Source organism: Oreochromis aureus, linkage group 22 (genome assembly GCF_013358895.1).
Source record: "Oreochromis aureus strain Israel breed Guangdong linkage group 22, ZZ_aureus, whole genome shotgun sequence".
Classification (NCBI taxonomy): domain Eukaryota; kingdom Metazoa; phylum Chordata; class Actinopteri; order Cichliformes; family Cichlidae; genus Oreochromis; species Oreochromis aureus.
Genome location: NC_052962.1, coordinates 26,649,715 through 26,773,147, shown reverse-complemented (window position 1 = coordinate 26,773,147; position 123,433 = coordinate 26,649,715). Strand labels below are relative to the sequence as shown.

General features: G+C 40.9%; 7 protein-coding genes across 8 annotated transcripts; 3 read left to right on the top strand and 4 right to left on the bottom strand.

Annotated features, from left to right (window-relative positions):
* Positions 1-3,847: 3,847 nt before the first annotated feature.
* On the bottom strand, positions 3,848-29,317 carry LOC116317148 (four and a half LIM domains protein 3-like). The gene is made up of 6 exons (XM_031735829.2): positions 29,104-29,317; positions 14,773-14,956; positions 10,555-10,729; positions 9,524-9,693; positions 7,369-7,555; positions 3,848-4,426 (listed from the first exon to the last, which is right to left on the bottom strand). The coding sequence occupies exons 2-6, from the start codon at positions 14,926-14,928 to the stop codon at positions 4,275-4,277; spliced, it is 840 nt and encodes a 279-aa protein (XP_031591689.1). The 5' UTR covers positions 14,929-14,956; positions 29,104-29,317; the 3' UTR covers positions 3,848-4,274.
* A 2,610-nt stretch (positions 29,318-31,927) lies between these two features.
* rragcb (Ras-related GTP binding Cb) lies at positions 31,928-38,327 on the bottom strand. The gene is made up of 7 exons (XM_031735780.2): positions 38,114-38,327; positions 35,294-35,497; positions 34,999-35,198; positions 33,634-33,748; positions 33,402-33,544; positions 33,179-33,324; positions 31,928-33,031 (listed from the first exon to the last, which is right to left on the bottom strand). The coding sequence occupies exons 1-7, from the start codon at positions 38,291-38,293 to the stop codon at positions 32,874-32,876; spliced, it is 1,146 nt and encodes a 381-aa protein (XP_031591640.1). The 5' UTR covers positions 38,294-38,327; the 3' UTR covers positions 31,928-32,873.
* Positions 38,328-38,590: 263 nt separating this feature from the next.
* Positions 38,591-49,245, top strand: ppt1 (palmitoyl-protein thioesterase 1 (ceroid-lipofuscinosis, neuronal 1, infantile)). The gene is made up of 10 exons (XM_031735781.2): positions 38,591-38,727; positions 39,401-39,523; positions 40,852-40,961; positions 43,232-43,359; positions 43,543-43,613; positions 44,561-44,663; positions 44,763-44,853; positions 45,855-45,953; positions 46,627-46,698; positions 47,719-49,245. The coding sequence occupies exons 2-10, from the start codon at positions 39,409-39,411 to the stop codon at positions 47,839-47,841; spliced, it is 912 nt and encodes a 303-aa protein (XP_031591641.1). The 5' UTR covers positions 38,591-38,727; positions 39,401-39,408; the 3' UTR covers positions 47,842-49,245.
* cap1 (CAP, adenylate cyclase-associated protein 1 (yeast)) lies at positions 48,179-63,253 on the bottom strand. Its single transcript, XM_031735782.2, has 13 exons — positions 63,100-63,253; positions 56,870-56,974; positions 56,147-56,247; positions 55,510-55,587; positions 54,928-55,071; positions 53,306-53,391; positions 52,668-52,773; positions 51,903-52,086; positions 51,281-51,462; positions 51,036-51,159; positions 50,775-50,857; positions 50,278-50,421; positions 48,179-49,409 (listed from the first exon to the last, which is right to left on the bottom strand). The coding sequence occupies exons 2-13, from the start codon at positions 56,970-56,972 to the stop codon at positions 49,326-49,328; spliced, it is 1,419 nt and encodes a 472-aa protein (XP_031591642.2). The 5' UTR covers positions 56,973-56,974; positions 63,100-63,253; the 3' UTR covers positions 48,179-49,325.
* A 2,558-nt stretch (positions 63,254-65,811) lies between these two features.
* On the bottom strand, positions 65,812-100,174 carry kiaa0319l (KIAA0319-like ortholog). Its single transcript, XM_039605306.1, has 26 exons — positions 99,792-100,174; positions 96,800-97,422; positions 92,209-92,384; positions 91,137-91,243; positions 86,514-86,782; positions 86,311-86,397; positions 85,606-85,852; positions 82,461-82,559; positions 81,982-82,028; positions 81,810-81,887; positions 81,588-81,675; positions 79,081-79,173; positions 78,720-78,852; positions 77,405-77,510; positions 77,160-77,282; positions 76,940-77,063; positions 75,506-75,638; positions 75,139-75,287; positions 73,321-73,472; positions 73,042-73,180; positions 71,497-71,656; positions 71,226-71,368; positions 69,555-69,677; positions 69,207-69,297; positions 69,008-69,099; positions 65,812-68,280 (listed from the first exon to the last, which is right to left on the bottom strand). The coding sequence occupies exons 4-26, from the start codon at positions 91,228-91,230 to the stop codon at positions 68,084-68,086; spliced, it is 2,967 nt and encodes a 988-aa protein (XP_039461240.1). The 5' UTR covers positions 91,231-91,243; positions 92,209-92,384; positions 96,800-97,422; positions 99,792-100,174; the 3' UTR covers positions 65,812-68,083.
* Positions 100,175-100,553: 379 nt separating this feature from the next.
* ncdn (neurochondrin) lies at positions 100,554-106,565 on the top strand. Its single transcript, XM_031735840.2, has 8 exons — positions 100,554-100,642; positions 100,863-101,080; positions 102,766-103,831; positions 104,237-104,406; positions 104,533-104,771; positions 104,868-105,083; positions 105,217-105,353; positions 106,046-106,565. The coding sequence occupies exons 2-8, from the start codon at positions 100,877-100,879 to the stop codon at positions 106,465-106,467; spliced, it is 2,454 nt and encodes an 817-aa protein (XP_031591700.1). The 5' UTR covers positions 100,554-100,642; positions 100,863-100,876; the 3' UTR covers positions 106,468-106,565.
* A 1,387-nt stretch (positions 106,566-107,952) lies between these two features.
* Positions 107,953-121,521, top strand: tfap2e (transcription factor AP-2 epsilon). Of its 2 annotated transcripts, none has more exons than XM_039605935.1 (7): positions 107,953-107,997; positions 110,889-111,332; positions 113,093-113,147; positions 116,407-116,638; positions 118,959-119,077; positions 119,510-119,648; positions 120,439-121,521. In XM_039605935.1, exons 1-7 carry the CDS (start codon positions 107,959-107,961, stop codon positions 120,698-120,700), a joined length of 1,290 nt encoding a protein of 429 aa, XP_039461869.1. In that variant the 5' UTR covers positions 107,953-107,958; the 3' UTR covers positions 120,701-121,521. The 2 variants fall into 2 exon arrangements, with proteins under 2 accessions (XP_039461869.1, XP_031591706.1); XM_031735846.2 differs by lacking the exon at positions 107,953-107,997 and adding an exon at positions 108,538-108,802.
* The last annotated feature ends 1,912 nt before the right edge of the window (positions 121,522-123,433 follow it).

The window sequence follows — 123,433 nt, the reverse complement described above, 5'->3', positions numbered from 1 at the left end:
GCTGCACAAAGGCCTGTGCTTGGGTGAATGTCAGCTGGGCCTGAAGAGTGCGTGCTTGAAAATGACAACAACAAAAAAACCCTGCAAGTGTGGAAGAAGAAAGAAGCGGTTGCAGTTGGCAATTATCACATAATTACCAGCTGACAGTTTAAATTCCTAATTCCTAATGAGGACAGACATAGTTTTTAGGTATCAACACAAAGCTGACGCATAAAGCAAGAAAGAAAACCAGCCTGAAGAGACTTCAAGGCGATCGCCGCAGTGATTCTAGAGTAGAAACATAAACAGGTAGACACAGGGGGGTGGAGCCTGACTGCTCATCACTGCTTTTGTTCCTGTTGAAGTTCAGGCTGTGGCTGCTGGGCTGGGGTTGGCATTCACTCCATTTACACATCACTCTGGGCTCTTGGCCATCTTTGTGTTAGCATGCTGTGGAGATGCTTGCAAGGACCCTGACATGTTCAACAGGAGACATACTGGGACTAAATATTATCCAGAAAGGTGTCTGGTTATACTCCTGATCCAGAAAGGTCTGCACTAATCTGGCAGTGTTAGGGAGGCTCTGTCCTGCTGACACAGCTGCAGGGTTGGATGCCGCTGGGAGAATGTGTGAGAACAAGGACAGATATCCACCAGCAGCTCAGAGATGGATGCCAGCTTCCAGCATGTCAGTATCCCGGCCTGGATCAGCTTCAGTCAGTCGCGGCCCTGATGAAGATGTGCCTGCACTGGTTTTTAACTAAAATGAATCAGCCAGAACCAAAAACTACTCAAAGATAAAGATAAAGACTTTTGGAAATGATATTTCTTCTCATGAATCTCATGAGTCCATCTGCTCTACACGTTAAATGAAAATAGCGCCTGTTACTCTTGTTATCTCACAGCTGAAAGTACAGACTGCAGTCCATCCATTTTCTTAACCACTCATCCATCCCAGGCGCCTCGTGTCCCAACCCCTAACACAGACAGGGTGGAGCCCATGGCCCATGAAGCAACCAGGGGGTTGCTCAAGATATTTTGGCTTCAGTTCTTTAGAAGCTGTCATGTCGTCCACATGTTAGAGTCAACGAGGCATAATGAGAGATAAACATCTTACAAACAGCAACCTAACCGTGACTGTTTATTCTGATTTTCACGTTTACATGGATGCTGATTGTTTGTAGATTATATGGTTTTAAAATCTGCATATAACTGAGAGATGTAAAGAAAAATATGTCAGGGCCATTGTTGCACACCCGACATTTAAATAAAAAACACAGTGAAGCTGTCATCATATTAGAGGCCACCATATATTTAATTGTTCTGGCACAAAATGTCAATATCTATATAATCATTATAGAGTTCCTGTTGGTGACACCATGAGATCCTTTCAGACATCTCTGTTAAGCATGCCAGACAGCAGCCCTTCATTCTGCAGTCCTAAGCTCTCTGATGTCTTTTTAGAGGCTCGGGGATGGTACACCACACCTCCTCTTAGCGTCTGGCTCCCACAGCAGGAGCAATGTCATCTTGACATATTACATGGACAGGAAGAGCAAGACAGTGATTGCAGATGACGCTTGAGATCTTCTGTAGGCGGCTGCTGAGCTGCATGCTGGCGGTGTTGCTCCTCTAGGAAGCATTTAAGGAGGCACAAAGCATGCAGTTGTAGTTTCCATCCAGTTTCCCTCTCTGTGATACGGTCAGCGTTCGTGAGTCAGACCCACTGAGCAGGATCGCCTCAGCACATGACTTGAAAGGGCACGAGATGCTCCCCAAGCTCGGCTTATTCAGCAGGTGAAGTTGAGAGCCGTCCTCAACTAGTAGCAGTCAGTCAGTCAGCTGCTGCACTGATGTGGATGACATCTATAAACCCACAGATAGTTATTTGACATTATTCCTCACCCACTGTGTTTCAGATAATTTCACAATAAACTTGAGGACGTTTCCTTTTGAGAAAGATTTATGCAGGCCTTGTGGTTAAGGCGCCACAGCCATTTTTAATTTGGATATGTCACAACAGGGTTAAAATTGTCCCCATAATTCAAACGGGGGAAATTCTGAGGAAACAGAGAATATATTGAGCTGGCAAACGTTTAAAAATGAATCCCCGTAGACACAAACAGTCGTCCAAGGACCTCAGATGACTTGAAGAAGTCGGCAGTAAAAATACTTTAGGATCATGCGCAAGGCGTAGCCCGCTTTCTTCTTCTGTGGTCCATCCATCAGCGCAGCGTCGTTTAATTACTTTAGCAGCCTCCGCTCGCAGAGCCCAGCTGAGCCTGAGTCCCAGCAGAGGCTGAGCAGGGTGATGTGAAATCTTGACTATTCACTGAGGAGCTTCAATCCCATCCTTCGGCCTCCTTCCCCCTCCTCCTGGGACCAAACAAGACTCTCCTACATCCCCAAAAACAAGGTCAAACATATTTCAGGAGGAGTCATGGGAAAAGCTCAAACAAATAACAGCACACATGGCCCTTTTATTTTCATCTGGAGTTGATCTTGTGATCTGATGCAGCAAGTCAACAAAATGATGATCAAAAGCAGGAAGTGATAGGAATTTATCATCACATGACAGCAAATATTTCTCAGTTTATGGAGAAAAATCAGAGGCGTGGAGAGGCAAGTGCAGTCAGAATTTTACATTACTGCCTCTCAAGGCGGACTTCACATGTTTATTTTGTCTTTTTGCATTTTTATTTTTAAGTTTTGGAGTTTTTAAATTGGATCATTATCTTTTGAAGATCTCTAGTTAAAGGGGTTTCGGTGAGCTAGAAAACATTGCAGGAAATAATCAGCTTGGTGAGGAGGCCTTGTGTTTGCTTCCCCTGCCATGAACACCAGCTTGGCATAGCATTCATATAAACACAATCAGACCAGATGAGCTCAGGAGCTCAGAACTGTAAATATTTATCCAAATTATGTAAGTAATAGTAAGGGAAAGTCTTCCTGGGACGACCCTCGTGAACCTTTCTTTGGGAAATGGGTGGAGTTTTTCAAAAAGAAAATTATTCTGTGATTGTTTGGTGCTTTTTTAAGAAACGGGTTGCCATGACATTTTAGGATGACGTAATGGTTTTCATTAAGTATGAAGACAAATCTTTATTTTCCTTGTAACATGGAAACTAACAGAAAAAAACTGCTTTGTTTGTGCAGATGTGAATGATAATTGAACTCAGGTCTTCTTCTTTTGGCCGCTCCCACAGCAAGTCATCTGCCTCCATCTCACCCCACCCTGGCATCTCCCTCTGTCACCACCAACCCTCTGCATGTCCTCCATCACTACATCCATGTACCTTCTCTGTGGTCTTCTTCTTTTTCTCCTGCCCTGTAGATCCATTTTCAGCATCCATTATCCAATATGTCCATTTTCGCTTCTCTGCAGATATCCAAACTTGGCCTGACCCATCTCTCTGTTATACTAATTTCTCATCCTGACTATCCTGCTGACTTCCAATGAAAATGTCATCATCTTCAGCTCTGCCACCACCACCTCATGTCTAAAACAGCTGCACTGAGACCCTTTAGAGGCGGTGGTGTCTGTGCGGTTCAAAATAAACTCAGAACGGTTCATTTACAGTCTGACCCAGCGACCAGCTGCATGTCAGAGCTAAATGCCTTCCCATAGATAGGTATGCTTTATATTCTGGGAATGCAGTAGAGTACCACAGACATGCAGAATACACAAACTGTAACAACTGACCCTAAAATGAATAAAATTGCACGGAAAAGTACAAATATTACTATAAATTTTCCCTGTTATCCACAAGCTGATTCAGATCAGAAAAAAACAGCTGCAGGCATGAGGATGCCCTTCATTTTCTACAGTGTGAGGCTATCTGTGTATTCATGCAGATGACTCCACCAATTACAATCCACTGTTTATTTGATGACATCTTATTGCATGTACAGCAGTAAAACTTTTTTATAAGCTGAAGAGAAAAGGTGTTAACATAGTGAGAGACTGACTGCTTAAAGAATCAGTAAAAAAGTAGGAATAATTTTGCCAAGCACAGGACATTCATTTAGATGTTTACATAGATCTTTTGCATATTTTATCAATTCTTTAATGTGCAAAACAGAAACATTTAGAAAAAACAGTAAGTAATACACGAGACCTTCTGCATCTAAACATACATGTCCGTGTGCTAAGAGCCGGTTTCAGTCGTAAAAACTGAGCTTTGGTTCAGCTTTAGGCTGAGTGATCGTTGAAACTGCATGTGCAAAGCTGAGGGTTAGAAGTTTTCTTCTGCTGGCGGCTGCAGACTTTGATATTTCGCAGTGGCCTTGCAGGATCAGTCTTCGTTGTTGCAGTCTGTGCACAGAATCAGGTCTCGGTCTGGGAAAAAGCCAGAGCCCACCAGCGACACGGAGCAACGCGAGCACTTGAAGCACGGCTGGTGCCACTGCCGCTCCTGAAAAGAAACGTACTTCCCATCTCCAAACCCTGCAAAGACAAACACGCAGCACATGAGCAACTAATGAAAGGATTTTTTTCTTTCATTCGGGGTGGAAAGCAGGCTTTCATAACAGCCTCGTAAAACTGCGGAAATAGCGTTCATGAATTCGTGATAACATCAGCAGCTGGCAGTAACAGAGAAAGCCTTGCCAGCTCTGTGTGCCCTCAAGTATTGCAGCTCATAGCTGCGGTCAAGAGCATTTAATTGAAATCTTCATTTATCTCTGGCATCTTAGTTAATGACGGAAAAAGATAAAGTTCATAATGAGTCTTCTTGTACTTGTTTTGCACCGTTGTTTTTTTTCCACCGTGTGTAGATCTTTTGTTTGTTTGTTTTTAGCTTTGTGGTTCTCTCTAAAATTATTTTTAAATGTTTGTTTTGAGAAAATGAAGACGCTTCAGTCAGTATCTTGTTTTTAGATCGCTTGTGTACATTATCCATAACCAAGATTAAATTAAAAGGCAAACTCCCGAGCTGAAAAATTAAGCCGAGGCCAAAAAAACATGCAGTTCCCCTAGTGGCCACTTGGGGCTGACTCCTAAAGTGAGTCAGTCCTCACAGACTCCCCTTACAAAATGCCAAGAGACCAGTCAGTGACCTCCCCTAGTAACCACAACAACCTAGCAACCTTTAGCTTGCAAGAATCTGCAGACAAGTCAGCGTCTGCCATGCAAGCTACTGGTGATGGCAGCAATCTGATTTTTTTCATCACTCTCTTTTCATTGATTTAACCTAGCAACCAACCACTCACCAAAAGGTTGGGAAATATGTATTTTCCCTAACAACCCGAGGTTACTAGGGGGTCGCTAACGAGCCTTTAGATCAGTGTGAGGCCATTTGAATACAGCTTCATTTACTAATGTAAATTTGGTCACTTCTGGTCCCCAAAAAAGAAATTAGTAGCAGCCAAAGATGCTAATGTAGAGGCTTCAAAATGCCACATCTCAAACCAGTGGGTGACATCACAACAGCTTTGCTACATCTTTTAAATACAGTCTATGAGTTGACTCCTGTTGCAGAGAACTAGCACCTAAATTTGCAGCTCTTTAATTAGATTTACTAAACTTTATGATAAGTTTCAGTTAATATTTTGCTTTCTGGACATAATTTTATAGAAAACTCATAGACTCATTGAAAATTTTGCTTCAGAATTTTTGCATTTTGATTCCAATCAATGTGCTCGGACAGCACAGGAATTCTGGAAAAATTTTGGCATCATTGGTGGAGATGGTGTTTGAAGAAATAGGCATTTATGTGTTTAGTATATAGGCATGTTTGTATGTTTTTTGTTTGTTTGTTTTTTACTTTTTAAATATAAAATAACTATTACGTGGATTATCCTAAAAAAAAGCTGTGGTTTGGTGTCCTGGGGCAAACAGACCCTCAAACACAGGATGAAATCACAGACCCTTGTACACATGGAGCAAAGCATGAACTGGCCCAGCTAGAAAACATAATGCTGCAATTAGCTGACTAATATTTCCCTTCTGAATTAGTAGTGACCAAAAGCAGAGCTAAAGGAAATGACTGTTTACATTAATCATGAGAAAACAAAATAAATCAGATGTGGGAGTAATGATGCTCTTTAGTGTTTGCTAACTGTCTGGACACTTTTCTTTATTTCCTCTTTATACACAGTTCCAATGGTGGAAGCTCATATTAAAGACAGTCAAAGTTTCAAATAATGAGATCAGGCCTGGAGGCCATCTGGCAACCTCTTGTTGCTAGAGGAAAAATAAATGTGCCAAGTACGTGATGCAAGCTTTTCACCTTCACATTAACCGGTGTGATTTACAAGTGAAACCAAGTCCTGTCAGAAGCTGCAGCTTTTACTAAGAAAATGATTGGTCCATATTTCCAGTGACCAAAGCAATCACAAGGAGGTTTTTGTTGCAGCATTCTCTTTATGTCCACTTTCACCTGCTACTTCCAGCAACTACTCGCCAATCACTTTTTTCCATAGTCAGCTGTGACTGAGAGCGGGTTGCTAACCGGTCTTTAGGCCTGAGTGATTATGGCTCAGTTTATGTGAATGTAATCCCTGTGAGCCAAACATTCAGGCTTCAGACTGCTCTAAGCACTGAGTTTTGCACACTTCGTCTACTCTTGGCTCTGTATGATGTCACAGAGAGGGGATGCTACTAATATGGTCATTTTAGGCACACGGGTTACACACTGGATGAAAGGGAGAGGAGTTAAAAAGCTTTTACTGGAAAGAGGCCCAAAGGCCTCAGCATAGGATAAATGAGGACTACTTTAGAAGATCAATCATGCAAAGCTACTCCAGTAGAGTCCAAGAATAAACACATGGAGCTCAAAATGAGCATCATAAGAATGCTATGTGATCAAATCTTGGTGGAATTGGCCAAGAAAATCAGTTTTTGAAGATTAAAGTAAATAAAATCATGTTTTTACTGGTGTTTATAGTACAATTGTATCATTTATATCCATCACAAGTGTTTACAGCATGTAGTTTACTCCATAGACTGGCAGCATTCCCGTTCCAGTGGAGCATCCAGCCTTAGATCAGCATCTCTGCTGAAGGTTCACTCTCCAATCAACAGCTACATCCAATGTGTTTAAATCATTTCTAATGGAAACTAATGGACTTTTTTTTCTGCTGCTGTCTGACATTAAAAGCATTCACTGTGAATTAATTTGTTTGAATAGCAGGGAGAATCCACACAGAGGACACAGACAGGCTCAGAATTTAAGCCCTGAGTCACCAGACCTGCTGAAACCTGTTTGCTAAAGATAACTGTTTAGGCCTTTATTGACAGAAGACCAAGAAGACACACGAAACAGCAAAAAGGAGAGGCGCACGGTGTCTCCGACCCGAAAGAAATGAAACCAGGAGCACTGCATGCACATTGTTTCGCAAGTCCACAACTCGTTGTGTAAGCTCTGGGGGAATGCACTTATTACTAACCTGTGATGGCCGTGTTGCAGCCGGCGCACTTTTTAGCATACATGTTACTGAAACACTTGACGCAGTACGGACTCTCCCCCTGCGAGGTGAAGGGTTGGCCAGCTAGCGGCGTTTTGCAGCCCGTGCACAAAAAGCACTCCTTATGCCACACCTCGTCCTTGTAGGTCACCCCTCCTTTAGTCAGAGCCTGAGAGACACAAACTGGGTCAGTAAGACATGTAACACATTAAGATCCTGCTTCTAAAGCTCCTGATCCTGGCACACATTTGGCACATAGCTCAGGACTTTTTCTGTGGGCTTTGTTTTTCAGTGGGTTTATGCTTCTTTTAAGATTACCTACAGGTGGAATTACAACAATACATCTCAGTTTTTCCACATTCAGGCCGTTTAATGTTATTACAAAGAAATGCTTCTGCAGTAAATTAAAGAAACCCATCAGCGTGCCGCACTGGGTGCTGTTGTATTATGGCACGTCAGAGGTAATGTCTTTGTCGGTAAATGGACTGTAAAATTTAGCCTAATTAAGACTTCTGATTTGGAACAAATGAGTCTGGACCACCACTTAAGACCAGATCAAGATGTGATTCCTTTTTAACTTCCAACTCTCTGACGCAAAATACAATAAAAAGTCCAAACGTTTTGGCTTCCTTCTTTTTTTTACTCTGCAAAATCGTCCAGTGGCCGGGTTTGGACTCTTTGCCAGACCGATTGTGGCCCTCAGGCCACACAGTTGTGAGAAACTGGCCTGGAGAAACATTTAGAGAAAATCCAAAATAAATCAAACTTGTGTACCGATTCTTGTTTTTTAAAGTCATTAAAGCTGTACAATCATTCCATCCTGGAAAAAGATCAGTTCAAAGAAATAATTCAAAAGCCCAAGATTACCATGATATCCATGCCCACGATGGGTGGATGTAAACCACTGACTTCACTGTAAACAATCTAGCTTGACAAGCTAGATTTAGATTAGCTGTATTGTGTATGTGCATTTATCTGTTCAATTCATCCTAAGTGATCTTGTTTACCAAACTTGCTCACACTACATACATTTTTCAGGAAAAGCAATAACTTCTTTGCGTTTTCATGGTCGCGTCGTGTGTTGCTGACACTGTATTTTTGAGTTATGACTTTCTAGTTTTGTTTATTTGAATATTTCCTTATGTTCCCTTGTTTGCATGCATGCATTCTGCCTATAAACACGATAGCACAAAAAGCTTTGAATGAATTCTCATAAAACTTTGTAGGGGTGGAGAGTGGGATCCTGTTAACAATCCATTAAAATCTGACATCCACTGAGGTCTTCAAGGTCAACTTAATGATTTATTGGTCAACAAAAAACCTCATAATGTTAAAATTGTGATTCTTACAAGTGTGCTGTGTAATGTCAAAATATAGAAAGTACTGTATAAAGATTTAAAATATCATATATTTGACCTCTGACCTCAATAGATTGATCTGCTGTACAGCACTATATACAGCCTTTTAGCCTATGCTTCTTACTTTTCCTTTTTCTTAGTTCCTGGTTATAGTTTTTGTTTTCTTCATGTATTTTTCCTTTTCAGTCTCATTCTCTGTTTTAGAGTTTGTTTCATCCTAATTTGTCAGTTCCCCTGCATTAGGTTCATTTCTGTCTGTGTTTCCGTCATCACGTTTCACTTCCTGCTTTATTTTGACGGTCGTTTGTTTGTTCTTCCTTGTGTTACTTTTACCCATCTTCATCTTGTTTCTGCAAACACCTACACCTGTGTTAGTTTGTCCCAGCTGTCTCCTCTTCCCACATTACTGTGTGTGATTAAGTAGCTTCAGGCTGTCTGTGTTCGCTTGTTGTGTTGTACTATGTGCTTCCTGCTGTCTCCTGTTAAGCATTTTGGACTCGCTTTCCCTGATGTTGTTTATTTTGTATGATCCACCTTCTTTGGGTTCATTCCAGATAACTTTTTGACATCAGGTCCTCTGTAAATACGTTGCGTAGTGGTTGTGTAGCGTTGATTACTCAGGAACCTGGGTCATCTAGATTTCTTGTGGTAGATTATACATTATAGGAGTTTAAATTGTTAGGAAGACAGACAAAAACTGTCATTTTGGGTAGTGATATATTTTGGTGTATTCTGGCATTTTCTGAAGGAAAGTTTTAACGAAAAGATTATTTTTGCACCTTTTTGCAGTGGCTGCACTGAGGAGCAAACCTGCCCTCGTAGCAGGGCACGCAGTAGTAGTTGTTTTTGTCTGGGATGAAGGACTGTGTACCGATAGGCTTCTCACAGGCGTGACACGCAAAACAGTCCTCGTGCCACGTGGCGCCGTCGTACTCCAACATCCTCGATCCTGTAAGAGAAAAAAAAAAAAAAATCAGCGCCGAAAGCAAAAACCTTTTGATCGTTTGTTGTTGTTTTTCCATGTGTAAGGCTTGGCTCCTCTTTGATCTCTGCTGTAAATACAAGCTGGAATGAAATCTGATAACATTCATACGAAGTCTGTGAAAACCAAAAATGGTGATTCGGTGTGACGGCTGAACCTCTTTTGGCACTGGTAAATTGCTGCAGCTCCAGTGCATCAAAAAAGCGTGACAAGCAGTAACGTAGCCGCTGCGTACATGTCTCCACGGCCTTCTACCACAGTTTTAACCATTTTGTAAGCGCCCTTTAGTTCAGAATCACTCACCACCGAGGTTTAGAGAAGCTGGCAGGCAGTCATGCTTATGCTTATGAAACTGGACATCAGATCCTTTAATCACTGAGCTTGTTTTACAACTTTTGGGACCTGAAAGGCAGCCCAAAAGCATGACGGTGTTTTGAACATGAACTTGGCTGCACATGTGAGAAATGGGGTAAAAGGGCAGGCACACCAGTCTGATCAGAAACAAAAGAAGAGAACTGGTGTAACATCCACAAGCCCGTGTAATTTTCAGTCATCTGACACCGATACTTTGCGTGTTTTCGTCACAGCGGCAGGAACTCTGCTGGGAGGATTTCAGCAGAGCGAGGAAACAATCACGCTGTCACATCTAAGGTGTCACACCCCCTGATAACTACTGCAAAGAGAGGGTGTGAACTTTCCGGTATTGGCTCTGAACAGCAGTGAATGTTCAAGTTTGAGCGATTTGTTGCCGAGGAGGCGGCTTATGAACATGGTTCAGTGGAAAGAAAAAAAAAAAATAGTGATAAAGCCGGTCTGCATTGTCTCTACCTGGCATGACTGTCTTGTCGCAGGCCACACACTTGGAGGAAAATTCATTGCAGTAACAGTCGCTGCACACCAGAGCGTCATCCTGGCTGGTGAAGGGCTCGTCTGCCAGAGAGCGGTCGCAGCGGAAGCAGCGAAAGCAGTGCTCGTGGTAATGTCTGTTCTCATAGAAGAGCTCCTGAGGGAAGACGAGAGATGTGAAGCTTCAGATTAAAGCGTGTCATTGGTTAAAGAAGCTCGGGGTAATGAAAATAAAACGCAGTTTTGTTCTCTTCTGTTCTGTTCTTGTGGCACACACACATCTGCTGGTTATCTGCTTAAAGAAGCACCAAATAAGAAGATAAAATGAAACCTAATAAAGATGATGAACTGGGTTTAAACCTGCTCTTTGCCTCAGCCTCTGGTAGCTGGGATAGACTGAGTTGCATAAACAGAAGTGGATGGATGAACATTTCTACTTAAAACATGATGGTGAAAAGTTCAATTAAGTGGATACAAAAAAAGGGTTCTTAAGCATGATATGGCCCTTAGCTTTCTGCAGAAAGCTTGACTTGCTTGTTGAACTGCACACAATAAACAGTATGAATTCTCCCAAAGGGAAAATTGTTGCTTTTATTGTGGCAAGAAATGCATCTGGGGCATGAAATGAGCTTCCACTTTAATTTCCTGGCACATGGATGTCCCAAAACCTCAAATTAGGTGCTGTGAGAAGCATGTCTGCAGCGTTTTTACCTTTATTGGATTACAGTGACCTGCTCTTTATGAATGAACATGGCCAGTACCTATAGAGGCTGGGAATTGTTTATCATGTTACTTTATCTCAGGGGTGTCGAACTCCAGGCCTTGAGGGCCAGTGTCCTGCAGGTTTTAGATCTCACCCTGGGTCAGCACACCTGAATGAAATGATTAGTTCATTACCAGGCCTCTGCAGAACTTCAAGACATGTTGAGGAGGTCATTTAGCCATTTAAATCAGCTGTGTTAGATCAAGGACACATCTAAAACCTGCAGGATACCGGCCCTCGAGGCCTGGAGTTCGACACCTGTGCTTTATCTTTTATTACTGGCTGCAAAAATCATGAACATCCCTGTTCTCTCTTTCCTATTGGTTGGTTTTTGCATTTAAATCTCTGCTTGGGTTGTCTCCTGCTTATTTGTGTGCTTATAAGTGTAAAAGCCACATCCAGTACTACCTACAGTCTTGCAATATGTTATAAATGTTTGTCTGCAGAGTCAGAACAGAATTAGGAAAAAAGATTTCGAAATATTCCGCTTTTTCTCCCGGGAATAATCTACAGAAGGAGCTGGAACTGTGAGAACCGGTCTCAACGAGGTAGTTTGAGCCCATTTTCACGGAGTTAGAAAACACTTCTCTTCATCAATGTGACTGCTTTTGATCTTGCTCTTGTTACTGCACACAATACTGCATATAATACTGTATATTTTTTTATATTGTGTTATATTTACTGTCCTGCCCTGTTGGTCAGGTCTGTCTTGAAAAAGAGATTTTTCAGCTTGCAGAGATTCTTAACAACAGGTTTATCTGGATATCTACAGTGAGGTATGTGTGGACATGGGTGGATGATTCTTAAAAATGTTACTTTATCTTGATCACAACTTTACGTCATGGGACAGATGCACCCCACTTTGATCCTGAATGGGAAACACCAACAAAACTCCCCTTTTATCAGAGTACAGAAGTTTACTTATACATTTAATCCTTGATATTTGTGAATATAAGGAAAAGAAGTTCAATTTCAACAGTACATCTCAGTAGTTATGGAAAGAAATCTGTCACTCTGATTCTTAAATTGTAAGAAATAAATGTGTAAAATTACAGAAAAAGTGTATCTACGTAAACAATGGACAGTGTGCCATGGATACACAGCGTATCCTGTGTATGCAGTGTAAAAAAGACTAATTTCTATTGTAACTAGTGAATCTATTTTAATCTTTTATCTAATTTGTAAAATGAATGATGATGTGGAAGATATTTATCAATAAAGGCAAAGCTGTAAAACTTATGAAAATGCAGTTAAAAGTCTCAAATTTGCTCTTTTCTTCACGTTTTCCACAGCTGTGAAGTGAGGCCTGATCGGAGTCTTTGCTGAGCCAATTCTGGTCCCCGGGCCTTTTGTTTGACACCTCTGCATTATGTTATCATTGCGTGCACATTTGATTAAATGCTGAGGAGTATTTATTCTTTTAAACTGTGGATGGACAGACGAAAGATGCCTCACTATAGCCAAGACAGCTCAAAACATACTTTTATGAAGATTATGAGTCATTTTGTCTTTGTTACAGCTATTTGTACTAAACTATTTACCATTTAATGTAAGTGACACAGTGTATTTCTGGATTCTTTTATAGATGTAAATGTGCAGCAGCAGCTAGCGAGCTTAAAGTTGAAAATGATTGTACTTCTTGAGCCTCTCTGGACACAGTCCCGCTTCACTGTTTGATTCAAAAGCAGGGAACTAAAACAATGTAGGCTACAAGTTTAGGCTTGATTTGTTTTTGTTTCTTATAAAAAGACAGGAGATCATGTGCCCACAGCACCCCGCTGTCTCCAAACAGAAGAGTTAACAGAGGCGTTCCCTCTTTCTTCATCATTATTTTCTTAAAAATCAGAATAACTCACTTTGTATTTTCTCTCTGTAACAGCTGCTTGTGTTCCAGTTCACATGCAGTTCACGCGAGCTCTGTGATAAATGGCTCCATTGAACGGTGGGTGAAAAACGTATTTTTGAGGCATGGGGTTTCACAGCGGGGAACGGGGATGGAGCGGGATGAGCGATGCGTGCTGTTACGCGTTGTGCAGCCAAAGCAAGCAGGACTGTAATTTACTGCGCTCCCTCACAGGGAGTCCATAACTCACAGGACACTGGTGGCCTGGTGGCGTCTGTGGGTGTTTCCTTCAGGACAGTGTTTTTAATTTTCACTCAGCTAAGGCTTTTGGACAACTTAAAGGGGATTACTGACAATTTGGTGGTCTGTAACTAGAGTTATGTTTTCCAGGCACAGCAGCTGGAAAAATTATTGTAAGGGACTCCGAACATTTTTATTGGACGAAGAAACATTTGCTTAAGTAAAAGCAGCAACACTACAGTGTAAAAACTACTTTTACTGGATAGTATCACAGTTTTTTCACATATATAAATTGTTTTATTTACGTACTTATTCAAGTTTTATGCGCATTTTAATAACGACAGAGCAGATTGAAAATAGTAGATCAAATGCTTGATTTATTAGAGCATTATTATATTGTTATAGTTTGCCATCTAGACTCCATCACTTCCCACAAATCTGATGCACAGTAAACTGAGGAGTTATGACCCCTCCACCACCCAAACGTCTGCCTGTCGGCTCCAGGGAGATGTTTGCTTATCATTTCCCACAAGTATGTTACACTGTAAATTAGGGAGTGATGAGTAATGGAGCCTAGGGGTGGATGGTGGGGTGGTTGAAACAGCAGGGAGTGATGCAGGGATAGACCAAACTGGGAGCATACAGAGCAGGTTGAGTTGCTTTTCCTAACTTATGATGTGAATCTCTTGTTCGAACACATCCCCAAGGTGCTCTATTGGATTGAGATCTGGTGAACTCTAGTAAATTCATTTTCATGTTCATGAAATCAGTTTCAGATGATTTGAACTTCAGGAAGCAACCATCAGAAGGGATGGACATTGTCAGCTACAATATTTAGGTAAGCTGTGGCCTTTAAATAATGTCACAGCCTACCTGAAGTAGTGTAAGGGGTAAGAAAATATCCCTAACAAAAGCTCAGCTAGAAACACAGTTGTTACTGGATGTAACCTCGGTTCTATGAGTATGTGCGTAGACCCTGAAACACTGTGCAATTCCAGCAGACTTATAAATTCTTTCCAATCCACAACGCGTGACATGGATCCAATAAAGTTTGGACAAAGATGCACAGCTATAACTCCTGTTTCTTTTTTTTACATCTTCCTTGGTGTGACAGTACAGTAAAAATATTAAAAAACTAAAGGTCTCTGTAGCCTTCCTCCAGGACTCCAAGAAACTGTGATGGGAGTTTAACAGACTAAATAACCAATCCATTTAGTTACCTGCAGCTCTGCCTTTTAAAATACTCTCATATTTTCCATTTAAAAGCCTAATGCTCCATCTAAGCAGTTAAAATAACAGCACAAGGTTGAGCAGATGCACTTAAATTTTTCAACAGTGTATAATGCGAGCTCACCTTTGCATTGTGTCCAATTATCTCTTTGCATTCCTGGCAGGTGTTGGCGTACAGGCGGTCGTAGCAGGGGACGCAGTGGGGATTGTCCTCCGCCAGGATGTACTTGCGTCCATACAAGGACTCGTTGCAGTTTTTACAGTCGAACCGATCACTCATGATGATGCCTCTTCCTTAAGCCGACCTCCTGCGAAAAAACAAAACAAAAAACAGATGATTCACAGACGCAGTTTAGGATTCAATATCAGCAAGAATGCAGCACAGGAAGGAGGAGGAGAAGTGAGATTAGGAAGCCACAGAGAGAAAGCAGGAAGAAGGTTTTCATTTTTTTTATATACAGTGAGGAAATAAAGGCCAACAGGAGAGAGCTAATCTACTGAAAGATGTTAGACTGCAGTCTGAGGTTAAACATTACTCAGGAACCTCTCCATGCTTCAGCTGCTATAAGCACAGAAAGGGCTGAATAAGCACATAGTTAATGTTGATATACTGTAACTCACTGCCGTAATGATATACAAGCTTCTCCCGTTTCATCATTACTCACAGAGAGTAAAAGCTCATTCCCAACTCGCTCCTGCATGAAACCCCCTGTGGCGTTTTTGGCGTTGACAAAAGAGTGCCTAAACAATATTAATTGTTGGGAGGCGAACTGACACGACATTCTCAGTTTCAAAGGCTCTCAAGCGCTTTTTTTTAAAATCTGCGTTTGAACTGTGTGTCAAGGGCCACACAGCTCATTTGTCCGGTCTGTTTCTTTTGTCAACAGCTTCCTCATGAACACTGTTTTTCTGCAGACTCGGACGTGCGACGTTTATCGCAAGAAACTAGGAAAACACACACAAGGCAGAAAAGAGCGAGTGACAAGCAACTGGCAAACTGCAGGGCTCTAGCTTTGGCTCTTTAGTGAACCATGAAAACTGTGGCGTTCGCAGCACTCCTGCAATAAATCTGATCTTTTTACAGGGTTTTTGAATATAGAAGCTTTAATCATCATCTTTGGAAAATGTGACATGTCTCATGTTAAAAAATATACCTGGCACTTCTATAAATCAGCAAGAACTTTAGTATATTTAATAAAGTCATGCAAAACTTTGCATTCATCGTGAATATTCCTCAGTTGCAAGCCTTTGAAGAGGTTGAATTTTACAGTTTTTAGTTTGTGTTACATTTGAGCCCTCCTAACTTCATAAGCACAGGAGCCGTATGAAGTTTTCAAAGTTTGAAGTTTAATTTGAGGGTCTGTAACACAATAAATACTCACAGTATGAAGGTAAGGTCCTGCCTGGCTTTATCTAATAGACCAAAAATGTTGTAATTTTGAAAAAACTGGCTTATTTGGAGGGCTCAGTTCAGGGATTTTTGTTCAGATTAGATGGATTTTGTGTGGAATGAGCCTCTAACTTCAAATCCAACTTTAAAGCTGTGCTCAGCCTGCTTTCTGAGCTCTGGATCAGTCCCTAAATGATGAACTTACATTCACCGTTTGCTGAATCTACAAATGACTAGAGTGGCAGGTCATGGTGCAGAGGAAGAACAGGTGGAAATAAGGCCGGGCACACAGACATCCCGCCGTCATTACTGAGCACACAGAGAGGCATTAGGAGGGCATGTGACCCTTATTTTCTGCAGCAGCAAAAGGAAATGAGTGAGGAAATGAAGTGCGGGAGGCTTAAATATCCTCCTGAAAACATTTAAGACGGAACAGACGTGGGCTTGAAAAGATATATGCGGTGTGAATGAGGATCACAGATAAGAAAAGGTCTTCAGTTTGGGGATATGGTCGTGTTCAGGATCACTGCACGTTAAAAAAACATGCACTTAAAGAGGCCTGACCTATTTTGGGCGAAGAGTGGTTTTGACATGTTTCTGTAAAGTCAGAAAGGTTCAACACAGTGCAGCTGAGAGACTTTCAAATCTCCCCGAGGGATCAAGGAATGAGCCAAGCCCCCCTCTTCCTCTCTTCATCACCGGCTCGGACGTAACGATGAGAGGACCCAGAGCTCACGCGAACTAAAGAAGGCCGCTCGCAAGTGTTTTTAGTGTTCGGCTGGCATGAACTAAGTGTTGTTCTGAAGCTTTTTGCTTCACGCTCTGTAACCTCCAAGTATTTGCATCTGGTCTGTTAAGGAGTGATGGTGGAAGTGCAGTTTACATTCCTGGTGTCCAGCGCTATCAAACATTTTGTTTCAAATAACCAGTGATGCAGCAATTTCAGATAAACATGAAAAGAATAAACACTGTCTGCTCTCGGTCATGTTCGGCAAAGATGCCAGAAGCAGAAACTCCCGCTCCTCCAGGACATTTTCTCCAGGAGGGGAACGTTGAGGACCCCCTCCCTCCTCGCAGATAACAGCGCCGCTTCCTCTTAAAGGCCACCAAGCCGGGTCAACAAAACATGGAGGAAAAGCAAACTGATAAAAAACCCCATTACATCCCAATGTCTGGCTTCTGTCACATTTCTGTCTGGATGGAGAAATCAGCTCAACTTCCCTCCTAAAGCGTCTATTCTCGTCCGTGTGTGTCTGTGCTGAATGCAGCGATAGAACAATAGCTTTCCTTCCGGTCATAGTCTCCACATTTTAGTGCTTCATGTTTCTCTTCCTGGACCACAACATCTGTGAACACATTTGTAGTCTCCAGCTGTTGTCTTTCATCAAATTCTCCTGTAGGCTTCCAGTCGGGAATTCTAATGGGACCGGTGTTCAAATGCATCACTGCAGAAAACAAGATTTTATGGCTCCTGTAGGACAGTCAGCTCTCTAGCTGTATTGTCATCTATACAATAGAAAACAGGGTGAGACAGGCTGTGAATGCATGTGGGACTAGCAGGATTAGTTCAGCTTAGTGGGAGCATGTGCAAATAAAGTTTAGAACATGCCTAAAGCTAACCTGTTAGGGCATATCTCCTTACTGAGAGAAATGTCAAACACCATCAAACGTGGATTAAACAAGCTATAAACACAGAATGAGACAAACATGTTTTGCCTTGCTTCCATTTCACAATATTTAAAGCCTCACTCACACAGGCTTAGAGACGTCCAGCAACTGCTAAGTGACTCAAATTCACATTTTCTTGCATTACGTGGTTGTTGTGGGACTACTCATCTTTCCCTAGCAACTGGTGGTTGCCAGGGCATCACAACCAGTCTCTTTAGTGAATTTATTATCTTTCTGTTCCAGATCCACACACAAACATGAGAGTGGCACAGAATAATTTGGAGTGACTGTGAGACTGGGCACAAAAGCCCACAGTGAAGCCTCAACCTGAATGTTTTCACCATCACCTTCGCCGCCTTGGTATCATAAGGCCAGATGTGATGAGACAGAGGCAGATCTGACTGGAAACTCAGTCTTGTCAGTCACATGGTTAGCCACTCTAATGATGATAAGATATAAAATTAATTTTGCAATGTGTCCTGAAACTAGAAGCTGAGCCTGTAAAGTCATTATGAAGGTGTTCACTGAGGTCACAGATCAAAGGGGCAGAGGGTGTAAACTTCTATAGAAATGCAAGATTTTTAGCAACTAGAGGAGATGCTCATCATCATGGCTGCATACACATTTATGTGTCCAGAAAAGAAGCAAAAACCAGTGAAATAAAAACAGCAAATAATGGGAATAAGTTTTAAAAAATGCAAAAGATGGCTGGTACCATCATCCCAGCAAAAGCAAAGCAAAATGCAGAGGATTATAACTGCAAGCCAAGACTGAATGAAATCCTTCAGTGTTCGAGTGCATTTTGCATCAGGCATAATGCAAAGCAACACCACCAACTTTAAATCTCTTTAATTTCAGTCTCCAATGACGCTGCAGAGCTGAGGAGCCGAGTGCCATTATCAGCAACATTACTGAGTCACTGTACTGAGATTTGGACTTCTTGTCATTTTAGTCCATTCATCCATCCATTTTTTTCCACTTACACAATTCAAAGTGGGATGGAGCCCATCCCAGTGGTCATAGGGCAAGAGGCAGAGTACACCCTGGACAGGTCGCCACTCTAGAGATAGAGAAGCATTCACACTCACATTCAGACCTGCGTGTCTTTGGACCATGGCAGGAAGCTGGAGTACCCGGAGAGAACCGATCTAAACACCTCACAGAAAGGCTCCAGCCTGGACCATCCTGCTATGAGGCACCAGAGCTGACCACCATACCAAGTAACCAAATTACTAGTCTAATGCAAATAAGTGTATATTAAGTACACCTTATGTCATATATAAATAGAACAGGCAGCCAAGAAAAGAAAAGTAAACCCACAAAGTAAAGCCTGAAGGGTTTTTTTCTGTGTAACTTTTGATTTCTTAAGGGGCAGATTTTGATTTACACAGATAACATTTTCCATGCCTGAAGAAGAGCCCGTGAACTGGAATGCCGCCCTCACAAGGCTGTTTTAAAAGGGATTCAACGTCATCAAACTGAAGCTGTGGGCGTGCAGACCTTTTCCTTCTTTTGTGAACTGCAGAGACTTTTCTCTTGCCTTTGCACAGATATACACACACTTAAACTTTTTTTTTTTTTTACCTCGTTTACTGAACACAGAATTGACACAAAATGACAAATTAACTATATAAAATGAAAGCTGGTAGGTACAAGGAGTGATGCCATTTAACCATTTTGAATGAGGTGTGAGACAAGATTCCTTCAAACGCCTCCAGAAACGTCGTGCTTATGTAGCAACAACCAATCAGACAAGAATGACTTTATCTGCATACCATCCAGACAGGCTGACACACTCAGCTGTCTGAAACACCGACTGACTTTGTAGTAACTGCCCTGTTTAAGAGGCAATCACTTTACAGGTGTCCTCTGTGACCACACCTGGGAATTCATGTCACCCCGCTCTCTTCATGACACACAAACCAAACAGTCATCCGTCCTGTCTGAGTACTCTAACTCTCACTCAAGTAGCACGTCTGCTTAAACCATTTAAACCCACAATTCACCTCGGTGAGTGCACATGTTGAATTTTTCACTGATACGCCGTCTGCCCTGGAGAGAGATTTACCGGGCTCGCGGCTTTGTAGTTGCGTCCAAATGGCAAGTGTCTCCCAGGATCAACCACCGGGCCTCCTGTCTAATGTCACTTCATGGCTTGCTTCTGTTGTTTTACTCCTCAGCAATGTGACGGTTTCTTGCGACAGGAGCCAGGAAATCTGCTCCTCTGGTTGTTAGTGTTTACTTTCCCTGCAGAGGAATTTAGACTTATGTCTGGGGTTCTCAAACCAGATTATTCCATGATGAAAACCACTGTCACATGCAATAAAATCAAGCAAAGCACATATGAGGAAAGTGTTAAATCTGTCACAGGCACAAAAATATTAAGTCATGCCGCATAAAAGAGACTCAGAGCCTTTTTTGGGTATTTTTCCCCTCAGCCACCTGAATCTCACCGGCACACCCTCCAATGTGTCTAAAGAAGGATGTTTTTAATGTGTTTTATTTTAACTTACAGTCGCCGCTTTCTCCACATTTGAAAACAGAGCCTCTTTCAACAGTTCAAACTGGTAAGCAGCTAAGAAAACAGGCAATTTTTTTTTAAAATTAGTGGCTCCAGAGATGACGATGTTGGTCAAGAAACTGGTCCAGACTGAAATGCGCCTAAAATTTTTAACCTTTTAACAGCCAACAGTTTGCCAGCATTTAGGTTATGTTTAAGTCGCACAGTCTCAGAAACTGGAAGAATATTTCCTTTCAAATCAAGGCTCATACATAAGCTTCTTTTTGTCTTTTGGCTGACGAAAGGTCCTTAAAAAAAGCTAAAGAGTATAACCCGCGTGCCTGTGAGTGTCTGACTTTTCCTCTAGCACCAAAATAATGTTGACCTTTGAGTTTGGTTTAACATTAGGGTGACAGTGTTTGTCTGCTGGTCAATTCAACAAACTGGCCCTGCCATGGTCCCTGTTATATTTGTGTATCTTTTCTTTCCTATCTGAGTTATAATGTTTAGTGTTAGGCTGTACTCACACTCGACTGCCTCACCCAGCTGCACTGCAACAACCCAAAAACACTCGATCGACGCAGCATCTTAACATTGAAAAGTCTTTTTGCTGAATATAAGAGATTAAGCTATGATGCTTTTACGCACGCTGTCACTTGATTGGATAAGTGGGAACAAACTTTTTAGAGGCAGCCAGAGTTGAGGAAGAGTTGGAGCGATCATGCTACATCCTGCAGACTGTGCCCAAGTCCAGCTGAACAATGCTCAGGTCCAGTTATTGAAGCAGGCAATGGAGTGCTAAATGGTAAATGGGCTGGTATACTTACATAGCGCTCAGAGGCTACAAGCCTCATTCACTCAGTCACACACACACACACACACATTAATGCAAGCCTTTTTTCTATCCCTAAGCACTCTGTCTATCAATCGCAGACACACTCACACTCCGATGTATGCACTGGGGGAACTCGGGGTTCAGTGTCTCGTCTAAGGGTACGTTGACATGCAGACTGTAGTAGCCAGGGAATACATCTACCAACCTTCCAATACGTGGACGACTGGCTGTACCTCCTGAGCCACAGCCATCCTAATGGAAGAGTTTGTTTAACCATATTTGGGTTTTGGAGGTTAAACACGCTCAGGTAGCCCAAGTGTGAGTACACTTGTACTCTTTATGACTCGGTGTTATTTACTTATTTTTCTTTTGGCTATTTCCTTTTAGTTTTCTCATGGGTCTTGTTTCGTTTTTACTTCCTCCCTTCGTGATTCCCTACCCCAAATTCATCAGTTTCACAAATGGTTTAATTGTGACCATTTGTGTCTCAACAGCAACTAACCATGTGAATATACTGTATATAGTCCTGTCTCATAATCCTAAATAAAGTTCACTAAATATACCAGGTTTGCCTTTTTATTCTTCTTATAAACTTAACAATACAATAGCCTCTTTCTTCTGTAACACCCTTTAAAAATCCACAGACTATGAGAAAGTGTGTGACAAAGTTGGTTTTCAATTACCTCACCCCACTTCAGTGTTTATTCCCCCCCCGAAATGGATTAGGGCGCTTTAACGGCCTGCGAAGCTCCAAACAGTCCTCATATTGTGCGACTGCTGCATTACACAACCTGGATTTGTGTGAGGTGAATGAGAATATTGACAGCACCCAGAGCAGAGCCCTGCAGCACGGAAACAAAGCGACACCCTTTTGGTTTCAACTATAGCCCGATAGAAAGTAAAATAAAAAAGAACAAGGCCGTTCTCTTAAGGCCGTCAGATGACTTTACTTCCTTTCATCTCCAGTACAAAGACGCTCAATGTGGCGTGGCTTCCTGCAGATCACATGGCCAATTTCGGCTGCAGGCACACAAATCAACATGAACACACATTGTCGTTTGTGTTGGCTCTGATTAAAGAGCTCATCAGGATGAATTGCTCCTTGCTGCTGTAAACACTGATGTTATTTTGAGACACTGAGCTGGCAGATCGGTTACAGTATTTTGGTTACTTGCACATGAAAAAAAAAGAAGAAGAAGAAGGGGGAAAACGCTGCAGTTTCAGTTGTGAAATCCTTGAAAGGTCAGATTCAGTATCAGCGATTCAAAGGGATTATAAACAAACTGGTTACGCTTCATTTTGTGTGACTGTGTCTTTAGTAATAGTTTAAACTCCACTAAAACGACACGATCAGTATCGCTGGATGATAAATGTCTGTCTTTCATCAGATCATACATTTAATTCCAGCTAAACTCTGAAGAGCTACATTTCCTGTGAGGTAAGCTCTGTCGGGTTCGTTTGATTCAAACCTATGATTAATTAGGTATCTTTAGATATTAATGCCACCCAGCCTGCGTCATTAAAGCCAAAAACACAAGGAAATAAACTTCTTTTAAAGGTGTGTGTAGCTTAGTTTTCAGTCTCCAGCTGGCTGTTTGTTTATCTGTGGAAACAATGTGGGCCGCAGCTGCTACTGTCGACTCAGCTGACAAACATTTCACAGTCAAACAATTGAAAGAGTCACTACTGCAAACGTGTTTCACCCTCGGACCTGAAGGACTCGCACACAAGGGAGCGGTCCTGTCCACGTACGCAGGACGGTGCAGGCTCTGGCTGCACTGATATCCCTCCTCTATATTTCCCACTCTGTCATAGCCCACTCAGTGTTATGCTGCCATTCCCAGTAACATAAAATCACTTGTTCATAAAAATTACTTTACCTGTCTTTGCTTTAATTCTTCAAATTTTAGTGACTCTGTTTGGTCTGTGGCTGCCACACGAGTGCTTCCAGGGGGTGCACTCCTTAAGAGGTGTTTGATACACATACTTATATATATTACATATATTTGTATCAAACCTTTTGTAATTAGCCACATTTTCCACTCCGTTCCTTTAAGTTCACGCAAGCAAACTTTAACCACTGACAAGACTCTGGAAATGTTGCTGAACACTGGAAAAATGCAGTTTAAGTTCAATTCATCAGTTTGTTTTTAGCCTTCTGCTGGAGTCTCTGGAGATTTTACAGCTGGCCAGACTAAATCAAGGGTTCTCAAAGGTTTTGTGGCCAGGGATCCCTTATAAGGTCCCTCTCAAAAGATTAACACCAATTATGTGTTAGGATCATCGTCTCTGTCGACTGACTCAGAGCTTTATTGCTACACAGCAAGAAAGCTTTTTTCCACCCTGAGGAGGATTTGACAACAGAATGATGTGATGTGTCACAATCGTGTCAAGCTGTCCAAAATTACTCTTTTATTCCTGTCCGAATGGGTTAACTTTGGCATTTTTGTTTTTACAGAAGCTAAAGAAATGGGAACATGTGTTTATTTATTTATTTATTTTTGTTTCAGGCTGCTATTAACAAAGTGCCTAAAGATATCATTTAAAACTGCAGAAACACCGGTTCATCCCTTGTGTTAGGTGCCTTTTTCTGCTTGAATAATTCATATGTCAGGGATGAGTGGTCAGATAGACGACCTGGACTTAAAACAGCCAGTGTCTAAAGAAAAGTGTTAGACTTCCGAAAGAAAACTATTTCTCAATAACACTTTCAAAAATACGAGAAAGTCTTTGGAAGTAAAATATAAAGAAATGAGGGATGCCTCAAGATTTTTGCACTATTTAATAGAATGAAACCATTTTTTATCACTTATTCCAAATTATTTTTATGACCCAGTGGCTACAGGCTCCAGATTATTGGGTATCCACATGGACTAAATGACTCTGCGATTAAATAACTGTACATTTATGGTGTGGGGAGCACAGTGGCGCAGTGATTAGCGCTGCTGCCTCACAGTAAGAAGGTCCTGAGTTCCACCACCTGGCTGGGCCCTTTCTGTGTGGAGTTTTCATACTCTCTCCGGGTACTCTGGCTTCTTCCCACAGTCCAAAGATATGCAGTTAGTGGGGTTAGGCTAATTGGTCATTCTAAATTGCCCATAGGTGTGAATCTGAGTGCAAATGGTTGTTTAGCCGTGTGACAGGCTGGCAGCTGTCCAGGGTGTACCCTGCCTCTTGCCCTATGGTAGCTAGGATAGGCTCCAGCCTCCCCGAGACCCTGACAAGGATAAGCAGAAGAGAATGGATGGATGGATGTTTCAACAGCTATTGTACCCCCACCCCCCATTCATCCACCACCAAATGCCCACAGACGCCTTCACCAATCCCAGTTACATTAACCCACCTGTGCACCACCTGTTAAAGGCGCATCTTACATTCCTTTCCCATTGCTGCATCATTTTGTTGAGGACTTGCAGTCTCACCTGTATCAAAACCTGTTCCTGACGTAGTACCTGTGAACTTCTGATATGCAGTACACGGTTAAAAACAATGAATGATGAGTTGGAGGAAAGCTGAGGAATCTTCATCCTGAGAGGAAATGAATGTTTGTACTAAATGTCTTGACAATTAATCGAACGGTTTCTGAGATATTTAACTAAATCCCCAAACTGTCAAACTGACTGTACAGCAGTCAGGAGATCATCAAAGAGACATTATAATTCATCCCTCGGGAAATATCAGTGTCTGTACTGAAACTGCAATGCCCCGAGCTGAGCAGTATGGCCAAAAATCTACTTAAAACATTTAAATATTACACTAAAATAAAGATGAAAGGAAAGAAAGTAGAAAGAAGGATTTAAAACAAAGATTACAATCAAGTGGACCTGTGGAGTCTCTTAAAACTAGGTTTCTTTTGGCAACGCGGTTGTTTAACTTGGAAAAAGACTGAAAAAAATAAACAGTAAGCTTGATCTTAAATAGTCTACAGAAGACTATAATCCAACACAAATACACGAGTAAACACTTTCCCATCAGCTGTCAGCGAGCAGAGGACATCGAGTTCAATCCTGGGTGTTAATGTAACAACTGTTTTCTGACAGAGTGCCGAAGCTGCTGTCTCTGTTTCATATTTACTGTTTGATTTATTTGTCCCGATGGACTGGCAGCCGGTCCACGGTCTAGCTTATCCTTGTGCCCTCTGACAGCTGGGATAAGCTCCAGCCACGCCTGCAACTCTGAGATGGATGAGCAGTTAAAAGAAAACGGATTGGATTTATTTGTTCGGGGCTCCATCTTTGTGTTGCGGAATAAATAATTAGAGACAGATATAGTACAAAAATATTTTTCTGTCTCACAGCCTCAAAGCTAGCTGTTTGCAGCATTGATGCATAAGTGCATATCATATGCATCACTTAACTAAATGCAGCCGGTAAAGTCAGAAACTCAGTATACCTTCACTGTTTCCACAGGAATTAAGAAGGTAAGTAGCAGCCAGTCAGAGCTACATCTCAGACTCTGCAGGCCTCAGTTAGCATGTTAAATGTTAAAGTCCATTACAACACAATTAGAAAAAGACTGAACAAATAGTGAGGCCATCTGTCTGACAGCTGAAGCTTGGCTCATATTTGGTCGTCCTACTGCACAATGATCCTGAGCAGGAACAAATCAGAAAGGCTGAAAATGAAAAGAATTAGGAGGTTACAAAGGTCCAGTCAAAGTCCTGAACCTGATTGAAATGCCGCCACCCTCCTTTCTTCTTTCCTCTCTCCCCTCACTGCCCGACAGGTTGCAGCAGACAGCAGCTCCTCCCTGAGCTGGTTCTGGTAGAAGCCTCTTCCTGTTAAAAGCAAGTTCTTCCTTCTCACTGTCACCAATTCCTTTCTCACAGGTTTTGTGGCTCCTTCTCTGATATTTTAGCCTCTTTTCCTCATGATATTAACTGCCATGAGGCAACTGTTGTAGTAAACTGACACTGCTAAGTACAGTTGAATTGAACTGATTTAATAAGTGGACAGTTTGCGGTGCTGCTGAATAACAGATTTACATTTTTATCTTGTTTACAATAACCAAAATGGTTTTTGGGTTGTTGTTTTATTTTGTTTGCTCCTGGTCAGGGTTCACTGAACAGTTGTTGTGCTACAAACTCTTCATGTAACAGACTGAGTGTTACTTAAACCTACAGGACATAATGCATTAATTAGAAAGCTTCAGTCACGCTTTGGACACTAACTAGCCGGACATGTCCAGGATCCTGCTTATACAGCAGATATACTGTTTAAAGCTTTCATTTTAAACCCAGAGTAAACAGGTGTTCTATCTATCTAACTGATGTTCTGTCTCCTAAACTGTCATCTTTCCAGCACTTCGGCTGAAACAGCGGCTCGATTTAAGTGACTCCTGAAAGCTTATTTTCATAGATTAACTTTGCCTTTAAAGATTTGCTTTTTTCTTTGGCATTCAAATGCCACCAATTGGTCCACTCCTAGGATTGGATCCCCAGGCACAAACAGAGCAATAAACTGGGCACCTGTGTGGTTAAGTGGCAGAAGAATTGCTTTGAATTATACATAAGAGAAATCAAGCAACCACTGGCTAAACCAGGGGTGTCAAACATAAGGTCTAGGGACCAGAATCCACCTGTCACAGTCTCCAATCTGGCCCACTGGACGGCTTTGGAAAGGTTTTCCTACTGATAAAAGCCTCACCCATGGCCATACTGCATCAAAGTAATAGACAAACATTTAAATAAGAGTAAAAATCCTTTTTTTTTCATTTTCTACTATCTTCCATAGAAATTATTTATTTTTTTTAGGTTCAAAATGATTTTAAAAAAGGTCATTTTCTGTGAATTAACAGATACTTTCTGCTTTATTGTACACAACGGTTTCTTATAATTTAAGCCCAAAAGAGTCATGCTCACAGATTTCTTTCTTTAATACAGCAGCATTGAGACGTAATGTTAAAACCAGACTTCTTTCTCTTCTTCAGCAACCTAACGTTTAAACAAAGTAAAAAGTTAAAACTCTTTTACACTGACAGCCAAGGGAGCTTCCCTGGTCTGGTGAAAGTGGGCTGTATGAGTTTGACACCTCTGTACTAAACAAATGGGACAACATTGAAGAGATGTCTGATTGTGTCAGGACTCCCCAGATGTCTATTTACACCTACAGCCAAGTGGCCACTCTGTCAGTGATGGGGATGTGCACATCGTGGACAGGGAGGAACGATGATTTGAGTGGTGAGTGAAGCCATAGAAATGGGAGCGACCGTGAATGAACCAAGGGGGGAGCCCACGAGTGCATCTTTCACCATCTTAGAACGCTGCGATTGCGCTCATCCATCCTCCAGTTCTTGGCCATTGATCAACAAATGTGAAACTGATCTCATTGCTCACTTTGTATGTGACAGTGCTGGTTTTGATCTAGTTATATGTTTGGTGAAGCCTGCAGTCAGATGAGACTGAAGAAGTCACGTGGACGGGTGAGGGAACGTTCGTCCTGCTGAAAACGCTGCATCCAGGTGAACCAAATCAACTTTCCAAATCATTCACGCTTTACTTTTGGCTCTTCTTCACACACTTTCTCTTTTCTATGAATTTATGCATGAACATGTGCTTAAATGTGTGTTTTTTAATGCAGGGATTTGTCCACTTCTTTAATGTATCTATGTGAAACACCTTAAATGTTTTTAATTATTATGACAGTGATAGCTGCCTCCTGGTTTAACCTTGATATGTTTTTTAGGAGAGCTATGCAAGAAGAATTTCCTGAAATTCCAACAAACTCACCCCAGGCTGCACAACAGGACTAGGAAATGGAAAAGACAGGGATGTGTGTGAGACTGACTCACGATGACACTCTGACAGTCTGAACGTGTGGCAGACAGTCGTAAAAATCATCTCCTCTCTGACAGTTTTCCCTTTATTTTCTAAGTCTGGGGTTTATCTCCACTGAGCTGGAGCCAACCAACCTTCACCCAACACAAGAATTTCAGAGGAATGTGACTGTGGTGAAAACGTGGCAACACTGTGTGGTTCCACCATGAAGGGGGGGAAAAAAAGAAAAGAAAACAAAAAGGCATTTTTCTTCTTCTGCCCTCTGTTTTCTAAAAAAAGACAATAGTCAGGAATTCCATTCTGCAGGAAACAAAAACACTTTTGTTCAGGGTGAGAGCGCAATCGGAGATGATTGTTTCAATGAATGTATTAATTTGACCAAATGGATTGGAACATGGGGATGGTGTGCGGTGATGGAAACTATGAGTGCCGGAGGCGGGGTGGGGTGGGGGGGCAGCTGTTTGCTGAGTCTCCAGAACAAAATCTGTAATCTGATGGAGACATGACATCACTCCAACAGAACAGGACCGAAGGGGCTCGTTAACACGAAACAGACTAAAGTGCAAAACATGTTTGTTTGTGTGGGATTTTATTGGCCAGATATTATTTTGTGTGCCTCCGGCATCTGAGCCAGTTCAGCTCTTGAGGGGGGAAGTGTTTCCTCAAGGGTCTCCTTGTTCTTTCTCTCATAAATCCGACTTCAAAAGCACTTATTAACAGTATCAGTTACTCATTTGGACCATGTTCAGGCTCCCAAACCCCCAAATAGCATCATTATTTCCTCACACTAAAAGAACTTCCTTTGGCTTCAAAGATTTGGTTTATATCGGTCCCACATAACTTTAGAGTCCACTTTCTAATATGGCACACTTTAAAGATAACAGTGCAGCTTTAGAGTACATTGAATTCCCACATTTTAATTCTAATAAGCAGTTATTCACTTTTAAACCTAATTACTAGAGTGAGTTATTACAACCTGGCAACCTGCAAGCTTTCCATTTAATTGATCAGTTACTAAAGCCATGATTGGGTCATAAAGAGAGCCACCTTAAAGAGTGGAATCTTTCATTTTAAAGCCTCCATCCACGCAGATATTTAACGATGACTAAAATATGTCAGTAACTAGTTTTGCAGCAGGTGAAGACAGGTGTTTGTGCCTCCGCGGATAAAACTAGACCTCACAAAAACTCACCTAAACATTCATTTAATTTCACACAGTAAAGGTGCGTAAAGCTTCTCCTTTAACCCCCCGTTATGCTGTGAAGCTGTCAGTAAATGTACACGTACCGCTCTCGGCGCACCAGCAGTTTCTGGAGATGCTCACAGGAGATGCTACAGTCTCTGCAGGACCTGCAGCCTCAGCCAGCCGATCTGCTCTGCTGAGATGACAGATAGTTAAATCCACCGTGGACTCCAGCGAGCTGAAAGCTGACGGCTTTCCACTGACAGAAGCATCTGCGCCGTCTCTGGTGCGTAAAACCAAAGCGATTCCTCCAAAACACCGCCCCTTGCCCCCACCCACCTCTCTGTCCTTACACTCCCTCTTTCTTTCACTTTGCGGGGAGCTGAAAGACGGTAGACTCCATGTGTTTTCTGGACGTAACTGAATATTTTAAGTACATGGTAGACTTTAAGGGATCCTCGGGTTAGTGCAGGGGCGTTTCCGGGATTGTTTGGGATGGCAAAAAGCGGGGAAATAAATACAGTGGAGAAATCTGGGCACGAGTTTCAGGCTCATGTGCAGCAGCCCCATGTGTCCTCAAACAGGTCTACTACATGAAAAGTGACACTGCACAAGAGTTTCAGCGTTATGTATTCAGTAAGTGACGAAACATGTGTTTAGACTAATGTAAAAGCTACAATCCTGTTTAATAAAAAAAAAACTTTAACTTTTAATTACAAGACCTAAAGTAAAAGTACCCCTTTGGATCATAATTATTCGTTAATTAGTGTTTATTTGTCACTTCAATGTAGTTGGGGGTGTTTTATTTCTTTATATACTGCTATCTAAAATCAATCAATCAACACACCCTTGCCCTGCTGATCATATAAATTTCTCTCTAAATATAAATTTTCTAGCAGGAACACTTTATTGGGACTTTTATCGGATTTAATACCACAGTAAAAGTCAGAGTTGGGACTTAATCTCAACTCTGGAAGTGATTTTCTCTTCCCGACAAGCTGAGCATCACCCCCACAGCTGTCCTCTCTCTGCACACTTTTCATCCATCAAACACAAATGAGGAGCTGAGATCAGCTTTAAACCCTGCACACACACACACACTTTCTCTCTGTGCTGTCTTTCACCTTACAGTACTCGGTTTCTTCTGAGTTTTCTTGGTTTGATGCATTTTTTTATTTTCTTTTTGTGGTTAGAAGCAAACTGCAGGGTCCTGGAATAAAAGACAGAGGAAAATCCTGGACAGCATGATATCATTTTCCCTCTCATTGACCTCCATTTTCCACAGTGGTGAGCAGGAGGTCTGGGGACGATTAGAGGGTTCAGCTGTGGCTCCATCCTGCCATTACCCATTACATCAGGATGTACACAGCATGGTGTGATGAAAGCTTTTACTTATTTACTGGACCTGTTGACGGATTTCTGTGTCTCAGACATCTTGGCTTTTTATCATTCATTTGATTTGAATTGACCGGGCTAAATGAGGATGAAACTCTTAGATGCAAATATGATGCCATCTGCTGTTCAGACTTCATAGTTACAGCATTTCAGGAGAAGTCACACATTAAATTTAAAATAAATTAAGTTAAAAGCCTGGAAAATATACCTGCAAATCGGTCTTCACCTCATATTTCTTAAGTTCGAGTCTATGCAAGTATAATACTTCATTTAAAATAAAAACATATGAGAAACCAATTAAATTAATGTTTTTTCCCACTGCCTGCTTTGGTGTACCGGAGAGGCAACAACAAGACAAGCCCCCAAATAGATTTTGCAGGTGGTGGCCACGGACCATTGCTCTCTCCTTACCCCTCCTGCTTGATTTTTTTTCTATTTCTGCTTTTTGCTGCTACTGGTATCATAACATGGTACCTGTAGCTCATTCACACTGCACAGGTAGTCCAGCTCCTTCATCCACAAGTGCCATCATAAGAATAGGACGTCATGTTATAGTGTGATGATGAAGTGTTTGTGCTAAAAAAGAGCAATACAGATGTGACGTTTGCTTTGAGAGAGTTGATGGAAAAGTACAACAAAAGTCAGAAAGAGCTGCCCGAGTCTTTCTCGGTGTAGAGAAGGCATGTGACAGCGTGCCAAGAGAGGAAATTAGGAGTGGCAGAGAAGTATGTGAGGGTGGTGCAGGATATGCAAGAGGACCGACAGACAGACGGATTCATGCAGATCGGGGGAGAGTCCCTTCTTGTCTGCAGTGGAGACTGACAGGCTGACAGATGAGGTCAGGCAGGAGACTCTGTGCATTATGATGTTTGCAGATGACATTTTGATCGGTAGTGAGAGTAGAAAGTAGGGGAAAGAGCCTGGAGAGGTGGAGAAATGCTCTGGAGAGAAGTCAGTAGAAGCAAAACAGAATGAGTAGGAATGTGAGGGAGACAGGTGGAAAAGTGAAGCTATGAGGAGCAGAGATAGTGAAGGTAGGCGAGTTTAAACACCTGGGGTCAACCATCCAAAGCAAGAGAGGTGAAGAATAGAGTGGGTGGAGACAGCAAGAGTGAAGTGGAAGGTTTAAAGGATGGCAGTGAGACATGTTAGCACACAGGAGGTGGAAAACAACAGCTCAGGCTGAGGAGTGTGGAGACTGCTCAGAGAGGCATGTCAGAGAGGCGAGGCTGAGATGATTTGGAAACTCATGATCAGGAGGTATAGAAGATACACAGTGAAGAAGGTCATGCAGAGGGTTGGTGTGATAGAGGAGGATGTAGGGATAGAGTGAGATGATCTGTGGTGGCGACATTAAAGGAAGCAGCTGCTAGCAGAGGATTAAACACAAGTGCAGCCCAGTAGCTTATAGGTCTGTTTACATTATAATAATAAACCTTATGTTTCCCCAATATAATTAAATTATGTCTTTAAAATGAAAAACAGACGTGTGAAGTGACGTCTTCCAAACTACAAAGATAACAGTGACTGAGCAAAGTATGAAAACATATTTTATTAAAGATCTACGTACAGTAATGAAAACATCTGCATGACTTCTGAAACATCATTCAGGTCCCACTCAGCGCTCACACAGAAAACCTAAACATCTGCTACAAACACAGTTTGGCCTACACGCTCATCAAGCTACAAAAGTCCAAAGGTTTGGCAGGCTGTCCGAGTGAAATCATCGTAAGTTAGTCCCAGACTCCATTAAGACCAAAACACCATCACCCTCTCTGTTAATCACCCGAGGCTACGATGGTGTAACTGGCACAGTTTTGATTGGAGGAGATCCATTACATGTCATTATCAAGGAAACACACGAAGAAGAATGAACATGGTGCTCCACAGGCACAGGAGTATTTTACCCCCTAAACTTAAGGTTTAAACCCACTTAAAGGATTCCAGATTTCACCGCAAAACGAGCAGGAACATGGAAGAAGTGTGTGCTCCTGCGGGATGTGGAGGAAATACACTTTCAGACGGCTTTAGAGCATTTCTACTTAAACTGGGCCACAAGTGTTTCTACGTTCCAGAATACTGGCCGAGAAGGTAAACACAGTTGACTGAATATTTGAACATTTGTGCAGGATGGCAGAGAAAATATATGATTCGTACGCGACAGTATTTCTGGCACTGGGCAGAGCGCATCCTCAATCAAGACCAATGCTTTATCTCACAGTTTCCAGAAAATTATTCAGATTCAAACTAAAACCTCTACATCCTTTGCCCTCGTTCGGCCTCTCCACCAAGTTTCGTGACATTCAGCCGAGTAGTTTTTTTTCCACAATCTTGAAAAACAGAAAAACTCTCGCGTTTGATGGAGGAACCACGTGTAGATAAGACTTAGCCCAAAGGCTGGTTTCAGCTCTGTGAAACGAAAGAGTCATCGTTCATCAGCCTCACTGGACTTCATGTAAACCGCAGAGTTACAGCCCCTCTAAACAGCACTTCCATTCAGAGAAGCATATTTAAGGCCTGGTTGGCTGTTGCTGGACGAGCTCGCTGGTCTCCAGGCGGCACCGTCGTTCGAACTGCCGACTTCAAACACTTCGTGAATGGCTTTTCGGAAACAGTGAAAATTGTACTCTATTAAACCTGCAAAGAAAATTAGTGAGCATGTTTACAATTGTGTGTAGTGTTTGTGTGTTTATTATATGAATTTCTTCAGATTTTTTACACATTTACATCAGAAGATTTTCCTGATGAAGCCAACATGAGCAATTAAAAAATAAAAGTACACACCTTTCCTCTCAAAGCTCTCCTCTCTGAGGATGCAGACGAGCGCGAGGAACTTCGTGACCTCTTTCAAATAAAGCACTGTGGTGTTATTGAGCTTGATGATCGCCAAAGACTCCTCATCGTAGGCGGAGCCGCTGCCGTCCTCCAGCCTGGCAGGCAAAGAGAAAAGCACCTCTAAACGCTGATCTTCGCCAAAGCTCAAAACAAATCCGATAACTTTTCTCACCCGTAAATGCAGGAGATGTCGAGGACCACGTCGATCATGTCACAGCAGAGTTCGTAGGACTGCATGTCCACGGGAGCGCTGTCTGTGGCTATGTAAATCTTGCTACTGACATCGAATAGGAAGGCCTTTTCAATCCCGGAGTGCTGCAAAGCATGAGGGAAGTTTATTATAAGAAGAAAAAAAATACAATGAGGCTTCTTATTGTGGTTCAAATAACATAAATGAAACATACAGATATGAAAATGTTCAAAAGGTTCTCCAGTGTCGGCAACTGAGGAATGAGCTTCTGGACGACTTTACTGAAGGCCTCGAATATGGAGTGGTCGTAGATGCTGGTCAGGTAGAAGCTGAGGACACAAAATAAAGACGAAGAGACAGTTACCAAAACCGAGAGAGAAGTTTTAATTTTAGCTTCTGAGCGCGTCTGCTTTCCATGGGTGTCCTAAAACCTTTGAGGCCTAATCATCACCACAGATGACTATAACTCTAACTCTAAGCATGCAGTATCAGAATATGTAAAACGAAGTGTTTTTTTTAAAATGTTCTCCCAGGACTGGGCAATCAGGTTACAAAAGAACTATTTATATGTTATTTCCTACTAAAAGAAAGGACTAGGGTCAGGTTTGAGAGGAGGGTCAGGTTTGGTAGACCTCAGAGTTAAAAGATTGGCTGTGCTGTAATTTCAACAACAGAGAATCCCAAAATTGAAAGCTGAATACCTACCCTATCAACAAATAAATGACTATTTGGGTTTAAGAACAAAACTATTTACCAATCTAGTCTTTGCACGATGGTTGTGACTAATAATTTAAGAAATCTCAAATACTGCATCTATATATTTAAAGAGTTACTTAAGAGTCATCAGTCATAATATTTTTCTCAATCCAAGAGAATCTTTAGTTTTGCTAAAAATATTTGAGATTTTGCCCCATGTTGTCAGATTAGTTTGCACTATGGCTAATGCTGCATTCATGAGACTCATAAGAGTAACCTGCCCAAAGTCAAGAGTGCTACAGCCCACTTATAAACCAGAAAATCCTCTGGGGTTCACCCAATCTTAAATGTTCACTCTATTGAAAATACAACAGAAAGTGATTCATTTACTTGAAAATTTTATTAAAACAAAACAAAACAAAAAAACATGATCACCAGCTTTTGGCTATGAATTGCTAATGCTACCCAGTCACATGTAAAGTGTTACAGCCAATGTGTGACCGACCTGTCACTGGGACACAAACTTTAATACAATACAAAAGCAGTAAATTTAGGTCAGAGTAATGAATAATATTGCATACTAACCACCTCCTGTTACCACTTTTAATTCACTTTTTATATAAATAAATATATTTATATAAATATGTAACTATTCATACATGTGAGCAATTTAAAACAGAATTTCTGTTATTACTTCAGTCCACCTGCAGTACCTTTTACAGTCCACCAGGGGGCCCCACACTTTAGGGACTATCTGGACAGTCTATCACTGAATGGGATCAGTCTTAGCTGTCTGAGTTACTAGTATGAATGTTAAACTACACCTTAACCATGACAAGAAGCTCTGTAGTATTTCACCCATGTAGACACGTCAGACTCTCACCTGAGGTGAACCTTCTCCAGGCTGGCATCTGCCAGGTCATCGTTGGCCCTCTGGTGAATGTCTCTCTGGGTTTCAATTTTGTGGTCGTCTGACAGACCGTCTACTTTGTGGATGAACACCTCAAAGTTGATGTCTGGATTCACTTTGTAGGCTCTGGATACAGTTAGATGTAACCGGCTGAGAGCCTCCATGTAGTCATCCTGGTAACAGAAGACAGGATGTGTTGATTCAGTTAACACATCATTTAATTCACCACCCAAAATGTAAGCACCAAGTCACACTTAAGTCACTGTACCTGAGCGTCAATGACAAAGATCAAAGCACCAGTTCCCTTGAAGATCATCTCACTGTCAAATGTGGGGTCGAAGAAATCCACCTGGCCGGGGAAGTCCCAGATCTGGAAGTTGACAAAGGAACTGCCGGAGATGTCATCTTTGTAGATTTTGTTGGTGCTTTCGAGGAATAAAGTCTCGTTGGGTGACATCTTGTGGAAAACAACCTGAGCAGTGATGCAAAAAGATTACAGTTACTCTCAGAAATTTAAACATCACCAATTTGCTACATTCAGATGAACAGATTCAACTTTTTGGGAAACTTTAAGTAATGCACTCAACCACCATGACCTGTACGCACACTCACCACACAAGACTCCACAACTGAAGAAGAAGCATGTTGAAGCGCGTTTAAAGTTTGCTGAACAACATTTAGACAAGCCTGTGAAATACTGGGAGAATACAGTCTGCTCAGATGAGAGGAAAACGGAACTCTCTGGGTGCCATAATACACACCATGTTTGTCAAAAGCCACTGCATATCACGCCAAATACACCATACCAACAGTAAAGTTTGGTGGTGGAAACAGCACGGTGTTCTGGCATGCTTCATATAATCGAAGTAAGGTTGGAAAAATGTACTGAGACATTCTTGATAAAAAGAAATAAGGGTGGACGTTTCAGCAAGGCGATGATCCCAAACACACAGCAAGGAAACTCTCAGGTGGTTTCAGAGAATGAAAATACAGCTGCTAGAATGGCCCACCCTAACACCTGATCTGAATCCAAGTGAAAATCTATGGAAAGAACTAAAGGTCAGAGGTCATAGAAGGGGCCCACAGAAACTTCGGGATTTAAAGACTGTTTGCTCAGACCTGATTCTGACTCATGCATGTGACTGGTTTCTCCATACAGGAGGCGTCTAAACTGTCACACATAAAGGCTTTTGTACGAAATACTAAATCATTTTCAGTAAGGGTGTTCAATAATCTTTTCTGGGGTCATTTCTCATTATTACACATAATTGATGAACATCTATGGTTTCATGTATTTACATGTCTGAATTGCATGGTTGTTATTGACATAATGGCATTTAGAAATATTTACATATTTAGAAAATTTGTGATGTGTTCAATACTTATTTTATTTGCTGTAAATATATATCGCATAATGAAACAAACTCCCACGTTTCAACTGGCTTTAGTTTTCAGAAGTCAGAAACTTTTCTAAAGTCTGGCTTTTACTGAATGGCTGTGAAGAAAGCAGCAAAGGCTGTTATCACAGGTCACCGGCAGGTTAACATGTCATCCGCTAAATCCTGGGTGAAAAACTCCGAGTCACCACAAAGTCACATGCTATGCTGATTTTTGAGGCCTGTGATGAAATCTTTCACAAATAAACGGAAATGCAGCGACAACAAAGACGGAAACTTTTAATGACTGTGAAACTGGAGGAAGATGGCTTTCAGAAAAAGGTTAAAGTGGGAAGAACGACGTGGAACCGCATTCCAACATCCTGAATTATCAGTTATCAACATGCTTAATATCAGTGGTCAGCACTGTCTCCTCACAGCAATAAAGTTGTTGGTTGGAACCCCAGTTGTGTCGAGTTTGCCTGTTTGGGCTTCTTCCCACAGTCTGAAGACGTGTATGTTACTTTATTTGGTGATATAAAGTGCACTGTATATGGTAAACGGATATATGCACCTGTTTAAAATGTGACTTGTAGTCTAAAACACTTTGAGTGATCACTAATACTGGAAAAGCGCTATAATAATGCAAATCCATTACATAATGGATTTTGTTAGACTGGTGCAGAGCAGGCTGCGTTGTTCTTGGTCAAAGGCTACAAGACTCAGTTTAAATTTAAGCTGATTATGCTCTTTAGTTTCATGAGTTAAAGGCTCACTTTTTTGTACCAGGCTGCGTTGTTCTTGGTCAAAGGCTACAAGACTCAGTTTAAATTTAAGCTGATTATGCTCTTTAGTTTCATGAGTTAAAGGCTCACTTTTTTGTACCAGCTTAACACTGCCTAGAGATCAGAAAGCAGCTGAGATACTTAAAACATGAAACTTCTGCTTATGTCTTGTTGAATTGAGTTGGCTAAATCCATAACAGGACAGCTGACCAAATATGAAGCTGACAATCAAACTTCTCATGTGACTTATTGTTAAGAGTCATTTCTCACCACTACCCCGCATCTAAAGGTTTATCCACCTCTCAAAGCTAACTTTGGGGTCGCCACCGTGGATCATCGGCCTCCATCTCAGCCTATCCCTAACCTCCTCGTCTGTCACACCAACGTGTCCTCCTCCACTATATCCATGAAGCTTTCCTCCTGCTTGGTAGCTCTACCTTCGACAGGCTTTTGTCCAGTGTATCCACCAGCCCTCCTCTGCACATGTCTGCCTCTCTAAAGCATACACCATAGCAGGTCTCACTCTCCATATTTTAAATCTTCCCTTTCACTCTTGAAGTCCTTACGTCACAAATCACACCTGATATTCATCTGTTTCTTTGGATGTTGAATGCGGGTATTTGAACTCATCCACCTTCACCTCCTCTACTCATTGCAGCTTCACTGTTACAATTTTCAATTCAGTTTAAACTAGTGTTTAGTTTTTGTTTTTTATCGTTATAACAGATGGGTTGACAGGTTTGGCACCACACTTCATGTCTTTTACACATAACAACCACAAACATCTGTACCAAGACCCCCGAGGCTCCTTTAGGTGTACATGTAACGAAACTGTTTCCTTTGTTCGCTTTTTGTTTACTATGAGCTCAGTATTTTCTTGTCCTGTGGTGATCTGAATGGTGTTCAGGGACAGATAAATGACCATACCTTCTGTATGGAGGACTTGCCGCTGCGCCTCAGCCCCATCAGCAGGATCCTGGGTTTATCAGCTGATGTCGGGCTCTCCTCCAGGTCTGGCACCTCCACTCCATAACCAAAACTTTTGGGGAACGACCCCACGACGCCGTAGCTCCCTGGTAATGTCGTATCCTCGTACTGAATATTCATCCTGCCCTTTATTATCTCACTTGCTCGTTCTTCTTCAATTCCGCCTCAAGCCTCCAGAAAACTCGCTGAATAATCCGAGCAGGAATGCTGTTGTCCAGGAATTTCACAACGAGCTAGCATGGCAAGCTAAGCGTTAGCAGGTAGCTGGAGTGCGGTATTTAGGTCTCAAAATAAGAGGCCAGATGGTAGCGTATCCATGTGAAGCTTGCTACACAAGTTGACAAAATCTTCAGCAATCCTAATACCGGCGTAAAGTTGGTTAAATCAAACTAAATGGATAAGAAATGACTCAAAAAAGGCTAACTTGAACGTAACTTGGACATTCCGCCCCCTTTAGCTTTTCAATTCCTCCCCTTTTACGTGATTGGCTACACGCTCCAAACATTATCATGTGACAAGCAGTCCAACAGACAAACAGTAAGGATACGGAAGCGGTGAGTAGTGTTTTGGGGGAATTTTGGGCATCTTATATTTTATTTAATCTAAGTATATTTACATACATTTTTTAAAGAAAACGTTGCGTAGATTTAAACCTTTGGTACAGCACTAATGCGCTACTACATATTCCAAAATGTACGTAATAAGTATGCGTTTGATGTAGATCATGTGCTCTTTCGTTTGTAGTTAGCTTGTTCGAAGTGACATGAGGATGATTCATTGACACACTTAACGTGAGCTGAGTTTCTAATACAGATATAAATATACCCGGGATGACCAGCTCTAATAAACTGGAAGCTTTGGAGATACTAGGAAGCACAGGGATGATTTCCTGTCGAACATTTTATTGTACTTTCCCATTTATTTGATATTCAGTCACATGCAAGGACCACTGACTGTATACAAACATACAGCAGATATCTTTTGACAAACATGGTCCAGTGCAATTAGCAACCATGACAGACAGGAGTTTAGAAAAAAAAAGGTTAAATGACAAAGGGGATTTGTAATAAATAGAAGTATACAGCATTTAACTGAATAACAGCAAATATTGCTTATATAGAGACATAACATTAATAAATTCATATTGCTGAGAGATTCCAGGGGTCTGTTATTTCTTGGATGTTGATAAAATAGGAAAAACTAGTTCATTTTGTTTCCATGTGTCAGGACTCAGAATGGCAGCCATCCTTTTGTGTTTTCTCCTGGCTGCGCCAGTGCTGCTTGTTACCTCCAGCCCAATTCATGACTCCGACAATGGGACCGTACCACTAGTGCTCTGGCATGGGATGGGTAAGTGACTCCGTTCTGTGTTTCTGTAGGGATATATTGAAAACAATATTAAAAATGGCACCTTTATAGTCTTCACAGAAAAAAAATTAAGCGTAAGCCACCTTTCTGAAACCACACTACAAACCAGTATTCATAGTAACCATAAACACACATTACCCCAGCTTATGAGCTGCTGCAGAGTGTTTTAAGTTCCAGAGACATATATAAGGGGTTGCTGACTGTTAAAGGTCTGGTTTGCAGAGGCCCATGCGATCCAAAATCAGCATCCTCTTCACTCATACTGCTGTCACTGGTGCAGATACTCAGAGTGACTAATTGAATAATTAATTATTAATTGAATAATTTCCGTGGAATTGACTAGTATTACAATGACATATCGGTAGTGTGGGTGTTTAATATTTTCATTATCAAATCGTGTCATTTGTTTTCTAATTCAGTTTTTCAATTCGAATACTGCAAGTTGTTTAATCAAAACTATGAACGAAAATAAATTTTATTGTGGATAAAATCACAACCAGATTGATTTGTGAAACCATGAAACATCCAGTGTTCCTCTTTTATTTTGGCTTAAGAAGCTTTAAGATTGAAAAAGCTCACCTAACTGTACATAGTTTCTGTATTATGTTTAAACTGAGATGCATATTTAATCTTCAGCTCATTTTTCACAATATGTAAATAGAACTGAATAATTTGCATTTTTTATGTAAACTTGCCATGAAAAGGATCTTTAAAATCTCTGATGTGATAATTAAGCCAGTTTTTTGGTTTGTTTGTTTGTTTTTTAGAAGATGCATCCACAGATGTGTAGTCATTGGGATTGTGTTGTGTTTTACACAAAATAATCTAGAACAGTACAAAAAAAAGTTAACTGTGATGCCTTTACCCCCACTATTCAGTGCACACTTTAATAACTTGCCTTGGTAACATGTGATTCATCGATTCACGTCACTTCCTGCTGATGAAAGTGAAAGCCACATGTTTACAGCAATACTGCAGTGAGATTAAAACCCGAGCTGTAATGTGAGAGATGAGGAGTGTGCTTAAAACTGATAGGCTGCTCATTAAACCCTATACTAGATGGAGAAATCTCACCTGAGGAAGTGAAAAAAAAGCACTTTCTCTTCTTCCTCAGGCAAAAAAAGACACTACCTCTAACTCAGAGTACAGAAGATTTTAGAGCTTGAACCAAATAAGACTGTGCTCTGCACTGAGCCTCTATCTGATTTATATGTATTTAAAATAAGCCATTAAAATACTGTGGATATGCCTGATATCCTTCAATAAAGTTGGACGATAAGGCTTTTGTTTATTTGTATTTTCCTCATCAGGTGACTCGTGTTGCAACCCTTTGAGCATGGGCTATATAAAGAAAATGATTGAGCAGGAGATCCCAGGAGTTTACGTGCTCTCAGTGATGATTGGAAAAAACATAGTGGAGGTAACCTCACACTGTAAAGACATTTATAAAAGTGAAAATATTTTCTGTGAAGAAAATGGTCTTTGCATTAGTCACATGGTAATGTTAGAACAGTTCAAGGAATTTTCAGGTGTAAATGTATATTCTTGGGCTCTACGTTTGTGTTGTTTAAAATAATCCTTATTTTTACCTCAATGCATCTCTTTGAAACAAGATAGTTTAGCTCCTCCCTATATAAGGACAACTTCCTTCTGATTGGCTGCCCCTCATAAACAGAAGGTTTTTGGACAGAGATGACTGTATTACAGAGTCACGAATAGAAAGGATAGATGTCTGATTTCATTATTGGAAGGTTTAATTTAATATGAGCATGCAACCAAAATGATCCAGTGAATCATCAGGAAACAGATGAAATACTGATCCTTGCTTTTTTAATTCTACATCATAAACATTAAATTATGCAGCTTTGTGCCTGGAAAAAATGCTATTTCTCATTACATTAATGCTCAGAGCTCAATAAAGAATATTTCTTTTTGATAAAAAAAACAAACAATAATTTAGCTTTAGATTGTGGCAGTGGTAGAGAGATTCGTTGCAGTTTTAACAGAGCTTGAATGTGTTTTCTGTTTTTCTGCTCTGTACTTAAGAAGTTATAAAGACTCACACATTTTTGAAAAGTGCCATTTTTAAAAAGCAAAATTTTCCCCTCATCTCTGCAACTAGTGGAACATTAATAGTATAAAAGTAAAAATTTAAATGGCATTAAAGGTAGAGTGTATGAAATCTCACCACAAGATTTAATATATAGCAGACTGTAGAATTCAGCTTTCTTATCCTTCCCAATTGAAGTGCATCATTCACAGTGACTGCAGGCTGTTAGTCTTTACTTTACCTTAGCAATATACTGGATGTCCATATGTATTTACTATTTCCTACTGGAGGATTCTGTAAAACTTTGTAAAAGGAGTCCGATACGAGTCAGTGAGTCAGTGAGTCAGTGAAGCCCACTTCTGTCCACTGACAGCAATACAAAGATGAGTTGTTGAGGATATGCTGAACTTTTCTGTCAGTAAGTGCTGCTGTTTTTGCTGCTATTAGCTGCTGTTAGCCTCTCTTAAGTGCTGTTACCTGGCATTTGTTGCTATTAGCTGGCATTAGTTAAACTCTCTTTGAAGTTTACCTAATGTTTTTAATGTCTCGGACACTAATATGATGTGACAATGTCAAGTTGTTTATCAGAGGAAAAATGCAATATATTTTTTAAAGATTTTAATTTAATTTAATTTTTTAAGGACACTCTAGCTTAACGTTAGCTGGCGTAACGTTAGCTTAAAACCAGCTCTTGTTGTTTAGCTGGCTCACTGTCCAGCAATGGGAGGGTTACATGTTTAATCTGGTGACGATAAGTAACTGTGAAAATATTAGGAATAAATAAACATGTTTGTGTTCATTTTCATGTGTTTGAGCCTTGGCTACAGTGAGATGAGATTTAAGATGATGAAGTGAAAATGCAGCGGTGGAGGAGGAAACTGACATAGTAGAAAGAGACAATGAAAATATACATGCAATGTTAAATGGTCATAAATAGTTTGAAAGAACTATTTGTGATCTTTAGATAAAAAGTAACTTGTAAGGCGATGTTCATCTCACCCTCTATTATATGTGTCAGTCTCTACAAGGTGAGGCAACACAGCAGCTTCCACAAACCAGCGCCCACTCCTGTGTATTTTTAATAGACTCATTCTAAATTTATGATAATGGATTTTATTTTTTTTTAATTAAAAAACTTCAAAAGATTACTTAGTTCCTGTACCTTTTAAAGACGCTGAAGCTGTTGTACAGACTGGACGCGTAGATCAAACTTCCTGTAATGCTGTTGCACAGCTAAAAAAATCGCTGTCATCCTATTAAGATGTGGCATTACTTCACTACCTTCAGAAGATGACTCAGGGCCACTCTTCCTCTCACAGAAACACACAGAGTAAAAGTGAATATATGACATGTTTAATAAAGAACGCCTTTTTTTTTTCTTTAACAGTCCCACCGCAGCTTTCCACACGACGTGTGTCGGCTCCTATTCAGTGGTATTTGCAGGAGTGGTGACATAAGTTACATCAGAAAAATGGCTCCGTTGCAGCTTCACTGTGTGACTCCTCTGTGTTAATATTTATACCAAACCTGCACGGGTACGGCTTTGATCCGTGGTGACGCCGTAACTTTATCTCTCTGCTCGTTTTCTTCTTTTAATCTGTCACTTGTGATTTGAACTTTTCATGTTTTTCCTCCTGCAGGACACAGAAAATGGGTTTTTCTCAGATGTGAATGAGCAGGTGTCCATGGTGTGCAATCAGCTGGCTCAGGACCCCAAGTTGAAGGGAGGATACAATGCGATGGGCTTCTCCCAGGGGGCGCAATTTCTGTATGTAACTCCTGTTCTGGACTCTGGTTTTCTTACGTGTTATGTGAGAGAAATTGGAAGCTTTGTGTGTTTGAAAAAAACCTAACTCTCAGGCCTCGGCACGTTTCCTGCTCGTAGTTTTTGTCTCCTGACTGAAATGAGGAAGCTCGCTCTGACTCTTTGTCCCGGTTCCTCTGTTCGCAGGAGAGCTGTGGCTCAGCGCTGTCCCTCTCCACCAATGAAAAACCTGATCTCTGTTGGCGGTCAGCACCAAGGTGACACTATAATGATAACTTTAGCTCACTTCCCTGTGAGCAGAGCTGACAGTAAAATAAACCATGTGCTCGAATCATATTCTAAGCTTATAGTACATTTTCTTGTATGGGGGACTTTCTAAGAGGCACTTGACATACACAGTTTAGTGACATTTTTTACATTTTAAGTAAACCAGATAAATTCTGATGCAAAGGTAAAAGTAGTGTTTAGGGGTTTTTTTTACCCCTCAGCCAAAAATGAGGTTTTGCTGTCACCCCGCCAAGTGGGCAGGCGGTGTGAACATGATAACTAGAGAACGAGTTGACGTAGGATTTTCAAATTGATACCACAGGTGTATCAACTGAAAATCTTGGACACTTTAAATCTCAGTGACCCTCACATAAATGTCAAGGTCGGACAACAACTAACGAAGGAACTTACCTACTATGTTCAAAATTATTTGATAAGTGCATCTACCAGGAGGCTGAAGGGGTAGCACTGGTGGCCGTCAGTATTTTTGCTTTCAGATCTGACCTCAGTAGTTGCAAAGAAAGTTAAATTGAAAACAAAACTAAAAGCTCTTTTATGATGTAGTTAACTTGTAAAATAAAACTCAGTCTATTGTCATTAAATCAGCTGCACATAAAAGTTTAACCTGACTCTGTAGCTCCTTCTCTTTGACGTCAGACTTGTTATTCTGTTGTGCTCTATTTACACATCACAGGTGATCTTTGAAAACAGAACTCTCCTCAAATGAGACACATTCAGGCCTCTATGTAAAGATGTAAACAGCTCAGTCTCCCACTGGAGACTTAGTAAAAGCCTCAAGTGCTATGTGAGCCAGACCAGGGAGCTATGGGAGTGAATGGTCCAGGTTATTTCCTGATAGTTTTCTATGCTGCCTACTAATTCCTGACAGCTTCCAAACAAGCTGGCATCTAACCCTGTGTGTTTTTCGAATCCTCAGGTGTGTACGGGCTGCCCAGATGTCCTGGAGAGAGCTCTAAAATCTGTGACATGATTCGTGAAGCTCTGAATAAGGAAGCTTACTTGGGCTGGTTTCAAAAGCAGTAAGTTTTCCGTCTTGCATCAGCCTGTTGTGCCTGTTGTTCCTGTTAAGTCATGTCAAGTATCTCGTGACGAGTCGTTTGTGTGTTTGTGGTTATCAGCCTGGTGCAGGCCCAGTACTGGCATGACCCTTTGAACGATGATCTCTACAAGAAGTACAGCCGCTTCCTGGCCGACATCAATCAAGAGCGGGTCAGTAGCGCCAGAACAGCCCTTTAATCAGGATAAGGAGGTCGCAGTAGTGTAGACAGTAACTGCGTTAGGAAAACAAAAAGGAGATTGCGTTTTTTCCAGCATCTCGGTGTTTATCGGCAGCTGGAGGGCTGAATCTACTCCGTCTCTGCCATCTGCTGATGGAGACAAAGAGATGCAGCTTTGAATAACTATAGAAGTGGACTTTGGTGCCTAAGGAGTTTAGTTAATGGTTAATAAATTATTTATTGTAGTCTCAAAGATGAGCTATAACCATGAAATGTTCTCAACATACAACACATCTTTATACACTTTTAGATTTCTTTATTTTCCATTAAAACCATAAACAAGTGAAAAAAACAGAAGGCAACACAGAAGGAAGACCGCTGCTGCTACTGTATAAGATGCTTAAGTCCAGTGAAAGGTATTAATTAAAAGACAATGAGATTACACCCTATTAGTGCTTAACAGTCTGCTCCAGTGTGTCAACACGTCCAGAAAGAAGAAAGTGTGTCGTGCCATCAGCGTGAAACTGAAGTTTGCCCACTGACGTAAACTGCTGTTTAGATCGAGAGCTTAACCTTCCATTAATAGGATCAGATTAGACTGTGTGGCTACAAACTGACCTCCAGGGTTAACTCTGCCAATCCATAAATCAATCAACTTCTGAATAATTGCTTAATAAAAACCAGCTAAAGAGCTGTTTCACAATTTGGTAACCCTCATCTGGTTCTCTTCATGCTGAGCTATGACACACAAGGAAATGATTTATTCACGTTAATCATGTCCTTTAAACTCTCTAATGGTTCTTTATTAGAGCAGGGTGCTAATTCATTTTTAAAGGACTAGCCTGGAATTGTTTGAGGTAGAGAAAGCCACACAAGGAGACATTTAATTTTATTTATATAATTCCTGAATCTGATTGATTTTTTTAAATATTGGTGCACATCTGCAAAGTTCTTTTTCTGTTTGCTGAAAAATGTATTTGTTTTCTACTAAAGGCGGTGAACGAGACTTACAAGAAGAATCTTCAGCAGCTAGAGAAGTTCGTCATGGTCAAGTTCCTGCAGGACTCTGTGGTGGATCCTGTGGATACTGAGGTACCAAACATAATGCATGTAGTTATTTTAAAAATTAACAGAACTAAAAACACAATGTGAAGAAAAAACTTCAGCAACTTCTTATTCAAAGTGTCTGAGTAATGTGTTGAAGAGATGTAAGCTAAAGTTGAATGAACTGGCGTCAGCCTGTACATTCATGTAATACCAGTTTACACCACAAGATGGTGCAGTGAGTCAGTGCAACCTTTATTTAACCATCTAAGTACAATACCAGTGGTCTGGTGAAACACCTTGTAAGGAAAGAGCAGTAGCACTTATCAGGGGTGTCGAACTCCAGGCCTCGAGGGCCGGTGTCCTGCAGGTTTTAGATATCACCCTGGGTCAACACACCTGAATCAAATGATTAATTCATTACCAGCCTCTGGAGAATTACAAAACATGTTGAGGAGGTAATTTAGCAATTTAAATCCGCTGTGTTGGATCAAGGACACATCTAAAACCCGCAGGACACCGGCCCTCGAGGCCTGGAGTTCGACACCTGTGACTTAACTGAAATCATCCCAGCATACACGCTGGTAAAATTCTGTCCCCTGATGGCCAAAGATTTAGCTAAATTCTGCACAAGTCAGTTTCAAAAAATACTTTTTTAAAGCCCAAGGTTAAAACTGCTGAATAAAGACCAGTCACAGTCTTGTCCCGATTCTTCTCGCAGTGGTTCGGCTTCCTGAAAACTGGCCAAGCCAAAGAGACCGAGACTCTACAGGAGAGCGTTCTCTACAAGGAGGTAATCACTTCAAGTTCTGTGATGAGGGAAGAGAGCTGACGGTGTGAGCAGTTTAACCTGTGGATACCACAACCACACCGAAATACTTTATTATCCAGTGTTTCCTGTGAATGTAAAGGCTAAGCGGTCACAAGAAGGTGGTAATCAGATTTACTTGTCAAACCGCGGTCTCAGTCTGTATTTGAGTATATTTATGTGTTTACATGAAAGTGCTGGTGTGCAGCATCTGCCAATCAGACACACGGAAAATGTGTGCTTTACGTAAATGTGCTGATGACATGTACCGTTTTAGCCTTTTAGCTGTTTAATATTGCTAAACTGGAGCATTTACAACAATATAGATTTTTTTTTTTTTAAGGAGCAACTTTATTCCTTCATAATTTTTTTCCCCTGTTGGTTACAATTTTACACTTTTATTGTTCTGTAGGCATTAATGTGAGATTCCAGAACAGGAAATATTTATACTGTAAGTCTGCGCACAGACTAACCCTGTTTTTATTCATTATTTGATCTCAGATTGTCAAGTCAATTTATTTATGACTCACAGAAACATAACAGATAATTGTACTTTTGGAGCATTTTAGTCACTAACTCAAGAAGAATAACTAAAGCTAAATATTTTTTTATGAACGTGCTTATAGCTAGATTATAAACCCTGGGTTGACTTATCGAGTGGAGGCGAGCACTGAGCCTAACTGGGTATGGTGAACTTGCTTTGTAGTACAAGGAAGGCCTGGAGCAGGTTAGCTGCAACATAAGTTACCATGGCAATGGAAATGAACCACCTTTGTAACACTTAGGATTACCTCGATAAGTATAGATCTCTGCTTTTTATGCCTTACCAAAAATTCAGAAGCATTTTTTTTTTTTTTTTTTTCATTTTGCCTTAACCACCTTACGATGGTTCTGCATGTAGCAGGATATATCTTAGTTCAGTTTTCCATCAGCAAATGTTTTTCAGCAGTTTAATCAAACTTTGTTGCGCATGCCGGCTGTGAAACAAACCCTGTGTGTGTGCAGGATCGTTTGGGTCTGGCGGCGATGGACAAAGCAGGGAAGCTGGTTTTTCTGGCCACCGAAGGAGACCACCTCCAGTTCAAAGAAGAGTGGTTCAAAGCCAACCTGCTGCCTTATTTACACTAAAGCAGCTCCATACTGATAGTCTCAGATTGCTGTAGCTGCAGTCGAAGTCAAGAGCAATATAACGCCAGTTTAACAGGAAGCTCAAGCTTAGCATCATTCACTCTTTTTGCACTGATCATTTCCAGCATGTTGGCTTTTAATCCGTCTTGTGATGCCATCATAATTTTAGCAGTCACATGTGTTACTGATGAGGTCAAACACTATTCATCATTGTTGGCAGGTTTTACAGGGTTTTTTAAGCCACTTTTTTTTTTTTTTTTGCCTCATTTGGATCTTTTAACTGTGAAATAATGCTTCTGTACAAATAAAACATCAATAAAATAAAGACACCCAAATATTTGATTTATTGCAACATTTTTAATGATGTCTCCAGTACTAATGAGCAGATTTCTGAGTTTGGACCCCCCCAAAAAAGAGAAATTAAAGAGGTAAACAAAAACAAGAGACAAAAGAAAATTCAGCGAAGAGCTCCACAGCTACAAGAGCTGCAGACATGAGAAGGAGCAGGATGCTGTTGGTCAGACTGATATTCAAAGACTATTCATATCTGTACAGGTGATTACAGCAGGTGTTTCCAATCACTTACTCCAGTCTGTTTTCCTTTACTTTTTAAAATTCACTTCCACTAAGTTCAAACATCGCTTTGCTCTTTATCACACACTTTTCTTAAATGCCTCCTAACATGGAATGTTTTTTTTCCTTTCATTCAGGAATGTCCTGTGTAGATTTAAGTGAAAACTTACTTTAAACCGTTCAATCATCATCATCTAGATGGTTTTATGCTTTAAAAATGATGTAAGAGAGAATGGTTTTGCACAGCTTGTTTTTACTCTGGTTTTATGTGCTCAGAGAACTTGTTTTACATCATTATCCACTACGAGTCTCATGGTTGCAGTCATCATCAGTGGAGATGATATGGATGCCTTTATCCTCTTTAAAAAGGGCTTTTTTTTGACAAGTGCTTCACCAGTGAATTGCATATAATGGAACAGAAACCTTGAGGCCACAACTTAAACATGCCAGCCCCCCAGCTGACCAGGAAGAAGGGAAAGAAATGAGCCTGATTGGCTGCAGAGGAATCAACATTGCCTATTCTAAATTTAGCTCAGCATCATCCAGATAAATTTAAAAAAATAAAATAAAAATGCATACAGAGCTTCCCAGCTGTTGGCAAAACTCAAATCTTTTCAAGTGCTTGCAGGGAAACCCTAATTTGAATGACAAGCTGCTCCCTGCTGATTGGCTGGAGGATCTGCTCCAAATAAGGCAAGCAGCCCTCTAATTGGCTTACAGAAGGAACAGTTTAAGCTGTGATTGGCTGATAAAGAAGGAGGGGAAAGGTCTGAATCTCAGTGTACAGTGTGAGAGTTAGCTGGTGGGGTTGTCGATCAGTCAGATAGGACTCTGCAAAAAAAAAAAAAATTAAAATAGACGGGTGGGGATGGCGTTGAGGAGGGGCGGCCGTTTTAATGTGCTGCCCCAGTTTATCCGGCGATCTCTGTTGCTGTGGTGACGAGCTTACTGCCGTCCCAGACGGTCTTGAACTGCTCGGGTACAGGGATCTCCGTCTGAAAGGGAGAGACACACAGAGGGTTTTTGTCAGATCAAACAAGCTTTTTCAGGACCAGCTTTGAATTCTTATCGTTTATAGTCAGCAGCTGATCAGCTTGGCTCAGGATGAAGACTCGATAAATGGGCTATTCTGGTTCTGGTCAAAAGTTCCTAGCAGCACTAAAACAAGGATGGAAGAGCTTTGCCCCCCTGTTTTTAACCTCCATCATGTTCTCATTATTTAACAAACATCCTAAAAGCAACTACGCCACAAACCTGCTCGCCACACCCAAAGATGCACAGTTCAAGGAACACTTCATGGTCTAATTAAACATGCCGAGCATGTGAAGCTCAAAGCAGCTCAAAAGATCAAATGCACACTACTCGCCAGACCAATGTGACCGTTTGCATGTTAACGACTTTGACTTCAAACTTCTGCAAGGCTGGACTTTTATCCAAGACCTTTTACAGACAAATTCATAATTGATGGGTGCTTGCCTCACAGACACTAACAAGTACCTAACGAGGCTGAATGTGTTTGTCTCCCCCGGAGAGTTCAGAGCTCTCATAAAGACTTGCTGCTCCTTGTATTTGTATTATTCGATTGACTTCTTTCACTTCATTTTCATAGTATATTTGATTGTTAAATTTGAGGTACGTGCCTACTTGTCCAGGTCTTCCTTGAGAAACAGATGTTAATCTCAATTGACTTTCTGGTTGAAATAAGGATTAAATAAAAGCAGCAGCAGTGAAAACTTAGTGATGACAGCATTTACAAAGCCAAAAATACCAGAAGCAGTAAGGCTGCTTATCACAGTCAGGTGAGGTCCTGTTTGTGTCAGGTTAAACTTCCTCTGCCAAACAAATGAAATCAGAGATACTCACAAACTCTCCGTCTTTGTTGGGTACCAGCACGTTCATCTCTGAGCTCTTGGCGCTGATGATCTCACACTTCAGAGAGTCCTGGCTCAGATAAACGTGGCAGCCATCTGTCTTGTTGATGGAGATAGTTGGGACCTTCCCCATAACCTGGAAACAAAAAAGGGAAAAATAAACATTAGACCCTTTGGCTAAAAGCCAGGAACTTTATCAGGAAGATGATACACTACGCCGATCTACAATCAGCTTCTACAAATCTCCTCAAGCCCAACACTGCACCCAGCTGACAGGGAAGCTGCCAAAAACTGAGCAGCTTGCAGTTTCCAATATTTAACTACATGAATAATAAACAGAGTTCATGAAAAATGTATAAATCCTCAGCATAGAAACTACAAAGAGCTGAAGAGTGACGGGGCAGCAAAAATCATTCAGTGATCTCATGAAATGCAACAAACCCAGAGAAAAGAAACAAAGAAACAAAAACAAAAAAATCGTGTACACACCTGGACCTTGACATCCTTGCAGTTAATGATCTCCACGATGCCCACGACGTCATCAAACACCAGGCCCATTTTCTTACAGTTGTCTGTCAGAGAAAAATAAGTATATTTAAGAGAATCTTCTAAGCACTGAGCTCATTATTCTGCCTTTTATTCACTTATGGCGGCTGTGTCGGCAAATGTAAATAAATGTTTGGGCGTTATATCAGGGGCAATACGAGAGCCCTCGACGTGTGTTTCTGAGGAGCGAGTTTCCTTTCTTACCTAAAGTAATGGAGTTGATTTTGCCCTTGACCTGCAGGGTGCTCTTGTTACACTTGAAAGCATAAACCACTTGCTTCAGCTCAGTGTCGCTGATCACCAGGTTCTGAGCGTCCTCGTGGTTCTCCTGCAGAGAGCAAATGTTAAGAAAATAGAGAAAAAGAATTAGAAAAAAAAAAAGATCAGTTTGTCTGAGCCAGAAGCAAGTTTAAAAATCTATTTTGGTCATTTTGGCCCCTTCAACGTACCACTTTCCACTTCTTTCCTTCCAGCTCCAGCACAGGGGGGAGCGTACGGGTTGGTGTGGCGGATGCAGCAGGTCTGGTGGCGCTTGAAGCAAATGGTTTTGGTCCAGAGCGCACCGGAGCGCCCTGACTCCTCAGGTTGGGGTTCTTGTGGGTCTTCTGGTCATCGGACACATGCTTTAGGCCTGCAGAGGTCAGGGAGAGATGAAACACGCACTGTTAGTCTAAGAGAGAGGGAGCGTTATTTCATCCAAAGCACATCTAATTTATGTGATAACAAAAATAAATAAAACCCATACATTAATAAGTGTAAATGAGCATAAAAGTTTATAACGGAAATAAAAAGGTCCGTCTTAATACACCGTCTGCCCCTCATACCACGTTCTGCTATCAACTTATTTGTCCAGAGAGGTCCATCAATACAGATTACTACTCCTTACACAGAGTAATAATCTACAAACGGAAAGAAGGACCAGAGGAGACTCCTTTACATGATTTACTTCACCAAAGCCTTTTTGTATTGATTCATGTATCTCTAACTGCTGCACTCAAATCCTCAAAATTGAGGCCAGAAAAACAGTATCAGCTCCTCTCATTGCTGTTGGTTGGAGCTGTAGCTACCCACCCCGGGTGATGTCAGAGCCCTTGTTGAGGGAGGCGAACAGGGCGTTCCGATTATCAGCGCCTGCGTCCCCACTGCCACCAGCGGGTCCGCTCAGGTCAGCGGGAGGAGGGGGTCCAGGGGGTGGTGGGGGAGGACCGCCAGCAGGAGCGCTGCGTGGAGCAGCACCAGCTGAAGCTACTGCACCCTGAGGAAGAAGAGAAGAAAACTGTTAGCAGGGTGAATGGAGGTCATGAAGGACACTTTTAGCCTTTAAAGCAGACAAAGGAGAGCACACTCATGAGACAAACTCTGGAGTAATTGTCTCCTCTACAATTTAAAACCAGACTGTTTGCATTTCAGGGGCAGTTACACCACCTTCTCCCTGTGTTTGTGTGTAAACAAAAATAAGGCAAAGTTAAAGTTTATTCTGAGTCTCAGTTTCAGGATTGTTTTGCACCCTAAAAGCTCATGCTCAAGGGCAGCACAAGAAAGGAACTCCCAGAAACACATATGCAACAGGGTAAGCTGCAGATATCTCAGAGTTCCCACCTCTTACATGCAACCTTATAACTCTGTAAGTACAGACAGTACAATTTTTCTACTGCCAAAACCCACTTTGCACTGGCACAACGTATTAGTAAACCTGGCCCTAAGGTAAAGGTGTTAATTCATGTTTCAGGTTGCATTTGATCACTTGAGAGCTGCTCTTTATGTTTAAAGTTGCAGTAATTTCCTTTTTTTTTTTTTTTTCCCCCTCTCCTCCTCCTTCCTTTGATGGAAACTCACAGTCTTGCTCCAGGTCAGTCCGGTGGTGTGGTGATCTTTGATGTAATGCTGCAACGCAGTCCAGATGGAGATGTAGGCTTTCACCCAGTCCACGTGCACCTTGTCCCTGTGAAGACGACACGTGATTTTATGGCATCTTTTTTTTAGCTCTAGCAGTTTATTCTTCCTTTACTTGAAACTCAGAACACGACTTTATTTTTTTTTAATTTCAGATTTTCTCATTGTGCAAACTAACTGCCTGCTGTATGACATGTGAACACGAGCTGAGAGCACGAACAGTCTGCCTCACTTTCAGGCTTTTATTACTAGTTTAAATCCAGGAAGTCTGCCACCAACATGCTTCAGCGTATCATGTGGCAGTGCTGACTCAGTAAAACCGTGGGGTACCATAACTTGAAAAAGGATGGAAGACAGATGGGTCGAGCAAACTGCTTGGCTGCATTTAAAAGTTCTTTTGACCCTTTTGTTTATTAGTCGTTTCAACATAAAAAAAAAATAAAAACATATGATACAGTTTAAAATGATAAGAACAAACTGTGGAAGAAATCCCAGCAGCTTTGTATCCAAACTGAATTTGGACGGCCCATCTGCTGCGGACAATGAGGGAAACAGGCTTTAATAGTGGAAGTTTTACTGACTTGTCCTTGTAGTCCTTCAGCACACGGTTGGTGTAGAACGTGGCGGCGTCCTGCATCTCCTTAACGTATGGGCCCGGTTTGGGAGCCTGACACGAAGTAAAAAGGTTTAGATTCATTTCGTAAAACATAAACATTCACATTTGCTGTGTTATATTTACCCTTTTGTGTAATGTTTTAGTGGATTTTATTTACTCCCATTTTATTTTTACACATTGAAGACTATACAAGAAGCTCAATTTGAACATTTTATAGCATTTAATGGCTCCATCCCTGTGTGTAGTTTTTGCCTAACTGAGCCAGTTTGTTTTGTCATATTGCATTTATTTTACTGAGCATTCCAGTCCACTTTGTTTAAGCATTTTGGTCTAGGTTGTACTTAATGTTTTTGGCTGCTGTAACACAGGAACTTCCCCAAAGTTTGGGATAAATAGAGTCAGTCTTATCTCGTATATCATGGGTGGGAAGCCATTTAGTCCAAATGTCCACAGAGAACGTTAAAAGAAAACAAATTAAAAAAAAAAAAACAAAAAACACTGGATAACTGAGTTTGAACTTAGTAAGAGTTTAATTGTAACCTGTAGCTAACAATTTAAAAGCACAAGCATGTCAGCATTTAGACTGCTGGTAGATCCAAGCTACCTGACATGTACCACTATAGAGGTCACTTGATGAAATAAACATTATTAAAATCAACTTAAACAGCAGTGGAGAATCACTGCAGTCATTTGCTTTGACATGCCTCCTGCCTCTTATTGTTTTGTTTTCATTTAGGACTCTGTGGGCCAGGTTTTTCCTGTCTGTCTTTTACAGTCAGATTAAATGGATGCAGAGGAGTCGGGTACGTTCGAAGAAAGGGGAAAATATAAAACTAAAGCTCAACATTTTGAGAAATGAAAATCTTTGCTTCCCCACAAGTGAAGCCTTTAATTAAAGACTAATCCATCCCACTGGCATAAGCTACACCCAAAAGCTTTGCAAAAACAGGCTTTGTCCAAAGGTCACAAAAATCAGTCTCAACATGACTAAAAATAATAAATAAGATAAAGACGTATTAATCAGTTAATCAGCTTCCTTGTCTAGCTCTCATTAGCAAGAAAGAAAAAAGCATGACTGTTCTTCTGAAATATGTATTGCTGTCACAAATGGTTTGCAAAGCAAATGAGAAGTTTAAAGATACAGAGGTAGGCGGACAGAGAATGAAGACATTCATTATGTGTATCTGAAAATCTGATCCATTATTCATAAGTCTCAAAAAAAACAAAAAACAACAGCAAACAATGAGTGAATCATTTACTGTAACAGCAAAGCTCTGTTGTTGGTGCTTTAATGTCAGCCAAGAAACCGTCGCTCATCAGAGACTGTTGACAGAATCAAAGAAAGGCCTGTTTCCGCCCATTATACACTCATTTATCCACACACACACACACACACACACACACACACACACACACACACACACACACACACACACACACACACACACACACACACACACACACACACACACACACACACACACACACACACACACACACACACACACACACACACACACACAGCTCAGAGTTGCCCTGCAGCTCTTAACCTCTCTCCCGTTAACCTCTCTCAGCCCGGGCACTCACCATGGCGACCCATCCAAGGGCAGGCACGCTCTCGCTGACAGCGGAGAGGTGGTTGAACAGCGGCGAGCTGCGGTTCTGTTCCCGAAACGCCTGCACCTGCTGGATCACGCTGGACACGGGCTGCAGGAGAGTCGTCAAAACTGCCTGAAGAGACGACAAAGGACAAAAGTTTAGCACTCGATATCAGCAGATACCTGAAACTGAAGAATTTGTATTGAATTGAGTAACAACTGGAGGAAAAAAGAAAAAGGAAGAAAAAGAAGAAAAAAAAAAAAACCTCTTCAAATTCTCCAACTTCTGAAGCAAATTAACAAGGCCAATAATCCCGCTAAGCTTTCTCCATCACAACTAAGCCGAGCTTGAATATTTAATCTTTACAGCAGATTTTTAAATCTAAATATAATGAGGCAGAAATATCACAACACAGAACCTGTACAGAGAGGGGAAAAAAAGAAAAAGAAAAAAGGGTTCGTCCATTTAAACTGCAGACGAACACAATAAATAATGCACAAAGTTGAAACCAATCAATCAATGCCGTGCTTGCTCAACTGAAAGATCAATTACAGAGTGTGTTTAACTCACATCAGAGGGCTTCTGGGAAGTGGAGGCTTTGATGAGAAGCAGTCTCTCAGTGGCAAACCCCTGCTTCATCATTTCTGCCTAAAAGAGGGAAAAAAGTTACATTAATTTATCATTGTGCCATTTTTTAATCATCTTTTACGAACACTTTAACAGAAACTGCTTTTAAGGGGCTTCATATTTAGAAACATTCAAGTCTTGTCAATGGGGAAAATAAAAAAAAACAAACAAAAACAAACAAAAAAACCCCCACGTGACTTGGAAAATGAGGAATGCCACTGTAAATGTAAAACAATGCTGTATAAAAGAAGCGATTAAAGCAGCAGCGTCAACTGCAATTAAGAGATTCCCTGCAGAGTTTTGCATGAAGCACAAACAAAAGGCTGCGTTAGTCCTTCCACAGGCTGCACTCGCTCCTCTGATCTGCAGGTAGAGGCAATAAACCAAGATACCCTGCAATGTGCTCATAAGGAAAGAAGAAATGTTTACTTGTAGCCAGTAAATATTTCTACAATGGCTGCTGCAGTTAAAAGTAACCCTTCAGGAATCATCTTTCCTAGGAAAGAATTAAACTCAGCTCCGGTAGGACTGGTAACCAATGCCTCATTTAAATGTGTAAATGTCTGAACTCATGACCTACATGTTTCTGGACGTCGCCCCCTATCTTCTGGCTGAGGGAGAGGTACTCCGCCAGAGGACCCTTGACAATCTCATCAAAGCGCTCGACGTACGCAGATACAGCTGCAAAGATAAAGAAGACCACAGGGATTAAAAAAACATAAATGTAAAGACTTTAAAAATGGAAGGGGGGGGGGGAGACATTTCAATTCAGATTCAAATCTAGCAAACACTGAGGCAGATTAGGGAAACAGATTAGAGAGAGCTGACGTTTGATACACAAATGCAAACTTCAGCCACAACAACTGAAAACACTTTAAACAGCAGGTAGGCGGAATATCTAAACTGTAGGTGGATAAATTACACACATTACATTAATGTGAGACGGATATCTTTACTAACAACTACTCGGGTTGTCTAATCTGCATGAAATTCCCCAAGTAATGCACAGCACAACAATGTTTTGCAGTGAACCATGGCTAACACACCAAGGCCAGCTAAATCTACTGCTGCAGAAGCCTAGCTGTAAACGCCAACAGTAACTGACTGAAAGCCATAATTAACAACATCAGAACATTTTAGTGATAAATGACCCCACTCAGTCATCGTATGTGCCAAAATAATCTAGTGGCTTTTGTGAGCTCAGAAGCTGACTTCAGCGCAGTGATTCATTTTCATGTATTAATGCGAACTTTACTCACTGAACTCTACACATATTATTCAGTGTATTCTTTAACAGTAATACCTCCTCCATCTGAACCTCCAGCGCTGCCCCCAGGGCCTGACATGGCCTCCAGACGGCCCACCGCCACCTCCAGCCGCTGCACCAGACTCGCCAACTCTGCCATACCTGTCAGGAAGAGAGGACAACATTTTTGTGTTTAATAAAAAGGCTCGCTGTGTCACACTGGTCACCACTATTGGGAGGGAGGTCCCAGGGACTAAAACACAGGAAAGAAAGAAATCATGATGAAAACGATCATGGATCTGTCCCATTTATATACAGTTAGTCAATACTAACAGACAGGAGGATGCATTTCTTTAGAAGTGCTTGGTTGCATTGATCTGAACCTACATTAGTGAAGTCGTGCAGAACTACAGAAATAGACTTAACTGAACCACTAAACTGGCACTCGGTTTATCCTTCATCAGTTTCAAATAAAAAAACAAAAAACAAAACAACTTTATTCAGCATTGTGATCCCAGAACCTGTTTTTGTTGTGTTAAAACTACAATGCAACATATTATAATGACTTCATTTGGCTCTACAGCCTGACTCATCCTCTGCTTCTTGGTGTTGTTTTAAGTTTTTAATGAGCTGGAGCTCATTTAAGGTTTGCCTGTTTAAACCAAACTTTAGAAGAGGTCGATTTCTTTTTGTGAATTTTTTACATCTACAGGTCACTTCTTCCCGAACGAGCCACCAAATCCTTTGTGTTTATTACACAGTTGTTGTTAACACTGTTTTCATAGGAACTTTCTGTTCAAGTTAATTGGGGCCTCGATTACACCTGGGACAGGCAGTGAAGGAAATTACTGCAATTAAAAAAAAAAAAAAAAAATTAAAACAGCAACAGTGCTCTGAATGCTGCCCGTATTTGTCTTTTGTGCCAGAAACAAGTTTACATGTGCGCATTTACTTCAACAAGTCCCATATTTCAGGTTTAGATCATGTTGCAATAGAATATCGGCAATAGAATAGAAGGGCTATTCTATTGCCGCTCTTAAGCTCCTTCATAGCAATATTCTCCAGAAACTGTGGGAAAAAAAAACAAACAAAAAACCCTGATGTTTCTGATTGTCAATATTAAAAATTATAATATAGGATATAATCAGTGACGGATGATTTGAAGCTTTTCTTTTCTCCTACAACTTAATCCAACAGGTGCTTTTGCAGAAACTTTAAAAGCTTTAACAACATTTTGCATGCATAACAACCTCCTACAGGTCATAACTAACATTTCAGCCCCATACGGTAAACAGCTGGATCCTTCCCCATCTGACATAGTGCTGACATTTAGTTATTCATTTAATAAATAAATCCATCAAATTAATTAGACCTCACCCCCAACATAATATACCCCTCCACACCACTATTACTCAATGACCACAATAACAGATTTAAATTCTAATCGTGAATTTTCTGACTTACTACAAAACCAGACAGTACCAGCTTCACAGGAGTACTAGATAAAGAGATTAGCCTCTACTCTTAACCCCTAGGTTACACTACAGGTTAAAGTTTCCATGAGTACACGACAGTCTGCTTGGGTTCATGTGGAGTAAATTCCATCAGCCCTGAGCGCGAGGCTCTGTGGGGACATCCACAGAGACACTACACCAAAATGCACCAGCTGCTAAAGCAACACCCATACACTGTTAAACTTTTGTTTGTGTACGGTAGTACTGTGATTTATGTTTAAAATCCTGCTTAAACGTTAAAAAAAAAAAGTAACTTACCGAACTGTAAAAATTTAAAAAAAGGAATATATTTTCTATTGTCGCTTGTAAAGCACCTTTGTTTAGCTTTTCTTTGAAATATGTTGTATAACAGTCGGGTTTGTGTCTCCTCCCGGGTGTCAAACCCAGGATCATCTGTGCATAAGGTGAATGTGTTAACTACACCATGAAGCCAATGATGTCACCAAGAGCCAATATTAGGAAAAACTGAGTATTTAGAGTACTCTAAAGCCTGAGCTTTTGGCTCACATGGATCACTTGCACATATACTGAAGCTTCAGTCAGGTCTGAAGACTGGTCAGTCACTCCCTGGCAACCACCAGATGGCTTCTGATTGGCCAACATTTTTATGACAAGGGTTACATTGTCGCCTCTTGCTTTGGCAGAGAGAAAGAACTCTGAAAAGTTTGGCCTTTCATTAGTGATCACATGTAGCTAAACAACTGAAGGTAAACTTAAGTTTTGTCTGTTTTTATTTGTCTTCCTTTCTCTGAAATGGAGAGCTAATTAAATATTTAATTTTACAAAAAAACAAACAAACAAACAACAACAACAAAAAACACGTTAGAGTCAAAACACTTCCTGATGCTTAGACATCACGCAATTAAATGTGACTTTTGCACATTTTTTCTGGATAACCCTACACCTACATTTCCACCTTTGGAGTATAACAGGAATGACTGCTTTACTATCATGATGTCAGGAAATGATAAAATCCTCCCATTAAGAAACAGCACAGAGTGAATTTCAGTCGGAAATCAAACCGTCTGCACAAACATAATGAAGGTTTTGTCCTGAATCGACCACATGGACAGAACCCTTGACTGCTTGAATAAATGGAGCCAAAAGATGTAAATGTGCACATTTGCAAGCTTTAAGGAAGTCACAGAAAAATCCACCTATTAGTGTTGAGGTTGAGTAACAAAAGAGGAAGAGCAGGCCAGAACTTGCTGCGTAAAGCTATGTAGATCGTTGCGAGTTACTACAGAGAGATCCCAGCTATGAGTTTTAAACATGCAAGTACATCGCACAAGAAAACAACTTAAGGTCAGCAGCACCTTTGGAGCAAAAACACACACACGGATACTCCTGATTTAACTATTCAAAAGACATGATTAACTGACTCCAATCCAAGTCTAACACATAAAGGAGTACTCACAGATACAGACGCACACCTGAAGAGAAAGGCTAACATTACATGAGGCAGCTGAAAGCTGACACTGCCCTTACCTGGGCCACTGAGAGCCCCTCCAGTCTCGGGTCCTTACACCTGACTGTCGCTGAATGGATCCACACAGACCACTCTCACTAATGAGCAAGATAATGCTGCAGCCAACATCTCACTTTCACTCCTCAGTGAAATCTTTACATATCAAATGACTGAGATGTAAAATTTTTGGCTGTGACCACCTTGTAAAGTCCTTCATGTTGAGAAGCAGCGTTCTGAAGTCATATCAATGGGCTTCAAAACTAATTTCAATGTTGAATATGGCTGCAAGTGTTCAATACTGTTCCAATTAGCCACAGTTACTCATCACTCGACAGCAAAATAATCAGTAACTATTTTGATATTTGAGTTATGGTCATTAAAGCAGTCATTTAGTTTACCTTTGTATACTTCCCTTTTCCTTCCAAACAGCTGATTGTTCATCTGCTGACATTTCAGACAGATATGACAACAACAGCATTTTCTTATCTCGCATCTTAAACTTAAAAAAAAAAAAAAAAAAAAAAATGCAAAAGCTTGTTTAAAACCATCATAAGGAACATGGTGAACAAGATGCATGGATCTTTTTCCTCAAGAACCAACTTATTTTGGGGGGGTTTATGTGGGTGTATATCATGTGTGGGTATGGTATTTTATGTTACATTTGTTGCAGTTTTAATATTGCTTTGAGTCTGCATGACTCCTACCTCAGTCAGACATCCTGGTTAAATAAAGGGGAAATACTGCATCACTAAAAATAATTACAGCATTTCGACTTGATTTCTGATCATTAACAGGGAGAGGCAGTCATGTACAGCATTATATCAACCCTGAGGCCGTTTGATGAATCCATTCAATAGAGTTATCAGCAGGTGAGGTGGCAAGACATTATATAAAGTTATTTTTAAAAGACTGCAATATTTATTCCTTTTACAGCAGACTGAATAAGAAGCACACAATACCTAAACTTCCCCTTTTCCTCTGTCTTTCACAGAGAGTTACACATTAATTTGTGCAGCAGACTCTGAGATGAATTAGATCACAGCAGGAAACAAAAGCCCTCTCTACCCTTGACCCACATTCTGTTTAGCACCACAGCAGTGAGCATTTATACCTGCATATACCAGAGTCCAGCACTTCCTGGTCTCATGAGACATGACTCACCTGCAGCACAGGGAGGGAGCGGCCCCTAAGTGGTGTAACAGCTGAAGAAGAAAAAAAAAAAAAAAAAAAAAAACAAACCCAGCCCTGTAGATGGCTAACTGTTGTTTACACCAACACTAACAAACTTTATCCATATCTAGCAAATTGCAAATCCCAGAGCAAAGCACATTTGAGTTTACTGGATGCCCTGTTACTTCACTTCAAATGCTTATTTTTCTTTATGTGCACCAAAGCAAAGCTGCGGAGTAGGTTCGGGCCAAGTGCTGACCACCAAGGAAACGCTACAGACGAAGACAAAACCAGAGACATGACGGCAGCCAGGGAGTCATTCCTTCAGTTCTATTTTCCTTAGATTAAAGCTAAATCTGTAGCATGTACAATTATAGAAGCTTGTAGTTCATACCAGGAGTATGAAGGCACCACTTTCAAACAGTGCAAACAAATGACTGATGCTGCAATAAAACAGAGTTTTGTAAAGTTGTGGCATGCTCTTATCTCAATCATTTGGTGTAAAGTGATCATAAAGCTCAATCAGCGTGGTCTTCCTCACGTAGTTTACATATTACGTTTCTTTCTTTTTTTGTCTCAACTTATGCAAATATTAAAACTCAAACACATGAGTACCATCAACAACCAACAGGTGCATTCACTCCCCTTTTTATTCCCTTTTGGGCTGGTTTTTCAGAACAAACCACTGCACAAACAAGAGCAGGTGTGGCCAAAAGCTCCCATGTCTGCCTTCAGCAACTTTAGCTTTTTGTAAATTTCCACGCAGTGCACTATGGGAAATTATTTTAAAAGGAATCTACCCGTCTACTTGCAAATAGTGACCCCAGTCTATGCAAAATCATAACGTCTGACTACAAATTCCAAGTAGTCTTTAGATGAGGAGTGGCAGTCTCTCATTAGTCTTCTAGTGTATTGTACTAATGAATAATACCTTTGTAACTAAAAATCTGAAATCTGTCTATTACTGTATCAGGATAACAACTATATCCCTGTCAAATTGGTCTCATCGACCTCAATTGTTGTGCATATGGAAGATATGTTGTGCACAGATCAGCATGCAGGGGCGGTGAAGTAGGTTAGTTAGGCCTGTGTGAGCGTGTGTGTGTCTGCCTGGGGGCAAGACGTCCAGACATAAAGGAGCGAGCGTCCACTCCTGCATTTGCAACCTTAGTTTTTCTTCCAAATCTATTTGCATAGGGAAACACGGTTTGTAACCGTGGCAGACATGGAAAGCAGGGCGACCTCACAGACCTACTTCGGTGGGCTCAAAGCTCAACCAAATCGCGCTCAAGCCGCTGCTGATAATGCGATCACCGGCTAAAGCTAGCCGTTACAACTTTAGCCCCACCACACAAACCTCAGTTAAACATGAGTGGGAAAAGAGAGTTTTATTGTGTACTCGTGCTCTTCAGGTTAAGAAACACCTTTCTCAAGTAACGCTATAGTGTCCTGAAGAGTTACAGATTAGGAACTAGCGTTAATCCGTCTTGAAGAGCTGTTACACCGCTTAGAAATCATTTAAAGGGGGTACAACACCAACGCCGACAACCAGAGCTAGCTAACGTAACCCCAGATAAACTGCTTCTTTTTTAATTACACCCCCTTATTCAAAGTCGACACATATTTAAAAAGCTGGGGTGGTGTTTTTATACGTCCCCTCCCTGCTGTTGAGCGTCTGCTGTCAGTTTGACTATTTCCTGGATTTTTTTCCCCCTCTCTCTCTCTCTCTCTCTCCTGTGACACACACACACACACACCCCTCCCTGTGTCAGTTAATGCTGCACTACTCTGCAGAGGAGGGGAGGGAAGAAAAAAAAAAAGACAAAAAACAGAAGTTTCCAGTTTTAATAAGAGACCACAGCAAGACGTAAAGGCTGACTACAGGGCTGCAGACATGTTAACGGTTTAAGTCAGACGAGCGTCAGCTTTTGTGGCTAACCTCGGCTAGCCGGCTGCGTTAGCATCACACCGATCTCAAGATGTAAATTCTGAATGATTCTCGGTGAAGGAGGAAGCGGCTGTGCGCTCTCTCTCTCTTGTCTCAGATTTGATTTTCCGCTTCTGCAGAAAGCCGTTAATCGACTCACAAACCCCGCAGTGCAAATGCCAAAAAAGACAGCACACCGGCTGCTTACCTGCTAAACTGGTCGAGCAGTGATTCGGTCCTTTATGTTGTCGCTGCTGTGGGAGTGTGCAGTGAGCAGACTGGGCTTCGTCTCTTTCTTCCTGTATGTCGCTGAATTTACCCAGCGCTCACCGCGCCACGTTTCCGCCCTTGTTCGCGCAACTAATTCCTTTCCCATATAAGGAGTGCGAGAGGCAGAGGGCAGCAATATACGAAGAGAGACAGAGGGAGAAAAAAAATAGATGAACTAAGTACTTTTCTTCCTCTCGTAACAACATATCTGCAGGCAGTGAGATATGACATCATAAAAATAACAGAAGGGGCAGCGCCTCTAAAGGAGAAGTTCCTCCGAACATTTGCAGAGTTGTGTATTTCATGTGGTGTTTTTTCTTGTCTGGACATGTTTGCCCCACTTTACAGACTGGAAAAAAGCTGTCACACATACAGAAAACATGGACACAACTGTGTAAATGTGCACAAAAGCAATAAAGTTACTTCACTGATTCAAATAAGGGCGACAACTAAGGGTTCTTCTTCTTATAACCAAACAATCTAGTGTTTGTTTTACACAGAACGGGATATAATAATCCCCCTTAGTTATTCCCACATTTATTCAAACAAACAAAAACATATTATGCGTGTGGAGTCACTAAAGATGCTTTTAGCACTTCACCTACTTCCAAGGTGGATGGAGAATCTGAAAAGGCCCACCTCCAACAACACTTGTGTTGCCAAGTATTAATTATTACTTGGTCAAGTGATAAAGCTGTTCTTTACACTACAAGTGTTGCTGGAGCTGGACCCTTTTAGAGTCTTTCCCAGGTTTCCTGAGAGGCCCCCTTCCTGGAGTGTGGCTGTGGATCATCAGCACCACACACTCATTCACTCACTGAAGAAAGCTGGTGATCACTGCCACTATCATACTTCTGTGAATTAACTCAAATGTAAGTGTTTTAAGAGAAAAAAAACATTATGATAACATAAATATGAATTCTCTACGGTCCCATGTTTAAGACACTGTATTTATGTGAAATTGGAGGTACTGGAAACATTCCTCAGAGATCTTGGTCCATATCGACATGATAGCATCACACAGATTTGTCAGCTGCACATTCATGATTTGTCCCATTTCATGTTTAAGACACTGTATTTATGAGTAGTTGAGAAAAGAAGCAAAACTTTGACTGCAGAGACATTGAAAACATGCAAATATTTATCCTGTCTTCTTATTTACCTTATTTTTTAAATGTTAATTATTTTGTGGCCAAAATAAAGATTTCGATAAAGAAGCCACATTTTCACAGAGATCACCTAAAAGCACATGTAAACTGTTTAAACATTTATATTTATCTTACATGTCACTTGTCTAGTCTTAAAAATAAATATCCATCCAGTGATAGGAAGTGTTATAAACAGACATCAGTCCACAGTGAGGAGGAATAACAGGACTGAGAAGGAAGACCTCGATGATCATCTTTTAAGGACTCCATTATCTCCCAAAATGTGCAAAGGACAAACCATCGAGGGCAGCAGGTTTATAAAAGTAAATGTAAAGACCAACCAGAGGATCAGTCCAACAATACACAGGTGTTTGGATCCGCTGTAATCAGAGAAGTAATTGTTATACCGACCCTATAATATGTAATGAAAGTGCAACAAAGAAATTAAATTATTTTCCAACCAGGTGATAAAGCAGAAAAGGACTCTTCTCCATTTCAGAGCAAAACAAACACCTCAAAAGTTTTCTCCAGGCAAAACTTTTTCCCCACAAAGTTTTCTCAGATCACACAAAGGCGTTTCCTTTGAACTGTGCAGGCTGTGGAGAAAAACAACTAATACAAAGACAGAGAAAGCCCCTTTGTGATGATCTGCAAAAAAAAAAAAATGAATAAAAGTCTATTTTTTACCTTAATCAGAGATAATTTTGCTCACATTACACAATGCAAGAACAAGCCAACACTGTTTTTTTGTTTTTTAATTTTAATTTACACATTATCCAGTTGCATCAGCAGGATCACAGAACAAAAGAAGGGGTCATCCTTCACTAAAACTTTATTAATATTAAAATACTAAAAAACAAAAAACAAACAAACAAAAAAAACAAACAATTACACCCCTTTCATTTAACAGTTTCTCCTCATTTATCTCTGCCTTCACAGTGGACTCTTGGAGTCGAGGTCAGTTCACTTGCATCTAAACAAATCCCAAACGTAACAGAAGAAATGCAACATTTTTGTGTCCTCCTTTTAACTGTAAAAGGAGCTTTGGGAGACCAAAAAAAGATGAGTCCATCAGAACAATTTGGCTAAAAAAACCAAAAAACCAAAAAACAAAACAAAAAACAAAACATGAAGACAATATGAGATTATTTCAGTGGTTTGATGTTGTTGGCACTTGGGTGTGCTTGATTTTAATTTGCCTCCCACAGGAGGGCAAAAAAAGATGGCCCGATAAATTCAGCAAGTGCGAATAAAACACATTTAGTGCAGCAGATCCAACATCGGCATGAGATGACTTTTTGCAGTAATTTGAGAAAAAAACAAAACAAACCCCAGCTTATTTCGCACAGAGTACAAGCTGAACTGAATCAATGATGTACTCTTTTAACATTCAACAACAAACATAGAAAAGTGTGCCTCCAGATGAGGACTTACAGGGGTCAGTTTCACATTCTGCATGCAAAGCAATCACGCTGTGAGATGATACATTGGGAGAGTCGTTCTGCTAAAGTTTGTCTGTCGGTACGGTCCAGCCGAGAAACACCTCAGATTACTGCTGATGAACAAACAAAGCCTTCCTGCTGGTTTGTGGTTTATTTCTGGTAATCTGCTCAAAGCGTACGCAAACATCCTTCAGATTAACCTCCTGCTCATGTCCTGTCCGTGGGAAGAAATAATTTGTTTTCGGGATTTAGTACAGTTTTATCTCCGATCGGATGCGCAGCTCACTCCTATACTTAAATGAAGTTTACATTAGAAAATAGAAAACCTATTTTAACTTTTCTGATCAACCGTTTCAAAGATTTTCCTCACATTCGAGTCAGCTTGAAATCTGCAGCTCCCATCCAAATTTAACCCTCCATCAACTTTAAGATATCTTAATTTTACAACCATTATAGTACAAACCCTTAATGTTTCTGTACGCCTAATAATGACACTGTTCAAAAAACACAGAGTTGACTATAATTAAAAAATTTAAACTTTGAAAGAAATAAACTGATTTAACTTTTTTAACCTTGCTAAAAAACACTAATCTGTGTTTTTGCACAGCACAGGGCCTGTGGATTTTTACTCCAACTTCATAACATCAAAATCACTTTAAAAGAAGATCTTTTAATGGTCAGACCAAAGAGGATGAATACCATTAAACCCAGAAAAATGATATTGTGAATTGTGACTTGGCTTTTTGATGGATTTAAACATTCAGTTTGTTAAAAACGGAACAGTAAAAAAGGTATGCTTGTCCTCTTTAGAAGCAAATAAAACACGACTGGCTGCTATAATCTCACAGAAACTGCAAAATTATTCCCAGGATTAAAAAATAAAATAAAATACACACCCTAAAGCATGGAGAATTACATTACTGACTTCTGTCCATATCCCAGTGCTGTGCCTCCTCTGGCTCTTTATGAGAAATATCTCAGCGATATGACCACAGACAAAGGACTGAATGAACTTAAAATTGTTAACACTGTCTGATTTGTATCTTTCTTCACTGGATAACTTTGATGGACGTTCTTCCTCCTGCGTTTATGGCTGAACCTCCCAACTTTCAACCGTCACATACGAACCTCTCCCTTTTTTTTTAACCCAACAAGAGACAAAGTGAGACAGCAGACATTAAAATCAAAGTGCATCCATGTCTAATCACAGCCAAAAGGTTGTTTGTAAAAACAGTAACAAAAACTCTGTGGTCTTCAGGGCTTCAGGGTGATGAGGAAGCAGCGTTCCGTCCTTCCATCTCCTGTTCTGCATCTTTCTCCCAACTGCCTTCCCTGCTGAGACCACCTTTGTTACAGTTGTGTACTCCAGTAATTTAATCCACAGAGAAGCCTTCAGAATAAAACCTGACAACACTGTGACTCTTCTGTGGGTTCATAAAAAACATTAAAAAAAAGAAAGAAAAAAAAAAAAAGCATACAAACTGCTCTGAGGAAACATCTTTTGGCACAGCAGCCACAGAAATCCACACATACACCTGACATACAAACATGCAGCCAATCGTATCAGGTTGTACCAGAGCTGCAATCTGTCGCTCTTCATGCACATAAATTATTTAAAATATTTTCTGAGGTGGTTTCTCCGAGCTGTTGGCAGCTCAGATCAGTTTTGGTTGTTGTTGTTTTTTTTGTTTTTTTTTCCTCTCCGTCCTGCTTCAGATGAACAGAAACAATCAGAGCAAAGTTAACCATTAATTTAAAAATGGCAGTGTTTGGTAGCATCAGGTCGACCTGAAACGGCGTGAATACAACGTGTTTGTACATGCGTGTCTACAAGAGGCAAGGTGTGAGCGTGTCAGGTGGCTGGTTTTCGTGTCATTGAAGCAGTTTTGTTTTTCCTCATCTTAAAAAGTCACTCGAGTTACTTCGTCTCACACAGTCTCTCAACCTTTGTAAGCCAGCAGCAGGAGATGGGCAGCACTACATTCTTTGTGTCTCTGTGTTAAATAATAGGGGTCTAATTAATATTTTATATCATTCAAAACACAGTGCTCACCCCTGGTTCTCAGTGTAATGGCAGTTTCTGTTTCACGTCGTTCTGGCTCAGTGTGGGTGCAGGGAAGCTTCAGTATCGTGGTGTTTTTTCTGTGACAGTGTGACAACACGGTTCCAGCATCTCCTCCTCTCTCCCTCTTCCTAACTCGGCTATTTCCCAGTTTGTCTTCACGGAGGAGAAGTGTGAGGTTTTTGTGTTGAAGACCAACGAAGGGGAAAGAGGAGGCGTGAAGGGGAAGAGCTGTGTGAGGGCAGCTGTGAGCTTCCCCCTCCTCTCTTGCTATAGCCGCTCCTCTCTCTGCTTCTTGGCCCTCACCGGCCCCTGGCCGTTCCTCAGGGAGCCGTTCTGAGGCCTCAGAAGCTGCCCGCGCTCCTGATCCGTCCACGGGATCCCGCCCTGCCCTTCGTCACTGTCCAGGTCAGAGTCCGAGTGCATGAGGGCAGAGGAAGTGGGAGCGGGAACAGGCTTCAGGCGTGCTGAACGAGGAAGAGGAGAACAGAAGCGAAAGAAACAGTGTGATGGAGCTGTCCTAAACATCGACTATGCAGAAAATTTAACTTTTTAAGTTTTTGAAACAACACTTTTTTTGTATTGAGGCTAAAATAGAAACATTATCTACACATTTACGTCAGTGTTAGCTTATCAAAAGAAATCTTCACAAGAAGAAAAGGTCGAGTCTTACCATTTGTTAACACCTTTAGTGTTTATTTGGGCAGTTATTTTTGAAGAGCATTGTGTAAATTGACTGTAAATATGACTAACCTAGCAACATTCACACTCACCATTTTAAAAAAAGAAAAAAAAGTTTTGCTAAAGTTGGAAAACGGTGTTTAGCTCATGCTGCGATATGCCACAAAGGCCGAAAGCATCGACTCGGGTCAACTTGCGGCCCTTTGCTCTGCATATTCCCCCACTTTCCTGTCTATATACTTTCCTAATCTAATCTAATCTAATAAAGGGAAAAAAATGGCCCAAACAAATAATCTTAGAAAAACACACAAAATAAAAACCGTAGCTGTGCATGCAATCTTATTACAAAGTAAGGAAGGACTGGTATCGCTGTTATCTCTGTAAAATTTGATTCAAGATGTTCAAGTTCCAGTCAAAATACAGAAGCAGCATTTACTCTCTGCCTGTTTTGGTGAGTGTTAACGGGCTAAATGCAGGCGGTGGTGTGAGTTTATGTTAACGCGTCCAGCTTACCAGCTCTTGGCAGTTGCAGCTCCAAACAGTCCTGCTCGTCAGCTTCTAGCATTTTGTATCGACTTTTACTCCTGCGCACTTTGCTCTTACGCCTTACAGGAAAATAAACCCACAGGAAATCAATGACCATTACCCCCATAAAGTTATTTAACAATAATCCTGACAGAATATTAAAAAAGAATTTAGGTAACAAACTCACCTTTTGCAGCAACAAACTATCCCCCATACAAATGTTGCCGCAGCAACCACAATCATAAAGGATGCTATCGTCACATAGAGCACGCTCCACTCTGAAAACAGAAAAAATTATGTGATAAAAGTGCGAAATATTAAAACAGCCCTCTAAAGTAATGCAAGGCAGCTTTGACAACAAAGTCAAAAAAGACTCGCCGTGCGTCCCTGAATACAGCGACAGAGATTATTCTGATTCTAATAAACAGAATTAAAATAATAATCTGCCGGACCAGATTTTCACAACAATAAAATGGATTATTTATTGATTTCTGTTTATCGACTCTATATTTTACTGTAATGCCTCCATTCTTACCACAGTTGCTCTCTGCGTCTCCGAACTGAGCTCTGATAAAATTCTCCATCCAGAAAGGCTGACAGACACAGCGCCGCGTGAATGAGTCACACTCGCCGTGGCCGGAGCAGTTCAGCTGGCAGACTGAGGAGGGAGAGTGACAGCAATGTTCAATAAACCGTCAGAGCTTTAAAACGTGGTAAACAGCAGATTTAAAGTGCTAAAGAAACTGGTAATATATATATGACTTAGAAATAGCTTGGAAATCTAAAACTTTGATCATTGCATCATTAACCGACCCAAAGACTGCAGACTACACGAGCATGACTGAATAATAACACAGTCTGATTTTTATGGTTTATGGCATTAAACAGGAAGTGTCTGTGATAAGTTCGGTTTGTCTGTAAGTGGGATTACTCAAAAACGTATCCCTGTGAGGACTGAGTCATTATCTGTGATGAGAACACCATGTTTTACACTCTGTGTACACTTTAATGTCAAGGAAAACTTTTACTGCCGTTATTTTTGCTACATTTAGTAAGTTTATTTTCATTCTAATTTATTTTATTTTATTTGTTTTAGTGCATTTGTTTTATCGAGCTATTTTACCTCATAGAGCCATTTAGTTATTTTATATTCAGTTATTTACTTTTTGATCAACCTTATTTGACTTTTTTGTTTCAATTCTGTTTAATGGAGCTCTTTAATCTTTCTCTTTCATCAAACTGAGCTTTTTTTGTTATATTCTGTTTTATTGAGCTAAATTAGTTTATTTACAGACTGTGTTTATCAGTTTAGCTGCTGTAAAAGTAATTTCCATACTTTTGGGATAAATAAAATTGATCTGATATGAAGCCTTATTTTAACCTTTTGCTGACAAAATATGTGATTTTAGGCTTTTGAAAAAAAAAAGATTGGAAATCAAAGACAAGAATAGACATTTTAAGAATATACATTTTAACTGACTCCCATTAAAATATTTTTTTTAATAATGCCCCACCCAAAACAATTCAATGATGAATCCGGTGAGATTTATTCTTCCGCATTAAATTTATGCTGTATGTACATCATAAAAACAACATCCAACGACTGATTGGTTTGGTCAGGTGACAGCTAATGAAAGAAAACTCATCACAGCTACAATTTGACAACAAAGCTGTAGAGCTATGCAGGCACACGATGCATAGGAACAAATACATCAACATCAACCTCTAATGTAGGCCAAGTTATAGAATCTACACAGATGTATAGACACAGAAGTGTAAATTATGCTAAGGAAGAATCAGCTTTGATATTTTAGCAGAAGTGAGGTCTGGCCCATCTTAGCAGTGATTAATTTTAGGAGTTGATTCAGATCAAAATATGCATCCAGGAATTTTTAGGAGGAATCTAATAATAGGACAAATTTTTACATTTTGCACTATATCTTTAAAAAAAACAAAAACAAAAAAACCTGGGACACACCGTCTTGATGATTTCAAGAACTTATCAGAAACTAATCAAGATCCAGAAAGTTTTCCAGAGTATGCAGAGGCTCATTACCTGCATGGTGTAGTACCCGAGGGTTATCAATGCAACTGTGACCTTGAATGTCCAAAACCCAAGGCCTTTAGAGTCTGCTATAACATAGAAGCATCAAACTTCTTTTTTCCCTTTGCTTGTCCCATTTCGTAATGTTTGTGTGCTACTCACTGACTGTATCCACTCGTCGGGCCTTGAAGATGAGGAAGTCATTCTTCTGTTTACGCAGTTTGTTGCGCAGGCCGAGTGCAACATTACGGCCAGACAGCGGAGGGCGCCCTGGGCCGCCGGACACCAGGAAGACCAAACGAGTACTGAGAATGGAGGAAGAGGGTGGAAAACAAACAAACTGTCAAAGGATAATTCCTGCTCTGTTCACAGTTGGTTTCATGACTTTCATCATCAGGTTTGCACACATGTCTAAAATCTGAGACAAAGTCACCTGTGCTCATTAAACGCACTGATCTCTCGCACAATGATGTCGCTGTCGAGCACACCCAGTAAAACCCCAACCTGTCGCAGCAGCATGTCGCGCTGACGTTGGGACACCTGCGATACGGAGACCTCCAACACCAGTTCCACCAGGTCACGCTCCCGCACGTCTGATGGAGAGACGGGAAAAAACGGGAAGAGGGAGGACACATAAGGTGACAGTGAGACGGAAAAAGTGACATGAGGAAAACGGCCAGATTGCAGGATCCATCTGACTCCCTGAAATCTGGGAGAGAGTCCAGAGCGCCAAGTGACGGATTAGTTTCTGGCCGAGTGTGTGTCTGTGCACCGTATGCTGTGCTGACCTGCTCAACCTTCTGCTGCTGGTTGTTGAGGCTCCTGCTATGTGGAAATCATTTGTATGCACAGAGTTGTTTGAAGAAAAGATAAACCAGCAGCAGTTGCGTTTCAGTATATTTTTCCACAATGTCTTTTAATGATCACAAGAATTTATTTTCCCCTTGTTTGAATCTTTATCTGGCTACAAAATAAAAGCCTGAATAGAAACCACAGGTCTTTTATTGGGACGCTGCACCACAAAAAACACTGATCACCAGGAAATAATCAGCAGTTTTATTAGGGTTTCCGTGTATCAGTATCAAGTTAAGTTGCTATACTATACTAATAAATGTACAGTTTTTCCCCAAACCGTGAGGTTTTTAAATATTTTTAATGTTTAAGCTTTTACACTTGAACAAGTTCAACACACTTCACTCTAACACTATAAATGGTTAATACATAGATATCCAACTCCTGGTAAATCAGTTAAATCAGTATGAAATAAACCAGACAAACTGTATGCAGTAAATGTTGACAGACAAGTGCATACTTTGTTTAGTCAGTGGAAAAAGATTAAAACATTTTAGGAAGGGGTCAGAGTGACATATAAGAAGATTATTTCAAAAGAAATTTCACTTGATTCAAAGCAGTTTCTACTTGGTTTGGATCCAGAAGGTCAAAGTTGTGTGTTTTTTTTTTTCTTCTACACAAGTAGCTTATAGGATTGTTTTTGGATTAAAAAAAAAAAGTAAACCAAATGATACAGACTGGATAAGAAAGAAGTGGTGTTTTTGGTTGATATGAATCAATTTTCATATCAATTTTGATATAATTTTGTCCTTTCACCATAGGAAAAAAAAAAAAAAAAAAAAATCACCATCACTGTGTGATTATTCTAACAGTTGGCTGTTTAATTTATTAAAGTCTAAAATGGATTGTCTGCCCCTCCATCCATCCAGCAGCCTTCTGTTTATTCAGTTAACACAGGCTCCTTGACTCAACTATATGTGGACCAATGACATGTAGTCACAGTTGAGCCCATTTTGAGCCGTTTTTTTATTTTGATGTGTTTTCTGAACTGTTTTTGCGAATGTGTATTCTCTTTAGTTGAACATAAGGAGTAATTTTTATATGAAATAAACAAACATATTGTAAAAAATAATGAGTATATCTTTAGGATTTGTGTTCATATCCATGTTTTTGTAGGTCTGCTTACCTGGTTTGACCTCCACTGTGCCCCTCCCCTTGCTGCTTTGTCCTTTGCTGTCAGTTACAGTCAGGATGAAGCTGTATTTGCCCTCCACCAGGTTTCCAAGAAACAGCACTGCCTGGTGGTCGGAGTTGTTCAGGACATCCTATTAAACAAAACAAAGGAACAAACAAACAACAACAAAAAAAAAAAAAATACATTTTTACTTATTTATAAATCTCATGGTCCCTGCTATAAACTAAACCAGAACTAACATTATTTAAAGATTATAAAGGTCCGTCTCACCCCAGCAGCCGGACTGGTGTCTTCTCTGGTCCACAGGTAGCTGAGTCCACCTTTGTCATCAGTGGACTGAGATCCATCCAAAGTGGCGGTCCTGACAGGCAGAGAGATGGGTGGACTCGACACAACATGAGCCACTGGCGGTTGGTCCTTTTCTGGAGAAAAAAAACATTAAAATTTCAGAAACTTCTTTTCAATGCGTCTCTGTTAGAGCCGCCTGCTGGTCACCCTTGATAATTTGGTACATGCGCTACAGTATTTTAGAGAGAATAAACCACACAGTTTAAATGGATTAGTTGACACCAATATGTGCTGTAGACTGATGTCATTTAGGTACCTATCCCACACTTACAAAAAAGATGTGTCCCGTGTTTTTGAAACCCCTACAGTTTGTCTGAAAGCAGCGCACAAACAAAAACAGCATCTCAGTAACACAATCATGCTTTTTCTCATTCAAACTGAGGCACATTCAGATCACTCAGATCTACAGGAGACCTTAGATCTTCTCCCTCTAAATATTCAGAGAATTGAAAGCTTATATGCAACTACACCACTTCACTGCATGTTTATAGCGAGACCATTTCCACATGTTTATGATTGTTGTGCAGCTGTCACTCCCTGTGGACAGTTTCCCATTAATAGCACAGTCTCTTGTTTATAACAGGATGAGCTCACAGAAGGCTTGTTCTCATTGTTCTAGCACATGGATCGCCACATTATTTGGTTTAAACTGCTGATGATTTGGTTTGAGGCGGAATATTTCAGTTTTTCAGCTGTAAGACTGGATTTTACTGCAACACATCCATGAGGTCAAACCTGCTAGTCACAGGTCTGTTCACTGTAAACAAGATCAAGAGTTACCAGAATTGTTTAACGGAAATCAGCCCAACCTTTGTTGTGCAATATTTGTAGGAGGGGGAAGGGTGGGGACCAGTTCCATTTTGTGCACTGATGACAAGAAAAGCTGGAGAATATTGTGAGTCATTATTAGACTTAGTTATTCCCTCTTGACTTGACAAAAGTAACTCATCATTTTGTTTCCTACCATTGTTTTCCAAGCAATGAATGAATGAATGAATGAATGAGTGTGTCACATTTGTGTTGCTCTTTACCTTTAATGTGAACATTCTCCCCCACACACACACACACGCACACGCACACGCACACACACACACACACACACACACACACACACACACACACACACACACACACACACACACACTTTGATCTGGCATTATATAAAAAAAAAAAAAAAACATGTACAGCGAACAGGCCTCTGAATGGCACCTAAAGTAATAGTTGGAAAACACTCCTACGTTTAAAGGACCAATAAGCATTCTAAGATAATGCTTATAAACAGATCCTAATTTTAGCAATATTGCACAATCATTCTTGTAATTCCATTTTAATCAGGCTGTTCTAAACAGAAATCCTTCAGTAGATCCAAAAGGCTACAATGAGAGCTGGATAGAGATAGGGACTAGAACGAGAGAACATTTTTTTTCCCATATTGGATAACTGACTAGTCCGACAGAAGGTCTCTTCCTTTTAAAAGGGAGTTCTTCCTTTCTACTGTTACCAAGTGCTGTTCCAAGGGGACTAACTGCACTCTCCAGCACTGTAGGCTCTTTACCTTCCAATATAAAAAGACTTGATGTTTAGAATTCATTGCATGCATGGATGGATAAATTATTTATCCCCAGGGAGAAAATCAAATATCCAGCAGCTCATTTGAAAAAAGAAATCCTCCACTTAAAAAAAGTTTAAATGCAAAGGAAAAGTCTTAGTCCACACCCACACAAACACGCAACTCCGTACCTTCCTTAACGATGACCATGACAGTGTCGCTGCTCTCCAGCTTCCTATCATCAGTTACTGTCAGGGTAAACTCGTATGTGCCGACCTTGAGACCTGTCACCGTGGCAACGGCGCTGTCTGCATTTTCAATCTTCACACCATCGGGACCACTGGCAGAGGAACAGACGGACCGAAAAAGAGCGAAACATGAAGGGAGGGAAAAGGGGAATTTAAGAGGATGTGGAAACGTTAATGACAGCGACTGAAACCTGTTAAGTGTTTTAAATTATAAACCTTTCAGTAACTATGATTGAGGTATCACATAAACTATAATTCTAGACTTTAACAACAAAAAAATACAAACTGCATTAATCCATATTTGTCTGACCTGGTCTTTGTCCAGTGATAGGTGGCTATCTTCTGGTCATCGTGGCTCTTATTGCCATACAGTGTGGTGTGATCCATTGGCAGCGTCAGCTCTTTCTCAGGTCCCGCATCTGCTACTGGTGGTTTATTATTTTCTGAATGAAATGTGAAAATTACACACACAAATCCATTATTTGGACCACACTAAATTACAGTATAGAAGGACCGATTCAGTATTGGTGTTTGGATCAGCTTGACTGGCCAAGGCCACAACGGGTCAACCCATTCTATTTAAATCTATGTTGTTCTATGTTTACAATGCATCTGTAGCAGTGCTTTGGTTATTTTGCAAATGTGTGAATTGGTTCTTTCTCACAGACAGAAACATAGTTTGTTGACTTAACATTGGATCTGCTCTTGGTATCAGTAGATCCCCAAAGTACTAAAGTAAGGGCTGTAAGTAACAGTTGGGGGAACATTTTGCAACTCATTAGGTCAACTGGCAAAAAGGTACATCTACATCTCAAAATGGGACCTCGTTATCCGCTGTGTGACATCATGGTAAGCACAGACAGCTTTTGTATACAGTCTTACATGCTGGTTGTCAAAAGTAGCTGGGTTTCCTCTGATCTTAGAAGAGCTGAGGAAAAACAACCTATGCGAGCTACTAAAGCACAAAACTACAATAACTGTCAGAAAAACCTGGATTGGGGAGCAGGATTAAAGACCTCCTCAAACTAGGAAGCTCTGGATATTCAGGGTGGTCAATACTGAAATTTTCAGCGATTTGGACAGACTGACCAGTATTTCAAGCTGAGCTAGCTTGAGATGAAGGAAAACCCAATATTATTAGTATAACATAGCTAATGTAATAACATCACTGTAACGAAAACCCTTCTATGATATAAAGGAAGTACCTGGAATTAGATTCTGACTAATAACACCATCACATCTTTCAGGTGTGATGACTCACATGATTGCCTTGGTCTAAACCTAGCAGACCTTGACCTTGTTGTTGAGTGTTCACATTAGAGGTCCAACATAAAACACTAGATTTCCAGTCCACAAAGTGCTTATCACCTTGAGTGCACTCTGCTCCCTCATATGATTATCCTTCACTGTTTGCTAAACAGGAGCAGTTTAAGTGCCGACATCCTCCTCACACGGCATAAAAGGTCACAAATTAATAGCGACTTACACACTGCTGCTCAATTTGCTCTTTGAACTTCATGTGTAAATTTGGGAGAGACAAAGGGCGAGCAAGAAGCCACACAGGGTACACTGTGTTCAGATACGGCATCTCTTAGATGTCAAGTTAAAGAGATTTATTCGCTCCATATGGTGAACAATAGCTCAGAGCTGAACAAACACTGAAAAATCCTGAGCTAATGTGTGACAGCTGTGAGAGCTGGGAAGTGATATCTGCTGAGGTGGCATGAACTCTCCAGCTCTTTACCTGGCTGCACGATGACGGTGACCTGAGAAGTGTCCTGTTGTCCAGCTGAGTCCGTCACAGTCAGCTGGAAGGTGTAGTCTCCCTCTTGCATTGCCGACAACTGTAGGATGGGTGTCCGTACACCCTGAAAAGCACAGTATATACCACCGTTAGCTAAGATGATCTTATCCACGGAAAAATGACCCAAAATACATGAATTCAGCTGTGAGGAATATTGTACCTGCATCTCCACCACTTTGTCTTTGCTCTCTGGGCTGAGGGACCACTCATAGGACAGGGAATCGTGGTCGTCGGTGCTTTGGTTGCCATACAGAGTGATGGAGTTGCGTGGTAACTGGATGACCTGGATAAAGTAAGAGGAAAGTTATTAGGATTGCCACAGTTTGGCATACTTTGTTACTTACTTTGTTTTCATGTGATAGCAGCACCTACAGGTTGGGGCATCGTACAACAGAGAGGACAAACCTGGTTTGGGCCAGCGTTGGCCACAGGTCGATAGTCCTTGGCTTTGTTGACGGAGAGCGTGGCCTGCGTCGAGTTTGTAGCGCCGTCTGAGTCAGTTACTGTCAAACTGATACAAAAGGAAGATGGAGATGCATTTATGGGACAACCATAGACATGTGTGCTGCAGAAATTAAGATCTTTTTGCCAAAATTTCACAGAAGATGCTTCTTTTTTTCTTTTTTTTCTGATTCATCTCGAATTTTCTGCCAGGAAAACATACATCTTTATCATAAATAAATAACAATGTTGTTTGAAGACTTTGAGCCCTTATTCAAGCCTTATTTGAAATAGCACAAATATAAACCTACAAATTTATGATGTCAACCCAGATAAGCCGAGCAGTGAAATGATGGCCGTTAACTCAGAACCAGCGCATCACTATTTTTTTTTTCGTTTTGTTTTAGCTTTCAGGTCAATTACACAACAAGCATTTAGTGTCTATTCTTTGCTTTTTCAACTATATTTAAAAAAAAATATCGCTATCTGTAATATGCAACTCAAATATAAACCCAAACAAATAGCAGTTTAACAAAACTGACCTCAGAGGTTATACTTATTGGTCGCGTCACGTTTAAGCTTCCCACTGTATAAATTTAGAAGACACAGAGGTTTCTAGCTCCATCACTTCTAACCATATTAAAAACCCATGTAGTCTTTTTTCAGTCTCAGCTGGAAATCCTCCACTTTTTCTAAATTACTACTACTGACTTCCACAACTGTTATTATTTGCTGCTGCCAGCATATCAGAAGAAGAACACTTTGTCAAATAAATCATAAATCTCTCTCTGAAAATGATCCAGAAGGAGGCACTTCAAAAACACGAGTAGGTTATGAGGACACGCACTCGCCCACTTAATGAGGCCATATTAGAGAAACTAAAATGCACTTGTTAAGCTGAGTCCCAAAGAATCCATCGGCTATTTTGAAAAGGGACTGCTTTTTCTGTTATTTATTTAACAAGGACAGAAGTTTCATTTTCTTTTTTAATCTCCAAGTTAAATAAAAGAACATCACAAAAAAGCTTTCCTTTAGTTGCTCAGTGTATTTAGAGATGTGCTACAGTATCCAAATGTTTTTACACCAAACTAGGGATTTTCCCGTTTACTTACACGGGTTGTGCATAATTACTTCCTCCAGCTTCCCAACACCTCTGTAACATCTGTAAAGTCAGTTTTACTCAGCTGCATTTGTCTGCAGGCCAACACGTCAGCAAAACAGGTGTACGTTTTCAGACTTCACGACTAATCTCGCTGAGATAAGTGTGGTTTCTGTTTACCTAAATGTGTAGTTCCCAGGCACAAGGCTGGTGAGGGTGAGTACGGGGGTGTCAGCAGAGACCTTCTCCTCCCTCAGAGGACCTTTGACCTCTTCCCAGTGCCATGCCACCACCTTGTCATCATCAGTGCTCTCTGTAAAGGAAAGACAAGATGATTTGGTCTTCCTTTCTTTAATTGGTGCTAAATGACTGTGTGTGTGTGTGTGTGTGTGTGTGTGTGTGTGTGTGTGTGTGTGTGTGTGTGTGTGTGTGTGTGTGTGTGTGTGTGTGTGTGTGTGTGTGTGTGTGTGTGTGTGTGTGTGTGTGTGTGTGTGTGTGTGTGTGTGTGTGTGTGTGTGTGTGTATCATGTGGGAGACTCACGGCTGCCGTCTATCACCGTAGAGCTGGTTGGCAAGGAGATCTCCTGGAACTTTGGGGAAACTACGGCAACAGGAGGCTTGTTTACCCGTGGCTCTGTCAGGTGGAAAATACGGACTTAACTTGCTTACTGAGCTGCACATTAGGCATTAGTGACTGAGGCAGTAAGAACAGGTTAGAAGATACCCTGGCAAATACAGAAATACAACCATGTGTGGGAGAAAAGCCGGGCTGTCTTCCAGCAATAAGGTTTTTTTTTTCCTTAAAAGTGGTTAATGAGTGCTTTTTAGCTGGCAATTATACTATTTCAAAGGGGGGGAAACCAGTACATTCAAAACACTGCAAAAGATTAACCACATTACGTGACTGCTTAGCTTCATTAGATCCAACATACAGATCATTACAACTGCAAATCTTTATAAAAGAAACAAACACAATGAACACTTATGGATATGAATTAAACTAAACTAAACAGGTTACATTAAAACAGTCCTGGTATAATTCAAAAGCAAATGTAATTTGCAAATCAAATATGGCTATGAAAAGCAGCATCATTATTAAAATCTTACTGCACACATGAACGGTCATTTATATCTCTCACGCAAGTGTTTTTCCACCAAGTCCTAATGTGCACTGTTGCAAAATGAAGCGAATGCAGATGTGCAAAAGCTGCACTGGATGCACTAGACCCAAACATGTGCTGTGGCATTTGGCATCAGGATGTTAGTAACAGAGCCTCCGTGGATTGGACTTGTTTGTCCAGCACATCCCGCTGATGCGTGAATTCGTTGAGGATATACATGGTCTGTAACTCAGGGAGGTGGCACGTGTCAAAATAACATCCACGTGGCTGGCAGGACCCAATGTTTCCCAACAGAACATTGCTCAAAGCACTGCCTCTGGCCGCTTGCCTTCTTCCTATAGTGCATCATGGGGCCAGGTTTTCCCCAGGTAATCGGTGCACACACCCTGGCCATCCACATCAAGACATGGTTCATCAGACTAAGCCACCTCCTTCCATTGCTTATTGCCCAGTTCTAATGCTCTCATGTCTCATATTTTTGGGGCTTTCACCGATGGACAACCCTGACTGGTCTGCAGCTATGCACGGTTTGATGGGCTATTCTGATACCAGCATGATCTTCTATAGCAGTTTGAATTACACTTGCTTGTTTGTTGATTGATCCACATGTGCATCAGTGAGCCTTGGTTGCCCATGACCCTGTCGCTGGTTCACCACTGTTCCTTCCATGGACCACTTTTGATAGGTATTGTTCACTCCAGACCGGGAATACCGCAGAAGAGCTGCCATTTTGGAGACGTTCTGATCCTTGTCAAACTCTTTCCAATTTTTCCTGGTTCTAACACATCAGCTTTGTGCATAAAATGGTCACTTCCTCCTTAATATATCCCACCCACTAAAAGGTGCCATGGTAAAGAGATCATCAGTGTTCACTTCACCTATCAGTGGTCATAATGTTATGCATGATCAGTGTATACAGTCTATGGGTTTCACACCACAAACTTTATACACGTCACCACATGGAGGTGCACGTGAGCATGCGTCTGACACAGTAAACAATTACATTAACAGTAATATTAACCTGCTGTGGTGTGTGAGGGTAGCACAGGTAAAAGTGAATTGTCCTGATTGGTGTAGTCACACTCGCCCACTCAAACCACACACTGCTCTGCAGCACCACACACAAAAGATTAATTTACAGGAGTGAGAATGCGCCTGCTGTGAATTATCACTTGCTGAGAGCTGTTTATATGAAAAAAAAAAAAAAATGTTTTGGTGTTACAGAAGAGAGTTAATTTTCCACACACTTTAACAGCACTGCATAATTTTGCAACTAATACATAAAATCGTTGGCATTAAAACATCGCTCTCTCCTGTGGTAGCTTTGTTTTGATACCGTTTTCACGTAAAGACATCGATGAATACACAGACTCAGTCTGTGGATTTACAGCAGCTGCATCAGTGATGAGCTGGCGGAGATGTTCGGTGTCACACCGCTTCCAGTGCCTCGGACGACATGCTCGTTACCAACTCTTAACTGGTAAATCTAAACTGCCCGTGGGTGTGAACACTACATGCTCCCTGCCTTTTACTCTGCGACAGCTGGCTTCAGTCCTCACGTGACCTTGAGTTTATAAGGTGGTTAAGAAAGTAGAATGAACAGTCGCTTCATAAACTGAAGGGAGAGACCTCAAAGTCTTACAAAATGATATTACTGAGAAAAAAAAATGTAAATCATAAATATTCCACTGAGAACAAGTGTAAAAAGAAGCTAAATCAGGAGCCATGACAGGAACTAAAGTTTCATAAACAGGAATTTGTGAAACAGAGAGAAATAGTAGTGTTTTTGTAATTTCATCAAGTTCTATGTGTTTCGAATGCAACGTCTACAAACAAACTGAATTTTTGCTGACACATAAACAGTGAAACTTATTAAAGTTTTATTAATATCTAAATAAAGATGTAACTTTAATATGAGTTTTCATACCTGGTTTGACTGTAACATTAACGTAACCTTCTCCATGGGCGCCCTCCCCATCCACTGTCACCTCAAACTCGTACAGGCCCACGGTCAGCTGAGGAGACCCAAAGAGAGCGAATCGAGTCAACCAGAAAGAAGAAGTGATCCTTTTTGGTTACATGGTCAACAGAGTGCTACCTGCATGATTTTATTGATAGCAAAACATGAACATGAAACTGTGATCTGTACCTTGCTGAGTTTCAGAGTCTTGCTGTGCTTCCCACAAGGGCGCCATCTCCCCAGCTCTTTGCAGCATCTCCCCGCAGGCTTCAGTCCTCAGTGACCTTGAGTTTATAAGGTGGTTAAGAAAGTAGAATGAACAGTCGCTAAAAGTCTTACAAAATGGGATGAGTTTTTCCACTGAGAACAAGTGTAAAAAGAAGCGCCAGTCAAATGCATAGTTTGTCCCTGTAGAGAAAAATACATAAAATATATACCCAAGTGTAATAAAAATGTATGCATTCAAATAAAATCTACTAGATACAAAGTTTTTACACTGCAGCATGTTAAGGAGGGCTCAAGGGATTAACAGACTCATGATGTGGGTTCCTCTTTTGAACTCTATAATCTTTTTCAGGATGGATTTGAAATTCTCTGACAAGCGTTCAGCATGACGTACAAAATGATTAAGACTCAGGTCAAGCGCAGTTTAGTCCACGCATTACTGAACAGCACAAATAACGCACAGTTTATTAATAATTAGTAAGTGGTACACATAGAAAAATCCACTCCATGCATAATTAGCTCCTCCTACACATTAATTACTCCTCAGGTGTCAGGAAACTGATGAAATGAAGGTAATAAACTGCATTATTTCATACAACGTTCCATTGGTCTCACCATTTGGGGGCGTTGGGACCACAAAGGCGTTAAGTTCGACCTCACTGCGGGGCAGCGTTACCTCCACACTCTCTCCTGCTGATACCACCAGCTCCCTCACTGTGATAGAAAACAGAACATTTAACACAAAAAACAGTTATTTAATCGAAAACCTTACATTTAATTATAAACTGAATAGTGAAATGGATAGAATTAACCCTCAAGCAACCAACCAGTACTGGTGACAGAAATGCCCAAGTGGGGTCAGTTTTATGTTATACAGGAATGTTTTTTCCATTGGTTCTTTCTGTGTTGTAACAAATATTCTAATAATGTTCTAATGTCATTAATTATGGTTTCCAAACGTTTTTTCATGCAAAAAGGAGTTAAAAAAATAAACTGTATAAACAACACTGCCTTTGTGTACACAGTCCTTATCTGTTCTTTCTTGCAAAACAAACTTTATTTGTGTATGTGTTGGTTTGTTTCTTTGACCGTGAACCCCTCTAACCAGTGGTTAAGCAACCTGAACTGGCACTCGGGCACACCTTAGAACCCTGGAGGTTCTTATATGCAACAGATATTACTACATGATGCACCTGTAACACTTTACACAAAGGACGGGATCATTTTTATTTCACGACAATAGAATCATATTTATATCCACAAAATCCACACAAAAAACTGCACGTGACAAGTTTTCATCACATTGCCCAGAAACCACCTGGCAACAGGGTAAAATTACCTTCTTCTTCTTTTTTTTTTTTTTTTTTAAATAATACATTTTTACATTTACCCCCTTAAAAAAACAAATCCATTAAAATATTCTCAATGTGATTAACTATATAAATTTGCTAACAGCTCAAACAGAGCAAACAATACTGTAACATTGGCATGTATTTGTAGTTTTAACATCAAAATATAGATCAAATATAGATGAACGTCCCTCCTTTGTTACTTCCTGAGTGATTTGGACTGCACTCAGTCACTTTAAAGGAAGAGATGAATATATGTGAGTTTACACATCTACCATAGACGACATAAATAAGTATTATCTACTGTTTACAACGGTTTAAGCTGCTATTATCAATAATTAGATATCTACAATGAGGCCAATAAGCAGATGTCACAGGCACAGCTCACAGCGATACACAGGCTGCGCAGCTTCTGACAGCGTTATTAATCATTTCATTGTCTTTGTCTTCATTTCAATTTGCTTTTAATGCTGACAGCAGTAACCGCTGCAGAAGCAGCAGGCAGAGACAAAACTGTCTACACTAACTGTACACAAAACACCAAGTGCACAAAGATTAACGAGCCGATTAACTCGCTGCTGAACAGACTGGAGCATTTAGCAGTTTAAGATACAAAGATTTCCCCGAGAGCAGATGGAGACCACATACAGAACTAAAAGGAGGGTGAATATTGGAGTTAAGCATGACAAATAGAAACATTAGACTCAAAAGCAGTTGCAATATGTGAACTGAATGTGCATATCGGCTACTGTTTGCTATTTCAACTCAACGAGTGTCAGTTTGTTACATCTGTTGACTCTAAAGACTAAAACTGACTCTGAAACTTTCTTTCCCTAAGAAAATAAATGATTGTATTCTGCATTTGGTCTGATACAGTGGCATAAAACAGTGGTTAGCTCTAATGCACAAACTAATGAACATCTATTGACCCTGAGTAAAACATCTGGGTGAAGACCCATTAGGTCTTAGGCCTGCAATTTTTGTGAACTGTGGACAGATAAATAGTAGATGCATCACCATTGCACAAGCTCCCTGATCCTTTAACCAGATGAGCTAAAAGCTGTTAATCTGAAAAGTAAAGGAAAAAAGGTCCAACTTTGTGACATGCTGACAGTTCCTGCACACTCTGAGGATGACTCATTTCAATGAAATCAAACCTGTGGTTTGTTCCTGTTGTAGTGATGTACGTAAAAATAGGCGAGTTTGGTTTCCTGATAGAGGATGTTCAAATATCTGTTGAACTACTATGAAGTGATATCGCTCTCGGACTCGTTTTTAGAGTTCTGTTCTTGCAAATTTGCCCTTTTTTCCCCCGACCACCTGCTTAATTTCTTTGTGGCACACTCACTATATGAACACGCAACATTTGCACAGAGAATCTTTTCTGAAAACTCAGGATCAATTTTGAGTAAATGAATTAGATTTTTTTATGCCCTATTTAAAATACAAGGAAAAAAGACAGCAGGAGAATCCCTAATTAATGATCAGCAGTGAAATGTTTCCTTGTTATGCCTGCGGGGCACACAAAGATTTACCAAAAGCTGCCATTTGCCCCCGGGCCAAGCATTACGAACCCTAGTGCTAGATGTTCCCTGCCTGGTAAACACCTCTGCCCTTCAATCCACCGGCCCAGTTTGGAGAACAGGCTTTTTATTTAAAACTTTTTTTCCCAACTCTGATGGCATCATCAGGATGATTTCTTCAGATGTTTTAAAGCTCCTCCAGGGGAATTGGAGAGTTTATAATATCAATTTTCAAAAATGTTTTGCTAGTTTTCTCCAGTAATAATAAACTGACTGTGTAAAAGTGTAACTACTATGAATTTCAAATAAACTGTGACTGTCGCTATAAAAACCACAGGCTGCATTGAAGGTGTAGCAGTTCTATTGTTAAAGTCAAAAGGCTTTCTCAGTGTGGACATGCAGAGATTTGTTTGTTGCTCTTTTTCCAGTTTCTCTACAGAGACGGTTCTGTAGGGAGGACAGACTGATCATACGAGTTAGTCCTGTCTGTAGAAGCCCGCTCTCTCTCAAAACACATTCCTCCAGCTTACTCTCATTCGGCTTCACACCCACAGAGCACACTGATTTCATCTGGGAAAAATAACATGTGAGCAGTCTGCCGTAAAATGTGTGGGCAAAGTAAACAGTTGCATTCTGTTAAACTATTTCTAACAGGACGGCGAAGCGTCTTCTGTACATTATGAGTATGTGAGACTGAAATATGCAAGCTGAAAGCTGAAACCATATTTAGAAGAGGAATCTTCTTCTGTCTTCACACCAGTTCAGTACTGTTACATTATTAATTAATTCATAGTTAATACATGAAGACATATTACTGAACAAGCTGAAAATAGGCGATGGCTGTCAGGGGACGTGACACCCACTGCCATCCACAGATTCCTCACTTACCGGGCTGTGTCGGGGTTGTGTTGATGGTCGAAGAAGCTGCTGTGGGCGTGCTGACATCGCTGTCATTGGAAGACGGCGCAGCAGCATCAACGGCGCCGTTGATCGTTGAGTTCTGCAGCGACGGAGCAGGAGGCATGCCTGAACTCCCGTTCATTATCTGGCTGATGTTCTTTTGGGTGACTTGGATGAAAGCGATGGTGCTGGGTGCTGCTGATGTTGGCTGAGCTGCATCTGTGTTGGAGCTTCCCTGTAGGCAGAAATTAAAAACATCAGGTAATAAAGTCAGAAATCCAAAGAGCAGATCTGTGTCTGAAATTGGGGAGATTTGAGGAACCACATGAAAAATGTATGGGTTAATATCTGCAGATATGTATGTATCATTCAAATTAACCAATAAGTGTGACTGCAGGGAAGAGGGTAGAAATGTGAAAAGTCAAAAGAGTAGGAGGAATGGCCTGCTTTATAAAACTGAGAGTGCATTAGCTAGTAATTTTAATGGAGGAAAAAAAACTATGTACTTATTTTAACATTTTCTCTCATTGAAATTGTACCTGTGTGCAAATAACAGTTTTCACAGAATAAGAAAAGCATCTCCAAATGTATTTGGAAATTTGAAAATGTTCTACTGAAATCAGAAAATGCAGCTGTGTAGAACTGCATTGAGCCCTATGAAAACTTTTTCACATCAGTTTTCTGTCACGTTACCGAGCGGATATGGAGTCTTTTGTGTATTCTGTGGCTTCCTGTAGGTGGTGCACGGCGAATCGCTCTCCGCCTCACACTGACAGGGACCTTAAAGTGAAGTTACAAAAACAGTGGCATTTAGATAAAAGTTCCCTAATCGTCTTTAAAAAATAAAAAAGATGCAGTTTTCTTAGAACAGACAATCTCTTCTTTTACAACCATACCTTGGAGAGCAGCTGCAGGAGACCGAGGGACTCCTCGTGGGGCTGAGGCAGGATGGAGATGGGGCAGCCTCCTTCACGCGAGCAGCTAAGAAACACACAGCGACCGCCGAGACTCCAAACAGCATTGCACTTTGGCTCCAGGCAGCAGAACTCCCAACACCTCGCTCCGGCTCTCCCATCTGCCAGAGGGTACCAGCCCAGGCTTATGATGCTGCTCCAATGGATGCCCAGAACTCCACCGGTGACCCGGCAGTGATTTGCTGACACACCTGGACCGGGACAGAAGGAAGTCAAGATCTATGATGGACTGTACCCATGTTCAAAATCGGACTGAGGAAAGAAGATAAATTCTTCTGAAACACCAACTGAAGGTTTCACTGCAGATACATTCTGGAAATGACTTAGCAGAAAAGAAGATGACATTTGGTTTAAAAAGGAAAGGTAATAAGACAACCTCTCATAACATACAAAAAACAACACCTCTCTCTTACATCTATATTGGAAAGCAAATTGAAAGGACGTCCCTAATTATCTTCACCACTTATCCTGTCCCTATTGACCCTGGATTGATATATCACATTTAACCTGGAGGGACAGAAATCATCCAATATGTCCATACCTTTCTGCCAGCTTCAGGGGAAAAGACCTCTCTGAAGCAACTGTGCTAATCATTACACCACTATGCCAATCGAAAATACCACAGAGAAACCGAATATGTAAATCTGAACCTGATTTCTTGAAAGACACAGAAATGAAGGCTGAAGAAAGCTTTGTTTAAGCCCAAACATTATTATACAACCAACAGGGACAGCAGAAATGATGAAATCGCTTCACCTTTCAGTACAATATAGGTGAACAACAGCATCTCTTAAAGAACAAGAAAAGCCAGCTTGTCACAAGTTGCTAAGAGATCAGGAAAAGTAGTTTGGGGCTAATAAAGGCCATGGCTAGCTGACTGAATTTAGCCTGGAAAAAAACAACCTTCATGGACATCTAGTCCTTGGTGGATTGTTTCATAAAAAAAAAAAAAATTAATTAAATCAACGGCATCATCATGGCATCGAAGGTGACATCATGAGGCTACCCCTAGTCTTTTCACCATTTCACATGTTTATGACAACAACAGCATTGTTAAAAAAGGGGAAAAGGAAATGGCTTCCAGCCACAGCTACTGAGACTTTCAGATTCAGCTTTGACTGAACATTTCTCAGAAAAGTCGACAGGCAGCAGTTTGAGGAGCCAGCCAAGGCAACAGCAGAGAGAGGAAGTGCGGATTTTCCCTGACAAAACAGGACGCTGATTAAAAACCAAAGCACAGTGTTCAGTACAAACTAAAGTCTGCCCTCTGAGCCAGACATTATCAGACTAATATCAGCAACATGGTGAGCTGATTAGCTGCCCTGTGTGTGTGTGTGTGTGTGTGTGTGTGTGTGTGTGTGTGTGTGTGTGTGTGTGTGTGTGTGTGTGTGTGTGTGTGTGTCCATCCATTATCGTTGACAAGCGGTTTACTGTGCAGCCAGGTACAATAAAAGGGCACAACCCTTAAAATACCACAGACTGTTAAAGTAAGAGAGGGAGCAAAGGGAATTTATATGTCACCAGCACAAAGAGGCCAAATGAGCAATGAAAATGGTACAGCTAAGTCACTGTGAACTAAGAAAGCGGCAATACAACATAATAAAAATGCTTTTTAAATCTTGTCTTGTAAGTTTTTCACTGCTGCAGCAGATCAAACACACACATACACGCTTGTGTAATTTATCTGCAACCCACAGCATTCCTCTGCAAAGGTTTGTTAATGAATAAAGCACACGAAGTGGTTACTGTACTATGCTTAGTGGCCTCTGTTTATAAGCCTCCGCCTGCAGAGTACAACACATGATAAAGAGACAACTAAATGTTTTTCTGTCACTGATCTTATTCAGTAAACACTCATGAGCAGTCCCGTACCATACCAAAATATATTTGTGATATACAAGAAATATTTCGAGGCACACCACTCAAAGACATAATTCAAACCTGCTCCTATTTACTGAGGTCAACTGCGCACACTTAATGTGAATGTCCATATCACTAAATTTGTTACACGCTGTGTTTAATGCTATCTTCTGTGATGCTTTTAAGGCTCATGTTCACACCAGCTGGCATTTTAAAAGTTACGGTCCATAAGATTTTGTTTGTGAGCAGTGCACTAAGCTGCAAATTCAACACAGTCAGGCTCTCTTTGCAGTGGATGGCTTAAGCTAATCAACTTTCTTTGTTAAGCCATGCTTTCCGCTTCAGGCTGTGTGTGCTTACGTAAAAGATGCTGCCATGTACTTCTAATGTGACAGCCAGGTGCACATTAGAGGTCTGAAAATTTAAACTGGATCATTTTTTAAGTATTACAGATTACGCTGTGTGCTCAGGTCTTACACAGTCCCACAGCCCAATGACAAAGACATGGAAATCACTTTAGTTTGCAGCCAGATTAAAGTGAAATCATTTTTAGTGATTGAATATTCCTGGTAACCAGCTTTCAAATAGACTGACCAATTTTCAAATGGTTGATTAGGGCCAAGAATAAAAGCATGTGGATATGCAATCTCCATTACTAACTGCAATTTCCAGTGAAAAATGCAACACATACAGTTTGTGATGACCAGGCTTCATTCAGTGGTGTTAGTATGCTACACCTTAATGGATTCTTTCAGCAGAGAATCTACAGTACTGTGCAAAAGTATGAAAATAAAGTATATGAGGCAAAAACAGTTTGTACAATTCTTTTGAGATTGAAAGTCAATATTTAGAATGCCCACATTTATTCTTCAACACAGCATGAACTCTGTTAGGCAGGTTTTCTCGTAATTTCTTTAACTTGTCTTCAGGAATAGTACTCCAGGCTTCTTGAAGGTCATTCAAAACTCTTTTGGATTTTGGCTGCCTGTTGTTCAATTGCACTGGGTAGGCCGGTCTATGTATTTGACAACATTAGCAGTGTGTTTACGATCCTTGTCATGCTAAAAAATGAAGCAGTTGTCAATCAGATGCTTTCCAGATGGTACTGCATGTCAGAACAAAATCTAGATCCCCAGCATCACTGGCAGAAATGCAGCCACAAATCATGACACACCCTTGTGATCCACAGATGGGTGTCGTACCTCTCTCTTGACCTACGTTGTAAATCCTGATGGCAATTTGAACCAAAAGTGTCAAATTTGGATTTATCACTCCATGAGACTTGTTGTCACTGATTTACAGTTCAGTTTTTGTGTCATTTGGCATAACTTGGCCCTTTTTCCCCCCAGTTTCCCCAGTTGCATCAGGCTTCTAGTGTCCGCTTCTGTTTTTAGATTTTTAGTGTACATATTATTTATTAATGCAATTTCCACTTCCCTCTTACACAATGTCAGTCTTACTTTTTATACTTTTAACTAACTTCATTTATACTTTTTTTTTTTTGTTTTTAATCACTGTTGTATTTGTATTATCTCATATTATAAGGTCATCCAGTGGCACTATTTTATCTGTATTATTCACTTTTTTACTGTAGACTGTACTATTTTTACTCTTTATCACGCTGCTGTAACAAAACAATTTTCTTTGTGGGATCAAAGTATCCATTTAATTATCTAGTAACAAAGTGATATATTGTTGAGACAATTTAAATTTGGTTCTTTGCCAAGAATGCCAACTATGTGCAAATAACACTGGTTGATCATTTGAGTTAGATGCCTTTTTTTTTTTTTTTACTCCACCACTTACAATGAAAACTGTCATATATAGAGGTAATTAAAGAATGTAAAACACCTAAAGGTAACAGGACCTTTCATGAAAAAAATAAGCACATTCATAAAATGCTGAGAACTATAATAACTACCCTTTTCTAAAATCCAGTGCTCTGCAAAAACAGGAAACAATGTTTCTACATGTTTATAAGATAACATTCAGCTGAGTGTGCACTGACTGAGTGAAAGCTTGGCATGTCTATTAATATATTACGGTAGCATCAAAAGCAAAAACAAACAAAAACACAGTTCATCAGATCATATCAGACCCTGCTACAGCAACCGGCAACTACTGCTACCATAGCAACACGGGAGGCAAGGGTGACTTTGTGGTGCATCAGTGTAACTCAAGTCTGGAAAAAACGGATTTTACCTCATATGAAAACACACAAAGGCTCTGTGGTTTGTCTGAGAAAGGAAGGACCCCCCTTTGGCCTCTGTTTAGTCATCCTACCCCTTGTCCTCTTTTCTTCTGTCTCCCACCACTCAACACACACACACACACACACACACACACACACACACACACACACACACACACTATGTCTACTCACAGAGCCTCTATTGTCCTCTTTCACACTGTAACCCACTGAGCAGAGTGGCATCAGAAAGAACTCACACAGTAGGGATGCCAACAGTCGTCCATCTCTCAGCCTAAGATTACAGGGACAGTAAACACCAACCAAGCTAAAAGTACCCTAGCATCATAATAACACTAAGAAGGATGTAGACCCACCCTGAGTAATCAAAGGCGTGTAAAGATGAGTGCTGGAAGCGAAACACGCACACATGTTTCTCTTTATCAGTGTCACGCCATGTGCTTTTTGAGTCCAGGGTGATGTTTGGTTTATTTTACCTGTGGGAAGAGCCAGGAGCCAGAGGTAGGTCAGCGGTAGGAGGAGGAGGTGAGGTAAGCACCAGGTGAGCAGCTTGTGGTGTGCATAGGACATTTTCTACAAGGACCTGGGAAGCAGACAGAGGAAGAGTTAAATGCAGCTCAGTCAGTGCATATGCTAACATGGTTGACTCCCACAAAACAAAGAATTTTGGTCAAATGTCTATGCTTTTTAATTTTTACTCCATCATTTATCATTTCACAGCTTTAATGGAGGGTTGTACTCCATTAAAGTATACTCTTTCAAGTTGAAAGAGTATACTGGATTTTGTCAGACAGTGTGGGATAAATAAAATCACTCTTTTTATTTTAAAAAGGTAAATTATAGCCTTTTCATTGTATCCAGTGGATATACCTCAACTTTTTTAATTCCCAAATCCAACGCTCACACTGTTGCTATTTTAAATGACCTTATCACATTGATTTTGTTCTTGTTCTTTGTGATTTTCCAAAGGTGAAATGCTTGCTTGTGGTATAATCCTGCACATTTGTCTAAAGTTCTGTGGCCTAAATACTGAACTGCTAACAGTTGTTACTATGTATCTGTTTTATTTGACAAGAGAATTAATCATTGTATAATCATCAATTAAGTGCAACTCACTGTTTGGATTCTTCTAAGCAGCTGACGCAGAGGTCATCCAAATAACTGTGCTGAATGGATAAGGCTATTTAATGGATTCAGACTGCCCTCTGCACCACTAACTGCACATACAGCTGAATGCTTAGTCCAACATCTGTTTCAGCTCTGCTGACAATACACCTACAAAGATTTTGATTCACTGGACTCCACATTTTTGGTGTTTTCTATTTAATTTGCTACTGTAGCACAGTAATTTCCCAAGTTTCTTCTCTTTCTTATCTTTAGACAAGAGCTGATGTCTGACTCACTATGTTTGCCCAAATCAATACAGAACCAGAATCACAAATAGTCAACAGTTATCTAAGAAAAGAAAAAAACCCAGCAAACAAACAAAAAAACAAAACAAGTATAGCTCCAAAAAACCCAAAAGAAACCAAAAACTGTCAGATTTACCTTTCCCCCAATCCAGCAGTGGAAGAAAGGTGAAGGAAGAAAGGAGTGAGGAGTTAGGTTGGCAGCAAGGTGCTGTGAGGTGACAGGTGAAGACGGGCCAACACCAGCACTCTGACGAAGAGATCCAACATGGCCGCCTCAGGGGCCTTCACAGGCTCAGCTGCTCCAACACTAGGCTAGAAAGAGAAATGAATTCAGCTGTTAATCATTCAATATCTTTCACATGACATGGATGTGGACATACACGATTACATATTCTGAAATTTCATCTGCATTCTAAATTATTCAGGTCTTGTGTCTTCTCTTCTTTGATTGCTTATGTCCAACACTGCCTCAGCTTTTTAGAGGAGCACAGTGAAGAATTTTAAGTCTGTAATTTCTAAATCTGATAAGAAAAGCTAATGAAAATGAGACTGTTTACCCAGAGATACTGTGCTGAGAAACTAAAGAAAAGGCACCTTCACTGAAACTGTATGGACGTTTCATTGTTTTTGGCCTTTTCTGCAAAAGAGAACAGACAAACAAGCCACAAAGTTAAGGCCATAAATACACAACAGATTTCACTTACTAGGAATTTTCTGTCTGCCTCTTTCTGTCTGTCATCGGTTTGAGGGTGTAACTAACACAGCAATTCTGTCAATATCCTGTTGACAGCAACACTTAAGGAGGTGTAAAATGATTCACACAGTTTTGGGCTATGTCCTTGTAACTATGCAGAATTGAAACAGGAAAATGAATCATAAACAAATTTCTGAAGTTATACAACAGGTCTTTACTCCTGTATGCCTAAAGGCAGACTTGATAACATTATGAGTTATGCAAATCTTTAGCAACATGAAAGTAGACACTGGTTAATATCTGGGAATAACTAGAAAATTGCTTCATGCCAAAAGGGGGAAAAGTTTAGTGCATGACTAGAGTCTTCACTGGCCCTCTCACTGGTCATTTGTTGTTCAACTCAGGCCAAGAAAAGGTTGCTCAATTCCAGGGAGGCTACAGAGGCCTGAATCATGCTGAACTATACAGATTTTTATTTATACTTTTTGAAGAACAAAGTCAAGGAATCCAGTTTGTTAACTAAAGAGGATTGTAAGTGATAAAAGGTCTTGTTATTTGGAACAACAGACATTTTTTTGTCGTTTTCTTCATTTAGGACCCGTCTAAACCAACAACCTGCAGAAATCACATTGATCTTTTCTGAGAGACAATTTTATCAGTACAATACATTAAAAGGTATTAACACCAGATATATAAAAACAAGGTATCATATGGTAATCTATGATTAGGACAGAGAAACACGTAGGGTTAAAACAATTCTTTAAAGAGAGACAAATTGCTGTTGCATCATCTCATACTGTGATGTCATGTAGCGCTCCCAAAGCCTGGTTAAATTCTGCCAGTCTAGTGGAAGTTGTAATATTTAAAAATCCTTCAGGTACTGACTAAACTGGCACTAAGCACATTATTTATTTATTTCCAATAATGATGTATGATTCTGGATTCTTCTTCCACACAAAATGATCCCTGAGTGCCACCTACTCCATTCAGACAATTTCTCAGATGAAGATAGTGATAAAAGAACATTAAAAATTATGCAACGAAGTTTCATTGAAGGTAATAGCTTAATGCTGCATAAAATCACTAATATTAGGGCGATTGTGGCTCAAGAGTTGGGAGTTCGCCTTGTAATCGGAAGGTTGCCGGTTTGAGCCCCGGCTCGGACAGTCTCGGTCGTTGTGTCCTTGGGCAAGACACTTCACCCGTTGACTACTGGTGGTGGTCAGAGGGCCCGGTGGCGCCAGTGTCCGGCAGCCTCGCCTCTGTCAGTGCGCCCCAGGGTGGCTGTGGCTACAATGTAGCTTGCCATCACCAGTGTGTGAATGTGTGCGTGAATGGGTGGATGACAGGTTGTGTAAAGCGCTTTGGGGTCCTTAGGGACTAGAAAGCGCTATACAAATACAGGCCATTTACCATTTACCATTTTAGAGTAGTAACGTCAACATTTTAATTCAAGTTAATTATTTGATCACTGAGTGCTCTCTCTGTTTTGCTTTAAACTGGTTATAGCTAAACATTAAGTGTTCCTGTCCCACAGCATAAGGAAGGAGATGTGGAAATCGCATTGTTTTGTTGGCAGATCAAGGAAATTCAGTGAACATTAATTCAAATTAATGTTACTGATTGGATAGGTATTCTTGGTATGTGTGCTGTTGTTCTAGTAACTGCAGTTACAGAGACTTAACAGCAGATTAGATTTGAGAATAAAAACATTTAATACATGCGCCTTCCCGTGACAATTTGAGTTTGATTCAGTGGCGTTAGTAAGGTACGTCTTAAAAGGCTGCACATATAAAACACAGTCACCCCAGCAGAGAATCTGTGCTGCTTCGAAATCATGTTGCAAACAAAAGATTAAGCATAAATGTGGTATTTCAAGCTGATTCTAAAGTGAAAGTCAAAGCATAACCTGCTCCTTACTAGGTCATGTGTTCAGCATAAGTTACCATGGTGATTTAACCAGGTAAAAGAAGAGACAGACAACTCTGACTTTAAACTTGACATAGCTTGGTAAGCCAGTAATCTTGCTTCATAGTATGCCCTCCTGTTGTAAAAAAAAGAACAAAACCATGACCCAAAATTCAAGCTACAAATACCCTTAGTCACAGGCCTTCGGGACCCCTCAGTAACTCCTAATCTTTAATATCCACTTGTGCAGGAAGTGTGAGGAGGAAGCTTTTGGTTTCATGTTTACCTCCAGAGTAATTACTAATTGAGTCACCAAAAAAGAGGCAAGACTCCGATTACTGTGCTGCTCAAAGGGAAGGTGTTAACCTCATGTTGTTCAGGTTCTGTGGTTTTCGTCTGATGCAAAGATAAAAGTCTGAGAATGCACAATACTTAACCGCTGGGTTAGTACACATGGTTCCCTTTAGGTTATTGCAGCAGAAATAGTAAAAGTAAGGTTAAGCATGAACAGTAGCACACTGAAACACTACACAGTAATCTTCAGATATGTTGGGAACATCAGGGCTGAACGTAATGATACTTTCTTTTATCAACTATTGTGTCTATTGCTAGTGTCAAGACAGTGCGACAACTTTAAAACCAATTTCCTTAACATTTCTATAAGGAAACCACAGCAGTATCACCACCATATCCTCAGTAGGTACAAAATGTTCAGTTATGAAAGCCTAATCTTGTACTCTGATGTTCTTGTCTGTAAAATATATCAAAATTACTGCACCTCCACCACTGCAATGACCTCTGTGTGCATATCAGATGATAAGAGATGAGCAGAGCTTCAAGGGAAACGTGGACGTGAAGTTCCTAAAAGACGTTCTGCTATGGCAAAATGGTTTTCATTTAAGAAATGAATGGGAAAAGCTCCCTTACAGTTTGGTGCAGATTTGTATACGTTTTTCTCATGATGCAAAAAAAGCTTGTAGGTAACCAGTGATGCTAAGATTACCCTATAATACCCTCATTGTATAATAGGTTTATATACACTGATGGAACATCCTGAATATTGGATGAGGGGGGCGTATATAGGAAGGTTTTACAGTGTGTATGTATTTGTGTGTGGGAGTGGGCTGGAGGGTACGTATGTATATATATTTTTAAGTTGTATCTGGTATCTCCAATCTTGGGGCAACACTGGTGTCCCCCAGGAAGAAGTTACAAGTTTAAACCTCCAGGCCAGTCCTGAGCATTCTTTAGGTTAATTCATCATGGCCATAAGTGTGGATGTGAGACAGGATGTACCACGTCTCTTGCCTTGTGACAGCTCGGCTAGGTTCATCCTCACTGTTAAGTTGGATAAGTTGGTCCATGTATACAAACATCCACCTACTTCCTTCTGCTGGATAAGCAGCAGGAAACAGCTGGCAAAAGTCTAAGCAGAGATACCCAGATAACAGTTTCCATGCCAGCCGAGATATAATCACTCCAGTGTGTCCTGGGTGTGCCCTAAGGTCCCTTCCAAGTTGGATTCGAGCCCACCTCAACTGCTGGATTAGTCAATATTGTGTTTGCCATCCTTGGGGGACTGTATATGGAAATTAGGTATGAAGCATGCTTTGTTTTGTGAGGTCAGTGTTTTTGTGCATGGTCCCTGTCAAATAAATACCAAAGCTCCTGAAACACAATGTTTAAGGCACGGCCAGGCCTCTTCTCAACATGGCCTCACCAGGAAACTACTGTGGGGCAATATAGTAATAAATCAAGCTTTCATATCCATCTGTTGTGATCACACTCTAAAGAGGTTAGCTAGATGCTGTAGCCATATGGCTGGAAACACATCCCTAATCCTCCACATTAGTAATTAGCCTGTGCCATCGGTGCCAACCTCTGCAGAGTTACTACTTTGTTGGTTTAAAAAAAATTGAATAAACAGAAAATATAGTTTGAGAGAAAGAAGTAATGTTTGTGTAAGGCACTGTTAAAAATGTCCTGATGCTTTTACTAAACTGATAATGATCTTATTTAAACAAAGGTAAGCATTAAAAGTTTAAACAGCACTGTTTTCTTGAGGCAAACCTACAACTATGTTACTTACTGCATTTTTTAAAAGGAAAACGTGGTAGTATCAAACCTGTATTGCTGGTCTGATTCCTTATTCAAATCTGCATTCCTGCACGTGACACTGGAGCACCGAGCAGTCTCTTTCTCTGCTGTAGTCACTGGCTCAGTCTGTCCAAATATCCAAACTGCTCCGTATCCCGCTTTTGCTTATTTTTCTCTCCCTGGTGAACGCCCAAAAGGGGAAAAAGCTCCAGGTGAAAATGATCCAGTGCAGAAAATGGGCAGGATTCAGTTAGGATCCGGCAGCCTGGACAGCGTGGATTTTTTTAAAAAAAACAAACATGCAGCAGCTGCCCTGAGGCACGTGGTGACTTTCACTGTGCTGCAGCAGTAACGCTCAGGTGCACACGGTCACCTAGGCTGATGACAGCTTGGCCATTACTGACTTTTTAATGGCCAGTTCACCCATGAGGGGTTTGTTCCAGAACAATGATCTCTGTCACCGAAACCCTCGCCCGCCCTCTCTCTTTCTCCTTCTCTCTCTCTCTCCTCCTCTTACATCTGGCAAATTCTCTCCCTTTGACTTGTTTCTTCCTCCTCTTCCTCTCTCAGCAGGAGCAGTCAGCTCTGCATCGGCTTCTCCGCAGACAGGCTGATGTAGCTTTTCTCTGTCCCACGCACAGCTTCCTCCAGCTGCCACAGGGAAGGAAAATCAAGTTTTTATTTCTCTTTCAGGCAGCATACCCAGGAAATAAATAAATAAAATGAATAATCATGACAAACTGCTTATTTTGTTCTGACAACTCTACAAATATCCTTAGAGCAATAACTACACTAATCCTAAAACAAGATTAAAAATGGAAGACTCAAAAGAAAGTATGAATACATCACATTAGTCTTTAACTCACTTTAAACATTACTGTTAGCCTAGATCTTGGTTTTGGGTTTTCTCACTTATTGCATATACAGCGCCTTCCATAATGTTTGGGACAAACACAGTTTGTAGTTCTGCCCCAATCACAGTGGATTGCAAATCAATCAATATGTGACTGAAGTGCTGACGTTCAGCTTTAACTCAAAGAGCTTTATAAAAATTTTACATGTACTTTTTAAGAATTACAGCGACTGCTATACACAGTCCCCCAAATTATGAGATTCAAAATTAATGAACATAAATTGAAAGACTCTTTTTAATACCTTTATGAAAAAAAAAAACTTTGCCTGAGGTCTAAACCCATGGGCATCACCAAATGTTGGGTTTCCTTGCTTGAGTTACTCCATCAGATGTCTATTACAGCCACCTTCACTTGCTGCTTGTTTGTGTTTGACAATGGAAAAAGCGTACTCCGTTGGGTTCAGATCAAGTGACCGATTCGGCCATTGATGAATATCCCATTTCTTTTCCTTGAGAAACTCTTGGATTGCTTTTTCAGTTTGCTTTAAATCATTTTCAGTTTGCGCTGTGCAGTCACATCATCAGGGAACACTGGTGACTTTGTTCCACAGCCATACACACCAATGCCACAACACTGCCTCCACCATGTTAGACAGATAATGTTGTATGCTTTGGATCATATTCCATAATTTTCTCTTCACATTATTCTAGTTCAAGTTAAACTTGGTTTCAGCTCTCCCAAGTCATTATTATTATTATTATTATTATTACTATTATTATTATTATTATTATTATTATTATTAGTCACAGGTCAAAGAAGTACAAAGGTGTGGGTAACAAACGTGTGCCATTTGCAAGGACTCATAGGATTTCCGTGAAATCATTATGTATTTTAAACGGAGCAACTGAAACTAGATTCACTTCTAAAGTACATCTGGGTCTGGGTCTCAAGTTACATAGCAGAAATTTTGACCCCCGTTTGAGCCAGGCTGCAGACTCAGATTCTCAAAGGGGGTTGCTCTTGGTTGCTCCTTAGATTTAAATCTAATGGTTTTGTCATCAGGTCCCCTTGGCTTTGGAGTGACCTGCCTGAGGAGAGAAGGCTTGCACATCTCCTTAAAAAAATTCTTTTAGTACTTTTCAATTTGCCTTTTATGTCTTCTCATCAGTGACATCTTTTTACTGTCCGGTTATCTGCTTCCAGTTATTTTGTTTATGGTCTATGTTGCCTGTTCTTGTTTTTTTATTCATATGTGTACACATTTTAATCATTCTTTTTTAAAATCTATATTTTTCTGTTTGTCAAATCAAATTTGTATTCCTGTTATGATAACAACAACAACAACAACAACTAAAAGTCATTCTTAGTAATTTCATAACACCAAGTATTTGCCTCACTAAATAAAAAACGTTCAGTATCTGCCAGTTTCATATCAGAGATGAAACGTAGAGGGACTAAATAAAGAACATCACTTCAGCCTCTGTTGGCCTATTTTATTTTGTCAACTAAATGACTGATAAAACAAACAAAATAACCCTGATTTGCTGACTAAGCTCCACTCTTGTCTCTTCTTATTCCCGTGCAGCCCGTAATGGACTGCTTAAAGCGCAAATTGTTGCATGTTTGACTATATGAATTAAAGTCTGTCAAGTCAAATGAGACGCATGAGTAAACGCACTGGAAAAAAACACAAAAGCCAAAAAAAAAAAAAAAAAACCCTCATACTATTAAGACAAAATGGTGGGCTCGTGCATTATGTATCTTGCGAAACTGAAAAATCGCTTAGGATTTACTCAAGACAGGACAGGACGTGTTCAGCTGTCAGATAATTCAACACAGGCCAGTATCTGCCCACAGCACAGTCTGCTGCACTGTCATAATATTATAAACAACTGTGTGGGGGGGTTGATGTATTAACCCAAGTGCCACTTGCGCGCATTTAGCAGATGTTATGTTTTTACAAGGCATGTCGACGTCCAAGCACTGACACTGGAAGGTTGAAGTAGCGCACCGTAAGGTATTTCACCTGTTTAATCCCGGGATCACTCGCATCCAAGGCACCTTGAGGCTAACAGCTGCTGACATCTCTCATCGGACCCTACACAATGCGTTTTAACGGCAACTGCCCCCAGTAACACAAGAGAGAGAATGCGTGCACGGACTTACACAAACAGAAAATGGTAGACTTTCTCTTCAGCTGCTCGTCCCGATGTGTAGTCTCTTGTTGTCCCCTGCTCTCCAAATTAGGTCAGTACTCCTCTCGCTGATACAGCTGATATGCTGTGAGTGAGTGCTTGACTGTCAATACAGTGCCTTTCACGAAGGGTTCCGGTGGTGAGATTTTCAAAACAAAGTAGGCAGTGAAAACAGCAGTTATGCGATGGTTAGTCAGAGCAGTTTAGCGTGTTACATCTGTAAGTAAAACCGAAAATCCTAACTAAATAGCTATATAGTTTTAAGAACCTGGATATGAGCCCATTTTATTTCTTGCGATACAGATTATTCTTAATTTTTCTTTTTTAACCAGTTGTTATTTTTATCATTTTCTATTTTTTTAATTATTTATTTATTTACACGTGGATTTTTGGTGCATAATGAAAACTCCGTATTTATTCATCATTTCACGTAGAATACAAATTAAATTAATTTGTTGTCTTAAGCTGAAAACGTTCAACGTGCATCCAGCTAGTTCCGGTTTACGCCTCCTAACGAGGAGCTGTTTAAAAATGTAAATGCTCAACTCAATGAGTGCTAATAAACTTTTTCTCTTTTATATTAAAAAATTAATAACGTTTTTTTAAAAATAAAATTAAAATGATAAAGCTGGATAACCTCGTTTATCTGACGTTACGACACGGGCTAAAATGGCGGTGTCGCCTTCCAACAATCCGCGTTATGATTGGTTGCCTGATTTTCTTCGAGCCTTTTTATTGGCTCGTGACATCTTTAGCTTGACAGTGTGTTTCCGGGGGGAGTGAGCACGAGCAGTTGCGGCGTGCAAGAGGGTTGTCAACAAAGTAAGTTGCATTGTTAACGTTCACCTGTTCAAATTTTAAATTTATATACATGTACAATTTTTGTCAGCCATTAGCGGGACAACTGACAGCCAGTAAATTGGACTACTCCCGTTAGCCCAGCGATGTGGCGCTGCGGTTTCTTGCAATCAGTGCTTGAAAGACTGATTGGAAATTCATTGAAAAAGTTTTTCTCCTCTTTATGTCTCTCTCGGTCGCATAGTTACCGGGGTCATAATGGCTGACAGTGCTGACTTTACACCCACCGTGAACAGCCAGTCTCCTGGAAAAGAGGAGCAGGGAGGAGGTGAAGGTGGAGGAGGCTCAGAAGGGGATGTAAAAGGCGGTTTGACTGATGCCCAGAGAGGCGTCTTGGAGAGGTGTGTGCATGCGCTGAAGCACGCTAAAAACGACAGTCAGACGTTGGCTGCTCTTCTTCTGGTAAGTATTTGTTTAATTTACGAATCGAGATAAAAACGTGAATATTGTTAAAGGAGTTGATATAAAACTATTTTAAAATTGATTTTCAGCTATTTGGGGATTAAGCTTCCCCAAAATGATTGAAACTAAAAACTTAAGGGAGCTTTTCTTGGTCTGAGCAGCCAGTTGTATGTTGTTCCTTTTTTTTTTTTTTTTTTTTATATAAATACCTCCTAATCGTTTGAATTTTCAGTCTCATCGTCACAGGTGTGTAAAATTACGAAACCAGCCAATTAAAAACTGAAACAGTGTTTTCTCAAAGGTCTGTTCTTGGCTTTAACCTAAAGCTTTAAAGCTTCTTCTTGGTACTGTCATAAAGAATTATAATACCTTTCATTCTTATACAGATGGTACACAGTTGTACTTTCCCTCTAATCTAGCCCCTGTTCACAAACTGAGCTGCACTGATGACATTAACCGCTGGATATCTAACTATTCTTTTATAGAACTGAACAGAAACAAGACATTTATATTTGTTGTTACTCCAAAGTGTACTCCAAGCAAATCAGGAGTCTTGGCATTATTTTGGACAGTGATCAACATATTGATAATCATATCCATAAGGTCTCCAGAACGGCTTTCTCCCACTTCATTTTCTAACTGTTGATTACATTTTCTCAAACTTTCTGAGAAATTGGTCCATGCATTTATATCTAGCACGATGGCCTGCTGTAATGCTCAGTTTGCAAGACTATCAAACCATCAGTAGGAGATTTCAGCTTTCAAATTTCACAATGCACCAGCAGTCATTACATGTACATCAAAGTACATGTAGAATATTGAAGAAACTTCATTGACTCTCCCTTTAAGGTGGAATTTTAAATTCATTTCCAGCTATGTCTACATTCCAAAAACAAACTCAAAACCTTTTTTATTCTCACAGGCTTACAGTTAATTTTTTTTTTTTTTTTTTTTTTTTTTTTACAAAAGTTATTTTCTTTGAAAAGTTTGTCTTAATGCATTGTAGGCCTACACGTGTGGGTTTTTGTTTTTTTTTTTTCATTTATGTTAACCACATTGAGTTTGTGTGTAATGAAAGGTTTTTTGTAAATAAAATTGCCATTGCTGTGTCTGCCTTGACAAATGTGGGTATAAAACGCATCATGAAACTGGCTCAGAGTGGTGAGTAATCTGATGGACTGGTCTAGGTTTGCAAATGCCACAGCAGTTACTTGCCTGACTGCATTGTGCTAACTATAAAGTTTGGAGGATGGATGTTGCTTTGGGGTATTTCATTCCAGTGAATGAGATCTTCATGGTTCAGCTCACCAAGAAGGTTTGGACAACTACGCTTCTAGCTTTGTGGGACTAGTTAACATCGAGGTTCCTCTGTTCCAGCATGTCTGCCCCAGTGCAGAAAGCAATGTGTCATAAAGGCATGATTGGATGAGTTTGGTGGGGAAGAACTTGACTGGTTGGAACAGAGCCCTCACCATCAAACACCTTTAGGTTGAACTGGAACAGAGGGCATGCCGGATGAATGAATGGACAACAAGGAATTGCAAACAGATGAAAGTATCATTAAAAATTGCGTGCTATAACACTGTTTATTTATTTGTTTTTTTTAAGTAGACAGATTTTAGTGATGTTATATGTTAAATTGTGCCTCAACAAAGACTAATTCTACTCTTTCTTCACATCCTCAGATAAGTCGCTTGTGCCCAGCCAGTGAACTGGACAAACCCATGTTGAGGCGCATCTTTGAGGCGGTGGGCCTCAATCTTCCAGCTCGGCTTCTGGTCACAGCAGTCAGAGGGGACGAGAACTCTGGCTTACCCCCAAATGAGCTCCTTTCGCTGGGCACGGCTTTGCTGGCTGCCCTGAGCACAGAGCCAGACATGGCCTCCAGTCCCCAGCTCCTCGCCACCGTCCCCCTCCTGCTAGGCATCTTGGTAAACGGTCCTGTGTTTACCCAGCAGAAACAGGAAGCCCGGGAACAGCACCAAGTAGGGCAGAGTCCAGACGGTGAAGTCCAGTCAGCAAACATTTCAAACCCAGACTGTAATCCTGCCAGTGTGGCACAATCTGCAGAAGAGACTGAGAGCAGCAAGCAAAAAGGTGATGATGGCAGTGAAGCAAGCAGAGTGTCAACGTCTCAGGAGAACCCTCCCTCTTCCAGCCTTGATGCGGCCTTGGCTGCTGACTGCTACCTGGTTTTGACAGCTGTGTGTGCCTTACCCAGAGGCCCAGAGCAGCTCCTGAGCAGGGGCGCCATCTCTGCTTTGTGCCAAGCGGTGGAACTGAAACAGACTCTCAGCCACGAGAAGGGGCTCGCCTTGCTGGGCTTGCTCCTCTCTGGTAAAAACAAGGACAAAGCATGGAGCAAACACACTCCAGAGCTCCTCTCGCTGCTGGTCAGACTCTCCAAAGACTTCTGTGAATCCACAGACGAGACCAGGTTGGGTATGTGTGGTCAGTTGGCGCAGTTTCTGCCCCCAGCAGGAGTGGCAGCGGAGAGTGAGGAGCTGAAGGCAGTTGTGGGCCGTTTATGGGAGGTACTGAGACCCATGGTGCAGGCTAAATTGACACCGAGACATATTGGACCAATCCTGGTCCTCAGTGCTTGCCTGCTGGATTTATATGGCTGGGAGATGGCGGGACCTCCAAAGTTCTGTTGCTTACTGGTGAACCGGGCCTGCGTGGAGGTCAGAATGGGTTTGGAAGAACTGCCTGGTAATGATTTGACCCCTGAGGTGCAACACACAATAACAGGTAGTGTACTTGATCATCATAGTATGTTGATTGGAAATTATTGTTTTCCAGGATGACCCTTCTTTTAAAAAAAAAAAAAAAAGGGGGGGTGATTAAAATCTTGATATAAAACTTTCTTACTTCAGTTTAATCTTAGAGCTGAATGCTGACTTACAATCTCATTTATGCTGTATGATTTGCATGTACCTGTCCACTCAGCTGATTTAAAGTGGTTATCTTGGTGTCCTCATTTGCATGTTTTGGTTGTCATGTAACAGCGTTTCTTGTTGGGAACAAGTATAATTGAAGTTTAATTATATAAGCAGGCATCATCTGACTCGGTAAGTAATTTTCTAGGTATTGAGATCTAATTCATCAAGGTTAACCACCTCAGTCATTTAATCTGAACTACTGTCCTCCTCGTAGGCTGTTACCGAATCATGGAGGCGGCCATAGAGCAGGCCTGTAGTCCGGGAGTCCCGCAGGCTGCTGCACCTTCTCAGAGCTCCATCTCTACCCTCAGTCTGCAGCAGAGCAGGCAGGTCCTCGGGGTCCTGGAGGAGGCCTTCTCTGGCTTGATGTACTTCCTGCAGCAGGTGAAGAGATGATGATAAAACTAACATAAGCTAGAAATATGATAATTTATTGTGCACCAAATTATTTTTGTTGTGCCAGAGTGTAGGGCCTGCGAGTAAATGACTCCTTAATTCATGATATTCAAGGTGGAGCCGAGCCGCTATGGCGACCCTTTCGTTTTCGCCACATTCCGCTCTCTGTGCTCATGGTTGGCTGAGGAGACTTCCTGTCTTAAGGAGGAAGTGACTAGACTCCTGCCATTTCTGATCAACTACACCCGAAGCCACCTGCAGGGTGGGATCTTGGAGCAGAGCCTCGCTGACTGGATGGTCAAGATGTCTATTGGTGAGGACAGGGGCGCGTGGACAGGCAGAGAGGCTCTCAGGTAAAGATGATATCTGAGAGGAGATTGGTAACATTTAGAGAAAATGTGCTGGTCTTATGTCGCACTGCCTTTCTTTTCCTTTTTCCTCCTCCCCAGGTATCTCCTCCCAGCTCTGTGCCACCTGTCAGCAGAGGAAGGTCCCAGGAAGGTGTTGCTCGATGTCGACACTCCGGCCCTGCTGGTGGACTTCCTGTCTCAGAGCTGGACTTTCCTCAGGGGAAAAACCAGTGCAGCATCCACAAGGGATCCCAGCATGGAGACGGCCTGCTCTGCATTGCTCAACTTCACTGTTACAGAGCCAGAGAGAGTCAGGTAGCTGGTTCATCATCATAATCATCAATGTGACAAGCAGTCTGTTTCTAAGTCTCTGCCAAATGTTTATGAGTAGTACTTATCACACCATCTGTGTTTAAAAATGCAAACCTGTAAACTTCTTGTTCTCTAGAAAGGACTTGTGTTTCAGAAGCCTCGAGGTCCTTCTGAGTGAAGCACTCCCCCTCTTGGTGAATAAGCCCCGCCTCCTGGTCCTAACAGCAAATTGCTGCACTCTGGGACTCATGATTGGCAGATTAAAGGAAGGAGGTGAAAATGGTTTTTGGTTCTTTGTACTCTTATAGATATTTTTTCATAATTTATTTTGGCAGTAACCTTCAAGTTATTTCATCGAGAAACACTCTGTATAGAAATTCTGCAGTAACATATCTGCACACTGCTAAAAAGCTATTAGCTACTGGAACAACAGCCAGTTTTTCAGGGCTTTCCAGTGTAACCACAGTGGTCATGGGATAGATTACTCCACTTGGTGTTGGTTCACACTGCTCATAGTTTACAAGTGTAAATGTGTTTAAAAGGCTAAAGATGGTAAATTTTACACGTCCTACAAATCGAAAGTTAAAAAGCTTGCTGCACCCAAAATCTCTTCCCTTCCCTACAGTTTGTATTTATTTATACACAGAACCAGTTTGTAGAGATTACACTGCACTGACTGGCAAAGCTGTGTCACCATAATCCTAGCAAGCTCACCAACAAATGTTCTCATCTCAATCCTTTGCTAGAAGGTGGTGACAAACCTAAGTGACCTTGAGTTGTTGACATTGTGCAGTTTTCTTTGTTTTGAACCACCACCCACAGAACAAACTATTGCGCACACACAGGTAGATGTGGCCCAAAGCTCATCTGCTTCTGCTTCTTTTTCTTTTTTTTTTTTTTTCTTTTTTTAATTAATGGACTTTAGTTATTTGTGAAATAGTTTTCAACTAATCTTTTCTCTGCAGGCTCAGTGGAAGCGGGCCAGCGCCGTTTCCTCTCTTCAGCTCTCCGGTTTCTTCGCAGCGCCCTGGACTCGAGCTCCAGTCCAGGTCCAGTGAAGGTGAGCCTGAGCTGGGAGGACAGTTGGGACGACGCTGCAGAGCTCTGGAGGTTGAGTTTGCAGGCTCTGGGAGGCTGCGCCCATGCCCAACCCTCAATCACCACCCTGATCAGAGAGGAGGGTTGGCTCAGACACATGCTCGCCATGCTTCATCAGTGTAGCGCTCTACCTGACCAGCTGACCCAGGAGGCGCTAGAGGAGGCTCTGTGTGCCCTGGCAGAGCGGTGCCCGGTGTGTAAACAAGAAATTGGAGACATGATGACGAGATCCAGGGAAGGAGCTTTGAGCAAAATGAAGAAGCTGAAGAAGTCGGTGGTAGTGAAGTAAAACCAGCTGCTCTGGAGAAACGGTGTACTCTTTAATTGAGAACTTTTAGTGAAACCGCACAATGAAACCAATAAACCAGGGAAACTGCTGAAACCAAACTCGTGTTATAAATGTCTTTGCTCTGATGTTGTGTTTTGTTTTTTCTTTTTTTTTTCTTTTTTTCTTTTTTTCTGTATTAAATTGGGGATGTCTGCCAAAATGTCTTGAGTTTTAATAGAAATGAGGAGGATCATGCATTTCTCTGCACATTTCTCTGAATGTACCCAGTTTGTCTGACTGACCTACTTTGTTTTCATCATAAATCATTGAAAACATCTGAGAGCTCTGCAGCCAGGTAAATCCTTACAGAGACGGCTGTACCTGTCACAAGGACCTGAAAATGCACACGAGCTGTTTCTTAAATGCGACTGTTGAAAATGTAAATGCCTTTAATAAAGAATTATTTTTGTTAGAGAACGCTATGTTTTTTGGTTTGCTCTTTTCTCTTACAGCTTTTTCTATTACTAGCTGCTGCTTTGAGGACAGTTTTGTGATGTAATTGCATCATAAATTAAATATGATGCAAGTCTGCATTGTGAGGTGGGTATGAACATTTACATTTCCTGTTCAAAAGTCATATTATTGCATTGGCCATTACATGAACTTTACTTAAAATAATGCTAAATTTAAATCATTTGATTAGAATCTTGTAATTTTAAGTATTATGTCAAATGTTCAGTGTAATGCGAACTGGGCTGGTGTACATTTATACCAGGCACATTTTTCTTAATTATTTCACTGAACAGACATTCAGTCGGTTTCCACAAGATGGCGCAATGACACTTAATGTGTGGTGAAGTTCTTGTTTACTGGCAAACTTCTTCCATTATCCACATTTCCAGAGTTTTAGTTGTTATTTCGATAATTAGGCTTAAATTATAGTGAAGCTGTTAAAACAAAAACATGTGGAAAAACATCAGTATAGAGAACAAAGTGTTTAGTTATGACAACGTTTTTACTGGACGCTGAAAGTCTGAAATTTGGCGCATATCAGTCATCTAGCAACAAGAATTAAATGCTACAGCGGATATTGGACTATTACTCAGAAATGTGGGGCAAATTAAATTTTTTGAATTCTGGAGTATTTCTAAATATTAAAGTGAATTTTTGATTAGGTTAATAATTTGTCGTGCCATTATCACCAGTCAGCTATGTTTAACCCCTCCACCGCTGATCCTATGGTCCTCACACCAACCGTGACAAAAGTTTTCAGTTGCCCCCCTCCTCGACTCGTGTCACCTACCGCCCTCTTTTTTTTTTTCTAACACCCCCCCCCCCCCTCCTCACACCCGGCTCTTTTCTCTGACTCATCCATACAAACTCCTGCATCGTCTCTCAAAGTAACTCACTCCCCTCTGCACCTTCAGCCTGTCTCCTCTCTTCTCCTCTCTTCTCCTTTCCATCCATCTCCAACCCCTCAGCTGCAGCTTGACGTACAGCCCGAGCGCCATCATGCTCTGGAAATCCCGAACTAAAACTGACAACGCGCAGGTAAAGTTTTATTTTCATTGGTGGGAAGATTCCTGGAGCTGCTCCGTGAGTCTGTTATGTTTTATGTAGAAGCGCGGAAAAAGGTGCGCACGTCTTTTTAAAATGTATTTATTTTTTATGTCAGAAGATAATTAAAGTCGGTTCAGACCGTGAAATACTCGAGGTGTATTTAAAAAAGTTCAAACAATTAAAATAATTTAGATTTTTAAACCATCCCTCTAAAATTCCGTGCGTAAAAATACTAACTTTTTAACTTAGACGTTAAAAGAATCACGGGAGATGATTTCCTTGTTGAAAATGTGATATTTTTTTGCGATATTTACTAATAATAAAACCTATCTGGAGTCTTCGTGCGTAAAGTCTGCATGATGCTGTTTTAAAAGGCAACAATAAAGCTGAAGGTACAATCAGCGTGGGGCAAAACAAGCAAGCGAAGGAATATATCTCTTTAAGAGAAGTGGCTGCTCTCGACCCCTCCCCTTATTCTGCCGGGTGCGCGCAAAACCTATAAGTAGTGCGCTCATGGAGAAGCTGCAGGACTCTGTGTTGTGTTGTACGCGCGTGTTCGTATCTGGCAGCTGCTTTTCATCTGCGCGTAAAGAGCCCCGGCAGACAGAGAGATAAGGAAAAGTAAATATCAGCACCTCTGAATTGAATGGACCTTTAATAAAGGCCTGGATTACATCTGGGAACATTTTTTGTGACACCTTATGAGCCGTCGGAAGCCTTCGACTCCTGTTGAATTTTAAATTTTGGGGATCTGTCCAGACTGGTCCAGATGTTAATCCACACCTATTCGGCTATGGTAAGTTAGACAGAGTCGTTTTGGGGTTTGTTGAGTATTTTCAGGGCTGCTGGTGTCTGTTTGTCGCTATTGTAACACAAATTTACAAGGATTTTGTCTTTTGCATAAGAAATGTCAGTAAACCTTAAAGAATGTGCGTAAAAAAAATTGCAGCTGGCGGTAAAACAAAATAACAAAATTTGAGTATATTAAGATACAGAAAAAGACTTAAACAGTGCGTCTTTACAACAGCTGTCAGCTTACAGAGTAATAATAATTTATGTTTATTGTTTTATAAATCATATAAGATTTGTGGTTCAAACGTTGCTGTTAATTCGGTTTCCTGTAGAAGTGGTTCCAAAGAATCACAGATACTTCAAAAATGAGACTTTACTGACACTGCGCCGCGCATCTGTCCAAGAGATGCTCTTTGTCTGTCTGCACACGGTCACAGCAGCTGAGACAGTGACCATGAGGAGTCCACACGGTGGAAGGACGCTCATCTTTTTCTGTGTTTTGCAGCTTTTTATATACATAAAATTTGGGGAATAAAATTTGAAATGCACAATTACGCACAATCAGTGTGAGTACTTGTAGTACTGCCCTTTTTTTCCCAGTAGCCTGAATATCGACCTTGATCACAAATATGAAAGCCCATAATAATATTAATTTAAAGTTATTAGGTTGCCTTTCTTTTAGAGATGATTTGAGTGGGTTTTAATGGCCTGGCAGCAGTCAGTCTCTCTGACATGCGTTATAGTTATGTACCCAAGCTGATCCTGGCTTACATTCTGTGCAGCCGGCCTCCGGGATCTCCCAAGGATCTTAATAAAAACGCATGGGGAACCATCCCTGAGCCACTGTGGTCCCAGTCTCAGGAACAGTCTGCCTGAGGGAGTGATGGACTTCACCTCAGTGGAGATAAAAAAAAAAGAAAAGAAAAGAAAGAAACCTGAAGACATAATTATTTTCACTTTTACTTAAGGTGTCTTCTCATTTGTGGCCCATAAGTTACCTTATAATCTTACCTTTCTTCTCTTTCTTTATTTTTTCTTTATTATTTATGACTCTCTTTTGTTGACATTTTCGATATTTACGGTGTAATTTTTAATTGAAAAAAAACATTTTGTTGCTTGTTGTTATAAAACTTTTGCAAATATTTGTTTGTCTGTTAATTGTTTTGCCCATTCTTTCCTTGTTGCCCGAAATGCACTTTTTCATGCATCTGTGGGTGAAAGGCGGTACACGAATAAAGCTTTGCCGGGCTGACCGATATGTGCTTTTAAGGCGGCCTTTTTGGCAGGCAGATAATGGACATTGTTTCCACCACAACAGCATCGATCAGGTTGACCCAGCTTTGAGAAAAAAAATCCAATTTCACCGGGATGTGTGTGTGTGTGAGCCCAAATGTAGGCTAGTGGACTACATGTTTGCGCGCACACACACACACACACACACACACACACACACACACACACACACACACACACACACACACACACACACAGCGTGAACATACTGGCATCTCTTTTAATAAGAGAGGTCAAACTTGTGAAGTCACATTGAATTATCGTTTGGTTTCGCGCGCCTTGCCAGCCTGAATGAACCCCTCTTTTCCTTTAATTTTCACTTGTGGGGTCAGTTTGTGTTTGTTGACGCAGTCACAGATTATTTACAGATGGAGCCTCCTCCCGGAGCGACGTGCTGCTGTTGTTGCTGTTGCTGTGCGTTACCTGTCCTTTGTGCAGTTCCTTGGTGGCAGTGACCTTTCTGACACTTTTCAGCAGCGATGCCAAGGGCGTCTTCTGCCACGGCGCATCACTTCAAGCGCAGCTGCTATTTCCATCCCTCCCTAATGAAATGGAAATATTTATTTATGGATTCACGACTTTTATTTTTGTCACATTAAAACTTTTTTCATATTTTAATTTTGCGCTTTTGTGCCTTATTTGTTTCTTTTATTTTTCCTTTTTAAAATCTCGATTCCTTTATGGAAATAACGCTTTGGTTTAAAATATTTTTTTTGCTCTGAGCTCAGTGTTTTTGACCCCGAAACTCTGAGCACGTCGAGCTCCTGATATCAAACAAACTTTCTGATTCTCTGCAGGACCGCGCAGACGGACTAAGCGGCTCTTCGCCGAGCGGGCGCCTTTCCCAGCTGTCCTCCCTGAATCAGGCCGCCTACTCCTCGGCTCCCCCGCTCTGCCACACTCCGGCCTCAGACTTCCAGCCACCCTACTTCCCACCCCCCTATCCACAGTCTTCACTGCCATACTCTCAGAGCCAGGACTCTGCTTATTCCCACCTGTCAGACCCCTACCCCTCCATCAACTCCATCCATCAGCACCAGCAAGCAGCGTGGCACTCGCAGAGGTCGCGCTCCGAGGAAGGGGGGCTACTGTCACAGTCTCACCGGGCTTTGAGCCTGGACCCCCGTCGGGAGTATCCAGCTGTCCCGCGGCTGCTGCACGGTCTCGGGGAAGGGGCTGCAGCGCTCGGAGACGGTCCTCTCGGGATGCACCTGGGACATCACGGCCTGGATGATCTTCAGGTGACTTTTTTTTGTTTTTCCGCTTGTGTTGCGTTGGCACTGCTGCTCGAGAAGTCCGTGCGTAAAAGTCATTCGGCACATGATAAAGACGCACGCATTTTTTTTTTCTTAAAATGCTCGTATTTGTTGTGCTTCAACAATTTTCCTTTATGATCATCAAATATTATAAAATTAGCGTATGTAAATAAATACTACTAAATTCTACTAAATACTAGAAAACGCGCAGTGCGGCGAAAAGGCCTCAGGGCAATTTATCTTTAATTCCAAATAAGAGCTTATAAAGATGCAGGCCACACTAAAACATCTACATAAAAAGCGAAACATGTGTAATAAACAACTCTGGTAATTAATTTAAAATTATTTTTTGTGTTATTTATTTGTTTTTATTTTTTTTTAAAACACCTTCACAGCTGCAGTTTTATATTTTTCCCAAAAAATTCATACTTTAATTTTAGCGTCTGACACCGAAACAGCAAAGGAAACAGCAGCACGCTGATTACTCAAGACAAGAAAAAAAAAGTCTTTAAATTTCTAAATCTCTACATCTTACAGTTGTCTGTTTTCCTGCTTTATCCGTTTATGCCGGACATGATCAATAACGACATGACTTAGGTGGTTTTTATATCAGTTAATGTTTCAGTTTTCAGTTTTATTACTTGAAATCTTTTTGTATATAAGTTTTATTCTAAGCTTTTCTAATGGATTATCCACAATAAAAACTATACCCTAAAATATTAATTTAAAAAACTACATTCGTTAAATGAATGATAGCAATTTGGCCTCACTCCATTTTATTATCCACTCCAGCATTATCCTCCGTCTCGCGCAGACACAAAGTGATTCTGCAGCCTTTTTGCCTTCTGCAGGTTTTTAGGGGGAGAAGAATAGTTTCTATGGTTTATTGAGCAGTCAGCTTCCCTGCAGCAGGTGCAGCTGCAGACGCTGTTTGTTGCCTCCTCGCAGAAGAAAACACACACACACACATACACACACACACCGAGACCAATTGATCTGCACGGTCATTAATAGAAAAGAAATGTCTGAGAGGAGCGCCGGGCGAGGAGTCAACCCGGGCATGTTGCTGTTAAACGCTCCCACTTGACAAGGACTTTTATTTGATTAATGGATTATATCCTCCGCGTTTGAACCCTCTCATAGTGTCAGCACAAAGGAGGCAACATGAGACTCGGGCCCTGCAACACGATTTTACTTTTAGTCAGAGAAAACTTCAAATGGCGCTAATTTAGTCTTTGAATCGCTGAGCCACACCTCACTTATCAGTAAATCGCATTTTCTTATGATTTAAAAAAAGATAGATTTATTTATTTTTACCTAACACATATTATGCAGATGTATCAATGATTTTTATGTTGCTTAGGAAAAATAGATCCCGCTTTTCTGTCCAAAAAAATAGCCTTTGTTCCAAACGTTTTATTGCTTTAGGCTTAAAAGAATTGAAATGAAGTGACATGTCTTCTTTTTGATTAAAAACAAATATAAACTGCTTTGTGCGTCACAACTTCAACTCATTTACCTTCTCTTTTGCACGAAGCAACTTGCACTAAATCAAATTTGCTTTTATTATTTACTTGGATATTGATGGTGCTCATATGTGCTGTGAGGGGAAAGTAAATGTTGGACCTTCCATCTTGCTTTGGCCTGAGAGAGACAAGCTGTATATCTGTGTGTGTGTGTCTGTGTGTGTGGTGGCTCTGAGGCCGGTGGATAAATGATAGTGACTGTCTGTCTGTCTGACACAGGGAATGGAGGAAGGATCAGCCTTGGGCATCCTCGACCACTCTGTCATTAAAAAAGGTAAGAGGTAGAAGAGCTGCGTGTGTGTCTGTGTGTGCGCATGTGTGTGTGTGTGTCAGAGAGCAAGAGAGAAAAGATCAATTGTGTATGTGTGCATTTGTGTCTAAGTGTGCACCTATATAATTGTGCCATACATGCTGAAGGGGATTTTGTGTTTAGGGGCACTCCAACACCAGCCTCTCTCACTCTCTTGCACTCTCTCCCTCTCTCTTACACACACACACACACACACACACACACACACACGAGCACACACTCTCACACACACTATAAATAATTCTGTTTTGCTATTTCATTTGAAGTCAAGAAGTCCTCTAATACTCAGCTGCAGACTTCACCCCAAAGGCACACATTCTTAATGAACTGTTCATGGTCATATGAGAGTGTGTACGTGTGTGTCTGTGTGTGTGTGTGTGTTAGGCTTAGAGTGAGGAGCAGAGAGAAGTGGGGCAAGGAAGAAAAGGGAGGGGAACATGATAAAAGAGGAGTTGTGGGGAAATTTGCAGAGTATGATCACACTAATATTACCGACTCCGAGTGGCAGAAGACACAGGGGCGCGATTAGAAAATTCATGTTGGATTTGTAGCTGGTGTCGAGCGCGATGCTTTGAAAACAGACAGACGCCCTGCTCAGGTGCATTTTTTTTTAAAAGGGAGGTTTTGCACAAAAACAGGCTAAAGATGGCACCCGCTGTGTTATGAAATGACTGACAGAATAAGAGAAATAACACTTAAGCAACGTGGGTTCTTTGTTGTATTTCTTTAGAACGAGAAAAACTTCAAATTTAAACATGCATGCACAATTTTAAAAAACCCCAAAAAACATTCTGTGCTTCTTTTACTGCACAAAACCTTAAAAATCCTAACTGGTCTGGTCTTTCACACCTTAAAGTTTCCCCTGAAACCGCTGCTTGATTTGGTGTAATTCTCCAAATCAAGCCCTGGGAGCAGCTTTATACATTTCTGGTTTCATTCAGGCTCCCCGAATCTCTCTGCTGTAGTCATTTGATGAAGTGACAGTGATTCCACTTGTTTGCCAAACGCTTAGAATTGATCAATTACCGCAGCGAGACTCTCCACGGCAAGCACTCGCAGCAGATAGCAGAGCAAACCTAGAGCCCTCATGAATAAGAAAATCCATGAGGGAGAAAAAAATGAGATAGAGTATAAGGGGGGAAGAAGACAAGCAAGGAGGGAGAAGGGAAGGGAAGGGGGGGGAGGGGGGGTATGACAAGTGGGAGGCACACGAAAGAGTCAAGCAAGAGAGTGAAAGATGATAAGAGAAAGAGAGGGAGGGGCAGGGAGATGACAAAGGAGGAGAGCTTTGGAGAAAAACTCTGCTGCTCTGCTGCCTTGTCGCCTGGTTAATCGGCTCGTTGTGAATGAGGCGATTTTAGAGATTGTGTGCAGTTTGGGGGAATCTGCGCTGCACAGCAGGGAGTTGCAAAGAGGCCACCCGCCGCCCTCTGAGTGCAACGAGGGAGCTGGCACGCCAGCGTTAGTACAGTTTTACAGACAATGTTTCTTTCAAAAGACTGAAAGGAGAAGATAGATTGCAGAGCCATGAGGGATGGAACGACCACAGGAAGTGAGGCTGAGGGAATTATTATTACACGAGTTAAATAAGTCCTCAACTTCAACCTTCAACTAAAAGATCTGATTCTCTTACATGAAAGAGACATACGTCCAGATTGATTCAAGGTTTCTTTAACCAGAGATTCTTTTGGATTTCTAAGATCTTTGATTGCTTCATTTTATTCCTTAACCCTCAAAATTTTGAGTCCTCATCACTGAGGACAGCTAAGCCTAACACTGTGTGCTATCGGAGTATGCCTTCTTCTTCTTCTCCTTCGGATGTTCCCTTCAGGGATTGACTGCTTGACTGATTTGCTTCCATCTCATCCTCTGTCACACCAACCCTCTGCATGTCGTTGGTATCTGAATATGAGATTTTTGAATAATTATTAATAATTATAAGATTCTAAATGATGAGCATCAAAATCCATTTATGCTCCCCTCCACAAAAATATTGGCTTAGGATTTAAAGTTTCTCTTCATCATCATCGGTGATACTCAGACTAGAGATTTAACTGTGTGTGTCTCACCTTAAAGGACTGGATCTCCTAAATTAAAATAAATAAAATAAAACAACATATTTCTATGTTCTCTGGTCGCTTAAAGCGCTCATCATAAACCACATCATCTCCATTTTGAGACGATCCAGAGACCTTTATAGCCTGTCAGCCCTCATTTCGCTCTCTCTGTCTTCATTTCCTGTCCTCTCTCTACCGTTAACTCTATATAAACATGTCTATCTCTCTCACATCGCTTCACTAAATCCCAACAGTTTGAGTTTGTTGTTGATTTTGCATGCACAACATTGCAATGAAGGAGGATGGAAATATATTTGTGCTGCTTATATTCGAATTTAAAAGCAAAATAATTCACCAAAGACAGTCTCTTCATAACTCTGGATGACATATAGTTAGCAGTTTTTATTACTGTGCACATAAATCGTTTCTAAAGGAGCATGTTGATGTTTTAAAAGTCATTCGGCCACAGTGTGTGAATACAGAGAAAACTGAATCTGTGGCAGGAGGCGAAAATTATAGACATATAAATCTGAAAACTCTAAAGATTAAAGCACAATGAGAACACATTAAACAGATGAGCAGCAGATCCAAGGAATCTTTGTATCCTTCCAAGGAAATGTAGTCTTAAAGCAAATGGTTTGACTTCCTTCACTCTTCTCAATTCAGAGGATTTCTGCTCAAATAATTTCATCATCACACAACATAAACACTGGAGGAAAAAAAAGTCTCACTCTGCCCTCTCAGGTAGCAACAGGTACACTGAGTGTTACACCTGAGTAGCCTTCGATTGCTGACCCTGGCCAGTCACCTGAAGGTTTCTCTGTGTAACTTCTAAGCTCGATTTAAAATAGTTAAGTGCAAATTGAGCTCTTCGAGGTGTGAAGCGAAGCTATTTAAGAATGCGCAGTTAAAATGCAACCACCTGCAGCTTAAGGAACAGAATCAACAAGCAGCGCTCCAGAATTAGAGCTGTCGACGCAGGGGAGAACATTGCACTGAATAGATTAATCAGGAGGGGAGGAGCACGCTGTCACACAGTCATTCACACAACACAATCGTCGCCACACATGACATATGTTAAGATTGATGATCTGTATCCTTTTATCCCTCCTCATCCAGTCTTTGTTGCTTTAATAATCACCTTTCATCCCCCTTTTGCCCCACAGTTCCCATCCCATCCAAGCTGAACGGCTCGTCCCTGTCCGCCTTGTCCATCGGTAAGGAGGGTCTCGGAGTGGGGTCTGTCTCCAACCCGGCAGAGGTATTCTGTTCAGTCCCAGGTCGCCTGTCGCTGCTCAGCTCCACCTCCAAGTACAAGGTGACAGTTGGGGAGGTGCAGCGACGCCTCTCCCCACCTGAGTGCCTCAACGCTTCTCTGCTGGGAGGAGTCCTCCGCAGGTGAGAAGCAGACGGGGAACGAGAGGGTGCGACTTAGATGTAAAGATGTTTTTATCTAGTCGGTCGGTCTCTAAAGATTAAAGGCCAAGAAAAAATACAAACTTCTTTTTTAATGACTGGAAAAATGTTAACTTGTATCTATTAGGACTCAAAAATGTGGTAAAAGGAAGCAGTCCTCGACGAGAGCATCTGTTACTGGTTGAACTGGTTGAATTAAATCTTCTGTAACAGGGATGTCACACTCATTGTACATCATTGGCTACACGAAACCCAGTTTGATCTTAAGTAAGGGGTCAGGCCGGTGAAACTCTTCTTTCTGTCGGTGTAAAGAAGTTTAACTACACATTTAACCCCAGAGATAAGAAGAAGCGCAGTTCCGACAGCCCGACTCTTTTGACTTAAATTGTAAGAAATTAATGTGTAAAATTACAGAAAAGGTTTTGGTAGCCTTTTGTGACCAGACTGTCAGGTAATTATAAAACAGAAAGTTTTTTGTTATTTCACAGAAAATGTAAAAAATAAAAAAATAAAAATCTGTATATAATTATAAATTTCTGTATTTGATAGTGAAAAAACAGGAACTATTCTGTCATTTAAATGTTTATAATTAATTAATTTCTTTGGTATAGTATCAATGTTCATCTTTAGGAAAAACCTGTAAAACAATACAAATGCAGTTAAAAGTCCAAAATATTTGCCCTTCTCTAAATTTTCATGGGCCGCCCTTTGTGCCGGACTGAAGTCTTTGCTGGACCCATTCTGGCCCCTGGGCCTTATGTTTGATACCCCTACTATATAATATGTTTTACCTACTAGGTGCTGCTTTATGACACAACACAAAGAAGGAAAATGCACACATGACTTGTTTATCTTCTTCAGAAAAGTATAAAAAAAGCAAACAATAACCAGGATTTATGGGAAATGTAGTCTAGAAACACAACAGCACAAGAAAACTACAAAAGAACTACATTTTCTGTATTTTTGACCTTTAAGCGTGGGATCAAGTTACCACTCCAGTCAGGCTCTTGGTAGAAACTTCTTTTATTATCAAATAGAGGAGAAATAATAAATGAGGACTGACAATGACCATGATATTTAAAAATGAAATATTTATACAAGACAATAATAAACAGAGTCTAATAATGTTTAATATTATGATGAATCACGCAGCTGTCATTTTAGTTCTCTCTTCTGCACTTCATTAATATCTCTATTGTGAATTCCTTTTGGCCACATTAATCATGTCGTGTTAGTCATTGTAACGGTCCTGCTCTTTACAATACACGCCATACATTAGGACGTTTCTGCTTTCAGCTTTTCAGAATAAGATTGATTTTAGTCTAACTACAGGACCAGCGCCGAGGACCCAAAATGGGTCATGAGACTAAATCACAAGAGAAGCAATGCGGTTTAATGAACTACGGCCTCGGGGCGAGAGAACAACTTCATGATTTGAGTTGCAGGCTGAAATACTTTGAGAGGACATAATTAAAAGATCTAAAGGGCCGTAAAAACCCAGTGCCTCCCCTGCAGAGAGATACAGATACCCCAGTGATAACAATACATCGCTGCCTATCACTTTGAGGTACCTCTGCTTAACCCACTTTATGCTTTTGCAGATTAAGAAATGAACCCCACTCCAATTATTTGGTACCTGGTTACTTTGGAAATTGGTGCAGTGTTGCAGATTTTTAAGATATTTGTTTTATTATGTATGTTTGTTGTGTTTTGGTTCATTTTTATCTCATTTAAGAAATGAATACTTTAATTTGTAAAACATCACAGTTTGTAAAGTGGCTTAAACTCGCATGTGATGCATAAATCAGTCCCTATTTCATATTAATGTGAAATATTTAGGGGATTTTTTGATAACACTGCCTTACTATGCTTCTTCTAAAGTAGTATTTTTAATGTAGAAGTACTTATTTTATAGACTACTGCCCATCATCAACCTTAACTTTATAGGTTATTGCAAAGAAAATCGGATGTGTCTCTAAACATAAAGTCTATATGAATTATGTGATTGAGGTCTGAAGAGCTTTAATAAATCAACAATGAGCAGGATTCATTGGCTTTAAATTTTACTCGAGTATAAAGAGGCAAAGCAGAAAAACACTGAGAAGAATACTGGATAGTATCGGAGCTGACAGGGAACATAGGGAGAGTTTAGCTTCATGCACACACACGTACAGAGGGGACACACAGAAGCACACCACAACAAAACTCATAAAGACAAACACACTTGCACGCACGCACACACACAAATACACAAGAAGCATCTCCTAAAACTGCTCCCTCTGTTTCCCTGTCCCCCCCTCAGGGCGAAGTCAAAGAATGGTGGCCGCTGTCTGAGAGAGCGTCTGGAGAAGATTGGCCTCAACCTGCCCGCCGGGCGACGCAAGGCAGCCAACGTCACTCTGCTAACATCTCTAGTGGAGGGTAGGAAAAACACACACACACATATATACACAGAGGCACGTACACATATACAGTGACCTGCATACATCCTGACAGATAGAGACACATATTCACACAGAAAAATCCCTGCGTGAGCACACATGAATAAACAGCCACAGCATGGATGGCTGCATGCGTGCGCGCGAGTGCATGCACATACACACACAAGCACACACACACAGGCATGGAGGGTGTCCTTTAAAAAACTGCAGCTGTAGCCAGAGAGCAGTGAACTGTTTGAGTGGTGAAAGTGAGCAAAGTGGTTAGTGAGTTTATCTTGACCTGACCCGAACAGTTGCACCAGTCAGTTGTGTATATTTAAAAGTCTTTATCTGAATAATTACTTGATTTAAACTAAACTGAAGCCCTGCTCGAGTTTCTTTTTAATCCAAACTCCCTCTTCTCCCCGTCCAGGTGAGGCCGTCCATCTGGCGCGGGATTTCGGTTACGTGTGTGAAACAGAGTTCCCAGCCAGAGCCACGGCCGAGTATCTGTGCAGGCAGAGCGAGCCGGACCAGCTCCCAACGCGACGCAGCATGCTGCTCGCCACCAAGTGAGTGGCTGGTCTCTTCTTCTGCTCATTTCACTCTTGAATTAATCTTGCATGAAATAGCTTTTAAAGCGTGAGGCTGGTGATATTCAGCGTTTCTTCTTGCTTTCAACTAGTCTCGTATAAAAACCAGCGCCATTCTGTTTCTCAGAAGTGGTCAGACGTGAACATTTAAAAAGTTAGTTTGTGTGTTGTTTGTGGACTGCAAGAACAATGATGAGATCATTATAGTTGGCATTTAAAGAGAGCTGTTGTTAGATATGAAGGTCTAACAGATCACTGTTGAATGCTTCTAAATGTAGTCAATATATCGCATCTAAATTAGTTAAATTAAATTTAATTAAAGTCTTTATTTTACCGGGTCTTAGTTTAGCCCCTCAGTTCATCCTGTGTCTGTTTTAACTACTGTTCAAGCTGTCTTTCTTCTGATTGGCTGCCCTTTGCAAACAAAGGTCGGACCTGTTCCTGAAATGACCATATCAGGGATATCTGCTCTCAATGACATCATCATGAGCCAATAGTTGAAAAAACTGCCTGAAACTGATCATTTGGAGCACTCTGAAGCCTTTACACTGACGGGCATTAATTTAAACATATTTAAGATAAAGATGTAAAGGTGTGAATGCATACAAGAATAACAAGTTCATGAAAAACATTTTAACAAAAGTTCTGCACTTGTTAAAATGCCATGTGTATGTGAGAAATGTGTATGTGCATGAGTGTGTTTGGGGTTTGTGTCGGTGGACTGAAAAATGGGTGGACGACACTGACACCTGATCTTGTTTCTTCTCAGGGAAATCTGTAAAGAGTTTGTGGACCTCATGTCCCAGGACCGCTCCCCGCTCGGTGCCAGTCGACCCACCCCCTGCCTGGAGCCGGGCGTCCAGGGAAGCCTCACCCACTTCAGCCTGCTTACCCACGGCTTCGGTGCACCCGCCATCTGCGCGGCGCTCTCCGCCTTTCAGAGCTACCTGATGGAGGCGATCAAATTGCTGGACAAAGGAGAGGGTGGAGGGAAGAGCCACCACGACAAGGAGATGAAGCACCGCAAATAGAGGGAGGGGAACACATGTGTGGATGAATGCATGGATGGATGGATGAGAGGCAGAAGGAAAAAGAGAAAAGAGGGAGAAAAGACTTGATTGGCGCCCTCTGCATCTTTACCTTTGCCCTCAGGATACAAACTGAGACTTTTACCTCCTCGAAACCTCTATAGCCCCTCCCCTCTCGCTGAGGAGGCGGGGCTTATGATGATATCTGTACTGTAATGTGTGTCCACAGCCACCTCGCTCAAAATGACGCATGGACCTCTCTTCTCAGTAGCTGGTTGGTGTCACGATGGCGTCTCTTCAGGATGAGTTCCCACTTATGGCAGTATGCTTTTGGTTATTTCCCCCTGCCTTTTATTTACTTTGGTAAACATGTCACTATTATGTGTGTGTTAGAAGCCCCCGCTGTCATCACACACACACACACACACACACACAAACACACACACACACACAAAAGGAGGGTTTGAACTGAACTCATCTGGGAAGCGCCATAAGCCATATCCGAGACAAAAACCTGCTCTTTGCCCCTCTCTGGAGCTTTGGAAGCCTTTTTGATCCATCCGATTGGACAAACCCAGCTTCCATTTGTAGTCCTTCATGGTGGGTGGTCATGGGAAATCGAGTTCTCTGGATTCTCTAGCAGCAAGGTCGAAGGAAGGCGCGAGAGGCAGCTAAAGAAGATTTGTTTTCTTTTATTTTGAAGTACTGCGTGTTGGTAACTTAAGAAAATAACACAAATCATTTTGTACTTTCTGTGTATGTTTATTATTAATGTTATTACTGTTGTTATTATTATTGTATTACAGCATAAATGTAATATATTATTAAAGAATTAAGAACTGAGTGGTGAAGTTTCTCGTTTTTGACAGGGTAAAACAACAACAGCACCTTGAGGTGCAGCTGAATGCTACTGGCCACTGCTTTTATTTGCCTTTATTGTAAGTCTCTGTGCCTTTTCTTTTTATTGATCCCTATGGGCAAAGTTCCAAGAGAAATGTCATAGCAAGGATTGCAACCAACACCTAAAGCTGCAGTAGGAAAAAATCTGCACAAGGCACAATAAATCCTAAATTTGAGGAAGAAACAAAGAAAAAAAACAGCCTGTATGTGCTTTATAAGAGGTAACGCATAAGACGTACTGACTCCTGGCTTCACGCAGGACTTAGACCCTGCTCTCAGAGGTGAAAGTCTTCAGAGCGTCAAACCAAATTAGCTCAAATCTTCAGTTACAGACTGGATTTTCTAAAGCTTGAAAGCAGAGCCCAGAGGAGATGCAGGAGTCTACTTCACTCTCAGAAAAAATGTCACAAAGCAATCACTCCGAGGCCAAAGTGACGCCGTTAGGACCAAAAGCCCAAACTCAAAAGAAAAGTTACATTTACATTATTAAACAGAAAATCAGTAGATGTCAGGATCAGTCTGCCACTGACAAATTTAAAAATTTAAACAGCAACCAGATACTGCTAAAAAAAATGAAAGGAAAACTTTTTAATCAGAGTCAGTAAATATTCTGGGATATTGATGTGGTCCGCGAAGTAGCAGATGGGGTTGTTAATCAGTTTCAGCTGCTTCAGTGTTAATGAATTTAAAAACAGGTGCACTTGAGGGGGAACAATGAGACAACCCCCAAAACAGGAATGGTTTTGCAATTTGCTAGGGGTCAGCGTACCTACTGGTAGCAGGAAGCTATACCTGGACCCTACAGAGTGTGGGTTAGTCAATCTGGCTCCTCTGGGATGGCACATGAATACAGGTCATTTCCAGAAGGTTAGCCGTGTCTCACCACAGTCTCAAAAGAAGGACCTTTACCCAAGAGAGCTGGAGAGGGGAGGAAAATGTTCTTAACCCATCAGCAGGACTGGAATCTGCTCCTTTGTCCAAAGAGTAAAAGGATGAGGATGAGTCTTTATCCTGTTTTCCTCCCCTCACCTTCAACCGGTCTCAAAAGATGGCCGCCCCTCCCTGAGCCTGGTTCTGCCAGGCTTTTCTTCCTGTTAAAAGGGAATTTTTCCTTCCCACTCTTGCCAAGTGCTTGCTCAAAAGGGGTTGTTTAATTGTTGGAATTTTCTTTGTATTATTTTCGGGTATATACTTTACAAGTGCCTTCAGGCAGCTGTTGTTGTGATTTGGCACAAAATAAACAAAATTGAATTGAATCAATTTGAATTGCCAGAGACCTAAAAAATGGCCTCCAGCAGCACTGGTGTGGCTGTCTGTGACTATCATTATTATTATTATTAATAATAATAATAATAATAATATTTCTTATTATTATTATTAAAAGCCAGAGAGAGCTTTTGGTTAGTGAAGCCATGTTTTAAATCCTTGAGATCCTCAAAGCTTTTGTTCTGAAACCACATCCGGGATCATTCTCCTTTCTGATTCTAAAAATGACAGTAATTTCCAAAATAAATGTCTTTTTTTTCAATTGTACATGTACATAATCTCTTAAATGAGACTATAAACTAATCTAAAAATTGTTTACTGAGATCACAGAGAGAGGAAGCCAAAGACCGTTCCAACAAAAAGACTTCCAAGCCTTTCAAGAGGATTCAGCCTCTGGTGGAGGTTCAATAAAATTCAGATTTAAGGCACTTATACCTTGGAATAACTTTCGGACCTGGAAGCTATGTCCATCTTTTATACTTTCTATGGCTCACCAAAGGCCCCAAAAAACATGAGTGACCCTCTTTGCACGCAGGCCTCCATCCGAGGCCCCTGTGGAGACAGCAGTCA

Coding starts and splice junctions, on each gene's coding strand:
- LOC116317148 (XM_031735829.2), bottom strand. CDS start 14,928: ATGAGTGATCGGTTCGACTGTAAAAACTGCAACGAGTCCTTGTATGGA. Junction 9,694..10,554: donor CGACAAGACAGTCATGCCAG/GTAGAGACAATG, acceptor TTTCTCTTACAG/GATCGAGGATGTTGGAGTAC. Junction 7,556..9,523: donor AGTGCAGCCACTGCAAAAAG/GTGCAAAAATAA, acceptor TGTGTCTCTCAG/GCTCTGACTAAAGGAGGGGT.
- rragcb (XM_031735780.2), bottom strand. CDS start 38,293: ATGAATATTCAGTACGAGGATACGACATTACCAGGGAGCTACGGCGTC. Junction 33,545..33,633: donor TTTTGAACATTTTCATATCT/GTATGTTTCATT, acceptor CATGCTTTGCAG/CACTCCGGGATTGAAAAGGC. Junction 33,032..33,178: donor GGAGAGCTTTGAGAGGAAAG/GTGTGTACTTTT, acceptor TTTTCTTTGCAG/GTTTAATAGAGTACAATTTT.
- ppt1 (XM_031735781.2), top strand. CDS start 39,409: ATGGCAGCCATCCTTTTGTGTTTTCTCCTGGCTGCGCCAGTGCTGCTT. Junction 43,360..43,542: donor TCCCAGGGGGCGCAATTTCT/GTATGTAACTCC, acceptor CTCTGTTCGCAG/GAGAGCTGTGGCTCAGCGCT. Junction 44,854..45,854: donor CCGACATCAATCAAGAGCGG/GTCAGTAGCGCC, acceptor TTTCTACTAAAG/GCGGTGAACGAGACTTACAA.
- cap1 (XM_031735782.2), bottom strand. CDS start 56,972: ATGGCAGAGTTGGCGAGTCTGGTGCAGCGGCTGGAGGTGGCGGTGGGC. Junction 56,248..56,869: donor TGGAGGTTCAGATGGAGGAG/GTATTACTGTTA, acceptor TTATCTTTGCAG/CTGTATCTGCGTACGTCGAG. Junction 55,072..55,509: donor CTTCCCAGAAGCCCTCTGAT/GTGAGTTAAACA, acceptor TCGTCTCTTCAG/GCAGTTTTGACGACTCTCCT.
- kiaa0319l (XM_039605306.1), bottom strand. CDS start 91,230: ATGTCCTATGCACACCACAAGCTGCTCACCTGGTGCTTACCTCACCTC. Junction 85,853..86,310: donor AAAGACTCCATATCCGCTCG/GTAACGTGACAG, acceptor TTCTGCCTACAG/GGAAGCTCCAACACAGATGC. Junction 77,511..78,719: donor CCTGGGAACTACACATTTAG/GTAAACAGAAAC, acceptor CTTTTGTATCAG/TTTGACAGTAACTGACTCAG.
- ncdn (XM_031735840.2), top strand. CDS start 100,877: ATGGCTGACAGTGCTGACTTTACACCCACCGTGAACAGCCAGTCTCCT. Junction 103,832..104,236: donor GGTGCAACACACAATAACAG/GTAGTGTACTTG, acceptor TCCTCCTCGTAG/GCTGTTACCGAATCATGGAG. Junction 104,772..104,867: donor ACAGGCAGAGAGGCTCTCAG/GTAAAGATGATA, acceptor CCTCCTCCCCAG/GTATCTCCTCCCAGCTCTGT.
- tfap2e (XM_039605935.1), top strand. CDS start 107,959: ATGCTCTGGAAATCCCGAACTAAAACTGACAACGCGCAG. Junction 113,148..116,406: donor CCACTCTGTCATTAAAAAAG/GTAAGAGGTAGA, acceptor TTTGCCCCACAG/TTCCCATCCCATCCAAGCTG. Junction 119,649..120,438: donor AGCATGCTGCTCGCCACCAA/GTGAGTGGCTGG, acceptor GTTTCTTCTCAG/GGAAATCTGTAAAGAGTTTG.